This window comes from Mchenga conophoros, linkage group LG4 (assembly GCF_057382185.1).
Source record: "Mchenga conophoros isolate Kocher_MC1m ecotype Shallow Benthic linkage group LG4, M_conophoros_male_GT1.1, whole genome shotgun sequence".
NCBI lineage: Eukaryota > Metazoa > Chordata > Actinopteri > Cichliformes > Cichlidae > Mchenga > Mchenga conophoros.
Window position 1 is genome coordinate 19,779,278 of NC_140529.1, and position 106,860 is coordinate 19,886,137.

Here is a 106,860-nt window from a genome sequence, read left to right on the forward strand (position 1 = left end):
AACAAAAAAACTAAAGTATACTTCAATGAAATTAATCAAAATGTCTAATCTGGCAAAAAAAAGAAAAGAAAAAAGGTTTCACCTTTAAATAAAAATCCAAATCACAAAAATTCTGATTTTTGTTGTGTGTGGGGGTTTTTTGTGTGTGTTGTCAAGTATAAAAGTTTTGTACTCTGTCACGGTCTCGCTGTCTGCCCGGCCGGCTCCGCAAGGTTACATATGTTTATTGTGTTGCTGCTTTCTTCCACTCGTCATTCTGCCTGGGCGGAGCTCAGGCCCACGCACCTGTCTGCAATTACGCTGCAACGTGTCCTGTCTATATGGAGACTGAGAGCTGCCAGAGTAATAATGTAGATACAGGCCTCTTTCTCCTTCTGCTGGTGTTCATGGTTTTATTCCATTGATGTTGCTATCATTTGTAAATATATTTATTTGGTGTTATTTTATCAATTTTCTACTACTGTCGTTCATGTATTTAATTTTTTTTGTATTTAAATATGATTTTTTTAAGTAATGCTGCGAGTTAAATAAAGGTTTCATTGAATAAAAAAAAGATTTAAAGATGACTGGTGGCGGAAGCAGAGCACAGACTGTGAGAATCTATCGCCATCGTGTGGTGCAGAGATATATTTCCATTGAATTTAGACAACGAAAGTTTGGCTCACAGAGCAGCTGCAACACGAACAAAAAACATTAAATAGCAATATATTATATTATATTATATTATATTATATCATAGTGCAAACAGTGCAGGCTTCAGCTCTGGGGAAGAAACTGTTCCTCAGTTTGGGTGGATTCCGTCACTCACAGCGTTGTTAGCCCTCTTGTGCGCGCAGACTGCAACCCCCCTCCCCCGCCCCCCCACTGTGCGTTGCACTGATATCTGCAGTGTGAGGTTGGATCGCTCATTTTCATCCTCACACTGATGCCACTTATTTCGGTCTTTGTTTGACATAAAAGGGCATATTTGTCACTTTATTGCAACTATATTTGCACTCTTGAGCTCCTTCATTCACTGACTGATCATAAAGTTATTACTTGTGTTATGTATTCATCCTTTTGAACATAATTAATGAAGCCACATGCAATCACTAAAATTTGTATTTTGGGTACAATAAGAGAGTTTCAGATGTAATGCTGTTTTGTTTAAATTTCACCAACTTGCTGATGCCCACGGTTGTGAGTGCAGCTTCTTACTGTACATGGGTGGATGGTTGTAAATCACATCACAGATGCCAAAAACCTCTCAAACCAAGCCCTCTTGCCGGTGATGCTGTGCGCAACCTCGTGACAACCACATGACTGATACTAACTCCTGAGCTGACTGTATGCTAACATGCGCCACAAATAAGGGTCATATTTGGATTTAAAACAATCACCGAGAAGCTTCCACTGAATGCTACTTTCCCCTGCATGACACTGAAATCATTAACACATACTAACCCTCCATACCCTGTAGGAAACTCACTTCCTTGGAATAACATTTCAACAGGGAAAGAGTTGAGAGCAAATGTCCTTCTCTTGAACCTTCTGTCAGTCAGACAAGTGTAGCTTGGGCTTTTCTTTGCACAGGACAGGATTAACAATGGCGACATAAACGAGCTAAGGAAGCATAGAAACTGCAGAAAGGGCGTATGGCTCCTGTGTCAGTGAATCCAAACTACCTCTATGTTTGAACAAATCCAGTTACACAGCTCAAGAAAATATTACTCTAACGGAAGAAAAAGGCAGTATGTGTCTCAGTAGTACTAAAAAGCTATTATATCAAAACGTAAAGGGAAAACAGTTTGATGAGCTGTATAGTGAACTGAAACTGAAACAAAACGAAGCCTATCATTAGGAATAGTGACTTTTTACAACTTCAGTTCTTTTTTCACTCAGTAGGTGGCAGCAAACTACAAACAATGGTTGCATTTTACACTCATCCGTTTTCATTAGAGGCAGAACCCAGAAGCACATCCAGGTTTAGGTCTACTGCTTGGTGCTACACAGAAACAGGCTGAACAGACTGGAACTCACATGAATTTGGACGAATCGAAGTAAGAATGTCACTTCTGCTCAACTGAATTGATTATCATGACCCTCACTAATAGCCACCTTAATAAGTTAAGAGCAATGTGCCAAAGTAGTATAAATATTTTAACTTTTGGCAAATCCAGCAGGTTAATTAAGTGATTTCACATCATGTGTTCAAACGGCTTGTCAGTTTTTAATATATCCCATGTGCGCATACTTAAGCTTTAAAAAAAATACAGTCCAATGACCTGATAGATGTTTGCTGAACATTGTGGTTTACATCAGCACTTAAATTAAATCATAAAGAATCTGTTTTGTGTGGGCTGTTCGATACCATGAAGCAAGACCTCTGAACATCTCAGTTTTTCAGTTTTTTTCATCTCAGTATTCGCTGTTTAAATCTTTTCCCATGGGTGCTGGGTGCGTCAAGTAACCCCAATAAATGTAGAAAATCTTTGACTGAAAAACTGCTTCTTAACCTGTCTGCACCTTCAAGTGTGTTATCAGTTTATATTGTTACTAAACTTTTTTCCCCTTTAGACTTGGCTCATGTGATCAGGTAGAGGATCATTAGGGGGTCCATTGTCCCTCTTGGGGGGGACGATCCCACAGGGTTTAAATCTGGGACTCTCCACCATTTGACCCTAGAACTGAAGACATTTCTCGGATGAGAGGTGAAACATCTTCAAGCAACTTAAAGAAGTCCAGATGCTTTTCTTTCCAAGCTCCTTAGACTACGATGACCTGATTGAGAACCTTCACAGACATCTTAAGTATGCAAACTGCTGTTGGAAGCAGCTGGTACCAGTATCAGGTCAGCTGACAAATAATTAGCCTGCTCTGGTCACAAACCTGCAAACTAATGAGGTTATCTCAGACCACTTGCCTGCTGTCTCCTCATTTCATTTCTTGCCCTTCCAACAAGTTATAGAAATTTAGGTTCAAGCTGAGCAGGTTAAGGGCTATGATTTGGAAATGGTTATTGTTTTTCCAGACCCAAGAGCGAAAACACATCAAGGCTGAGTTTGAAAAGTCTGTATGAATAAAAACCTTGCTAACTGACTCTCCCTGACCTTCCAAGCATTTAGGTCTCAGTTGTCTGAGGCATTTTCATCCACTCTGTACAACACTTAAAAAACAAAACAAAAACAAAAAGAACACAATTTAGCAAAGCACCATCCTGACATTTGGAAAAACAAGCAATTTTAGGATAACTTCCTTAGGTACACCAGTGTAACTGCTCATTAACGCAAATATTTAATATCCAAAGACATGGCAGCAACTTAAGGGATGGAGACGTGCTCAACACAACCTGTTGAAGTTCAAACTGAGCATCAGAATGGGGGAGAAAGGTGATTTACTTACTCTGAATGTGGCATAACTGTTGGTTCCAGATGGTCTGAGTATTTCAGAAACTGCTGATCTATGTAGATTATTCCACATAACCATCTCTAGGGTTTACAGAGAACAGTCTGAAAAGGAGAAATGGCTTGTTGTGGTCATAGAATGGCCATTCTGATAGGAGGGCATCAGTAACTGAAATAACCACTTGTTACAACCAAGCTATGCAGAAGAGCATCTCTGACAACATGTTGAAACTTGAAGCAGATGCATTACAGCAGCAGAAGACCACTCTGGTCCGCTAAGAACAGAAAACTGAGGCTAAAGTTCACACAGGTCCAATAAACTGGACAACAGATTGGAGAAATGTTGATGCTATAAATCATGGATTCATCATGCCCTATATTAACAATTCAGCCTGCTGCTGGTGGTGTAATGGTGTGAGAGTTATTTTTTTGGACACACTTTGAGGTTTTCTTAGTACCAAGTGAGCATTATCTAAATGCCACAGCTTACCTGCTGTTGAGCATGTCCATCCCTTGAAGTTTTTTCATTTTCTGATGGCTGCTTCCAGCACGACTAACAGTTCATTTCACAAAGCTCAAATCAAATCATCTCAAACTGGTTTCTTAAACATGAGAATAAGTTATTTGTTCTCAAATGACCTCTTCAGTGACTCGATCTCAATCCAATAGAGCACATTTGAGATATGGTGGAGCAGGAGATTCTTTTGATGGAGTGGAACCAACAAATATTCAGCAACCGTGTTATGTTATCAGATCAATATTAGAAACAAACTAAAGAAATTTATATTCTGAAAAGCTTCCAAATTTACTTTTGTCTCCAGAAAATTTAAGAACACAGGTACATTATTATTATTAAACAGTTTAACATAAAATCTCCTTTAACAAACTGTCACTTAATATTTAACTGCATTTGCCTTATACAGTTACAATTTCTGCTTCACTTCATGTTATTATTTATTTTTATTATAGGATAAATAGACAGATGGCAAATTTAAAAAAAAATTTAAAAAAATGCACACAGCAAGCTACTTTATTAAGTGCCACTTATTAAGGTGTTGGGCCACCATGTGCCACCAGAGGAGCCTCAATCCACCTTATACTTGAGTCTCAAGCTCTCTGAAACTCTACAGGTGGGAATACCTTTAGAGTTAATGTTTGCAACATTAACTGTTTCCAAAACAAAAAGTTCCATTATATGACTTTCTGGTGTGTCAGTTCTGTGTCCGTCCAAAATGTCACACACATTGTTGAAATGGGTTGAAAGGTGGTGACTGCAAAAGGAACATACGATCATTTCCATCCTCCTGACGTTATTTGGAAACTGGAAATCTTTCATCAGTAGGACAGTAGGGTGATCACTCACAAAAACTTTGTATTGATTTACAGGGATCGGTATTTCTAAGGAACCCAAACCGTGACAACACACATAAACTTGGCTTCATTTTATCTGTTGACTCAAACAGTCTTAATTTCAGAATCAGAATCAGAATCGTGTTTATTGGCCAAGTATATGTGCAGACACATACAGGGAATTTGGTTCCGGTAGATGGTGGCTCTCAAGCACAGCAATTTTGTCTTTTAATTATTTAATGTAGACACTACTGGTCAAAAGTTTTATAATACCCCAGTTCTTCTAGTTTATTAACTGAAATTCAAGCAGTTCAAGTCCACATGAATAGCTTGAAATGGTATAAAGGTAAATGGTGACCTGCGAGAGGTTCTGCAGCAATCGAAGTTGATCAAGACTTGAAAGTTGGTTCCTACAGGTGTCCCAACTTTTTCTTGATTACTGACAACCTCCCGAGTCTACAAAAAAATAGTGTTGGAACACACTGTGGCATCATACACTTGTGAGCATTGTTCAAACAGTATTGTATTAAAGAAAGTAACTTTTTGACCAGAAAAATAGTGAGGAAAAAGGCAATTAACAATAGAAGAGACAAACCATCATAACATAAAAGTGTAGGTTTTTCCTTCAGAGAAATTGTGAAGAAAGGCAATGTATCAGGGATTACAGTCTCTTTTACTATCAAAAGGCACTGAGGGAATCTGACAGGAAGAGGTCTGCAGAACCCAAAGCCACAACAAAATCAGAAGGCAAGATAGACTCAACAGCTAGAGTGATAGGTGGCTCACGGGACCACAGCTTAATAGTAAGCAAGTCTCAGTTTCAACTGCAAAAAGCAGACTTTGAGATACAGGACTGACAGATCAAGTTGCAGCAAGGCAGCCATAGCTTTGACGTGAGAATAAGAAAAAAAAAAAAAAAGCCTTCCCTGGGCCATGAAACACCACCAATGGACCACTGAAGACTTTCAAAATTTGAAATCTTCCGTTCATCATTCAGGATTTTTGTATGCCATTGAGAAGGCGAAAAGGAGGTTCCTCACTCTGTGACATCAAATGTCAAACATGGCAGAGGAAGTGTGATGTTCTGGGGCTGTTTTGTTGGATCCAGGGTGAATGACTAGTACAGATTGAGACTAGTACAGAACCAACAGCTACAACGAGATTCTGCATCAACATGCAGAATCTTGGTATGTACCAAGTCAGGGGTTTATCCAACAGCAAGATAATGACTCAAAACATACGTCCAAGGTATGGCAGACTTACCTTAGGAAAAAAACAGAACAAGATGGTAAGCTTGAAAAAGAAAAAAAAGAAGAAAAAAAATAGGGTTGCTGGTAGGGATGGGTATCGAAAACAGGTTCTTGTTGAGAACCGGTTCCCACTGTTTCAATTCCTTGGAATTGTTTGCCATTTTTGCAAACGATTCCCTTATCGATTCCAGTCGCCCCGAATGACGTCACCACGTTGCGGGGCGTCATTTACCTGGCAGGAAACACGGCGCGTAAGCGGCTCAAACGCTCAAAAGTTTGGTTACACTTTACTGGAACGGATGACAACAGGGCAACTTGCAATACTTGCAAAGTAGATACTTCATTTAAGGGAAGAAACACAATATGCAAAAGCATTTGCTCAGAAAACACGTGATAACCTTAAATGAATGTCGTGTTTTTAATTCCGCTCCGGACTCGTGAATCTCAACCCAGCAGCAGCGGTAACGTTTGCACGTCCTCTCCCGTTAATGCGGCAGGTAAATAATCAACTAACAGTGCATATTATGTTAGCGCGATCTGCCTTATTACAAAACCTGCCATTACTGTGCATTTAGGTGACCATGATGAGAGAGACAGACAGAGTCTGGCTGGCTCAGATGCTGGCAGTTCTCGCTGCAGTCTACCGGTAGCGTCTCCTTTCAGGCCAGGATAGACAAATGTCACCGAGCAGTGACTCGGTTTGTGGTAAAAGGCTTGAACCCATTTGCCACAGCAGATGCCCCCGATTTTAGGTAAGTGAATGTGTTTAATTGTAGGCAGGGACATTACTGGATATTCTTGTATAATTGCTACTGAATAATTTGTTATACTTTGTTATTGCTACAGAAGAATATTTATTTTATTATTTTACATTTACAATTTTTTTTCCTGGGGACCCTGTGACACCCATTAAAGAGCCGTAGGCTGGATCTCTTAAGATCTCACTGTTGGGTTTGTAAGGCCATGTTACTCTTAAATTTCTATTTTGTTCAAAGAGAAGATATAAAACGAAGTTCCAAGCTAATCGAACTTAGTGTTCTCCTTTCTTATAAAGAATCGATAAGAGAATCGATAAAGAATCGAATTGTTAAACAGAATCGAAAATGGAATCGGAATCGTGAAAATCTTATCAATACCCATCCCTAGTTGCTGGTTTGTTTTAAGTTAACTGGTCAGAAGAATAAAAGGAAAGCAACACGTAAATGCCACACATTTGTGGGAACTTCTAAAACAGGGTTGGGAAGAATATTTGATTTCCATTGTAGAGGAAACTGCCACAAGCTGTTATATCTGCCAGAGGTGGATGCTTTGATGAATCAAAGGTTTAGGAAACATTTTGATTTATAAATGATTTCCGATATTTTCTTTAAAAAAAAAATAAAACTTCAGTTGTTTATTTGTTTTCATTCAAGAGTACAATGACACATTATACTGCCTGAATTTCAATAAAAACAGGAAAAGGTGTTCTAAACTTTTTGACCAGTAGTGTACATAGTTAGTGTGCATGGGTTTTTGTTTAAAAAAAAAAAAAAAAAAAGAAGAAAAAAAAAAGATATTGATCCCCATTATTAATATGATAAGACCTTACTTGCACTCGTTCAAATCAAACATGAACAAGACACAATCTCAAAGAAGTTGGATCTACTTGCTCCTTCCCAGACATCGTGTTGAATCCATTTAATGTAAAAAGCAAAATACAGAAAAGTGAGTTTGAAATATCCTAATGTTTAATGAAATGGTGATGTACTGATCAGCAAGAAAGGGGTACAGTAAAACTACGAGGAAAACAGGGAAAGAACTTGGTACACAAAACATGTCTGTCCATTGTCATTCCAATACACCTCTGTCCGGAGGAACTGCTGCCATACCCTTGTGCGCTAACTTGTTGTGTGTCAAGGATGGAGAAAGTGGGGGAGAGGGTGAGAGTGTACTACAGAGATAAGTGTGCAGTTGTTGTCACATAGAAGTAAAGGAAATGTAAAAGGGGAAAAAAAAACAATTCCTTCTAGTTTTAACTATATCCCTCTGATCAAAGTTCAAAAAAGAGGCACCCACCACACGTGGAGCTGACTGCTGAACTTGATTGTGACTTCTTTTTCCTTACATGGGGGGTGGGTAGGTTCTGTTTTTTTTTTGTTTTTTTTTTCTCGGTTTTCCTTTTTTTTCTGTTGGTTCTTAAATCCTCTTCAGAGTGCACTCATACCACATAGAGTTCGTAGATCTTCTTGGCGCAATACGCCAGGGCAGCCAGTGCTATCGTATTATGGAGTCTCTTTCTGTGGATGTCATCCCTGCGTACCAATACCACGGGCGTTGAGGAGGTCAGTGTATGCAGGGGCAGCCGCGAGAGTTTTTGGCTGTCATATTCCACCTGGTACTTGCAGCAGGGGTCAAACTGCCACGAAATCCCATAGAGGGCGGCACAGGCCACGCTGAGGGCGCCAGCGGGCAACGCCACATAGCGCAAGTACTCGACAGGCAGCGAAAGTGGCGTCAGGAGGCACGCAGCACCTGACAACACGGCTGTCTTGTGCAGGCAGTTGCCAACAGTAATCCAACGGGCCGTCTCGTCTCCGATCCGCGTGGGCTCGATAACAATGTATTTATACTGGGCCTCCAGCGCCTGCTCCAGCTCATACTCAAACTGGTCCTGTGCATTCTCCCCATTGTAGATCTCGTGCACGATGTAGCAGTCTGACGCCGCCATCACACCCCTGTGCAGAAACACAGGAACAGGCAGGCAACAGTGAGTGTAAGAACAGATGACCATAAACACACTTTAATTAAGCAAAGACTGCATTTCCCCTTTTCCTGCCTGCTGAAATGTCCACTCTATCACCATCTAACAAACATAAAAGGGAAGGATATTTCTCTAACCAATAGCCAGAGGCTCATTCACCCACTTCTAACAGGTGGGTCATATGATTGTTGGGTTTTTCTCTGTATCTATGAAGCGCCTTGAGGCGACTTTTGTTGTGATTTGGCGCTATATAAATAAAATTGAATTGAATTAACACCGTTTTAAGTCGATAACAGGAGTGTAAGCATGGTCATGTCTATACAGCCCGCAACTGTTCTGACTGCTCCATCAAGTATGGTTGATTCATTCAGTGCTTTTCCAGCTCAGTAACTGAATGCATCTTTGCAGGACTAATAATCAGAAGCCTCAATATAAGCACACAAAGGTGGCAGGCAAATTCCTGGAGGGAGATTGCTGAGAGAACATACAGAAAAAACCTTTCGGGACCAATATAATTGCCTTTGAAATCAACTGACCACAGCAAAGGAGGAAAAGAAGTCTCAGAACGTTATTTGTTTCTATCATGGCTGCCTTTGCATCGAAAACTCCAGGACACAACTGCACAGAAGGTGTTGGCAACAGCGTTGGCCACATACATAGGAAACATTGTAAGCTTTACAAAGATTCACTGCAAAACTCTAAATCGGATGTTGGAGTAAGAATGAGAGCAAGACCATGTGGCTAAAAGCAGTCTTATGTGTGGTTACGCTTTTCGAAATTCCACGCAGACAACACAAAATTCACAGACAGCCAATGACATACAACAGCTGAAAACTGGATTCAGCAGACCTGCAGCTAACTAGCACATTTGTACCCAACGCATAAGATGTTGAATGCTATTATCTTTTTCTAGTAATTAATTAGACAGCTGGACAAACTGTTGTCCGAGAAACCGCACTGTTCAGGTTGATGTTTTAGTCGGGACTTTTACACTGACGGCACTAAAGTTTCACCACGTTAAACTGACTAATCCTATAGCAGTTAGATTAGGTTAGGTGTTCGAAATGTTGTGTATAAATAACAAAATGTTTCAATCAAAAGTGTGGACATTTTGTGTGCGTGAAAGTGTTGAATTTATGATTTCAAAAGAAGTTAAAGACCAAAAATCCACCACCCAATCGTTGTAATTAGGGATCATAACATCATAATGGTGTCCAAACAGCACACAGATCTTAACATGTGTATGACCACATTTAAAAACATAGGACTTGGGGAAGCTGCTTTCCATAAAGTCCCAATTAACCAATGCTAAAAGTACCAAATGGTCACAATATAAGGCCTTCTTTTAGACGAACAAACAAACATTAAAACACTAAACACTATGCTTCTCACACCAGAGGTGTGAAGTTTTATGACATATTAAGATACTAGGGAAAATCGACTGAGCCTCACGGAGCAAGGGGAAAGTTGTACTTCAGTTAGGTGCAACAGAAAACTCGCTTGACTGGCAGAAAGTTGGAGGACCGGCCAGCTAAGTTACAGAGCGAGCAGGTCGACCAACGAGGCGGTCAACACTCCGAACCGAGCCAATACCGTGAGGCACATCGACAGTCACATACAGCACTGCTGTTTGCCCCAACGAGCGGCAAAACCAAACTTTTCCCAGTCAATCACTTGCTGTGAAATCATCAAAACATCACATGAGCTGCTCGTTAGCGACAGCTAGCCGTGTGCGTTAGCCCGCTAACATGAGCTAACCCTGGGTTAAAAAAAAATCCAGACTTCTCCCGTTGACATTTAACTCTGAATCCCAAACGAGAAGCACGTTCGGAACCTGACAAGTAGTGTCATCGACCAAACAATACTTCATATTAAAACACGTTCTTTTAATGGCCAAGATGTGGAGTAACTGACCTCTCCCTGCTTACTGGGACACCGCGCCTCCTTCCCAGCGACGCCATGTTGGAGATACAACTGTGATTGCGGTTGACGTAAGACAGCGCCCAGTTTTATGGGTATTGTAGTGTGTAAAAAAAATACAGTTTCTGTTCGACTCACCAGTTGAATTCGAATGCAGACTACTATTCCCATGATGCTGTTCGGACAGAGTACCTGCCTTTACGTATTTTATAATGGTACATAGAAGTTGGGGAGGTCAGAACACATTCTGAAAAAATTTAACAAACTGAATGAAGGTATGTTTATTTAAATTTGGCGAGCCATGAAGTTAGCACAGCCAAACTAAGCAGGAAAAATACCGGCTCCATTTAAATATTTAAACCCATAATAATCCAAACAGACTACATGCATAGTCAGGTCTGTTATAATATATGACACATTGTTCCGTCATCTCGTTTTGTAATAGGATTTATGTGGAGACCTTTGGGTACTCACCCATAATGTGTCCTCGCGTGCTCTGGCTGTGTTCGTGCGCGCTGCCTGTCCGCGTGCTGAAACCTGACGCGCGCTGGCTGTCACAAGTATAATGGCTACGTTCAGGAATGTGAGATGGTTGGGAACAAATGCTGTGCCAGCACGAATCACATCAACCAAGGCTATTGACAGCTGTGGCTTTCCAATGATATTTAAGCCTGGTAATTTTAAGAATTTAGTGAGGAATTGTCTATTCCGATAAGGACTGTAGGCTATTTAAAGGTGCATTTTTATTTATTTTTTTTTAGCTTAAAACACATGTAGACATGTTAAATAAATTAATGGATTTATCAATTTAAAAGAAGTCAAGAGAAAGAAAGTAATTCCAGCCACACATTTTGAGTTATTAGCAAGTACCATGCTTTTTCAGTGTACCAATTACCTTTTTTGAATATATTTTTTAAATTAAATGTATTAGGTCAGTGACACCAACACCACCAGGAATAAACCATCAACTTGAAGCTGTGAAACAGGACTTCTCAAACGTCTGTCTTTTACACAGTCCACGAGTTTTAACTTGTTAGCAATGGAGAGCATTTATATCTAATAACTTCAATTTGCCACTGGATGGCGCCAATACATACATATATACGTACAGATATTTGTCATCAGTAATCTAGAACACGAATCTACTCCATCACTAGCTGTGACGTGTGGGACTGATAAATATATTCAGTGGAGGGTAAAAATTCCACCTTTTCTTTCATTTTAAGTCTTACACTATTACTTTTACACTGTGCATCTACATGTTAGAAGATCAAGTATTTAAAAAAAATACAGCAGTCCTCACTCTGTATTTTGAAACTATTCTGCCACCTCGATTTTCTACATTTACTCTAATTGAATAATAAGCGAAAGCCCATACCATTAACACTCTGGTTTGCCAGTGTAAAAATAGTTTAGCTTAAGTATTGAAGGAGTTTGCATGCTGAAACTATTAACAGCACAAGACGAACTGCATTGTAGATAATTATTATCAGTGTATGACCACCGTAGTGACGACTGCACAGTGGTTATAAAAAGTATATTGTACACAATCACATGTTTTCTCCATAAATAATCACAAATGTTCCTCTGCTCCTGCCAAGGTACATAAAGCATTAGTCATCTGATGTGTGTTTGATTTATTTATGCATTTATTGACAGCAAGTACAGAAAAAAAGTCCAAATCACAAAACAGTGTAATATGGATTGGATTTTGATGCCTCTGTGAGAGCCACTCGCTCAAATGAAACATTTGCTTCCTTCCAAGGAAACACACAAATTTAGACAAAACACATACACAGAATGAAATAGTACCTCGAATACCTTGGCCTATCCTTAGGTGTGTTGCACCCAAAGGGAAGTTTAACAAAAGGGAAATTCCTGCAATTAACTCAAGGTGAGCTCAGCAGAAAGAATCTGCACTGTCCTGCCAGAGTGTGCCGAGTTACCTGAGGTATCTTTTTCTCCTCAACCCTTAAGATTGTCAACAGCAAAACCTCCTGAAGAGTACAAAAAAAACAAGGGGTGGGTGGGGGGGATATTTTACTTTTTAACAGAGATCTTTATCATTTTGATATCAGCTGAGCAGAGTAGCCTTGTGGGCAAGAGGAAATATGGATCAAATAACAAAACAGCCACAGCCACCCAGTGCAATTCCTCAATGACAGGACAATGGGCCGTCTGACACCACATAAATGTGAATGCCCTGAAAAGAACAGTGCCGTTTTTGTTTGCTGGTTCGAACAGAGACATCTATACATACACACACTGATGTGTCACACCACACCAGGACCCCGTTCATCAGCAATGTCTGTAACATTTAATGTACGATGGAAAGAGCAGGAGTTATCTTGAGGCTCAGTCAGACATCGTCACTGTTTTCTACACCTTTGATCGCTCGGTGAATTGATATACGACTGGAATAACTTCATTTTTGTTATGTGGAGGAGGAATGAAAGTAGATGGAGTGATGTTTAAAACAAGGCTCTCTGAGGAGGAATATTGGTCAAATTCAGATTCGGCTTTCCCACTTTGACACTTACAAAACAAATTTATATTTGTGTTGTTGTTTTTAAGCCTTTTTGCATACATAACCTTCTACACTAGCATATCAGTTCTAAGAAACAGAATTTCTAAAAACTTGAGAAGAAGGGGTTAAATTGAATTATTTGCAAAGAATAAGAAAAAAAATGAAAAAGAGAGGTTGCAATTTACATAACACAAAAAAAAGAGTATTTGAGCATCAGTGGAGTCATCAAAGACAAAAACACCAGGGGTGGTCACCTTGTAGTGCTGCTCATGACCAGTGAGTCCAGTTGAGGACAGAAATCTGCAACACACTGTAACATTTGACTCAAATCTGCTCTGTCAGTGTTGGGTCCTGGAAGTTTCTGTCTGAGGTAACAGGCTTCACCTTTGGTTGCTTTGTTTGTACAAGTCGTGATAGGCTGATTCCCCTCCTGCCTGTGGCGAGTGTGTATCCTCATGTTTATGCAGAGAGCTATCAGTCGATCAAACGGTCAACTCACAGGCGTCTATGGTCCGAGATTCAGCTATTTCTCTGGATTCAGTCACTGTTGTGTTTAACCATGCCTAGAAGATCCTTTGTCGCGTGTTCTCCTGTAACTCCAAAGCATGCCGCCACGCAGTATTTCTCTCCTTGGAGTCCATTTTGCCACCTTCCTTCGCTGCCATGCAGGATCATTGATAAATATGTTCAAAGTATTGAGGCTGAGGATTCTCTTTCACGTATTTCTGAATGTACCAGCAGGTCAGGTGAGCTTTCAGGTCCTCTTCCACCACAAAATCCATGGCTGCCTGCAATGACATGGTGCATAACAGCTCACATCAAAATCATCTGGCCTTTCCTAGGACAACAATTTAAGTGGAAACATTTTCGATTCTCAATGTATGGTACACTTTTTTAGCTGCTCATAAATGCAAATATCTAATCAGCTAATCACATGGCAGAACCTCAAAAAGGAATGTAAACATGATCAAGGAAACCTCCTGAAATTCAAACCATGCATGAGAATAGAGGAGAAAGGTTGATTTAAGAGACTTGGAATGTTCCTGGTGTCATATTAGCTGATCTGAGATTTTCAAAAACAAGCTGATCTACAGGGATTTTCCAACACAGCCATATTATGGGTTTACAGAGAATGGCAATAATCGAGAAACTTGCTTGTGAGGAGAATGCACAGACTGTTTTAAGCTGATTAGAAGACAATAGTTACAACTTAGATAACCAGTAATTAAAACTCAAGTATGAAGAAGACCGTCTCTGAATTAAGACCATGTCAAACCTTGAAGGAGAAGCGCTACAGCAGCAGAAGACCCCACTACGTGCCACTCCTATCAGATAAGAACAGGAAACTGACGCTACTATTTGCACAGGCTCACAAAATTGGACAACAGAAGATTAGTAAAACATTGAGTCTTAAGCTCTGATGTGACATTCAGAAGGTAGGGTCAGAATTTAGTGTAAACAATATGAAAGGATAGCTCCACCCTGCTTTACGTCAACAATTCAGCCTGATGGTGGTTTAATGGTGTGGAGGATATTTTCTAGACACAGTTTTGGCACCTTAATACCAACTGAGCATTGCCAGAGCCTACCTTCTTGTTTCGTGAACAAACGCAAAATCTGGGTTTAAAAAATTACTTTGGCAAGGTGTTTGGCGATTCCTCTCCCTCTGTAAGCATCTGGAACTTCGGTGTGCTGCAGGTCCACCGTCTTTTTCCCAACATACTCGTACAGAAGAACCGCACGATCATGGGATCCTAAGAGCAAACACAAATATTATCTCTGGCAGAGGTTGGTCTTCACCTCCACTATTGCTAGGATTTACTAATTATCGGAAAAAACATGACCCCCCCCCCCAAAACAAACAAAGAACAGAACCTGCAGAAGCCTGCCACCCTGCTTGTGCACACTACAAGTTTCATCCCACAATTACTTCAACGTTTCAGCATTTTAAAGCTGACTCTAAGTGCCCCAGTTACATTATTAAGGTGTGGTAGCAGATTTTAATTTGCATGTAGCGCTGCAACATGGCTGCAGGGAAAGACGAGGCACGAGTGGCCAGGTGCAGGCATGCCCTTGTGGAGGAAGGGTCGTGTTGCTGGGTGAAGAAAAGATAAAGATCTCCATTCAGCACAACAATGGCATCCACCATTTTCCTCTTAACAGCTGACCCACAACTGACCAGGACAAACACGACTACTGACACACTTAAAACAGTAATATTAGTGTGTCGTAAAGGATTAATATATATAAAACGAATAAGACTGTGTAAAACTTTAAAATATGTTTAAAGCACTTGAACTGAACGCTTGAAAGGAAGTAGCACAGCACATTTGGAGGCCTGGCAGATAAAATGCTGACTCTGGAAAGCTGAAATGGTGTTTGAATCTTAATATAACCGTAGGGGAAGGTATTTTGCTACAAATGAGTTTTACTTGGAAGATTAATACTGGAATTTGTGTATTTGGGATTGTGTGCTTTTCAAATTTGCGTGCTTGGTTTGAGGTCTGGAGGCCAAATACTTTGGTCTCGCCGAAAAGAAAGAAAAGTAAAGCACCGGTACTGGTGGTAAAGTCAGAAGACAGGCTCCGTCTATATGTGAGCAGCCATCTGTGTCTGAAATGGCAGCTGTAGGTATCAATAAAGCAGCGACGACGTTAGCAAGAGCGAAAGCTAACACTAGCATCAGCTGGCACGCTAATGTTTACATGTTGAACTCACCATTCAGCCTGATGACAAACTGCCGACGTTTCTTATCGTGTTCCACCCTGATTGGAGAGTTGTTTGCATCAAAGGCATTAGTCTGTGCCGCCTGTGCCATAGTAGCGCCGTTAAAAAGTCACAACAATGACTGCTACGCTACCCTACGGGATTGCTAACCAGAAATGGCTACAAAAGCAAAACACTTCATCCAACGAAATCAGCTGTGAGGTCACGTGACGCGCGGCCAATCGCAGGCGTCGTCTTTAGAGAGGCGAAAACAGAGCGGCTTTGTAAGATAACTCCCCTCGAGATCATAAACTCTAAACGCCTGCTGAGAAACGATAAAACCAACTGTCTGACTCCGAACGCAAACGTTTCACATGCTGCATTCACGTGACGTGGGATCATAAACAATTATGTCCGTTAAAGACCTGTTAAAGTGGGTCTTATAAAAGGAACTTGCTGCTTACACGGGGTTTTTTTTTGTACCTTTTCTGCTCATTTTGTATTTTTTTACAATCCCTGTGAATTATTATATCTTTGCTACTTTATTTCTTTATTATTATTTTAAAATAAAGTTTAAGAGAATTGAAATGTAAGTTTTGTTGTTTAATTCTGTAAGGAATAGGTATAGTATAAAGTCTCTAAATACAATTGCTATAAAATATATTGATTTGTTCATCCGTCAGTTTGAACTGATAAATGATCGGCCCTGTCCCTAACATCTTCATCTGTCACACCAGCCCTCTGCATGTCCTCATTCATGGATGAGGTCTCTGAGGTATTTTCTTTTCCTCCTGCCTGTCAGCCCCATTTTGCACTATCCCTCCTCTGCCCATGTCCAAAACAGCTCAGCCTTGCCTCTCTAACTTTGTGTCCAAACCACTCGGCCTGAGCTGTCTCTCTCATATACTCATTTCTAATCCTGTTCATCTTGTCCTTCCGAGTCAGTGCCAACATCTCTAAACCACACATCATAGCTACACTAATACCTTAAATCACCCCTGACACTTGTCCTCACCTACTCCACCTTGGCTTGCACTCTCTTCTTCACATTTCTTATGCACTGTCTATTGCTTTGGATGCCTGGTCACAGGTATTTAAGCTCATCCACCTTCACCACCTCTGCTCCCTCCAGCTTCACTATTACACCTGTCTACCTATCAGTCACACACACATTCTGTCTTGCTTCTACTGACTTTCATTTCTCTTCCCTCCAGTGCAGAGAAAACAGGTTTGTAAAAGTGTGTCGGAATTGCATATTCAATATCATACACACATATATGTATGATATATGTGATATATGTGATATATATATATCAGAATGTGAGACAGAATGTGAAAAAAAATCCATGAATCCACATGGTAGGATTTGTAAAGAATTTATTCGTAAATTAGGGTGGAAAATAAGTATTTGGTCACCTCAAACAAGGAAAATCTCTGGCTCTCACAGACCTGTAACGTCTTCTGTAAGATGCTTTTCTGTCCCCCACTCGTTACCTGTATGAATGGCACCTGTTTGAACTCATCATCTGTATAAAAGACACCTGTCCACAGCCTCAAACAGTCAGACTCCAAACTCTGCCATGGCCAAGACCAAAGAGCTTTCGAAGGACACCAGGAAAAGTATTGTAGACCTGCACCAGACTGGGAAGAGTGAATCTACAATAGGCAAGCAGCTTGGTGTGAAAAAAATCAACCGTGGGAGCAATCATCAGAAAATGGAAGACATACAAGACCACTGATAATCTCCCTCGATCTGGGGCTCCACGCAAGATCTCATCCCGTGGGGTCAAAATGATCATGAGAACGGTGAGCAAAGATCCCAGAACCACACGGGGGGACCTGGTGAATGACCTGCAGAGAGCTGGGACCAAAGTAACAAAGGTCACCATCAGTAACACACTACAACGGCAGGGAATCAAATCCCGCAGTGCCAGACGTGTTCCGCTGCTGAAGCCAGTGCATGTCCAGGCCCGTCTGAAGTTTGCCAGAGAGCACATGGATGATACAGCAGAGGATTGGGAGAATGTCATGTGGTCAGATGAAACCAAAGTAGAACTTTTTGGTATAAACTCAACTCGTGTTTGGAGGACGAAGAATACTGAGTTGCATCCCAAGAACACCATACCTACTGTGAAGCATGGGGGTGGAAACATCATGCTATGGGGCTGTTTTTCTGCCAAGGGGACAGGACGACTGATCCGTGTTAAGGACAGAATGAATGGGGCCATGTATCGTGAGATTTTGAGCCAAAACCTCCTTCCATCAGTGAGAACTTTGAAGATGAAACGAGGCTGGGTCTTCCAACATGACAATGATCCAAAACACACCACCCGGGCAACAAAGGAGTGGCTCCGTAAGAAGCATTTGAAAGTCCTGGAGTGGCCTAGCCAGTCTCCAGACCTCAACCCCATAGAAAATCTGTGGCGGGAGTTGAAAGTCCGTGTTGCTAGGCGACAGCCCCAAAACATCACTGCTCTCGAGAAGATCTGCATGGAGGAATGGGCCAAAATACCAGCTACTGTGTGTGCAAACCTGGTAAAGACCTATAGTAAACGTTTGACCTCTGTTATTGCCAACAAAGGTTATGTTACAAAGTATTGAGTTGTATTTTTGTTATTGACCAAATACTTATTTTCCACCCTGATTTACGAATAAATTCTTTACAAATCCTACCATGTGGATTCATGGATTATTTTTTTCTTCACATTCTGTCTCTCACAGTTGAAGTGTACCTCTGGTGCAAATTACTGACCTCTGTCATCAGAGGTCTGAGATTATCACTTTTTTGCCCCACTGCGTGTGTGTATGTATGTATGTATGCATGTGTGTGTGTGTATACATATATATATATATATATTTGTGTTGTACCTCGTCAATCTCTAGCTGTGAGAGCAGTCCCTTCTTTCGAATGTTGGAACACTGAGCTACTAGTTGTTTCGCCGTCATTGTGGATGTTGGGTATCGAAGAATCCATAGGTCCCTCATCCTATTCATGTAGCCCCTTCCGCCGGGGTTACTTGCGTAGTAGCATTCCAACAACGCCCTGTTTTCGTCCCTTGCCCACCGATGCCTTCTTGTTCCAGTAGCCCACTTTTCGTCAGGGTGCCCTGGTTCCTCAACACCTGACGCGGACCTTGTTGATCCGGGCGACGTCCGAGCCGGCATGCCTTCATATTTATCTGTCTCGCTCATGTCTGCGGTAGGCTTGCTTAGCATAGGGGGTCTAGCCTTAGGACCCTTACTGGATACAGACGCCCCAGGCAGGAATCGAACTTGCGATCCTCTGTTCCAAAGGCGTGTAGTCTAACCACTACGCTATCCAGCTGCTATATACATGAGCGGGACACAGAAAGGAATTGGCAAGAATACCAGAGGCGCAAAACACCAGCTACTGGTAGACAGAACAATCAGCCGAGACTGCAAGACCAGACTGACCAACCTGTGCACTGCCTGGATTGATTACAAGAAGGCCTATGACTCAATGCCACACAGCTGGATACTGGAATGCCTAGAATTGTACAAGATCAATGGGACCCTAAGAGCCTTCATCAGGAACTCAATGGGGATGTGGCGTACAACACTAGAGGCCAACTCCAAGCCCATAGCACAAGTCACCATCAAGTGCGGGATCTACCAAGGAGATGCTCTGTCCCCACTGCTGTTCTGCATAGGCCTGAACCCCCTCAGTGAGATCATTAACAAGACTGGCTACGGATACCGACTACGGAACGGAGCAGTTGTCAGCCACCTCCTGTACATGGATGACATCAAGCTGTATGCCAAGAGTGAACAAGACATCGATTCACTGATCCACACTACCAGGCTATACAGCAATGACATTGGAATGTCGTTCGGACTGGAGAAGTGTAGTCGGATGATAACAAAGAGAGGGAAGGTAGTCAGAACTGAGGGGATTGAACTACCAGAAGGCAACATTGCAGACATAGAGGACAGTTACAAGTACTTGGGGATCCCGCAGGCGAATGGGAACCATGAAGAGGCCGCTAGAAAAGCTGCAACCACCAAGTACCTGCAGAGGGTCAGGCAAGTCCTGAGGAGTCAGCTGAATGGTAAGAACAAGATCCGGGCCATCAACACGTACGCCCTGCCCGTGATCAGGTACCCTGCTGGGGTAATAGGCTGGCCAAAGGAGGAGATAGAAGCCACTGACATAAAGACAAGAAAGCTCCTTACCATGCATGGAGGGTTTCACCCCAAGTCCAGCACCCTGAGGCTGTACGCTAAGCGGAAGGAAGGGGGCCGGGGACTGGTGAGTGTCAGCACCACAGTCCAGGATGAGACAAGGAACATCCAAGAATACATTGGGAAGATGGCCCCAACTGACCGAGTGCTCAGTGAATACCTCAGGCAGCAGAAACCCAAGAAAGAGGAGGGAGACGAGGAACCATCATGGAAGGACAGGCCCCTGCACGGTATGTACCACCGGCAGATAGAGGAGGTGGCTGATATCCAGAAATCCTACCAGTGGCTGGACAAAGCTGGACTGAAAGACAGCACAGAGGCACTAATCATGGCAGCACAAGAACAAGCTCTGAGCACAAGATCCATAGAGGCTGGGGTCTATCACACCAGGCAAGACCCCAGGTGCAGGCTGTGTAAAGATGCCCCAGAGACAATCCAGCACATAACAGCAGGGTGCAAGATGCTAGCAGGCAAGGCATACATGGAACGCCATAACCAAGTGGCCGGCATAGTGTACAGGAACATCTGTGCGGAGTATAACCTGGAAGTCCCGAGGTCAAAATGGGAGATGCCCCCAAGGGTGGTGGAGAATGACCGAGCTAAGATCCTGTGGGACTTCCAGATACAGACGGACAAAATGGTGGTGGCTAACCAACCGGACATAGTGGTGGTAGACAAACAGAAGAAGACGGCCGTAGTGATCGATGTAGCGGTTCCGAATGACAGCAATATCAGGAAGAAGGAACACGAGAAGCTGGAGAAATACCAAGGGCTCAGAGAAGAGCTCGAGAGGATGTGGAGGGTGAAGGTAACGGTGGTCCCCGTGGTAATCGGAGCACTAGGTGCGGTGACTCCCAAGATAGGCGAGTGGCTCCAGCAGATCCCGGGAACAACATCGGAGATCTCTGTCCAGAAGAGCGCAGTCCTGGGAACAGCTAAGATACTGCGCAGGACCCTCAAGCTCCCAGGCCTCTGGTAGAGGACCCGAGCTTGAAGGATAAACCGCCCGCAGGGGCGTGCTGGGTGTTTGTTTTTTGTTGTTATATATATATATATATATATATATATATATATATATGTATATAGATATAGAGATATATATATATATATATATATATATATATATATATATATATATATATATATATATATATCTATATAGATATAGATATATATATATCCTAAATGTGTGATTTCATGCAAACTGTGAAGCGCGAGCTGTTTTTAAAAAAGTGCCGTACAAATAAAGATATTATTATTATTATAACTGTATCACAGTTACACCTTTCCCCCCGTACGACTAATTTATGGCACTTTAGCTTTCATTTCATGGTGTGATATTTTAAAATATGTTTAACAGATATAGAATTTGTCTTAAAGAGGGAAATGGCACATTTGCACACAAGAAGGGATTTTATCCAGACAGGTGTTTGTGTCTGAGAAATTGCTCTTGATAGCTCAGGTCAGGTCACAGCTCAGGGATTCGCAGTGGCAGGCGCGTCTTCAGCACATCAAGCGTACAGTCAGCGGACGATAACCCAGGACACAAACTGAGCTTGTGTGTTTTTCTCCACTATACACTTGTGCCTATGTGAGAGGAATACTTGACAGACATCAGGAGTAGGCTATAAGGACAATGTAAGTCTACATTAACTTCACTAAAATTACTGTGTAGTAATCCAGTTAAGATGTTGACCTAATCCTGCAAAACTCTAATGGAGTTTGCCAACTCGCTGTGGGATTACGTGTGCGTGTGCATGTGATGTGTCTCTCTGGGACTCTGTGGTACAGACCTGTATGTGATTTGCTCTCTCTCTCTCTCTCTCTCTCTCTCTCTCTCTCTCTCTCTCTCGATCTTGCCAGAGTAAAACAGAGCTCACATCTACCAGACAGATCACAATGTGAGCCAAAAGTTCTTGCGTTTAGTTAGTCTCTGTCAGGGTGTTAACCTTGTATGACTGAAAATGATGTCCAAGAAGCCAAGGTAGGTACCTATTTACTTATTTATTACATTAAAACAAGTCGATATGAAGACAGGTATAAACTAAATGTACCTTATACAACAGTTCTTCTAATTTTTGGCTTTTTTTCTCAGTTAAAGTAAAAACTTTAGCAGATTGTTACATCATTATGCTTGTTAACCTCATAGTCTTTCATGAATCAAACCTAGTTTGATGTTTGCTGTTTACTTGGCATGTGAGCCTCATCGTTATGTTTTCATGAATAAAAGTATCTGCGCAGGTTATCATTTTGACCAGCAGCAGTCATCACTGGCTGTGTGCTGTTGGGTTTATTTCACAAGCTCTCTTACAAGTAAAATATAATATCAATGCAGCTGTTGTGAAACTAGTAATATGAAAAAGAAAGGTAGTATCTTTATCTTTGTAACCAAATAAAACAATAACATTAAATAAGTGTTTTGGGAAAGTTCAGGTTGTCTGTTGCCAGGATTTATGTGAAGCTGCCTTAATCTTATCTATCGCAGGTGGCAGGAGACCCCAATGAACACTAAGACCAACAATCCCACACAGAAGAAAGGGGGAAAGGTAAGTGCAGGTTTAAAACTCTCAGTAAAATCATTTAGTGTTGCTTTTATAGATGTAATTACGGGGATTATTATATGTTAAAATATGTTTACAGATTATAATCCAACAAGTTATTTTCAAACATCTAAATATTGTAATTTAGGTTTGACAGGACACTGGTCTCATCCTTTTTAAACTCTTCCTAACATACCTTAGATCAGGGGTAGCAAGCCTTAGGCCTGGAGGCTAGAAGTATCCCGGAAAATACTCGAATCCAGTCCACTGGATGTTTTTGGAAAAGGAGCACATAAATGAATGAAATTGCAGAAAAGTTCCTGTTTTTCACTATCTACAATAGAATTTTTTTTTAAATGTGTTCACAGTAAAATAAATAAATCTAATAAGAAATTTTCTGTGAATTACCAAAATGTTTTGTTTTAAAATTACAGGGTTGTCTTGACAACAAGCTAGCTTTAACATTTATTTCTTACAATTTAAGCCTAAAGAGTCGTGCTAACAGATGTATTTCATTAACTACAGCAACATTTCTTTATCATGTAAAAAAAACGAGCCGTTCTGTTGCAAGTGCACCTCTTTTTTGTTCTATTTAGATAACTCGGGGATTAAATGTGCAGTTTAACTACTTTACACTGATGGAAAGGGGTGTTTCACTGGGAGGTGTGGGCTGTATGTGGGCCACAATGTAAATGAGTTTGACATTAAACCGCACTGCCAAGCTTTTAGTGAAAGAATGTGCTGTGTTATGCTCACAAACAAAACAAAACAAGTATTTCCTTTTATGATTTGTATTGATCATCTGCAGCAGATACACATTACAGTTGAAACAGCACCCCTTTCTTTAGTCTCAGACTGTGTAACCACGCACAGTTCCCTCAGACTGAGTGCATGTTTTTTGTTTTTTGTGAGATTTTCACGCATTTGATTTTGATTTACATAGCCATTAATGGCTAAAGATCAACATGGTGCAGTTAAAACCTGCACATATCGCCAAGTCAGGACTTAGTCGAGCATCCTCTAATTGATTTCTCTGTCGTGAGATCCAGCCGCAGATTCATTACCTCTGCAGTTAGTGAGGGTGCATCTACTGAGACTGGAATAGATTTGCTGGCTCTCTGAGTGCGCTCAAGCGCTCAAGTGTGATTAAGTTTACAGCTTGTGTGTGTGTGTGTGCGTGTTCATGGTTGCAGTGTCGTCAGATGGTTCTTAAGCAAATTAAGAGCTCCAATCAGGATTAAATTGTGCTCTTCATTGTGTGTGTCAAAGACGGGAAGTTAGGATGGGAGGGTGAACATGAGATATAAGTGAAAAACATGCAGAACTTCATCATTTTGTGATTGATTTCTCCTCACACAACCACTGAGGCTCCGTTTTCTCTCTCTATCACTTACGTAGGACCTCACATCACTACCAGCACCTGGAGGGAAGCAGGCCGGCAGCAGTGTGTCTAAAGCCGGTGTCAGCAGCGGACGGAGCAGCAGCCTGGGCAGAGGCAGCAACTTAACTGCAGCTGTTAGTAAAGTTGGCGGGAGTTTGAAAAGAGGCAGCCTCAGCCACCCGGGCTCTGCTGGTCACCCGGTTGCCAGACAAGCATCCCACACAGCCAGAGCAGGTCCCCGCCTCTGCAGCAGCCGAAGCTTTTCATCCCTCCACACCACCTCCCTCTCTGCTGTTCCCTTCATGAGAAGCAGCCGCTCTCTCAACAGGCTCGACCAGAAATCTGCCGGAGAAGGTAACTCCACGCATGTTTCATCTTTGTGTCTAGTTTTCTAGTTTTAAAATAAATATTCAGACTATCCATTAAGGCTAACTTCCTAAATAGTTTTCTTAATCTAAAGATGAAGAAGTTGCTGATTTAGAAAGAAAATAATGATAAATACACTGAAAAGGACTCACAGATTGTTTTTTATCTTCACTGCTGCCTTTATGTCAGAGTCAGACGGTGCATTAGGGAAGTCACAAGCTAAGAAAGGACAAGCCTCTGGGAAGAAGACCCTGAACTCTAGTCGGTTGTCTTCCTCTTTGGAGAAAATCAGGTTTGGTTAAATTCGTTTAAAACGCTGAAATGCTGCTGTTTTTCTAATGAAAAATAAATGTTACATATGGTCTGCAGTCAGTATTTCCTGTTTTGTCCATCTGCTTTTATGTTTTTAATCAGAGGTAGCAAAGAGCCATGCCATGGAAATAATGCTGACAGAATGAAAACAAGCAGCTCCCCTCAGCTAGCAGAGCCTTCCTCCTCTTTGGTTTCCACCAGTGCACAACACCATCACTGCATCAAAGCAAAGAAACTGGTACTGTTAATTTTGAGATCTTATTTATGTATATATGACAGTTTTCTGTTTAAATCTTAACACGCTCATGCTGATGAGCTACAGACCATTCTGTAAATATCTTATGATAGTGGGTTGAAAATCACTCCACATAAAGGCAAACCCAAGAATTTAAATATCCATATTTATATATTTAGACAGTAGGAATGGTCCTGGCTGGAGTTATTCAGGTTATTAAATCTGTGCCACAGGCATCTGTCATTGGCTTTGCACCATTCACTATTTTTGAGAAAGGACAACACCTTTATTACACTACAACTCCCATTACTGCCCTTAAATGTGGGCGATTGTGGCTCAAGAGTTTGCAGTTCGTCTTGTAATCGGAAGGTTGCTGGTTCGAGCCCCGGCTCCGACAGTCTCGGTCGTTGTGTCCTTGGGCCATTTACCATTTAAATGAGCAGTTACTGCATAAAACAAAACTGACAATAAAGGGCAAGCATCTGTGCATTAGTGCATGGGCTGGGTAGCAAGAATCCAGCTTGTTATTTGCTTCCTTCTTGATTTTTTTAATACATTTGTAATACTTTAATGTTTCAGATCATTAAACAAATTTTAATATTAGTCCAAGATAAGTTGAGGAAATATTAAATGCAGTTTTTAAGTGATGATCGTTTATTTCGAGGAAAACTTGTTTGATATTAAACATTAAAGTGTGACAAATATGCAAAAACCCAAATTTATCACAGCCCTGTAAGTTTTCTAGAAAAATAACAAAGTCATCCAACATTTTAAGTAAAGATACTGGTGTCACTGCAGTGGGAAACCGTTTTAAGCCAAAAAAATCCTTAAAGGTTCGGTGATAAAAACTGTGTCCACTTTCACAGACCACAGACGGGGTGTACACGCTGTGTGCAATGACTGCTGGGATGAAACGGAACTGGGTCCACGCAGTGTTCAAGAACGTGCGGCCCAGTTTTACACATGACAACACAAGGTAGACTTTTTTAAAAGATAAGTGCTGCATCATTGGAGTGCTGCATTATATTAATATATATTCTAGTGGGTATGGGATGATTTTTGGAAGGTTTATGATAGTCTAAATACTTATAATCAAGCTTAGTAGATGAATTTACTTAAATTGTACTCACAGCTCTCTTTCAGAGCCGGAGACTCAGCAGCTGCAAGAACATGGAATGAGCAACCAGAGAGAAGTTTCACATCAGCAGCAGGAAAAAGAGGACTCCAAAGTGCAGGTAGAAAGAGTGCAGAGCTCAGTCAATGGAAACGCTTCATTGTCTCTTCTCCCTGGCTCACCTGGTGCTCCAGCTCCTACCGATTCTCCATCCCAGGTGGAGGAGGAGGGCACAGCTGCTCACCAATGCTCATTTCTTAGTGGAACCACACAAACTGGTGAGCCATTAAACGAACTCAGACTTAGGTAACTTATTCAATGATCTGCTGTGAAATCTAAAATCATATCTAGTTATACTGACACATGCCATAAATATGAATCTAACAGAATGTATGTTAACATATTATATATATATACTTTTCTTTTTTTAAAAAAACAAACAAGCATGTGGTCTTCTGTGCAAAGGGTGGGAAGAATGCCAAAGTCTCAGCTCAGTGGTGCTGCCAAAGGACGTGGTGAATGACAGTTTGAACATGCAGACTGCAAGTGAATATCAGACTAAACAGAGTCTCCAGAGGGAAGACCAGCAGGTAAACAGCACCTGTGATTGCACAAAAGTTGAGGAAACTCTGGCATGTGAGCAGCAAACTGGGCAACTTGTCAAAGAGGTGAGATTGTATTTGCATTTCCACCACAATAACAAGAACACACGTGATATATTTTCTTATGCATCAAACCAAAAAGCAGAGTCCAACTTATATAGGTACAAAAGTCTGATCTTTGGTCTGCATTTTTAGGAAACATCAATACAGATATCTTTAATCTACTAAAGAAAAATGAATGAATGAATCAGTCGAATAAATGAACACATCCAGTTTATTACTCTTTTTTATCAGCTGGAACAAACTCAGAGGGAACTGTCTCGACTCCAGCAGTTAAACAGGAATCTGCAGGACGAGCTGCAAAGAGAGAAAGAGATCCATTCAAGGGATTGCTTTGGCGCACAGGTATAATGCATGAGACTCCTTAAGTCTTCTATTTAAATCTAGATTATATCAATTTTCTCCCAGAATCCACACGAGTCAGCTCACCACACCTGACTCCGTGCACAGGGACAGACTGTTGAATATAACAATAATTCCAAACTGTAACAAGAGCAAGAGTAGAGCTTCACTGTCTGCTTTCAAGGCAACAACCCAGCAAGACTAACCCACTGTTGCTTCCTTATGAAGCTGCCCAAAGAAGCTCATCAGAGCAATGTGGAAAGGCCAGCACACACACACACACACACACACACACACACACACACACACACACACACACACACACACACACACACACACACACAAAGAAAGAGGGAGAATGGAGACAGACATGGGTACATGACCTGGGACACAACTGGGTTACAGGATATTGAAAGGAGGCACAAAAGATGAAACTAAACTCACAGAAACTAGAACAAAGAACATAAACAGCAGACTGAAGCTCAAACACAAAACTTATCATAACTTAGAAAACAACATATTCAGACAGACATCGTTATATTACACTTTCAAAAACGCAAGTCCAGAAGTCAAAATCTGACTCCGGGACCGTGACATATATCTTGTCCGATGGCAGACTTTCCTTCAGAGAGCATATTGAGCACTTGAAAAAAGGGAAGGTTAGGCTGAGTTTGAAATAGGGCCTGTCTTAATGTATCTGTTAAGAAAACACATGTACAAGCTGCTTTTTTAAATGCGCTTGATTACAGTTAAATAATTTACATGCAGGCAGCTTGTTCTGTAAAATATGTCAATCCAAACGTGCTGAGCTGTGTGCTGTGCTGACTGTTCATGAATAATGCAACAGTCGAAAGTAGCTTTTTACTTGTTGACTTCCTTTCATACTGGTGTGGATTCTTTGGCAGGTCTCCTTTGAAAAATAAAAGGTAAAGATTAAATTAAAATAAATAAACAAATAATAAATAACTAAATAAATAGTGATTTCCCTCTTTGTTGGAACAAAACCAGGGAAGTTTAGCAGTTAACCATCAGCCATGGACACTGATAAATGCCATGATAGTATCAATTAGCAAGGGCATTGTTGGCTAGTAGTGATATTCAGTTTATATTCCGGTGCATCCTTAAATGTTGAGCAAATTTCCAAGTTAAAATGCTTTAAAGCAGCAGATTCCATCCATGAAACGTTAACTTTTCTTTTCTGTCAGAGTTTCTAGCCCTAATACAATACAATACAATACAATACAATATAAAGTTTTCTCTTAATCAAAACCTTTTGTCTTGTAGAATAACACCAACTCATCTTCACAGCAATCTTTGGCTCTACAGCGACTGCAGAAGATAAATCAGGACCTTCGCTTTGAGCTGGAAGCACAAAAGAGAAGTCAGGAGGAAGCCAGAGAGGCAGAACTACGGCGAAGAGTAGATCTCTTAGCCCAGCAAGCTCAGCTGCTGGTTACGGGTGACGCCACTGCACTCGCACAAGCCCATATCGAGCAAGATCGCCAGAGGTTTGAGGAGCGGCAGGTGGAGTGGGAGCGCTGTGTGGCCTCACTGAAGTCCCAGCTGAACATCAGCGAGGAGCAGAGGAGGGAGTCCGAGTCTCGCTTGACACAGCTTCAGCAGGAATTAGATAGCTACCAAAACCTTCAGCTGGAGGCTGAGAAGCTGCGGAAAAATCTTGATGAGGTGTCAGCAAAGCTTCATAACTATGAAGAGACTCAGGCTCAAAAAGATGCTCGGCTACAGAAGCACCTCATGCTTCTTCAAGCAAGTCAGGAGAGGGAGCGACGGAGCTTGATGGCAAGCCTGGCGCAGGCTGAGCAGCATTCACAAGATCTCCAGGAGAAACTGGACAGGTCTGAGCAGCAGGTGGAGAGTCTCACTAAGACCCAGACGTGGACGAGAGAAATCGAGGTGGCACAACGGCAGCTTCAGGAAGAGCTGGCACGTACAATATCTGCCATACAGCGACTCCAGGAGGAAAGGGAGCAACTCGATCGTCGCTGCCTTGAGCTGCAGGATCAGTTAGCAGAGGCAGACAGGGAGGTGGGCAAGCTGCAGGAGCGCTTGAAAACAGAAGAAACGCACTACTACAACCTGGAGCACACGTATGAGAGAGTCTGTGAGGAACTGCAGGTGGCACTGGGAAAACTGCAGCAAAGGGAGTCTGATACGCAGGACATAAGAGAAGGATATGAGAGACAACTTGATAGGAAGGAGCAAGAGCTGAGTGAAGTTTTGCTAAAGATGGAAGTCTTGGGTAACAGCTTGGAGGAGACGGAAGTGAAACTGAATGAGGTGCTGAAAGCATGCACCTGTGCCTCTTCTCAGCTGCAGGATAACTCAGCGGAGATGATGAATTCTAAAGAACCTGCAGAAAATGGCCCAAAATCACTGGATGAATCATATCAATACCTCATCACTGCAGGAGATGACCCAGAGCGCTTTATGTCTGTAATCCAGCTGCTTGAAACCAAGCTTTATGTAACGGAGGAGAAGCTAAGAGACATCACACAAAGGCTGGAGGAACACCAGAGTCACATCAGCTGCCGGGACCCCCAGCTTTGCTCCCAGCTGACCCAGAGTCGAGCGACTACCCAGCACCTCAGTCTACTTCTTCACAATCAGGCCAAGAAGAGCCAGCGCTTTGCCCAAGAGACAGAGAATCGCTGCAGGATGCTAGTCGGCAGGTTTCAGGTGGCTCAGAACATCATACAGGCCTGCAGAGAGAGACTTCATGCTAGTCCCCTCGATATTCCAGACTTGGAGAAACAGCTGGCTACGGTCGCTGCCTGTCTTCAGCAAGGAGAGAAAGATGCAGTGAAACACCAGCATGAATCATATAATGTCAGCAAAGGAGAGGGCAAGATCCTCAATGAAGAGAAATCAGCCGGGGCTAAGAGTAACATGAGTAAACCGACTAATACTTGGTCCTCTTTGGATGAGGGTGGAAGTGTTGAGAGGTGCTTAATGAGGGAAATATTCGTAGTAGAAAAAATCGTGTCTGTCCTTCAGAGCCAACATGGTCAGATAACCTCAATATCAAGAAACGATGAGGGGGATGTGGCACAAAGGTACAAAAACATAATCGCTCGAAGAATAGCGTTAAAAGCACAAGAAAGGATGCGATCTGAGAGAACAGGGTGTGACAGCGATGAACTTTTAGAAAGTTTAATCTGTACAGTTTGTGCTGAAGAGGAGCTAATTTATGCTGCCTTAAAAATTCATCAACAGTACGAGGGTGTGACTCCAGTAAACAGCAAAGACGCTGAGGACCGAATGACAGGTCTGGCAGATATCAGTCCCTCGGAGTTGGCTTCTTATGAGGAGAGACTGCAGGAAGATGCCAGGGGCTTGGAAGAACCAGAAGAAGAGGACCAATCAGATAACAAAAAAATGGAGGAAAAGAAAAAACCAGACTGGTTAGAGAGGCTAATATCCCGGCTGCAGAGAAGGGCTACATTTTTACACCAGCTCTGCCTGGTAAACTCTGGTGACAGCAGACCTGTCGGTGGTGATGACATGGAGCATAGAGGGAAGGAAGCTGCTGCCTTTGACTTAAAATGTATGCTGGACCACGCAAAGTTAATTTATTTGTCAGAGCGGATGTACATGGATTTAAAGCAGGAGTTTCAAATTGACGTGAACAAACTGGAAGAGCAGCGCAACGATGGAATAGAGGAGCAGGAGGCCTTAAATGACACAATATGCCAGCTTCAAGAAGACAACGGCGCGCTGAGAAAAGAACTGGAGCTGGCTGAAAAGAAGATAATATCAGTAGAGACCGGGAACCAGAAACTCCTAGAAGACATACAGAAGATTGAGGATTATCATGCAGAACGAGTGGAAAAACTGGAAGGCGAGTTTCAGGAGAAGATAAAGGAACTGCAGCAGATCCACGAAGAGGAGATGAAGCACTTACATGGCTACTACACCAAGTCCTGTGTTTCCAGAGAGAAACAGAGCAAATCCCGCACAGAGGCACCTCTTTACATCCCAAATACATCTTGTCTACCAGAGCAGAGTGTGATGGAGCGGGAAACAGAGGAGGACTTTGGGATCCAAATGAATTACAAGAAAGATTTGGAAAACGTTCAGGTAACCAAGACTTTGCATCACGTGAGATAATTAGTCTTAAAGTATGTATTTTTAAAATTCATTTTACAGATTTATTTTTCTCTATCAAGTTCAAATTCTACTTTCATCACTTTATTCATTACTTTACTTAGTTGAAGCCTTAAATCAATTAGGGTTACATCAGAATTAGCAAGGCTACAATGTAACTATGGAACAAACACTATTCCTAAAAGTAAAAATACAATCACTCAATCAGCCACAACTGTAAAACCACCTGCTTGATTTTGGTTTCCCTCCTCCTGGGAAATCAGCACTGACTTCTGCCTTCCCCTCAATTCATGCTTACTCCATCTGCCATTACCTATTAGAAATGCTGTTAAATCTAAATGAGGATGTGGTCCCAGCTAGTCAATGAATATACCGCAGCATCCATGATTTCTCAGCAGAACATTGAATTCTAAATAAATAAATGATACTGATTTTACCTGTTGCTGGTTTCAGTGTTATGGCTGCTGGTGTAGATTTCTCTACACTTTACATATATAATAATCAGCCACTTTGTTAGTACCCCAGGCTGGTACAGAGTTGGGCATGCTTTTGCCTTCAGACCTGCCTTATATCATGGCACAGATTCACAGTGATGTAAATTTAGTCCCTATTGATGTGACAGCATCACACATTTCCTGCAGATTTGTCGGCTTTACATCCATGACACGAATCTCCTGCTTCACCAAATCCCAAACTAATTATAGGGTATAAAAATTTGTATCTTGGTAGATTTAAAAAAATGTATTTAATGAGATTTTTCCAATGCCTGACTAAAGCTGGCAAGGAAACAAAAAAATTGTCTGCAGTTTGTGGAAAATTGTTTTTTACTATAATTTATAGTACACTATAATTTTATTTATTTATTTATTTTAACGGGTTGTACAGAAGCTCCAAACGCAATTTCATTGTTCTTTGACAATGACAATAAATAAATACTTGATACAAAGGTGCTCTGCTGGATTGAGATGTGGCGATTGTGGAGGCCATTTGAGTACAGTTAACTCTTTGTTATGTTTAAGAAAGCCGTTTTGAGTGTATATAGACTATATCAAGCACAAAAGTTATTTTTGGCTGCTCTCTTATTCACAAAGGTCGTCGCAGCAGCTACCTCCCCCTCCTGACACACCACCCGATGGATTTGGGTATCCTCCTAAAATTAAACCTATTAGGCAAATGTGAAAACCGTCACACCACAGAGCCACTCATATCGCACAACAACCACCTTTAAATATCATTATAGGCTTCCTGTGAACAGGAGTTGACTGCTGTGGAGGAAATGCACAGGGATCTGATAGAAGACTTGCAGCAGCAGCATCAGAAGGAGGTGGCTGAACTTCTGAAGGAGAAAGAGCAGCTCCTGCAGGAGGAGACAGCCGCGACAATGGCAGGCAAGCAAGAAAACATGGAACATAAATGCACTGTTGTCAAAACATTTTTATTGCTAAGTTGTGTTTAATACTAATTAATAATACATTTGATTAATTAGTTGTAAGAATGCTATATTAGAGTTATGCCTGATAGGAATAATTCCACCAAGGCAGTACTGAAAGTAAGTTCTGCTTCTCGACAGCTATTGTGGCAATGAGGAGGGCTCACAAACTGGAGCTAGAGAAAAGCAGACAGTCCCAGCGCATCATGGAAAGCGATGATGTCACGCTGCTCCACGGCGAATACGAGTGAGTGACGTGTGGTTTCAAAATGTTTGCCAACCCCCCCCCAAAAAAAACCAGCTTGTATTTTATTGCAGCATTTACTGTAGAGGTGTTGTACTGCATTTGTACTTGTTACCTGTACTTCATATCGTGAGCAGGTAACAGTGTTAATGGTATGAAATGTTTCTAGAACTGCAGGTTAATTCGTGCTATTTTTTCCCTCTGTGTGCAACATCATTTTCATTTACAGTTTTTTCTGAATGCTTAAACCCTAACTGTGATTCCTGTAGCACAATCTCTAAAACTATTCAGACTTATAGCAAAACCACTCACTGAGTTTGCAAAACTAAAAGCACAAAAACTGCTTTGCACTCAGTTTGCAATTTTGTAACACACACTTTGCAAAACGGTAGGCACAATTCACTGCACAACACTCAATTACCAAATTTCCAACACACTCCTAGCAAAAGTATACACATGTATGGCTATCATTAACACTAATTTGCCAACTGTCTGGCACACTTTCTTAGATAATTAGTTCACTTTGCAATCAGCCTAAGCACTATAATACAGGTAAGCTGTGTGTGCGGAGTACAATGGAGGGAGCAGAAAGAGTGAGAAGTAGAGGAGGCCGAGGAAGAGGACGTGGAGGTGAAGAAGTAGGATGAAGAGGACGACAAGGACAAGGAGGAGCAAGAGGAAGACGAGGAGGGGGGAGAGGAAGATGAGGAGGGGGGAGAGGAAGGGTAGGAAGAGTAAGAAATAGAATTGCTGATGACATCAGAGCTACAATAGTGGACCATGTAATCAACCGTGGAATGACCCTGAGGGTAGCTGGCCAACGGGTCCAGCCTAACTCGAGCCGCTACACTGTAGCAAGTACCATAAGGACATCTTGAAATGAGAATCGGTTAGTACAGTCACTTCGCACAAAGATTTGTAGCACTGCCATATGCCAATGAGAAACACACCAATACCATTGATGTAAAAATACTGAAATTGTTACTTTACAGAATTGCTAGATGACCAGATGCTGGGGGCAGAGGAAGCATGTTCACTGCAGACCAAGTAACCCATATAGTCATTATGGCAATTGCAAATAATCCTATACTTGGAAATAAACACTTGTGTTTGTTTTGATGTGTTTGAATAAACACCAGTACTTGAAGTTTGGATCCCTCTATGCTTATGGATCTATGACAGAAGTATGAGCTCAAACTGACATAGCCTACCTTGTGCACAGAGAAAGCAAAAGCCAGATGTGTTTTGTATTCATACCATCAGTGTGCAGTTGGCGCATTGTGTGCTTAGTAGATGATGGCTTGTGTGTACTGTTTGATACGGAAACACCATTTTTACGAAGGTGTGAAGAGTTAATCTAGCTGTGTTTGCTTTTGCAAGAGAACTACAATGTTTTGATTATTGGGTGACAGGTTTTCTTATTTGTGTGAAGAGTTTTGCAAAATTAGCCAATAGTTACAAAAAATGTGCTTAAGCAATCAGAAAAAACTGTAACAAGATTGTAAATCTGTGGGATGTAAACTGCATTTTTAGATTTAAAATATGTTTCAATAAAATATTGCTGTTGAATTTTGCTGTCTTTTTAAGTTTTGCATTGTGTTATTGTTTTGGCCATAAGTTTAACAGTTTTGAAAACAGTATGTAAGTACATGCAAAATGTCCTGTACGTACAAAGATTTTTGGCAGTTGTTGTGTCTGAGTGAGAAAATAATTCATGAAATTTGAGAGATGTAGTCATTGAATGCATTTTGTGCCAAAACAATGATAACTGATCCTCAGTTTAGCCCACATAGACTTCTGTTGTGCTCACCGTGTGAGGAGTTTTGCAAAAGTGACCTAAGTATTGAGAAATGTGTCCTAGCGTCTGTAAAAAACTGTAATGAGAGTGGTCATCATTGGAAATCTGTTAAACACAGACGGCAAATGACAAATACACATTCTTTTATAATAGCTGTTTTAAAACACAATCTTTACTTGCAATAAGATTCATGAATTAATAAACCAGCGCAGATCATGGAGGAAGAGACAACTGCTTGCTTTCCCGTTCGTCATCATCTGTGCTTTGCTTTGTCATCAAAGGAAGGAGATCCAGTTATTGCAGAAGGAGCTGGAGATGCTGTCGGTTCAGCACACCGAGAAATGCCTGGAAAACTCTCAGCTCAGAGAGGAACTGCAAGATGAGAGAAAATCAATGATGCAGTGCCAAAAAGAAAACCAGGAACTCAAAAAGAAACAGGTAGACAGACTTCTTTTCACTGAGCTTATATCAGCATCTCAGGAGAGACGCACAGAGAGGGAGTGCTCCCTGCTGTCCATACAACAGAGTCCAGAAAATACAGCTCCTGTATGTTTAATTATTCCAAACAGGCATCAGCAACAGCAATAGTCCAGTTCCTTATCTGCTCATCTCATTTATATTTAATATAGTTAGACGGAAATTATAGGCTTTGTGTGTGTGTTGATACAATTAATCTATGTTACAGGTGATTCTGAGGTCGAGGGAGGCAGAAATTCAGTTTCTCAGACAGGAATCTCATTCTCTCAGAGAAGAGTTGAAGATTGCTCAGATGGTAGTAATTTTAATTTATTATTATCTTTTTTAACTTTGTTAGCCTAGACTTTTGTTATATGTCAACTTTTATGTCGTGCTTTATATTTACTTATTTACTGGAATTAGTGGATAAATATAACAGCAAAAAAACAAAAACAAACCCCCCCCAAAAAACAAGTGATCCACATCAACCATGTTTAATTTACAATTTAACCTAATATCCTGTATGTAGTAATATATATAACCTAATCCAAAGTGTGTGTGTGTGTGTGTGTGTGTGTGTGTGTGTGTGTGTGTGTGTGTGTGTGTGTGTGTGTGTGTGTGTGTGTGTGTGTCACACAGGACAAAATATATGCTGAGAATAGGCTCAAGACCCCCTATACAAACAGCCAAGGTGAACCCCACCAACATGTCAATAGGCTTGGTGAAGATTTTAAGTTCTCCACCTGGTCTCCAAGAAGAGTCCCTGCAGGGCCGAGCCACGGTGAGACACGTTTCACAATGTGAAAGTGTGAAGTGTGTGACATTCATACAAAGTGTGCTGCCTCAGTGTGAAGCCTGATATCATTTATCAGCACATAGGTAATAAAGTTAAACTCAAGTATATACTGTTTTGTCTTTCCTCTTTCCCCCCCTCAGATGACTCTGAGGGAAAGGCAAACACTGCTACTTTTCCAAAGAAATCATCCCTCGTGCGACAAATAAGAGATGTCAGATCGAAGGTAAGAGCTGATGTGTCTTCAGTTTGACCAGAAAGCAAAAGTATCAGTTTTAAAATCTTTAAAAAGTAGATTCTACTGTTGCAATCTTGTCTGCAAACACTTTAAAAAAGCGCACTTACAGATTCCTCTTATTAATTCCATAGAAATGAAGAAGGTAAGTAGCAGTCAGAAGCTGCTAATCAAAGCTTCTGGCTGCTACTTACCTGATCATCAGCAAGAGTGAGCAACTCCATGTAATCAGAATTTGTCTCAGTTTGCTGGTCTGCAGGATTCAGGTGTGTTATAGCACAATGCCACAATCTTCCCAGGAGTGGGCGTCCAGCGTGGACTCCTGGCAGCTCAGTTTAGGTTTGCAAAGATGTATCTAAACAAACCACAAGACTTCTGGGACACCAAAATTGAGATGTTTGGCCGTAATGCAGAGCACCAGAAAACCAAACAGAGCATATAATCGTAAACACCTCATACCAACTGCCAGCACGGTGAAGGAGGGATGAGGAGTTTGGCATCTTGCACTCATTGATTCTACCATGAACTATTCTAAGGTGAAAAAAACCTCAATGAACTGAGGCAATGTTGTAGAGAAGAGTGGGCTAAAATTGCTCCACAACAACGTGAGAGACTGATAAAGTCATGCAGAGACTGATTACTTCAAGTTATTGCCGCTAAAGATGGTTCAAGTAGTTAAATGAAGAGGTGTAGTCAGGGTTTTTTTTATAGGGGTTCACTTTCTCTATCACATGACTACAACTTTTGCCCTCTATCATGACAAAAGACATTTAACAGATAAGATTTATTATTTAAATCATTTTTGTGCATCTCTTCATTCCTCAGAGTTTAAAAGAGGGCCTTTCTGTCCAAGAAAGGATGAAGCTGTTCGAGTCATTCTGATCCAGAGAAGATGACCAGCTGACATCAGAGCTTTTCAGAAATCTGTTTTATTATAACCTTTTTGTGTGTTGAATGATCAGAACAGGACACTAGAGGGCGCAACAAACACAGGTCATTTTACACATGCATTCAGTGCATTACACAGAGGTTTTGTAACTTAAAGACAAACTGTATTTTTATTGAAACACAGCTCACATAAGCGTATTGGATCACTTGTATTTGACATTATAGGCCACATAACGCAACATTTACCCTTCCAGCAGAGGAAATACATTCCTGAAAGAGAAGAGATGCTACTGTACTTTTATTACCTTCATATTTATTCGAAACAGCTGCTTTATGACTTCAAATAAATGAGCTTTCAAGTAAAACAAGGTTGGTCAAAAATAATGTGGATCTCTGTTTTCTTATTTTTTAAACAACCATTAACTAAAGTCAGTGTTTCTGTGCTTGTTTTGATTTTTCCTACAAACAAAATAACACTGACTGGATTTCACACAATGTACACAATCTTACGCTTTCAGGAAGAAAAAGGGACTTTAAAATCATAATTACCCTGCAAAAGGAAGAAAAACAGTTTAGAATGAGGTAATATCATTTAACATAAACTCTGGTAATGAAAGGAGGAAAGGGAAACATGGTTTCCTTGTATGATCTGTTAAACAGTACACCAAAGCACAGTGTTTACACCTTACTATAATTTGTTGCTTATATATTGCTTAGATCTTATGTGTCTCCTTGTCTATCTGACTTACCTTTTGTGACAGCGACACATCATCTATTTTTGTGTCTCGCTGTGTTATGACAGCTGAACTAAAACTATTAGTCACTTATAATCAGTGAATTTGTTGATTTTATCAGTGATTTATTAAATTGTTTGATCAATCAGAAAAAAGAAAATGATGGCCTTAAACAGACAAATTAAAACAAGTGGAGAGCAATAAAGATTTACTTATATTTAACTGATGTAAAGTACAGCCCAATTTTTTTTTTAAAAAGCAAGAAAATCGTGTAAAATGTGATTAAAAACAGAATGCAGAGATTCTCTGTACTGATGATGACATATTCACAGTCATTGTAATCTTACATTGAGACACATTATTCTGAAAAGGTTCCATAATTTGTAGACGTAGGGGTTTTTTTTGCAGTTTAATGAAACTCTGCCTCTCTTAAGACGGTCTTTTTTATACCCAATCACTAATTTAACCTAATGATCCTCAAACTTCCTCATACTGCTGAATTTTTTTTTTTACCACCACTTAATTTTCCAGCCGATTTTCCCAGTCCTGTCACAACATTTTAGAGACATGTTATTACCATCGAATTAAAAATTACCCACTTAAACATTTAAACTTCTAATGTTTTTATGAGATTTCATTGCATTATGTTTTTATTTACGTTCTTACACACAGTGTCCAAACCTAAACAGAAACCATTAGAGGCATCTGACCTCAGCATGTAAAATGTGACTCTAGTGATCTTATAATGTTACCTGGAAACTGCCCCTTGAGGACAAATGACGCAAAAAAATAAAGTTAACTGAACTCATTTTACATTGAGGTCCACATACAGACCACTTTACACTTAAGTGGACCGGATGAGTGAAATTCCACTTCCTGTCGGTGAAAAGACATTTAACTACATATTCAATAAATTATGATGTCCTAATATAAGATAAAGAAGTATAATTTCAACAGCATGTCTCAGTTTTTCCGCATGATAAATGTTTGAAACACAGAAAACATTCTGGTCGCTCAATGGCCAGACTCTTCCATGTTTATAAAACATAAAGTTTTAGTTGATTGATGTTTTTTTTTCTTTTTTCTAAACAAAATTTAGTATACAATGAAAAAAAGGAACTTTTGTGTCATTTAATTGTTTATCTGTTGATTAACTATTTCGATGTAGTGTGAATGACTGAGGGGAAGCTAAGTATCAGAAGAAAAAGCTGTAAAACTTGTAAAAATAAATTTAAAAGTCCAAAAATTTATGCCCTCCTTTATATTTTCCAATTTATGCCTTTGCTGGGCTACCTCTGCCCCCCGGGATTTATATTTGACGCCCCTGCTAGTCTGGATCAGGCAACATACCGGTAGCATACATTACTCCAGAACAAAAAAAATCTTTCCAAAGCATAAAAAAGTTGACTAGACTTTATGTTTATGCAGAAATGTTCATTTAACTACTCACAGGACATCCCGTGTGTAGATATAGCCGAGCTGTTAGGGTTACAGGATGAAGCCAGGGTGTCTGGTCACCAAAAACCTGCTGCTGCACAGCTCAGGATCAAACTGTGTGTCTCTTCCAAGGTAGAAACAGTCTTCTAATTACTTCTAAAACAACTGTCTTACTAAACAGACTTGGTTCATATTACTCAAACACAGCTCAGATAGCTCCTGAAGATTTATGTATGCTAAAATGTATTTATTAATTAATTAGTGTAATCAGCAGAGCATTTCTAAGGGCTTTTTAAAACATGTTTTTAAGCTTTATTTTTGGGAAACACTGACCCACATCTCCAGAGATCACATTTCTGTCTATGTCACAGCTCTCAGTGCTTTTGCAGAGCACATAACTTTGAAGGTACCCTGTTCTTTGGAGTCGCATTTCCAAAAAGGAACATCGCACCTCATTAAAACCCAACACCCATCTTTCCTTCCCTGTGACTGCCTGTGAAACTCCAGTCATGGTAGTTGACACTTTGAAATACCAAAGCTGATTCTTTGTGTTATGCATCATGGATGTAATTTGTAAGCTGGTGTGTGAAAATCCATGTTCGTTTTATTTTTGGACACAAAGTAAGATTTTGCGTCCTAAAGTGACAAATATGCTTTCTTACTGAAAAGTTAAGTATTTGCTGCAACTCTCATGTGGCATTTCAGCAAGTGCTGTTGGCAAAACTGATGGAATTGAATGCAGAAAAGTACCATCAGATAAACATTAACTGAATTTCTTTGTAATTTAAGCATTTTATTCCAGATCCTAATGCCCCGTTTCTTTTTGTATCAGCAGGGTGACAGAGTTCCTGGTATATATAATTTTTGAGTTTATATTGCTGCATTAATTAAAGCTCATAAAGTAGATGATTCATGACAGTCCTCTAAATACTTCTACATCTACTCAGTTTTCTTCTTTTGGCTGCCAAAGCAGATGATCTCCATGTTCTCCATCACTGTGGTCATCCTCTTTTCCTCCTGCTCTTTTCCTCTCCACGTGTCCAAACCACCTCGGCTTTGTCCCTCGAACTTTCTCTCCAAAGGGCTGAACCTGAGCTGTCCCTTTGATGCATTCATTCCTAATCTTCTCCATCCTCATCATTCAGAACAGTTACTAGACACTCAGTGTCAACCAAGAACTGAATTTAAATACAAAACCTGTTTAGAAATCATTCTTCATGGCAATAAAACCATTACCATGTACTTTTTAAAATGATCCTCTCTTCAAATAACTATGTAAAATGTATTCAAATTGCTACATCAGAGTAATAGTGACTGGAAAACATAAAGTTTCCTCACTGTATTTGTGTGTGTGTGTTTTCATGTGCACCTGCAGGGTTTGTTCTTAGTCCTGCCCCACAAACTCACCAGGCCCTCATGACTGATCAGCAACTGGTGAAGAAACACCAGTACACAGGTGCACCTGCTCGAGCTGTAAAAATAAGTGGCCCATTTAGCCATGCAAAGATCAATTACCGCAACTGGCTTGGAGACCTGCACAGTCCGCTTCTCCAGTGATACACTTCAGTGCTGCTGACGGGACCACGGCTTTGATTATTTGTGCGACGGGAGCCCAAGTTTGTGTTCTCAAATCGGCACAGAGCTGCGCAAACTTCATTCCCACTTTGATTTGAACCACACTGTTATAAAATCAGGTCTAGAGGCGTGTGACCTACATGCAACTTAACTCAAACTCGTCAGCGTTTCCATGACAATGGATAAATCCTTCGTTGTTCACCTGAGCATACCAGCCTTGGGACCAGGGGTGGTGATGCGGCTGATGGGTGTTTGTGCTGTAAGGAAAATATACCAAGAACAAACTAAACAAGTTTGGTTCATGAGATCTGTTTGTGATTTGACAGACCAGACCGTGGTTTATTTATTTATTTATTTATTTTATATCTAATGACTGATGGAAATAATGTGATTTAAAAAAAATCCACACTCTTTCATTATTCACTTGTATAGGGCAGAATAAGGGAAACAAAGATTTAATTAGGCTTTTGACTGAGTACAGTAAAGAGTGACCTGGATTCAACCTCCAGTGTGGAGCTATCATTGCCTCTATGTGTTACTGGAACTGAGAGTGCTTTATTATTATGTTCATTATGCAGGTCTGAAGCATATTCACTAACTGGAACAGGGAGGTTGGAGAACAGCTACTTTCATGTATCTTGTGTATGTTCAGCTTTTTGTTTCTGTCAGTTGGGTGAACAACGCCTCTCTTCCCCACTCACGAACAGTTTGTGTTGGCTGCCAACAGATATTTTGTACTGCATCTCATCCTTCATGTTTGCTCTCTCTCTTCCTTGATCACTGCTGCATGAAACAAGCTTGTCTTGGAGCTTTGCAAAGTTTACACCCTAACTACTCTGACTTCGTTTCTCCCTGCTGTTTTTAACAAGGAGCACATTACAAGCTACCACCAGTACAGCAGTATAGAGTATTGCTGGGTTATTACTGCATAATAGCAGTAATAGTTTTGTTTAACGGAGCTTGAGTAAAAACCGTGTGCCCTTATCCACACAGGGATAACCACAACATGGTGAAACACCTGAAATGAAAGTGTAGTGTGCTGATCAGCATTGAGCTGAGAATCTTAAAGGTGATCAAACACTTGTATGTTTATCAGTGCAGTCGAGCCTGGCCCACTTTATCCTGCTGCAGAGAAGGGCTCTTTAAATAACTCGCTGGGTATGAAGTATAGGCCGGGCACTGGACACACTTTGTCCTGATAGCACACTCCACATCCCCATCTGGGGCCGCCATCCCCTAACTGAACCCATAACCTATTTACAGGTCTGACATCATAGTAAGACTTCATAGTGTACATGTACAGTAATAATTATGAGCACTTAGAGAGCTAAGATCTGTAGTGCTTGTGTTTGTCTGTAGTCTGGCCAATTCTTCATGAATGTTGTTTTTTTGTGTGCATTATCTTGTATGCGAGCCAGTGAATCACATGCAAGATGCTTGCACCCAAAACAGATCCAGTGGGACTAACACTCACAAAGGTCAAATATTATTTCCTATTCTATTTAGAAAACTGATACCGAAGCCATCTCGCCTTAGCTTCCTTGCAGGCCATCATAGTGGCTCGTTGCACGTAAACCTTCCACCGATCCCTCTGCTCTGTGACGTTCTCCAGTGAACCTGGGTTAGGCTAGCACTGGAAAGATAATCCTGTTTTTGTCTTGTTTGAGAATTGCAAAGTGCTGGACAGCTACACACAGCTTGTAGATAACCCATGTTCAGTCCAACCATGCAATTTTTAACACAAACACACGTAAATTGTGTTTAAATACATTACAATCACAATATTTGTAAAAAAAAATTATACATGTACAAGCACACGTTTACCCCTGTGTTGCATCATCTTCCCTTTCAGTAGCACTCTGCAAATTTTATAGAACTTGGAGGAGCAGCTGCTGCAGTTTTGGAAGCCAAATGTTTTGCAGTTCTTGCATGTTATAAGATTTCAGCTGCCCAGCAGAGATGGGCTTCCTTTGCTCTGTTTTCTTTCATAATCTCTAAATGTTTTCACTTGCTCACATCTGTGGACTAGAGGCAGACTGCTGAGCCACACTTTGTAATATGTGAAAATTCCAGTTTAGCAAATAAGTGAGGCCTTACCTGAAAAGATACCCTCTGGAAGACAGCATATGTTGCTCTAAGATTTGCATATATTCAGTAATTAGACGTTCACATAGGTGCAGGCTATCACTGCCTTGGGCACTAATGCACCGCTCATAACATGCTGGCTTTTAACCTGTAACCTCCACAGACTCTCCTCCTACAGAGGACGCAGCGACCAGAATTACCAGAATTTCAGATTTTCATTAGTCAGACCATAAGAGGTCATCCAGTCATGAAGGTCAGTGCTGCTTTTCAGGTTTCTCTGATTCTTTTAATGGCTCAGAAAATGAAACCCCCAATTTCCAGAAGTTGATTTTGTTTTTTAAAGCCATCCAAATCATCTAAACCATTTGTCAGTCTGAACATCAGATATTCTTTTTTTGAACTATAAATATACCTTAAATGATTTGAAGCCCAGTCTATTTTTATTTAGAACTTAGACAGTCAATTGAATTTTTTCTAGATATGTTTATGCAAGCATGGTTGTGCTGTGGTTAGCAGTGCTGCTGGTTAGCAGTCCTGGCTTTGCTGGTTCAAACCCAGTCTGTGTGGCATCTACGTGATCTCCCGGTGTCTGCGTGGGTTCACTCCAGTTACTCCAGTTTTCTCCCACAATCACAACACCAGTCGTGTGAAGGCATTTTATACTGTAAGATAACAACCTTGCAAACTCACGTGACTCATCATATGACCATCATTTCAAAATGCTGCTTTGTCTAATCATGGTTACACACCTTTAAAAACATTGATATTCCTGTTGGGATTAGCGGTTTGAGTTCAGTTGCTAAGTAATGAATGAATCACCCAAACACACTGAATTCAAATGGTAACTATTGTAAGAAATTCGCAACATAGTCTCATTTCAACTTCGTAGGCATGCTGATACCATCCATAGGTATAACTGCTTTAAGCTTCAAGTGCAACCTTTAACAACTTCTCAGTGGCCTTGCAATGTACAAGACGCTGACAGACGTCCTCATTCACTCAGGCACGCACACAAAATTCAGAAACTGCCTACATGGTCTCTTCAAAGTCCAGCATATTCAACAAGAGCTGCTCTGCTTTCTCACTGAGTAAAAATGGAGACTACCCACTCGGTGATCTGCTAGATTCTAGTTAGAAAATAGGGTATACATATGAAGTATAATCTATATTTGGAAATAAGAAGTTTACTCATGCAGAAGCAGTGTGGTGTGTTCTTTAGGCGATTCTGCCAAAGTATAATCAAATACATTGTCATAAAAAAACACAACCCAAAGAAACCAGTGTGTCCCCCATCGCTCTGTGGTACACAACAGCCCTGAATAAGCCAGTCGGTTCTTTCAACGCCACTGATGATCACCTGACTGTCAACACTTTGTAGGGGAAGCGCATGTAGTCTCCAAATGCCAAGTATCTACAGTGACACTGTGGAAGGGAGGGGGAGGATTGGAGCTGAGCAGTGAGCAATAGTTCACTAGATGTGGGATACAGAGTGGGATCTGCAGCAGAACGAGATCAGATAGCAGATATACTCAGAAAGTGTGAGACACGTGGAAAAAGAGAGACTGTCGACTCTCCCAAGACTCTAAAATAAGCTGTGAAGAATTGACTTTTTTGATTGGACTGGACTCAACAGGCCACGTGACCACTACATTCATTTGATTTGGGATGACTGCCATCAAGGTGCCGTTCGGTTTTTGAAGATCACAATTACAACTTCCCTGCTTCACGAAAACCATTTTGTTATTTCTGGTCTGTTCCCAATCAACTGGATATCAATCCGGGGGTGACCCTGGAGTATTTTAGAGCACGAGTGATTGCTCTCCTCATTCAGTGGAGAAAGAGATGAAGACACTCTGTGGCTATTTACTTTTCTACCTCAGGAGGATAGAAGAAGAGAAGAACTGAAGGAAGCCAATCATGAAGCAGCTTGGCTAAAAAGCTTGGAGATTTGGAAGAAAAGGAAAGTTGGAAATCAGCGTTTTCTTGCGAATAAGGTAAGCCGCTTGCCTCTTGCTGCTGTTTTCGGTGAAAACAGTTTCTGCTGTGATAAATGCCAGCAGATAAAAAGACTCATCGCTGCTCCTGAGTTAAGATCACAGCCCAGCAGGCAGAGTGTGGCTCCTGAGAGAGCCAAGGAGCAGTCGCACAAATAATTAGATATTAATATCCCTTGGACACTCAACATCCTGCTTCCTAGCAACTAGACCTTCGAGAAACACTCACTCACAGGGGAAATATGGTCAGATTTGTTATTATAAGTGTCATCCTTGATCCTGAACTTTAAGCTCTAACAAATACATCCCTTCTTGACTTCTGTGTGGTCTGTTATATGTACTGGGTATTAATGTCTAACTACCCATGGTGTGGTCAGCTTCTATTTTTAACTTTTGTTTTTTAATGCATCTTTTATACCCTTATCCTATTTATCACCTGACAAGCCTCCTGTAATGTTCTCAGACATACCAAAGAGAGTCCAAACAACATAAAGCATGATAAAAATATCTGAAAGTAAGCAGGACACAGCTTGTGCAAACCTGTAGTTGAGGTGTTTTGCACTGAATCTCTTCTGTTTCCAGGGCAGTGATGTGACTGCCTCCTATTTAAGGGCTCTTTGAATTCAGATTATTTAAGGTACAACAGACCAGAATGCAGCCACATCATTCAATTCAGTGGAAACCAAAAAATAAATAAAATTAGTAATAATAATAATAATAATAATAATAATAATAATAATAATAATATTTCCTAGATGTTTCTAGAAGTCTCTCTACTCAACAATTTGGGCATTTACGTGGGCAGTTATTTTAAAGCAATACCTTAAAATAACTTTACCTTCAGTAGTCACCGGGACATTGGAAAAGCACAATCAAATGCACAAAAATTCATAATCATCATTTAAATTTGATGAAAACTGCTTCACAAGTTAGCTGACTCTGACAGCAAAAAGAGATTTAAAAACATATTTTACCTCCGTGGAATTTATATTCCTAACATCATCTTTTACGTCACATAAGTTTGCATTCAGGGTTTCTCTGATCATGGCTCACACAACACAGTAACACATTTTTGTATATTAACGTGAAAAACGAAACAATCACCAAGTCAGCAAGATGATGTTAGCATTTAGCTCCAAGCCCTGCCTTGCATAGCCGAGTCTTGAGTTTAATAAAATTGTGCCGGTGGTATAGTCTTAAAATTACATCATGATATGGCAAGAATATTTACAATAACAATATTTCTGACAATAGAAAAACATGGTGGTTGCAGCCTTCTTTTCCAATGAGCTACTTTCAATAGATTTAGGCAGCAGCAGTAGCATTATATAGTGTACTAGTAGTAAAACATCATAAATCAAATGCAAGCATAAAAGTAGCCTAGGTGGTGTTTCCCCATGAAATTTAAAGTAAAGGTGTAAAATAACTGTTTGACACTTTGTCGCACAAGAATGAAAAACATTTTCTACCTGGGATGTTTAATCTTGGGTCGAGGTTTTTGACCAGCTGCCTAAACTCCTGCTGTTCCATTGTGTCACCGTTTGCTCTTCCTGTCACATGGAAAGCAGCTAGCATTGCTAGGTTGAGTTGTTTGTTTACATTTGGGTCGCACTAGAATCTCGTCCTTCACAACCTGGTTGCACTCTACAGCACATTTTTTAGCATTGAGTGGTGAAACGAGTTTGTTATTTCCATCTTGACTAAAAACAATGTTCTTTTTCTGCTTACTTTACAAAGCACAGACACGTCCGGGCTTGTTGCATTGTTGTTCACACTGGGGAGTGTAAACTGATGACACAGCTATAACAATAATGTCGCAATGTAACATTTTAATATCACATAAAACCTTACACCAGTCTTATGGCAAACAATTCGATGTGACACAGACCTAATCACAGGTGCAGCTACGCTTTAGCCACATGTAAAAGAAGCGCAGAGGCTTTTACCTTTTCAGTGTGCTCTCAAAACATGCATTTTAATAGGTGTTTTTTAATGCACATATATATTTTTGTGTTTTTTAGCCTTTATAGGACAGTAGGCATAAGATAAGAAAACTAAAACAAAGAAAATGTGGTTAACAGCGTCGGAGCAAATTCAAACCCAGGCCTCAACATTAGCTTTACTGTATATGAGTTACCTGTTCAAACCAGTAACCTATTTCAGATACCTCAGAACTTGAAGTTAAAACTCAGGAGTGACGTCACTCATGAGTTAGCACGTTCCAGAAAAAGTGAGGGCAAACAGGATTTGTTTTGGTTTTTAGCTAAGCCATTCAGTTATCACTAGCAATACAGTATAATACTTATTTTGTGCACACATTCATGAATAAAGCCTGATCAGTGCTCTGTGTATGGCTTATTTAGTGAGTGAAAAATACACAACAGTAGCAGAAGAGATGCTACTGTACGTTCAGTGCCGCCATCTTGGCTTGCTAATTCGGGGTATGTTGGTCTGTTCCGACTCTCCGAGTGGGAAATCCGAGTTGAGGAGGTGTTCCATAAAAAAATTACATCTGGAAACTCAGAATTTCCGACTTCTAAATAATTAAGGAACCTACACCATGTTGGCCATTATTAAAAACAAGATGTCAGCTGCAGATTTGGCCAGAGCGTGCGCGCCCTGTTTCAAAACAACAGAGAATCTTTTTTTAAAAATCTACCAGTCTGCAAATTTTCATGCTCTCTTCAGATTTTTTTTAACTAATCAAACAAAACTTTGCACAAATGTTGTCAAACATACAGCGATGATTCATATCTATATTTTTTTTTCTATTATAATCTATTCCACTATAAATCCTTACTTTGTATATATTATGTTCATTTTATCATCCCCCTGTGAATGCTGTGTTGTGTTCTCCATTTCCGTTTGGTTCAAGTGTCCAGCTAAACGTACACCGCCCGAACATAAATTAACAGTCACCAAAATTTTTGTCCACAGCAGAATTTTGTTTAAGTCAGCACCAAATATGAAATGAAAACTCTCTACAGTTATTACATTTTGGGTAAAACATTTCAAAAAATGAGGTGTGGGTAGATCATTCCAACACATTTACTCATTTTGTTGAAAAGAAACTTTTATATGCACCTTTGCATGCATATTGCGCAACTGAAGGTGTAATACAGTTAAGAAAATAAGAGAGCAAAGATTATTTTTAACACTGAATCACAGTAAGTTGAAGGGTTTTTCGTTGGTTGGGAAGGAGGTGCAATGTCATACAAAAGCTTTGTAAAACTTTGCTTTGAAAATCTACTTTCTGCATGCTGTAAAACATTATTACTTAGTCCAACACACATGTGAAAAAAGGGTTTACTCCACATAAAGTGCACCTTTTTCAGAAAGAAAAATCCCATTAAGTGCCTGAAGTGATGCCATTGATTTCTGCCATCAAACCATTTCTATCTCCATGGCACCCGCTGTTCTGCCCCATCTTTTTCAGCCCATATTACTTTTCAGTTCAGCCTCACAAGGGAATCACACAGCCTCATCACTGTACTCCAGTGACTCTAATAGTTTTGCCAGCTGGAAGAAACAGAAGACACGTCACATAAAATGGCAGGGCATTGGATTAGCTGGCTATTTCTGTACCTTGTTGAACAGTGAAACATTCATTGTATATGCCGCAGAATTTCTGACAGAAGAGGTGGAATGAAAGCAAAGCAGAGTTGTTGTTTTTTTAATTGGATACCATTAAAAATCTTTTATCTATTAAATGTCTGTTTTATTTTACTTCAGCAACATATAAGCAACTTAAAAAAAAACCTGAAGATGATCATTTTAGCTACGTGGAGAGCTGAACCGAAATCAGCAGTGACACATTTATAAGTGTAGACGTGCTTTGGTGGAGAAAGAAATGTAATATCTGTAATGTGGATGGCAGAAGACATCAAAATGAATAGAGAAAAATTAATGCAATCATGCCAAAGGTACTTCAGGAAGGGGAAATTGAAGTAGAAAAGAGCATCATTTTCACTGGGCTTGACTAATGAATCTGATACACAATGCTGATAACCATGTGACCTTCTGAAGCTGTATGATTATCTCAATTCTTTGCTTAAATGAAGGAAAATACAATTCTCTTTGTTTCCCTATTATTTGATGTTGTGTATTAATATTCTGCCTGTGTTTCCTTTACAGCGACCTTCACAGTGCTGGGCACTTCCCCTGAGCCTGGTCAGTTTTGTATGAGCCAGGCTGATAGCGTGAAGCCCTGTGGCTGTGCACCACTGAGGCATGAGTGTGGGAAGAGCCCACCACCACCACCACAGCTTCTTGTCCTGTGAAGAAGAAGGCTTTAGACTGAGCACTATGCCTGCTGTGGGCAGTTTTGGCAATGGAAAGATCCACACACGACGCAAACAGCACAGCCGGTTTGTCGGCAAGACCGGCCAATGCAACATCCATTTCACAAACATGGATGAGAAGTCACAGCGGTACATATCTGACATTTTCACTACTTGCGTGGACATCCGCTGGCGATACATGTTCCTGCTGTTCAGCTTGGTGTTTGTGGTGTCCTGGTTAATGTTTGGCTTTGCATTCTGGGTCATTGGCCTGCTCCATGGTGACATGGACAATCAAGGAAGGGACGAGAGTTTTGTTCCTTGTGTCATGAACGTTCACACCTTTGTGGCAGCCTTCCTGTTCTCCGTTGAGACCCAAACAACCATTGGGTACGGAGCTCGCTTTGTCACAGAGGAATGCCCAGCAGCTGTCTTCATGGTGGTCTTTCAGTCTATTATGGGGTGCATCATTGATGCCTTTATGATTGGCGCCATCATGGCAAAGATGGCAAGGCCCAAAAAGCGTGCAGAGACGCTACTTTTCAGCCACAATGCAGTAATCGCTATGCGCGATGGGAAGCTGTGCCTCATGTTCAGAGTTGCAAACCTAAGGAAGAGCCACATCGTGGAAGCTCACGTGAGAGCCCAGCTGGTGAAGCCCCGCTACACAGAGGAAGGCGAGTACATCCCCCTGGATCAGATCGACATGAACGTCGGATACGACAAAGGCACGGACCGCCTGTTTCTGGTTGCCCCGCTCACCGTCATACACGAAATTGATGAAGAAAGTCCACTCTTTGGCATCAGCAAACAAGATCTCGAAGCAGCCGACTTTGAGATAGTAATTATACTTGAAGGGATGGTGGAGGCCACAGCCATGACGACGCAAGCACGCAGCTCATACCTGCCCTCGGAGATCTTGTGGGGTCACCGCTTTGAGCCCGTCATTTTCGAGGAGAAGAACCAGTACAGGATAGATTACGCCTACTTTCACAAAACATTTGAAGTACCATCCACCCCTAGGTGCAGCGCCAAAGACATGGAGGAGAGAAAATTCCCAACATCTGCCGCCAACTCTTTCTGCTATGAGAATGAGCTGGCCTTCATCAGCAGGGATGAGGAGGACGAGGGAGACATGGAGAAAGAGCAGGACAGAGAGTGTCCATCTGAGTTAGTGAATGAGTCGTCATTTACCGAACACGAAACGCCCTCTCGTAGAGAATCTGAGATTTAACCTTTGATGCTTGTTTTGAACATCGCCACATGAAGTGACCTATGACTGTCATCCTGCTGATATGAGGACACCGCTGAGGCAGGTGGAGGACCAGCAGTACAGAGTAGTGAAGCTCGTCCGTGGACGTTTCAGGCTCTCCAGAGATGATCACTGAGTTTTATGGAAAAACAGCTGTCATGTTACAATTGCAGTTCCTAGTAATAAAATGCATGACAATAGCATAGTTTTGTATAAATATTTTGAGAAATGTTTCCCAGTCATGGCGGGACTATCTGTAGGTTCCTCAAATTTGCAGCGAGGTGTGCAGTGAACTTGACTGAACTTGAAGTTATTGTTTAGGAAACTAAACCTGGAGAATACTTCTCCGAGCTCAACTGATAAAAACTAAAGTGCAAATCAAAAGTGGATGAGAGACAGATTTTCATTCTAAGCAAACGTAACACTTCTTTGAATGACAACAACATTAAATGCTCTTCATTAAACACCGTTAGCGACTGACTTGGCTGGTTGGCACAAATGCAGTTATGAGCACAAGAAAAGGTAGAGTTATACATATTTCTATCACAAAGGGGAAACAAATGATGTCACATCATTTGTAAGTTTTGTATATAGCAGGGAAAACTATTCATCTCTGTTTATTTCAGCCAGTGACAAATGTTGGATCTTAAATTTACATTTGAATTACTTGCATTTACTAGAAACTCAGTGGCATTACGAGTAGGAGTGAGACAAAATATGGATAAGGCAATATCTTGTATAGCTCTCCTGTACAGCTTGTTACATTGCTGGAAATTATGATAATCTTGGAGCTCCAAACTGTTTCCCCTGCTAGTTTGATTTACCCGGGACACCAAGTCATGACACTTCATAGTGTGTATTAAATTAAATTTATTGCAAGAAGCTTACACAGAGAAAGTGGTGCTAGACAGCAGGGGAACGAGTGGGATAATTAATTGAATTTAGAAATGTTTATAAAATCAATTATTCTTGTTATGTACTATATATTACAATATTGACACATAGAAACAAACTAACACCACATTACAGTGAATAAACACATGATTCCTTTTCCCTTTTTGGTTGTTTTCCTTTCTGCGCAGAACTGTTTTACTATGTATTAAGTATTCCAAGTATGCTGTAACCTGATATCACTTGTTTTCATTGCTAATATACCATTGAAGAACTAGTTTGCTCACTTCTGTTGGTAACTATTACTATCATTGTCAAACTTTCCACTGCTACTGCACACATTATGCAGTTTACTCTCATAATAGAAGCTCCAAACAAAGGCTCCTTAATTAGAGACAGTTCCCGATAAACAGGATCAGCTTTTCCAGGTTGGGACTATCGGTTTTGTCTGGCTAATGATTTTAACTGCTCTGCCTAGCTGCTTAATCAAGGTATTGTTAGTTTCGCGATCTGACTGAAAAGGCTGTGTCCAGCTGACTTTGTGAAGTCTTTAAAACAAGAAAAGGGTTCTTAAATATAGAAATTCTTGTGACTATCATGATACAAAGACTAAGGCTAAAAGCCTCAAGCCCAAAACGTGCACTCTCACAAGTTGCAGAACCAGTGCATAAAACCTTCTAATAAAGAAAGTGCATTGATCTTGTACATAAATAGGTATTTGTAACACTCAAATTCTATGTCTGAGCAAAAGCCATCTATGAGAAAAAAGATCACTTCAGGGAATTATTAGACAAACACTTAAATCAGAATGAAACAATCCCAGCTACAGTATTTTGTGCTTAAAAGTTGGGGGGTGGGAGGGACAGAGTCCAACTTGCAAAATGGATACAAAACACAGTCCTGAATGCTTGAAAATAAGGCAACTGGACTCCTCTAAGCTCCTGAGAACATTTTGCCTATCACCCAAGAGGCTTCTTCAGTTTTAAAACAAGTGGTGGAGAATCTCAGGTATCTAACCCCTAGTATGGCTGTGCCCTTGGGAGTGGTCCTGTGGAAAGTATTAATCACAGTTATCCTGCTAGATCAACGACCACCCCATCCTCAGCAAGCCAGAGAAAAAGAAAAAAATATGCAGCATTGTTTGCTCTGTGGAGTATAAGTAGACTAGAGTGGAAGCACAATCAAATATACCTGCTTTCAATTAACCCAACAAAAGCACAGTCGTTGCCTCGTAGCAATTGTAAAAACACACAGACCCACAAATCCACTCCAAAATCAGCGCCGATGCCCCACAACAACTGTGGAGGTAGATTATAGTGCAGAACAGCCCATGTCCCCTATCACAGATTTCACTCCTCCATATAACTATGATAAGAAAAAGTGGAAGTTCTTTTGTTGAGGAAACGTGGCATAGCTTATAAACTACGATCAAGACAGAGATTATATTTTTATTAGTGGGCCTTTTGTATCCTCCACAGATTAAAAATGCAGAGAAAAGGCTTTTACAATCAGTATTACAGTAAATGTTGCAACTATAGCTTGGCTGGTGATGAAACTAGACCATGGAAAATGAACCACAGATATGCTAACATGCTAACATTAGCTTTCAATGGATTTGATCTGAGCACGTCCTTTATTATCTTCTGCTAAACCAGGGACTGCACAAAAAAGATCATTTCTTTGGATGTTTGAACCCTGTAATAATGTAAAGTAAGCATGTTTGCTAGGTTTACCTAGATAACTTCACCTGGTGTTACTACCAAGGTCAGCAATGTTTCAGACATGCTTTGCTCACTTACAGCCCCTGAGCTACGATTGTACATTTCGCAGTTTGAGTCAGAACTTAGAAAACTCTCATTGGAAATAAATCTGTCCGTTCTTCTCAGAGGCAACAGACTATGAAAATAAAAATAAAACCGCCCACTCTTCTCCTTATAAATGTTATCCTGCAAATCAAAATGTCAACTTGAGCTGTGTGGATGTGAAAAAATATATTTAGAAATAAGCAAAGACTAATAAGATCTAACGACTCACTGGTTAAAAAAAACAAAACAAAACAAAACTTGAAAGTTAATTTTGGAGGGACCCCATTGGCAACAGAAGAGTCTAATTAAAGTCATCTGAAATGAAGCACTGTGCCATATGTGACCCATGGGACACAGAGTGGGCTAATACTGTGGCACATCTGAGCCCTTTATGAGGACAAATCCAAAAGGGGATGCCTGACACAACAACTATGTTTATATAAAGTCTGTTGATTCATAGAGTCTCAGATCAGAGGGGATTTTCAGAAGATATGTCATATTTTTTTCTGCAAAACAGGTATTTAGAGTAAAATCAGAACATTTTAATATTCACAATCAGTGCAAGCTAATCAAATCTTGTGCAAGATACCTTGAACTGTTTATTCATTGAGATTAATGAATGTGAAAAAAAGCTAAGCAAAGCAAAGTGACCCTGAGCGTCCCAGTTTTACTCTGACCTGCTCATCTGGTGGAAGACTACATGCAGGGCTAAAAAAAAGACATGATAACAGCCACTGAACAGATGCACTTTATTAAACTCCATGTGGGTTAACTTAGGCGTCTAACTGCCATTTCAGCACATTCCAACACATTTGTATATCTCTATATATTGCTGACTCGCGCTGAAACTATCAGAATAGGTTTGCTCTAGAAAACGAATGTTGGTTCAAATGCACCAAGAGTTTGATCAAAGAGTTTTTCCATGTAAAACAGCAAAAAGTTTAATATATCTGTCAGTGTATTGTAAATACATTTTTTGCTTCTGATCTGTCAGGCTGAATGCTCATAATTATAGACAGAGAGATATATACACTCACTAGCCAGCTGTCCAGCTCTCTTAATCAAATGTCTCATCAGCCAATCACATTGCAGCCACTGGGGAAGAAAAGAACATAGCACGGTTGTTGATGTTGGTATGAGTCTTTCAGAAACTGCTCATCTACTGAGATCTTCCCACACAACAGAAGAAAATATTCAATGAGCTCCCTGAAAAAACGCTCTATTGATGGTAGAGGTCAGAAGAGAATGGCCAGACCGTTTCAAGGAAAGCATCATATAATCATTTGTTACACCCAAAGTATGCAGAAGAGCATCTCCAAATGCAAAACACGTGAAATCTTATAGCAGATGGGCTAAAGCAGCACAACGCCAGACTAGGTGCCGCTCCTGTCAGCTAAGAACAGGAAACCGAGGCTACAGATTGCACAGACTCACCACAATTAGACAGTGGAAGATTGGAAAAAGGTTATCTGGTCTTGTAATGTCAGAATCTGGCATGAACAGCATGAAAGCATGGATCCATCCTGCCTTGTTTGAACCATTCAATCAGGTGTTGATGGTCTAATGTTTCGGGTGATCTTCTGGTGGCAGGTGAACACACTGTTTACCTAATAAAATGGGGGGTGAGTGTAAGTTGGCACACGGTTTTATAAAAGTAAGGGATTGGAATTTTTAGTGTCTTGAGAAATAAATAAACTGGAAATACTCTTTTTGCCTAAAGGATTGAAATGACATCTAATGAACTGAACATCTCTGACCTCATTTTGCTCTTTTCCACTAAATGCATTTGAAGCCACACTTTTTTTGTTTCCTTGCAGAGTTTCGTTTGTTGTGTGAGACAACACCTTAAAAGTGGGAGATGCACTAAAAAAAAGAAGAAAAAAGAAAGACTCCTCCTCTCATTACCACAATAAAATTGTCTGATAAAGCCAAGCTTTCCTTCTTTTTTGCCCTTTGTGGTAGTCAGACACTAACGACATGAATAATCCTACAATAAGCATCTGATGAGTGCGTATGGTGTAGCATGACTGAGGAAAGTAAGTGAGCCGTTTGATAAGCAGAAAGGAATGGACTTTGATTTATGGCTGTGATTTGGTTTGAGGGTATCTGGTTGGGGTCAGAGGTTTCTTCTTTCGCTCTTATGCAACCAATCAGTCACGTCTTTGCATACACACACGCAAGACTTGGCAGTTCTTTTGGATTTCGCTGCCCTGTAACCTTGAGCACTTGTAGAGGGATCACATGCACATATACTCACACCACAGAAATCTAATGTAGAGCCTTCGTCACTGTTCCTGCTGTTGTTTAACAGGTTATTTTCACTCTCTTTAGCTCTCTTTCACAGTCACAGAAAGTCTCCACTGATAGAAAACACTCCACATTTGGTTAAAATGTGCAAATATTTTATTGCCCCTATGTGCTGGTGGTACCTCTGTCTAATCGTAATTCTACCCAGATCTACTTTTACTCAATTACCAGCTAATGTGACCTGGCATATCAGTGAGGCTGTGAGAAATATTAAACTCGTGGCAAACTGTTCTGTGTATAATTACATTTGACTTTCATGCTATTAGTGCCAAATGAAAGCACAATCTCTTACTTTTATCCGTCTGTATCCTCTGAGATGTGTTGTGTGTGATGGAAGGAGCACTGAGAATAAACCTGGGATCCTTCCCACCCACTCTGCACTGTTGTGGAGGATGAGAAGCCGTTGAGGGTCAGTCTTCAAACATGCAGAGTGGGTTGCTGAAAGGCAAATTCAGCCTTAATTGGACCAGCTCTATTCTTTACTTCAGCTCCTAGAAGGAGGTGGAGTGTGGAAAAAAGAAAATAACATGATGCAGCACTAACAGCTGCATTTCCGTTCCTCAAGCAATAACTCCGGACATTTTAGACCTAGATTATATTCTATAAAATCACGCATAGAGTTCAATTTGTGGAACTTACTAAACGCTGCAAACTCATTGTTTCTGGAGCTTTTGGTCAAGAAACAAACAAACAAAATAAAACTTAACCCCAAAATATGACACACTCTTTCTGTGCAAGAACATATATGGCATGGGTGCTTCTTAACACTTTGCTTCCTGTTCCTGTGTGTTCTATCTGTTGTTAAAATGCAACACATTGTTTTTAAAAAAGGTTAAATGTTACGAGACAGTATTTGAAACACGTTTAAAAAAGGCAAAAAACCCAGAAGGATTGCTAATTTTGCTAATAAGCCAAAAAGTGCCAAAAAGTCAAACCACTGCCACGGCTGCTATACCCCCTTACAAAATGCCCAGTGTAGATGAGTTAGTGAAACAACTAGTCTTATTGTGTCTTGTGATACAACATACCCCCTCTATACTGCTCAAGGGTGTAACCATCGATATCCTTGCATCTGTCCATTGCCAACTATTACATCTTGCACAAATCCAGCCGACTCGTCCAGCTTTCTGCACACTCTGTTCAACGTCTGTATACTCGTCACCACACCATGTCTATGTGCTAAATAGTATTTTGAGTTTAATCTCAAAACGGACAAATTCTTAAAAAAAAATTCTTCTATGTGGCCCTTTTAGAGAAGACAAAAATAGCACTGTTGTTGCCTCCTCATTTCAGTTTAGTGGAGTTGAAAATGTTTAGGACAGGTTCAATAACAAAAACAGCCTGGAGCTTAACGTAGCTCCCATGTCGTTAATCATCACTTCAGAAAAACCTTAAAAGTTGATTTGAGGTCTCTGCATTTAGATCCTAGTTCAGCTTGATATAAATCCTAGTTAGCCAACGTTCATGTCCTAATAATCAGGCTCTGGGTAATGAGTCTTCACGTTGATAACGAAACCATTAAAGCTCTCGCTGGCCTTCCAGTGTCACTTCTAACCAAGACTGAACATGTCACGGAAACCAGCGTCTTCTTGCTATTATTATATTATATTGCAGCTTTTCCTTCCATTAACAGCAACACCGAGCAGCTAAGGCGGCGTCATGCTATTCTTTTGAGGGGTGTGAGCAGCTTAAAGGTTAGAGTAGTGCACTCGTGAACGTAACATAGCTGGTAAGAAAAACACCACCCTGTCTGGGAAAGACTGTGGGAGGAAATCAGGGCGTTTTTGACTGCAGTGTAAACTATGATCAAATTCTAATAGAGGCTGTGCTAAAGAAGCCTGCTTGGATATCATTATGTAATAAAGAAAAGGGGGAAAAATCTAAAATGTGAGAAATGTGACTGTACACAACAGGTGCAACCACACTGACCTGTCAGGAAACTCAAGCTACAGTTTGCACAGGCTCACCAAAATTGGGATACAAAAGTTTGGAAAAAATGTCACCTGGTCTGATGAGTTTTGTAAGAATTTAAGTAGCGTGAAAGCAGGGACCCATTCTGCCTTGTAGTTGAATCCATCTTCTAATGGCTGCTTCCAGTAAGATTTACCACAAATCAACTCAAACTGGTTTTGGTGAGTTCACAGTCACCAGATCTCAATCCAGCAGAGCATCTTTAGCATGTGATGGAACAAGAGAGTCACATCATGGACGTGCAGACAACAAATCTGCAGCAGCTGTGTGATGCTGTCATGTCAACGTGACATAGACCAAATTTTTGAGGCAAGTTTCCAGCACCTTATTGAATCTATGCCATGAAGAATGGAGGCAGTTCTGCTGACCAAACGAGATCCAACTAAGTTTAACAAGGTGTAACTAATAAAATGGCCAGTGAGTATATGTATACTTTCCTTCCTTCCACTGATTTTATTGCTAATTGTTGTTTTTAATAGTTGGGGAAACAAAAGCATTTAAACGGGCAGCACGGTGGTTAACACTGTTGTCGCAGGTATGCACACATGGGTATTCACAGACGCGGACTAAAGCTTTCTTGGCTGCTACCTCAAAGCACACTGTGCGCTGTCTATCTTGCGTGCTGCACAATATCGTTTATTATTTAGTAAATATTTATATCTATGACTAGCTAGTTTATTGTGATGGTGCTTTGTTTTCTCTATTATTATGTTGCTCTTTGTTGTTTGCTGTCTCCTCTGTTTGTTTGTTTGTTTGTTTTTTTTCTCCATACAGGTGACCCAGGAGTTCTTTTTTTTCTCTCTCTCTCTCTTCCCCCCCCTTCTCACCGTCTCTTCTCCCCTTTGGTTTTCTTTCTTTCTCTCCCCCTCTTTCTCTCATTAATTCCCCCTGTCCTATTTATTTAAAAAAAAAAAAAAAAAAAAAAAAAATGACAAAGGATGAACTGAAGCTCTGCCATCACGTAATGTCGCATACTGCTGTTTCTGATGTCATTTAAGAAGAAAAAAAAAAAAAAACAAAAAAAAAAAAACACTGTTGTCGCACAGCAAGAAGGTGCTGAGTTCAATGCCACCATCAGGTCTTTCTGTGTGGGGTTTGCATGTTCTCCCAGTGTTTGCGTGGGTTCTCCGGCTTCCTCCCACCGTCCAAAGACATGCAGTTTGTGGGGATAGATTAATTGATGAATCCAAATTGCCCATAGGTGTGAAAGTGAGCGCGAATGATGATCTGTCTCTGTGTGTTGGCCCTGCGACAGACTGGGATAGGCTCCAGCACCCCCTGTGACCCTGAAAAGGATAAGCAGAAGCGAATGGAAATGTTTAAACCAGTCTTTATCAAAACATGATTATAATCAATAAAATTTTATACTGTCTTTTTTTAAATTCAGGCAACCAAACAAGTTATGCTGAGAACTGACAGAGGTCCAACCTAACCCTGTAACCAAGTCTCGACCCTAAAACATCTCTTGTTGCTAAAATGAAGACGAAAACTGTTGTTGCATGATTCAGCAAACATCCCCAGCAGGTTTAAACACAACTGAACCACATTCAGCATTAAGTGTTAACACACAGCCAAGGTTTGTATCAGTGAAACATACTACGGTTTTCAGTCTGGTCATCTGTGTCTGTCTCGCAGAGGTAACTTTGCTCATGGAGATGTTTACCCTCCAGCTGAGCACATCACTCAGTAGTACTTGCTGCTCCAGCCTCGATTCCTGCAGACATACAGTATTTGATTACAGCACGGAGCTGATTGGATTACAGGAGGCACTGACTCAAATACCGACAGCAAACATGGAGCAACTGGAGCGCTTCCTTCTGGGAATGAACGAGCAGAGGGACACCGACTGCTCAGTGCACACTGAGGTCAGGCTGGCTGAGACCTGCTGCTAAAGTCGAACACTGTCACCATCCAACAGCTATGAAACAATCATCCCATTAATCTCATTTGATGCACATGGTTGTTTGGTTATGTTAAAAAAAAAAACAACAGTTTTTCTTAACCTGAAAAATTTGACCTGCAGTATCGACTCTTTTTTGAATGAGTATTTGGGTGAGTTTTATACACTGTATGCACCCACCGTTTAATGTAAACGTTACTTATCCTCATGTTAGTTAGTAGTTCATTTGGTTGGCCTCTGCTTTTAAAGAAACTTCACCCTCAGCCTCCACCTTTGCTCAAATCAGGGAGGATGGGTGCAGCACACATGTAACTGAAGAAAACAAAGAAAAACAATCATGAATGCTCCTTAAAGGACCTTAAAAGTCTAAAGAGCTATTGCTCAAAGATTGGCTCCTATTGTGGGATGTCGACTTTTTCACATTGCTGAGCATCAAACTGTTAATGAGGTGGCTCGGTAAAATCCTGCGTTTTCAGTGTGTTATATCTCATAAACGATACAACAGACTTTGACTCTTTGATGAGGAACTTCTTTGCTGCCCTCCTGTGGCTTCTTAATCTTTCTACACACAGGGATACTGTTTGTGCTGTGCAGTCATGTTGTGTAAAATATAATTGTAAGTGACCGACTCGAGACTTTCCTAAAAATACAATAAAACATAGCTTTAAATGAATGAATTTTCTGCATTAGTAGTTTTATTTATTTTTTACCAAACTATAAATGTTCCCATTTAGGGAAATGTCCATAATGTAGTAGGAGAAAATTACCAGGAAATTTTCTTCTTTTTAACTTTATTGATTTTTAATTTTTTTTGCAGTGAATCCAAAGCAGTTATTTACTTTTGTCAGCGATCATGTTGGTTAAAAAATAAAATAAATCTTCTCTGCAGCATCTGTGTTGTTTTAACAAGCACATGAATACACGAGCAAGTAGCACAAAACAAAGGAGGCGGTTTTATTATTAAATACATTTTATTACATAAATGACAATGTTGACACGACAGTGGAACATCACAGGTGTTTTAGTCAGGCGCACCTGCACAACAGAGCCATGCGTTTTTGCGGGTCCTCTCCTGAATCCTGTTCATCTGTGTGTGTTTATGTATTGTTCATTTGTATTTCTAGAATTATTTGATCTGACCAGACACAGACAGCCACACATTCACCCTCCTGCCTGACACACCCCCTCAACCCACTCCATCCGTGAGCCCAGCCCTCTGCAGAGGCCCTCCTCAGCCCCAGTTGCACTGGTCTTCATCTGTAGTTGTCATAATCTCTGTGACCAGCCCGGTGCCGATGGTCCTGTTTCCGTCTCTAAGAGTGAACCTCTGGCCTTTCTCCAGAACCATCGGCTGGCGGAGAGTGAGCGTCAATGAGGTGTCCTCACCTGGCATCACCATTTCCTAAAGGAAAGTAAAAAAGAGCAAGAAAACCATCAGTTTCCTCTGAAATCCGTGTTTATAAATGCAGAAAGCAGTAAATGAGAGGCAACACCAGCTTTAATCACCACTCAATGCTTCAAACAACACTTGAAAGGTTTAAGATGTCTTACAACACTTACAACTACACACACAGACACACACCTTGTCAGCAGGTAAAGTGACCCTGCAGGCCATATCCCAGGTGAGAGAAAACATGACGGGCATGAAGTTGGTGACAAACGGCTTGTGTCTGCCTCCCTCCTCCTTACTCAGTACATAGACCTGTAACACAGAGCGCACACAGACACACACAGCAGAGTTCCAGTTATATATAAACACGTACTACTGCTTATAAAACTGTGATAACTGTAGAAAACTCATGAAATTTTTTTTTTTAATCTCAATAAAAGGTGGTGCTATTCCTGATCTGTCCACTGAGTGTCACACTGCCCCAATTTAAATCATTAAAACCCTCTGTAGTCAAACTCTGTGGCTCTCACACCTGAGCTCTGACTTTCTGGTGAGGCATGATGCACCCTGGCTTGCACATCACCATCCCTCTCCTTATGTCCTCCCTCTTCAGGCCTCGGACCAGAGCGCCCAGGTTATCTCCTGCCTCTGCCCGGTCCAGAGACTTGTGGAACATCTCAATACCTGCACCCAAGAAAAATAAAAACAAACAAATCCAAATAAAGGGGATGCACACTTCAAGATACATTTCATTTGCAAGCTGTCATGTTTTATCCATGATTTCATATCTTAACATCATAGGAGGTTCCTCACCTGTCACTACAGACTTGAAGCTGCGGTTGTGACCCACAAACTCACAGTCGTCTCCTTTCTTGATGACGCCCCTCTCCAGAGTGCCCGTCACAACCGTACCCCTGCCTGCAACACAAGCAGGAACCTTCAGACTCAAAGTACACGACGCTTTCGCTCTCAGATCAGAAACAGAGTCAGAGATCTGCAATCTTCTTACTGCTAATTGGTAAAATCACTAATGAGTTGTGCTACTGACGCTCCAAAGCTGTGACTGCATCATGACAAAATTAACTTTGAAGACGTCCTTGGTGGGATATGAAAAACAAAAACACCGTACAAATGTTTCTTTGGAGCTTTGCTGGAAGCTGCACTGTTCAGTACAGCAAAGCTCTGCAACATGTGACAAAACTGCACAATACATCACTGGAGCATCGCTCTCTATGGCAAAGTTGACACCCAGATTTTCAAGCTCAGGTCCTTTTGACTGATTTTACTGTTTGCATATTAATTTCTTTTATAAATTTCTTTAAATCTTTATTTGTACTTTGCCTAAAATATTTAGAATTGTTGTGCATGAAGACCGTCTGACAAAGTAACGGAGCCAAGGATGGTTAAAAATTCCGCCTTATTTCTTAAAAGAGTGAATCTTGATTTGGATGTTTAGATTTTTGGGGTCTGCATCCTGGTTTAAAAACAGTTTATCGTTTTCTTTTGTTTTTCCATTTGCCTACAACTTTACATGATGCAACCAATGGAAATCAAGAGAAATCACCATTATTTCTACCCAACTAGCTTCAGACTGACAATATCAGATAGTGTTTTCTCCTACCTGGGATTGAATAAACCCCTTCAATGGGCAGAAGGAAAGGTTTTTCCAGCTCTCTTTTGGGCAGAGGAACGTAAGAGTCCACAATCTCCAGCAGTTTCATCACTGCATTCACCCCCAGCTCAGGAGCTTTGTTCTGAAATAGAGCGGGAAAAATCTGATTAAAACACATCACATTCTAGTTTGAAACTTGTTCTCCACCACTGAGGAAAATAAAATAAATGAAAATACAAACTTGCCTGAGGTCACCTCAAAATTTTGACTTGACAGCTTTAAAATTCAATTTATTTTCTCAGAAGCTGAATATTTGAGATCACCTAAAATTTTGACTTCTGGATGTCAAAATTAAATTGCTCTGAAATTTCTTTGACTGACAGACTGACAAAGTGTTTCTCCTCACCTCCAGAGCACAGAGTGCAGAGCCAATCAAAACGGGTGTGTTCTCGCCGTCGTAGCCAAACTCCGTGAGCAGCTCGCGGATCTCGATCTCCACCAGCTCCAGCATCTCCTTGTCCTCCACGGCGTCTGCCTTGTTTATGAAAACAACCACGTGCTCTACACCGATCTGCCGGGCCAACAGCAGGTGCTCACGTGTCTGAGGCATCTGGCCGTCAGTGGCTGCCACCACCAGAATGCAGCCGTCCATCTGAGCTGTGCCTGTGATCATGTTCTGAAAAAGAAAAGCAGACACATTTCTAATATGATCAAACAAACAGGCAGGATTACAACCTGGTAACATCAGGCTGCATCCAGGTAAAAAAAAAAAAAGGTAAAAAAAAAAAAAAAAAAAAAAGAATACCTTGACATAGTCAGCGTGTCCAGGGCAGTCTGTGTGAGCATAATGTCTGTTGGCTGTGGTGTATTCTACATGCGAGGCGTTGATGGTAATTCCTCTGGCTTTCTCCTCAGGGGCATTGTCAATGTCCTCATACTTCTTGTAGCGGGCACCACCAGCATCAGCGAGCACTGGGGAGGATCGAATTGAGTGATAGAAATTCACCTTACAAAATTCACTAAACAAAGTTATTACACACATTAACACCAGACTGTGTCCAGACCGGTGTGACAGCAGCAGCTTGAGTGGGTCTACCTTTTGTGATGGCTGCCGTCAGGGTGGTTTTGCCATGATCGACGTGGCCGATCGTCCCGATGTTTACATGGGGCTTGTCTCTGCTGTATGTCTTCTTCGCCTCCGCAGCGAAGGTTCGCCGGCTCAGAGGCACAGCACACTGCGTGACAAAGAAGAACCCAATAATTTAACCACTGCAAAAAATCTGTGCTTCGCAGCGTGCAGCATGCCGTTTCATGCAACTACTTACCAATTTGAAGGAGCTGTGCAGGAGGCTTGGTGAAGAAAGCTGAAGGGCTGAGAAGAGGGAATCAAAAAAAACTTACATAAAGAGTGACTATTTGGTGCCACAACACAATAATTAAAACATTGCCAAACATATTTAAACTATGTATCTTTCTAAAATGCGGAAATATGTATTAATTCTGTGTCAGTGAACATTTAGGTGTCCATGCCCTTATTTCCCTTTCAATCAGTGCAGTCGTGCCCTCACATAGATGAGATTAGCACTGACTGCCACACACATTTTTCCTCAAAATCTCAGCCAGCATGTCTGCACAGCTCCGGATGTATTGCACTCACACCGGCCGTGATGCTTCTGTGCCATATAGAGCGCTAATAAAAAGAGTTTTGCATAAACCAGGCAGGTTATATCATGCTAACAGCTGCAGCTAACATTAATCAATTTTGATGACTTTAGATCCAAAAAGGACGGCGTCACCTCTCTTTAAAGACTACCTATATCAACAGTATGTTTTCCTTCGTTTCTGGTTACCAGGTGCTGATTTTAGTAATCATTCTTCATCCTCGGTTAGTCTTATTGTTAGCTAACCGTCACTGGTAACGTGACCTTGCTCTGCTGTCGGAAGACACAGCATCACATTTTATTTTCATATTCTTGTACTTCTAAATGTCCGAACAGTGTTTGATATTATGTATAAATCAATAAAGGTGGTGTAAATCAATTAACTGTCAGAAATGCAAGCAGAGTCACATAGTTTAAATGAATTAAACAATATTTACCGGACAAACACGCACGCAGCCCCACAAGCGCCGCCATCTTTCCTGGCTTGACAAACCTAAGACGATCGGAATTCAAGAAAATAATCTCCCAGCCCCAACGATGTCGTTCCTTTACGTACATGCACATGCGCATGTTTAAGTTGGTGCGTAAAATGTTCACATTGCAAAACAGTAACAGTATTAATGTAACTACTACTAATACTACTATTGTATGTTATTATATTAGACTAAGCAAAAGACTGAAACCCATTTAAAGAAAGTATGAGTTATGTAGCTAATATTAAAAAAAAAATTAAGAGAGCAATCCCAAGTAACCTGAACTTAATGTTTGTTAATAATATGTTTGCTGATATCTAAAAGGCAAATATTATTTTTTACATTCATTATTAAGGTGTGTGTATTTTATAACAGATATATAAATAATACCAAATATATCGCAATCGATATGCCTTAGTTTCTTCTGACACGTTTCTTCTGGGATTTGCATATATTTATTTTGACGTAATTAATTCTCTTTGTAAATTGTGCGTACCAGCGTTACTGGATTACCGTAACTATACTAGTATAGGAAAAAATTGCGTCTATGAATTTTTAAATATTGAGGTAATACTGTCAGTCAGATGTTCAGCATTATAATTTTGAAAAGCTGACTTTAAAGCAAAAAATGGAAAGTCTAAAATGACGTTGATTTGAGAGCAAAGAGTATCCAAAAATTACTTTGCTTGCCCGTTTGGTTTACTTTTTACGGTAAAACATGGCGCCCCCCTTGCCACTCGTGAGCTCTTGCTCGTGAGATGAAGAGCTAGCTAGAACGTTCCAGCGCTTCACGTTTCTGTGTTTATAGAGGGAGAGAGCTGTATTTGAGCTCAGAGAGAAACTTTGTCTGTTACCTTTACGTTGATTTTGAGTCAGTTTAAAGGTAAGTGGGCAATAATACCCTTTGTTATAAGAGGCTAGCAGCAGGTTTTGCATTATTAGCAGAGCTGTATGTTTGTAGTAAAGTATGATCCTGGTATATAAACTGTGGGGCTTTACCTGGTACCACTGCTAGTACACTTAAATTAATCTGAGGTTATTTTGAAATATTCCTTTAGTTGTCTTGTTGATTTTTTTTTTCTTTTCTCCACTTTACCCTTTAGCTGTTAACACCATGTCAGAAGACAGGCAGACCAGGAGACATCCCCAGAACCTCCAAGGGGTCCTTCAGCTCGCAGTGGAGGCTGGATCCGCTGCAGAGGGTCCTGCCCCTCCTGAACCCATGTCAGAAGAGGTACGTACTTGTACCCTAAGCAGGATCAGGCCAGATGACCACACAAACTGTTGGGTGTCGACTTTGTAGCTCACACCAGGACACACATGCTTGTAGCATAGCTTCACAATGTGGCTTTGACAGAACTACGGCTTAAATAAGTAGAATGAGCAACTAGTCAACTAAAAGCCTTATTTGCATGAGGATATAATAATAATATAGTAGAGTAGATCCAAAAATGATAACAACAACAATAATAAATATTTTTGTTTTTACAGTAGCAACATGTGTTGCTCCGCTTTGCAAAACATCCCACCATAAACTATTGATATATCACATTTTCATAGTTTTCAGAGTGCTTTGAGAGACAAAAGTATAATACTGCATTCAAACAGAAAGCCGGACATTGTGGCCAGAAATGAACAGGACAAAACTGGATCACAGAAAACTTTTAATTTAAGTAGTGAACAAGGTATAGAAATTATATCAATCAGAACTGCTGGCAGCCCCCCACCCCACTTAGTCCTCAGTATTTTGGTAGGAAGGGGATATCTTTGACAACACTTTTAAATTTGATAAGTAAATAAATGCCATTGCCATCAATGATGTTCTCTCTTAGCTTGATTTATCACAAATGTTTTTATTCAATTGTCAGCCAATAACTGATACTACTTAGGGGCTTGATATCTTAAACCTACAGTGCTATGTATACTGTTAATTTGCTGTAGATAGTTTTTCAGGCGTGCTACTTCCTCTTGTGTCCTCCCTTTGTGCAGTTTCCGCAAATTCAGGAAACCTTGCACACCATGCAGCTCTCTGGGAATGACCGTGTTGGCTCTAAAACACTGTTTCAAACTATTAAAAACTTTGACATTTTTTTTAAATTTCAATTAAAGAAATTGTAACAATGTTTAAAGATAAAATGTTAAACTGTTTTTTGCTAAGTTTTCTGTCTTGTGTAGACACAGCAATGGCCTTGTCTCTTAAGTTTGATGCCTTTTTTGTGCTTGAATGTCAAGTGGTTCAACAGACAAACAAAGAAGCATTCTTCTAAAAATGGTCAGGTAGAAGGACTGGACTGAAAGTCAGTTTTTAAAAAAAGAAGCCAATGTTGAAAGAAAAACTTTGAAAGACCTTTGGAAATCCTGGAGAGTTATTGCTCAACTATTGCTTAAAAATTCAAAGAAAGTCTTTCTTGGAAGTCAAATATAAAGAAATGAGGAGTGACTCAAGACTTTCGTACAGTAATATATAATTGCACATCACTTGAAATCTCATGTGTCTGAGTAAGACACTGATGTCCACATACGTTATTTTTATTTTTTTTCTTAATGCGTGCTTGGAGGTATCACATCAGAGAATTTGAATTCAGCATGACAAACTACTTCAGGCTCTTTTTTGTGCCTTTCTTCCAGAGGAAAACATGGCTGAGAGAAGCTCTTACAGAACTGTGCAAAGGGCAGATGGATGAAGTGGAGCAGATGAAGCAGTGCTTGGCTGTTCTGTGCAAAGAAGGAAGTGAAAGGGAGAGGGGTGGAGAGGAAGATAGGGAAGATGATGATGAGGACGGTGAGCGGGAAACGGCCTTTGAGATGCTGTCCGAGCTGTGTGAGAATCTGGACAATGCCAGAGGTAATAAATGGTATTAGAGCAGAGGGCACGCTAAAGACAGCGTGTGTTCACTGTACGCTCACTGCATCCTGTCCTCTGCAGACCTGATGACCCTTGGTGGGCTGGAGTTGTGCGTCTCCCAGTATCTTAATCATGCTCAAAGTGGGTTGAGGTGGCGTGCTGCCCAGCTCATTGCCTCCTGTGCCCAGAACATGCCACAGCTGCAGTTCCACTTGCTTAGCATCGGGGCGCTGCCGAAGCTTCTGCAGCTGACAGATTCTGACCCAAACCCCACCGTCAGGGTGAAAGCTCTTTACGCTGTCTCATGTGAGTAGAGCCATAATGCACGCATGCTTCAAAACTGAGCTTCATGACAACAAGCCTGCAACCAATTGCTGCACATCAGTCATTTCACATACATGATCCAGAACCTCGGATTGTCCATGTGACAGTCTGCGAATTTTAGTGCGGTCAACAGTTGGTTCCCATAGTTGATGTTTTAGATGGACAGGCTATTCAACAGCTATTTTTAGTGGCCAGCCTCCCAACTGTATCGCCTGTGTTTATGATATTGTTATATCTCATGTTTCCTGTCAATTCAACTTTAAGCCTAAATTATCTGTTGCTTTCTTCTTTAGTGCCAAATGACACATGGCACCGTCTTTTTGTCCCAGCTCTGTGCTTCACAACCCTCAACAAAACTGTGTCCTGTCGTAATCATAGGTCTGGTTCGAGAGCAGGAGGCAGGTCTCCAGGCCTTCCTGTCCCACGATGGATTCTCAGTGCTGATGCGAGGCATGCAGTCAGAGAACGAGAAGCTCAGAACCAAGTCGGCTTTCCTGTTGCTCAATCTGCTGATGTCGCATCCCGAACAGAAAGGTATGGATGGGAAGGACATTCAGACAGGATAGCGCTGTAAACCTGCACCAGTACCAATACAACACTTTGTAGCCTTTTATTAAGACACAACATGGTTTAATAATGTCTCTAAAAGCTTATAGAGACACCTTTTCTGTGGAAAATGAAGATATTTTATTTGCAGCTTTGCTCTTCATCCATGATTAGTCGCCAATATGGCAAGTTCTGCAGTTAAAGGGTAAAATAACATAAAAAGTTTTTAAACGATTTTTTTTTAGCAATTAAATCTCGTGTTAAAACTTTTATACTTTCTCCCTTTTAGTTTTATCCTTGCAGTATGTGTGTTTCTCACTGATCTTGCTACCTTTGTCTGGGGAAAACATGGAAAAACTATTTTAATCTTAACTACACATACATAGTAGACCATAACAAGAAGAACTACAGCAGATTTTTTACTTTGGATATTTAATTGGTTTACTCTTTAAACATCTATCTAAAGTTTTTGCAAGCTTTCCTTAAAAAATGGCTTGACTCAATATAAACTCAGGCATATTCCTGATTATTTCCCCCCGCAGACACGCTTGTTGCCATGGGTATGGTACAGCAGCTGGTATCAGTTCTCCGTACACCGCATTCACCCGTCCATGAACATGTGCTTGGTGCCCTTTGCTGGTAAGAAACATTCATTATGATACTGAAAATCTGACATTATTTCATGGATGGTTTTAGTAACTGTACCCGTCCTTGTTACTGATGGTGGTGTAGTCTGGTCGAAGACTTTCCACAAGGGCTCAATGACTGCAGGAATCCTGCTCTGGGCCTGGAGGAATTACTCAGACAGAGATCCAAAGAGCTCCAAGGCAAAGAAGAAAGTCAGGTAATTCATGTGCCTGAGAATCAGATCGTAAAACTCGATAGAAATGTTGTGATTATGCTACAAAATTTCATTTCAGTCATGAAATGTGTTTTTTCCATGTAAAACTAGAGGTGATTGTGGTTAAAGGCTAACTAGTTGTAAACAATAAAGAGATATATGACTGCTTTTTTTTTTAAGTTTAAAAGATTGAAAATTAAAAAAATAAGCTGAATCTTATTTTTCTTCCTCTTAAAGTCACATGTTTGTTTCCAACAGGAAGAACTTGATTTCTGTGAGCGACTCAGGGTTATGTGTTTCTCCAGGCAGCAGTCAGATGACACTGGGATGGATCGTTGATTTTTTAATTCTTTCTTTGTTTGCTTGTTGTTGTTTTTTTTTACCCTGACATGTTTTGGCATCAGTATGAAAAGATAACAGAACATTCATGAGCTGGAACATGTTTTTTGTTGTTGTTGTTGTTGTTGTTGTTGTTGTTTGGTCTGTTAAGACAGTTGCACATGATCCAGTACCTGGATTTCACTGTGTAAATAATTGTACTGTATATTGTAATGTATAAAACAACTATTTCAGTCCAATGTTTGCCATTCTTAATATCTTAACTGTCATCCCAAGCATCTCCATTAAAGGTAGTATGTATAGTACTCTATTTTAATTGGCAGAACACAAATGCTGAATTTAGTTAAATCTATTTTATTTTATTATAGTATGCTTTACTTTTACATTTCCTGTCTCTTTTCAGTTTTTCTTGAAACAAAACTCCCAGTTGTTGACATAATATTTATTACTGTTAATAAAACATGGGATTGCGTGTATAAACATACAGTATAATGAGCAGTTCACATCATGCCACCATATGCACAATCTACATGTAAACATGCATGTCAAAGAAAATATTTTGATCATTAAATCACAGAATATAAATATTATAAACTGAAGTTTACTGAATGTTTTTCCATTTCATTTGGAAATAAATTCTTTCATTTTTAGAACATTGCAAATTGAATGTATTTCCTTTTCTTTGTTTCTTTCTTCTTTTTTTTTAACCACTTACAACAAATATTTATGGAAATGGAGAGCTAATGTAGTACAAGCTTTTGGAGTACAACAGGGATACTGGTTAGGACCTCTTCCATTTTGAAAACTCATCCGTGTCCTCTACTGCTTGCATGTCACCCACAGCGATTAGAAGCTGTGCCAGATAATAGGTCACCATTACAACAGTATTACCGTGCTGCATTGGTGCCACCACCTTAAAAACTTGCAGAGACAGCGTTGCGTCGGATACCATGAAGCTCAGACTTCCCAAAAGTGTTGCTACGTTGCTAGTTCTAGCTGCTAATAGACCCATTAGAGTAATTAAGACAAAGTAGACTCCAACAGCTGGAGTTAGCACTTCAGAGTTTGGGTCCTTTTGCAGAAATGGAAATAAAAATGTGTAATAACCTCCTCCAACCATAAACAGGATCAGATAGAGAAAACGGCTCCAGCAGGAAGAGGAGTTTTTTGTGTAACGACTGGACAGGAAGGAAACTGAGTACAACAGATGAGCCACAGCAAATGCACCCATTCCTGAAACAGATATTGAGGACATAATGGGCATGTGATTTGCAATTTATGAATCCTGGAGTGTTAAATTTACTCTCTGAAAGTAACTATTACAAATACTTCTTACAATAATGAGGCATGTGCGAGCAATAGACATTTCATAAAAGAAAAAAATGCTCAATTTTTTGAACTCATCCACCACCAGCGCTTACCATGCAGGAAAAGCTCAGGCCACACCAGGCAGCAGTCACCAACAGCAGAGAAGACCAGTCCTCCCACCACACCTAGGACACTCTGACCTCCATTCCAGCTCAGCACCACTGCAGCCAATAGGAGTACTGGTGCAGATTTGACACCTGCAGACATGATGGACGGGGGCGAAGCAGGAGTCCAAAGGTAGAAGTACAGAGCTGCAGACAAAAAGAAAGGCAAGAGAGACAGAAAGAGAGCACAGGACTGATAGAAATGGACGAAAAGAAAGAAAAGGGAGAGATGCATCAAGTTTTTGTACAGAAGTAGATTCAAGTTATGATTTCAAACATCTCCTTTCCATCTGGTTTCACTAAGCAAAGTGCTGCTAGAAATAAAGAAATACTGGCTGTAAATAGAGGTGAACTGTACCTTATTTCTCCTCTGCCGCCTGTGATAGGCGTGAGTCTCAAGGATGTCCATCTTCTCTCAAACAGCACTGCTGTGGGCAGACGTCTCAGAAGGATAAAAGTGTCTTTACTGTCTTGTTTGCCAGCGATCCTCAGCTCCAACGATCCTCAGCTCCTGTACCCCTCGCCTTGAACCTCTGTCGTGTCTTTCAATCTGCCTGCATTTCATGTCGATGAACTTTAGACCGATCCTCACTGTCTGATTGCGCTCTGATAATCAATTCGCTCCCTGTTTTGAGTTCTGCTGGTCAAATTGCTCACCCTTGACCTCACCAGCAGGATTACGTTGGTGACATCAGCACAGAAGGAGCAAAGTTGAACTGTGCAGGTGTTATCACTGTGAAATGTAAACTTTAATATCAGGAAACTGACAAAACCTGATGATTGTTGTTGTAGAGACTTTTTTATGTCTCAATGTTTCATAAAACAAATGTGTAAAAAAAAAGTTCATTTTACAGGAAAGGATTGGATTCTTTGATAAACAGCTGTAAATTTGTTATAACAATACTGGGGGTTTTTTTTGTGGCAACTGTTCAAAAAAATGTGGATGGTTATGAAAAACACGCTATGCCAAAGCCCCATCCAGTTTCCAGTGCTTCACATTTAAAGTAAAGGAAAAGGCTCGTTTGCTCATAGATACTGATGAATATGACACATTTCTTTTGTTTGTGATCAAAGAAAGTATGACACACATTCTGACATAGAAGAAGAATAAAATGCTTTGTATGTTGAATGATGTTCAGTGCTCGTCTTGACTGGATTTTGTTTTGAAAATTTCAAACAATTACATTTTTCTGAAGCTGAGATTTAAGTTCAAGCAGATGGAGGAGGAGCCCTGCGTGTAATAATTTCACAGAACTGCAACAATGATTAACTACAGGCTACTCTGAGTCAAACTTTGTGCTTTGCCTGAACACAGTTCTTGCAGCTCTGGGCTGGTTATTGAAATTCAAGGTGTGGGACAACGCTGGAGGGGGTGTAAGTTTACTGGGTGTATAGAGTAATAAATGCAGTAACTGTGCAAGAAGGGGTTGATATCAGGTAGGGCTTAAGGTCAATATAGACATGTATATGTGTGCATGTGTATTGGTTTGCTTTGCGACTGCACTCTGGGCTTTTATCTGCTTTGTTTGCTTCCTTTGTACAGCTATGGCGACCGATTCTTCCTCTTTAAGGATTGGAGTCGTAGGATTTGGACATCTAGGTCGGAATTCCCCTTTTAAATCCCAGGCAAACACTCTTTAAATTGCTGTATATTATTTCCTGAAAGCATGTGCATGTGTGTGTATGTGTGTGCAATTTAGGTCAGTACCTAGTGGAGAGGATCAATAAAGATGGACCTGCCCTCGGTTTGACTCTGGGTTTTGTCTGGAACAGGAATTCTGGCAAGCTCAGTGGTTTAGTCCCCTCTGAACTCATACTCGGGGATCTATCGTCCTTTGCAGAAAGGTGCAAACATGTGCATAAGCATTAAAAACCCACGTGCACACAGCATGATTGTTCTGTGCACACGTGTTTTTATGTATTAAATCAGGAACGCTATAAACGTACTGTATTTATCTTCGGGAATTTCCCTTCTGAACTTTGAAGAATAATCATTGTGTGTTTTGCAGGCGATGCGATGTGATTGTTGAGGTGTGCCATCCTCAAATAGTTAAAGAATTTGGGCTCCAGTTTCTGTCTCAGTCTCATTTCATGGTGAGCTACTTCTGATTTTGCTATTTCAGTGAAACAGCTAGTACATTTCTTTGTTTGTTTTTTTGATAGATTCTTCCGATGTTATATTTTATTTATAGTACTTGACAGATTTTATTTTAATTGACTGATACAGTTTGATTTAAATCTGTCATTTTTATGATTTCATACCATTAAATCATTATCAGGCTGAACCACTGATACGAGGCAGAATGGGTCCATCCTTTCATGTTGTTTACAACAAAATTGGACCCTACCATCTGAATGTCACAGCAGAAATCAAACCTCATCTGACCAGGCAGCATCTTCTTTTGACTAATTTTGGTGAATATGTTCAAACTGTGGCCTCAGTTTCCTGTTCTTAGTTGACAGGATGTGGTCTTCCGCAGCTGTAGCCTGTCTGCTTCAAAGCTGTGCATTGAGAGATGCTCTTCTGCATATCTTGGTTTTAACGAGTGGTCAGTTGAGGTACTGTTTCCTTAAGGTACTGTGAGCGTACATAAAATGGACAGAATATCATGTCATTCGACTGTAAACAATCGCCATCTCGGTCCAGCTGAAGGTTATTAAATGTTCTCCTCCTTGGAGAAAAGTCCTCCACTGTCCTCTTCACGGACCCCTCAAAAGTATTTGACTGTTAAGCACAATTCTTTCTCACAAACTACTCATTCCTCACATAGAGAAACAAACTGTTAATGTTAATCATAACTTTTACTCAACCATCAGAAATAGGATGGCAGAGAGAGCATCTGGCTATTTAAATTGGCTATTTGCTTTGCAAATAAGGAAAATGCTCATTTCTATACTTCAATGTTCACTTTTTTGCAGACAATAGTCTTTCATATGCTTCAGGATTAACCCCAGCAAAGTCTTAATTCACCCTCATCTGTTTTTGATACTTTCCAATTAACACTTCTCAGTCACAGACTGGATTTAAATGCATAAAAGACCAAGCACATGGTATCTCCACTGCAGCTGTGACTATGAAGCATTCTGCAAATCACATTTTAAATATATCTCCACATTAATGTTTGAAGAGTTTCGCATGTACACGGGCGTTTGGTTTGATAGCGTTTGCTTTGTAGATTTAAATTCAATAACAGGTTCAAAATTCAGAGTCGACAGACGGTCATCCTAACCCACAAACACTTGAGAAGTCAACGACACTTCATCATTTGTTTTGCACCTTTGTTTTTCGTTTTTTTCCTCCTCTAGGTGGGCTCTCCATCTGCCCTCGCTGATCCTGATCTGAACCAGAAGTTGAGTCAGGCTGCTCAGAAGTATGGCAGGACTCTCTACGTCCCCAGTGGTGCATTATGGGGAGGCCAGGACATCCAGAGGCTGAATGACAGTGGGAAAATAAAGGTAAAACAAGGATAGTCCAGTGTTTAAAACCATGGAAATGAACATAAGCGATTTAATGTTGCTTTTTCCTTTCATGGTTTATTTTTAGGCTTTGTTCATCAGAATGTCCAAGCATCCCTCCTGCTTTCGGCTGACAGGAGACGTCCTCACTGACTGGACGGAGGGAGAAGGCAGGCGTGTTTTGTTCAGAGGCTCCGTTGCAGAGTTGTGCCCACTCGCTCCTAACAATGTGAACACCATGGCAGCAGCAGCAGTGGCAGCAGGGACACTGGGCTTCACTGGTGTCCAGGGAGAGATTGTGTCAGATACAGCGTGAGTGCTTCTAAAAGTCGGATTGTTTGTTTGAAACCATCCTGCCTGCATCTTCCAGCTTCATGTACCTTCATGCCGCAGGTTAAGAGACTACCATGTGGTGGAAGTGGAGGTGACTGGGCCTGATGGTTTCTCAGTACACACAGTGAGGAGGAATCCAGCCAAACTCGGGGCTGTTACTGGCAGCGCAACTTACAGCTCTTTCTGGAATAGTTTACTCAGTAAGTCCTAAATGACTGCCAAACACTTTCTCAGTGAATCTGATGTAAAGCACTCTGTGTCACCCTTTTAAGGTATCTATCATGTCAACATAAACACCTCCAAATTGTACTTAAGCACAGCAAACTCCTTAAAGTAGTTATAAACAGGGATGAAATGCTCAGAGCTATTTTTAGACCTGGTGCAGTGGGCCTTGTGTTCCTCGTGGTGCAAGACAATGCCTGACCTCATGTGTGCAGAGCGTGCAGGCAGTTCCTGGATGATGAAAGCGGTGGTGATTTCATTTTTTGTTGTAATTTTAAATTCAGGCTCCAAATGATTAATGGCTGGTTTCCGGTGACCGTTGTTGAATCATTTCGCTCTCACTCAATTACTCATATTAATATCTTATGTGTGGTTTAAGTGTTTCATTAATTTATTCCATAATACACACACACACACACACACACACACACACACACACACACACACACACACAACACTATTACAATGGTGAGTGCTCATATTAAAGTATAAAACTGTAAAAGTATTCAGTTTTACAGTTTTTTCGATGGCTTTTTATGACGCTAGTAAATGCACATATATTTATTATAGTCATCTCCAGCACATGCACCATGAGAATAAAGGATTTCAAACCCATGATGACACCTGCTGCTCAAAGCTTTCCTTTCCAAGAGGAAAAGAAAGAAAGAAAACTGGCTCACAGATGCCCTTAAAGGCCCTAAAGGAAGTTTCTCTTAGTTTATGAACTTGGGAGCTGCACCGAGGCCAAACATAAGATATATGGGGATTATATTAAGTGTGATAGCATCATAGGTCCTCTTTGAGTGTGGAGTACGGTGTGTTTCAGTATGTTTTTCATGTGAAGACTCAGATTTTTACATTCTTGTTTTTCTCAGTTTGTAAAGGTCACGGGGGCAGAGTTTACCTGTGCTGAAACAGCCAAGCACTTTGGAGGATTACCTACAACGGAAGAAGAGGATTCACTGCAACATTTCAGCTGATCTGAATGATTTATGAAGGAGATGCTGTGTAGATAAGATCAGTATGTTACAAAGAAGCAAATCTTTGGATATATTTGTTCCAATAAACTGCACAAACACAATGAAAGAAGAGCCCGTTACTGTTTATAAAACACCAAACAGGTGTATATAGATATTTAAATTTTATTATATGTTCATCTGGTGCAAGATTGTGAGAAATGGAGTGATAGTGACAGTATACGGCTGGCAAAACCATTTCCTTTTTTCCAAAACAAATACTCAAGACATACAGTAGCTTGTTTTTCAGCCCTTTCTCTCTGTCAGGTCTTCTACCTGTAAACACAGTTTCCATCTTAGGACACAGTACCCTTTCCCCTCTGTCTTACCTCTTTTCATTTCACAAATAAATACTTGCTGAAACAGGCGAACCAAGGAATAATCTCCACACACAAGCGCGCACAAACACAGTAGGAGTACAGTGGACACACTGTGATACTGTAAGGCACACAAACAAAATGAGAACACACTCACACACAAGGCGATACCATTCTCCGAACGAGAGCGTTTTCAGCATTATCAGTGTGTGCTCTTCATTTTGTTTCTATTTTGAGAGGTTATGCAAAAAACAAGGCGCGTGAAAGAAAGAAAAGAAAAAAAAATGCTACAAAAAGGTAGAAAGTCAAGTGTGAAGCACTGTATGGTTGTCACATCATGTGGGGCACGAGTGAAAACGACAAAAAGAACAGATGCTCTTTCTGGCTCTTAATGCATAATATTGCTATGTGGGCTTTTTCACAGGAAGCTTCCCGTTTTGAACTTGTAGAGATGGTAAGCTGGTAAAAAAAAAGGAGAGATAAGCTGTTCTCCCAGCCCTGACCTACGTTTGAATGAAGTATAAAATCCGACTCCACAGTTTGCTGTTAATATTAATGATCCTCTGTTAGATCCACATTACTCACTGTTAGTATTCTACAAAAATCCAGCAATCCTGATTTGTTTTCCTATGTGTTGATCTGTCAGTTAACCTTTTTCCTTTTAAGTTGCTGCATTTACTTCACAAAGCAAACTACCGGTCACACTGCTGGTGTAACTGAAACAATACCAAAATATATCAAACTGACAGATACTGTTTTTAAAAATTCTGAGGTACGCACAGGTTGGGAAGACACTGACAGTAATGCATTTTGTCACAACATGCCAATATTAAATTCGTCACACGCGTTCACGCAGCCACAGTCGTCTACACGGACAACTTGAACCACAGATAAGAGTTTCACTAGTGAGGTTTAGCAGTAGTGCGTCGGTCTCAGTTTTTCTCGCTCGTCACCTCGTCGCCATTCCCGTTGGCCCCGATGATGGCGATGGACTTGTTTTTCATAGGCAGCGTGTAGGGCTGGCGGATGTTCACCTTGTCCTTTTCGGCCTCCAGGTCCTCGTCGTAGCACTCGTCATCTTCGTTGTCTTCAGCCTCGCTGTGGTGCGGGGAGGAGTGGCGGGACAGGGCTGGAGATGGTGGCACTGAGGCTGGTCGGGGGTAACGGAAACCGGCGGTCTGAGGACAGGAGTGAAAGTATTAAAAACATAAACAGGAAGAGGACGCTTCAAGAAAAAAAACAAAAAAACAAAAAAAAAACCTCACATTTGTTTTAAATACTGTGTCTATTAAAAAAAAATACAAGTTAACTTACTTGGGCTGTATCCTGAGGTTCATATATGAAGGTGTCAGGGAAGGCTTTAGCCAGGGCCATGTGGCGGGCAGCTATATAATACTAATGAAGAAAAGAAGGAGAAATTAAAAATAAATAAATAACTGTTGTAAAGATTTTATCTGTGAGACTCGTTGTTGCAAATAGTAGAGAAATACACAAGAAACTCCAAAGAAGGAGTTTCTTTCAATAACTAAAGAACTTTAAGTAAAATCTAGAGCAAGGATCTCAAACTGATGTTAGATGGTGGGCAACACACAGCCCACTGAGCTCAAGAAGGCCGACGAGTGAAACTCTCCTGTCTGTCAGTCTAAAGAATTTTAATTACACATTTAACTCCTGAGACATAAGAAAGAGAAGTGCAATTTCAACAATACATCTCGTGATAAACAAAAGCCTGTCAGTGCGTCTCTTTGGATTAAACCATAAGATATAAATGTGCAAAATCACAGAAAAAGTTCTGTTCATTCATTGTGTAGACTGTTCAGTTTTGTTTTGTTTTTTAAATGTGAACCAAACGTAGAAGCATACATTTCTATAGTAGATAGTTCCTTGTTTTTTCTCCTTTTGTCAGTTAATTGTTTATATATTACTCAATTACTTTTGTAGTATGAATGGCCACGGGGAGGACTTTAACAGCAGGAAAAGCTCAAAAATGTATGCCCCCCTTCACATTTTCCAAACCTGCCAAAAAGGCTGAACTGGAGCCTTTGGCCTTATGTTTGACACCCCTGATCAAGAAGGAAAACAACAAAGACAATGAAGGCCGAGGGGTCCAGAGATGTGCAACAGGATTTGTAATGTTACCCTGCCGAGGTATTTCCAGTCCAAGAGATCGCTCAGACGCTCAGTGCGGTTCCTCTGGATGATCCGTTGGCGGCGGCTCTGCTTGCAAAACTGGAACAGGAAGGAAGTGAGCTGGTTACATGACTCGTCCACACCCCGACACCTGCGGTCCAGGATGTAGATACCTGCAAAGCGAAAAAGCAGCAGTTTTTCCTGATTATCTTAAAAAGAGGACTTCTTTTGAAAAACAGTAGAATTTAGAAGAGAAGGCATGAAGATGCACCATATGCCGTTGGGTCTGCTATGTGTTCCTCCATGAAACAGCCAAAACCTGACAGGTTAGTGGAGATTGATGGAATTCCCATGACAGTGCACTCAGCTGATAAACAGGGAAACAATAATTAGTACTTTTATATTAATACACACATAGATGCATCTTGTCAGCATGAATGAATCATACCAGGTGTGTAGCCCCAGGGCTCATAGTAAGAGGGAAAGACGCCAAGGTGGCAACCTCTTACAAACTCCTCGTAGTCCATTGGAAGAAGAGGAGAGGTGGATGAAAGGAACTCGGGATGGAAGATAATCTAACAGATGAAGAAGAAATTCAGTGTTACAGACAGATAGGGCACACTGCCAGAACCAGCAGCATGAGGGGTAATTCAGATTGAGGAAAAAATAAAATTACAGAATCATGCTCACAACACTTTTTTCTTTCAGGTGCGACTATGATACCTCACAAACTAAAAAAAATAAATCAAAATAAATTAACAACTTAAATCCCAGAAAGGCGACAGGGAATCTTCCAGCGGTCACCTCCTGTCACGTGACCTACCTTGACCCGGTCAGCAGAGCTGTTGAAAAGGCCGATGCGGCGAACACAGTTGAGGATGGGGTCGCTGCTGTCCTCCAGCATGTTGTGAGTGCAGATCGGAGGCTGGCACTGTCTCTGAGTGGCAAAGATGGCGCGCTTCATGATAGTGAAATCCTCTTTGTCCAGCATCTTCGACACATCTGGCAGCTGCCCACTGAAGAAAAAGCTCGAGTTAATGTTAAAACGAAACTCACAGCACAAAAAAAACAAAAAATCAAATAATTAGCAGGTTTGAATTTAATAAAACCAATAAGATTTCAACATTTTTACAAATTCAGGTATATCCAAGTTTAATGCATACCTTTATTGGGGACTATTTATTAGGAGATATTTGTTGTAATAAGCTGGGTGTCTAATACTTTTTACATCTTACAGTTTTTAAGAGGCAGGATTAAAAAGGGGTCGACTTACACCAGAAGTGACTCATAAAGTTTCTTTCCAAAGCGCTCCTTCACAGTCTGAGCAGTATCCCTGCCAGGGACAAAAAAATTTAAAAAATAAAATAAAAATTCAAATCCATTACTCCTTTAAGTTCAAAATGAATAACTACATCTGTAAAGAACCTCACCAGAGCTGCTTCCTGACTGCTTGGCCCTTCAAGGTCTCCACATTGAAGTTGTTTGTCCGAGCTGGCATGATGAAGAATGCGATCACTGTCACGTCACTGTGGTTGACCTTTGATGGACCATACAGACACTGGAGTTAGATTTTGTTTTATCTTTTTAAAAAAAACAAAAAAAAAACACCTAGGATTGACCTTTCTCCTTCCACATCTGTGAACACATGTGCACATCTGTGAACACAGCCACACATACGTACTCTCAGTAGATAATTGAGTCTGGCTAAAGCCTCCAAGAAGATGTCGGCTCCTTTGTTGGAGAATTCGTACCTCCCAGCGATGAAGAGGAACAAACACTTGTCCAGGTTGAAGTCGAGGTGTCTGATGGTCAGATGGTCACCAACATACAATTAAAAAAAAAAAAAAAAATACACAACTTGATTTGTCACTTCCCCTTTCTGGCTAAATTCATTAACTTTTAAGCACTTTACACACGCTGTGACGTGCGGACTAACCCATAGAAGTGTCCCCTGACAAACTCCTGAATCCGACTCTTGCTCTGAGCGTGGAGGTTTTGAAACTCGTGCATAGCTGAGAACTTCTTCACGTTGAGCCCGTTGGGAGTCACGATATCTGTGGAAGCAGGCAAAGCATAAGCATGCAGTAGAGAAAAGGTGATGATTTGATAGTCAGGTAGATTAAAAATCTCCAAAGCATAATTAATACTCGATATGTATAGTTCAGGCTGAAGTAGTTTTAAAAGAGTGAGTAATTTAAAGTGGAAAAAAATATTACTATGTAACATTTTTAAAGTGGTTTTTGGGAAGCTGTTACTTTTTTGTTCTTAAGACAAAATGAGTCATGATTTTTAAGGATTTTCTAAGGGTTAATTTAAAATAATACTACACTGAAAGCATTATATTATATATATTATATTTTACATATTCAGACTTCTATATTCAGAGTATTGCAGGGGGAGCTGGAGGCATGCTGCCGTCTTACACACACCAGTCCACTGCTACACACCTGGTTTCCTCTTGAGCAGGTGTTCAGCCTCAATGGCAGTAATTTGAGACACTGTGGTGAAGACGTGGGCACAGTGTGCCGCTGCACGCTCTATACAGTAGCGATGGTAGATTTGTCGATCGCCCGCTTCCTTGTCTACATTGAACTGAACACAGACAGACCACAGAGAGTCTATAATGTAGTCAGCTATTTTTTGAAATAGTTCATATTTATATTCATATAAATCACACATTCAAAGCCAACAACTGCTTGATGGCATCTTTATTTATTTATTGAACTGATACTTAATAAAAAAGCAGCTACATACCTCTGCTAGGTTGTTATAGAAGTCCACGTTTCCAGCACACAGGTAGCGCCCCAGGAGTGTAGCATGTGTGGTGAAGATGGTTGCCACTGGAAGCTGTCTCTGTCTACACAACACCAGCCCCAGCCCTGCCAGCCACTCATGGAAATGGGCCACAATGTGCGCAGGCTGCTCACACTGGGCTGCAAACTGTGATTTGGAAGGAAAGAAAGGGTTCAGATTAGTTTAATATGCTGCTTTAAAGAGCCCTTTAAACTGCTGGAGGACCTACAGATAATCCATCTTTATGTTTTATGCCCGTTCTCATCAGCTGTGTAGTATTAAGTCTGAGCTGCTGACCTCTCCCAGAAGCCAAGCGGTCAGGAAACCAAACAGCACCGCATCGTTGGCCTCACGGTCAAACCATGGCACGCCAATGGAACAAAGCTCCCACAGCTCGCTCTTCCAGGAGTCTAAAGACCAGGCGGTGAACGCGATATCAATGAGCACAACGTAGGGACTACCTTCAATAAGCCAGCGGCCAAAGTAGACCTGTAAGAAAACAGACAAGGGCGAAAGGGAGAAAAAAAAACTGGTTAGTCCTTCTCTCTCTAACATAACGTAAGTGAATGACTTCTATGTCTTTACAAAAATGTATTCCAGTCTAAGAAAGCCTGGATTGAGTATTTCTCGTTGTTAGAATTGCAATTCATGCTGCTTAGAACGCAACTAAAGTGGAATAGTTTAATACACTAATGCCAAAACTAATGATCTAAAATTTGTACCAGCAATGAATAAACCTTTAAAAACACATCATCTGGTAATCAAATCACCATCTTCAATTCTTAAAATGACATTGAGGTTCTTACGTTCCTTCAGCCTTATTTAGGCTGCACAGAACCATGAACAGGCAAATTATTTCCCCTCCTCCCACTTTCCACTGCTGGCACCCTGCCCCCACACCACTTGTGCATCTGTAAGCAACCCTGGGCCCCATTCATTCAGTGTCCACAACTACTACCACTACTACAGTCTTTAGCAGGTCTGAAAAATTTGTTATTTAACAAAGGTTGCATGAAAGTGCATGAAAAACAAAGACATTGCATGGGAATTGATAGGATAACTTTAAATTAGTCAATCAAATGATAATTAACTGTGAGCAGCTCTATAAAAGCAGACGTTTTGCCAGTTTTGCTTGTCTGGAACATTCAGGTATGTGTTAACAATCCCTCAATCATCCCATGAGTGGAAAAGCAAATTCCCCTCAAGGTCAAACTGTTCAATGAGCCATATTTGTTGAAAACCAAACACAGCACGTCAGCACAAATACCTCATACTGACTGTCAAGCACGGCAGTGGAGGACTGATGATGTGGGCTTATTTGCAACCCCAGGACTGGGGCACCTTGCAGTCATGAAGTCCACTATGAACCCGTGTGTATATCAAAGTATTAAGGGGTCAAATGTGAGCCCAAATATCCGATAACTAAAGCTTGGTAGAAAATGGGTCCTGCAACAGGACAATGATTACAAGGACGGCAGGAAATTTGTGGCTGAAAAAGAAAAGAATCAATGCATTTTCTTAGCCCAGTCAGAGTCCAGACCTGAACATGATGGAAATACTCTGGTGGGACATTAACAAAGAGCTGCATGAACTGAGGCAACCGTTTAAAGAAGAGTGGATCGAAATTCCACCACAAACATGATCAGAGACTGATAATGTCAAACAAAAAACAAAACAATCCCTAAAAGTTACTGCTGCTGTTTCTACAAACTACTGAGTCACGGGGTGCACTCTTTCCCCCCCCACACTGCTTCTGCAAAATAACAATGGCACAGTGAATATGTCATGCACTGTTGTTCATCAGGTTGTATATAAATTATTTCAGTATTTAGTAAGAATCAATAGATTTTTATTATGTTCTGATACCGGTACATAAAACCTTAGACGTTTTGTTTGAAAATGGGAGGGTCCTGGGATGATACCTGTAATCCACTGGGCAAAACTAAACAAAACTATCATTACAAACCAAACTTTCAGACACACCGAGTGTTGCTGGGACACCCTTATTAGCAATGTAACATAAGTAATGTTATCTTCAGATGCCTCTGCTGTTGAACCACATGTGCACACAGAAACAAAGAGCAGAGGAGAGGGAAGGAACTAGTAACATAATATGAAACATGCAAATTCAGTGTTGCTGCAGCCTGCTTTTGCTCTCTTCTTGTCCCATCAATTGTGGCTGAAAGTAAACCATACAGGCTTTACTGACCTGGCTGCACTAACCCCTTTAAAAGCGTACCGCTACCAGTCCTAACCTTTTCCCACAACTCCACATTACACTCAGAATGACACAGCACAAAGCTTTAGAAGTATCACACTCCGTCATCTATTTCTGGAGCGCATTTGTGAGAAAGAGAGAGATAGAGAGACATCGATACAACTTCTAACCTTTGCGGGGGAAATGTCACTGGGTTTTGAGTTGTGGTCAAGGACAGAAGGCTGGGCAGAGTGGGAGTGTGTCAGATGTAAAAGATGAGTGAAAGATGAACTCTAATTGGGCGTTAGAGCGCACATTCACTGCATGCATACACAAATAAACTATTAGTACCTCAGCCACGAGTTGTTAGGATGACTGCCCGTCAGTGGATCGTATAAATTTAACTCAGTGTCTGTGTGTGTGTGTGTAGGGGTGTTTGTGTTTTAGTTTACATATGGTAGTACCTTACACCCACTGGAGTTCATCTTGTCAATGGTCTGCCTGAGTGCGGGGTTTGTGGGCTCGATCAGCTCCACCTGAGTGCGCACATTGCTCTCCACATAGGGACCCACCAGGAAATAGTTCTCCCCCCATTCCTCTGAGGTCAGACGGGCTTTGGTCTGGATGACGGTGTAGATGCCTCCAACTTCACACATAGAAAGATATAATGTGATTCAACACAAACGACATTGTCTTTTGGCATAATTTTTTTTAATTATCTTCAAAAACCACCAAACACTTGCCTTTGTTAGCAACCTCCCAGGCTATTTCAAAAAGGACGGCATCCTCTAAATCAAACTCCTCGTCCCATTCCTCCAGTCCTGACAGGGACGTGACAGACAGGCTTCGAGCCAGCGGCATGCTGGGTAAATATAGAAGACACTCCGCTGAGACGGGGACACCTTACAACCACACACACACAGACACAAAACGTAAATGTCATGTGCTGCAGTTATTTCCAAGCAGTTCACATGTACTTGGATACACGTTGCCAGCTTGTTTATTTCTGTCACACACTGATTTTAAACTCCTCATCTTTGATAAAAGCATGTCAAGTTTTTTAATACGTTGTCTAAATCATAAACAAAAGCCACTCTTAATCTTTAAACTTCACCAGGTTAACCTCAAGCGGCTTCAATGAGCAATTTCCTCTTAACCAACATCTCCTCACATAGCTATATGAAACCTTTACGCTTTCATTAAACAACACACCCGGTTGCATCATTCTTACGACATTACACAACTGGAATCCAAACTCAACATATCTCACTTCTTTTCACAAGTCTCATTTCCACACATTTCACCTCTTTCCCTGATATAAGATAAACCTGCAGCTGCTCTCACAGGAACCAAGCGCCTGGTCAAACAAACGCACTAAAGTGTTGAGTAACAGTAGTCTATCTTCAGGTTTCCTTGGGTCACCATCTAATAGAACCACAGGGCTTCTTCTTCACACATGCACAGAAATGCACATCACTTTGACAGAACATTTTATTTCCAAGCACTCCTGCACCTGCATCATTAGTACTGGACATTTAAAGGTCAGTCCTCTACTTTGAGTTCAAAACCGGGTGTTCTGTTCCTGCTTGTAGATCTGATGAAATTTCTGGCACAAATAATAATAATAATAATAATAATAATAATGGATTGGATTTATATAGCGCTTTTCAAGGCACCCAAAGCGCTGTACAGTTCCACTATTCATTCACTCTCACATTCACACACTGGTAGAGGCAAGCTACTGTAGTAGCCACAGCTGCCCTGGGGCAGACTGACAGAAGCGAGGCTGCCATATCGGCCCCTCTGGCCAACACCAGTAGGCGGTAGGTGTCTTGCCCAAGGACACAACGACCAGGACAGAGAGCCCCACAAAGTGGGGAGAGCCATGAGAACGGATAAACAGATAAGGACACTGATCAGGTATAAACTTGATCCTGTAGCAAATGTTGCTGATGATGAGCTACTGTAAAAAGCAATCAGCTGATGTTCATGCATGCAAACCAATAGCCTCTTCCACATGTTACAAAAATCCTGTCTGCGCTTTGATTTTTTTTTAAGGTAATTTTTTTTTTTTACTGTAAGGAAGAAGATGATACTCAAATTCCAGCGTGTTTGCGCTGAGCTGCTACTGATAGCACTGAACACAAGGCTGACCCCGGGCACTCACAGACGGAGAAGCCTTCAAGTTGATGACAAACCAAACACTTAAGCTTTGCATAAATTTGCCTTCTTATTTTTTGGATGTAGCCCCTCGAAGATTCTGTTCTGATTGTGTTTTTATAGCGAGATATGAAAGGTCCTCAGTCCATCATCACCATGCTTTACACCGATCCTGAGCGTAAACACCTTACTGCTGAATTAAACTTTCTCTGGAAATCCACATGGGATTCCCCCCGGCTCTGTGAAGGGGTTCCTATCTGCCTCATTAGGATTTCATTGTAAACCATCATCATCATCATCATCATCATTACCATCGTGACCTTGCTGACGTCCCTTTTAGTGAATAGAGTGGTTACTGCTCAGCAGGTCCACATTGCTGGGAAAAGGGCACAATGTCCCAAGACAGGCACGTCTTGAGACCCCAGGGAGCAACAACACGCCTGTGTGCGTGTCTATCGTGAGTTTCGGGGCGAACGTGACATGAAGCACCTACTGCATCACTGCTGCGGAAAAACACAGACGCCGCGTCCCGAACCGATGCGCGCACGCCTAGGATGTATTCTATTATCACCGGGCAGGCTGAAATAAAGATGTTCACTTACCCTTCAGTTTTGTCCCAACTTCACGAAGATGAAGCACGCATTGGCAGCTGTCGCAGTCCGTCCATAAAAATAATAACAGCGCAGAGTGAGAAGAAGAAGGGGGCGGCGGCGTTGGTTAAATGTCAGCGATTCACATTGGCCCGGTGCGCTCGGGTCGTGCGGAGGGACGGGACGCTCATGGCCTGCGATGCAGGAAGGAGGCTGGGTTGGTGAGCTTGGAGTCTCCGCCCACACATTATTCATGAGCTGCACTCCTATTGGCCCCTGGCTTCTCCGTGTCTCCGCCTTTTACATAAAACACCACAGGAACTGGGTGTTTTCCTCGGCGGGGACGTGCGATTGGCTGGGAAGTGGTTAAAGAGCTGCTGTTATTGGTGAACGAATGTTTTAGCCGTACACAAGAGGGGAGTCACGTACAGCAGGGAGCTTTTTCTAGTTTCCTGTGAGAAGGGGGAGAGCCAGAGCTATTTATAAGCTTCCCAGAGGGCTATAGTTTTAAAAAAATACAGTATGACTAGAGACATTCGTGGACTATACTACCTATGGAGCTACTTAGAGGTATCAGATTAAAGTAAAACCTTGACCTCTCCATCCCTACAGTGAAGAGATCCAGTGGCTCTGTTATGCTGCGGGCGGATATTTGCTGGCATGTTGTTGAGAGAGGGGTCAGGGCAAACGGACACAGAGTAGTTCTGAGTGATCACATTGAACTTACTAAAAAGCATTTATAGTCTGATAGGAGTGGTCTTTTCCTGGACAGCAGTGCTCCTCCACAGGGAGTCACTGAATGGTGTGATGAGAATGTGAATCATATGTTATGGCCTCCACTAGATCCCAGCCACCACCGAACCCCTGTGGGAGACACTGGACCAGTGTGACGGTGTTCTCCACCACGCCGAAAATGATCTCTGCTGCCACTCTATAAATGTTGCTGCACACAATGAAGGATCTCAGCTTTCTTTAGGAATGCTGTTTTCCTATGTGTACAGTAAGAAACCGTACTATATGTATAGAGTATATTACTCTAACTGCAAAAGATTATTGGAAAATATTAAATCACTGCTATAATTCTTCTTTTGTAACTTCATTTAAAATAGTACACAGTAGTAGTGTATTGTAAATGCGAATACAGTAATAATACTGTAAAAGATGCATTTAAATGCCAGTACTTTACTGTAAGATACAACAAATTCAAATTTTATTTGTCACGTACACAGTCATACACAGTACGATATGTAGTGAAATGCTTGGACAACTGCTCGTGACCTAAAGAAAACAAAAAAGGAAAAGGCTATGAATAAGATAGGAAATAAATATGAAAAATTAAAAAGGGTAAATTTAACTAGGAAGGAATAAAATATAAATTAAGGTTAAAAATGAAATAACTGTACAACACAAATTAGAATGAAGGGTAAATTTAACTGGGAAAGAATAAGATAAAATATATAAATTGAAAATAAGTTGAAAATAAAATAACTGTACAACAAAATACACAATATAGAACTATATAAGAATGTATGAAGAAATATAAATATATATATACACAATAACAGCAGCTGTACAAGTATTAACTGGACATGAAGAATGTAGTGACCAGTGTTGTGCAATCCATAACCTTTTCCCAGCACAAAATCATCAAACCACCAAAATGGAGAAAATATTTTGACTATAATGTTCATATTTTTTAGCAGAGCTCCGAGGACGCTGGAAGAACCAGTACTAAAAGTGTTCTGCTGGCACGTGGTAACCTTACCCTTTACGAAAGCCACTTTACGTTTTTCTTTCATCTGTAGATTAGTACACTTCCTCTTGTCAACTCCAAATTGTGCAAAACAGCTTATCTCCAAACTATATTCTATTGCTCAATAATACATCTGCAGCAGTCATAGTTTAGAAAGTATAGTCTTGATTTAGTCCAGTCCATCACGTATTCGCTGGATGAGACTGTTGAGTTCAGATACAAGTGCAGACACTTTATCAGCCATTTCCTCCTGCCATGAGGATTTAACAGTTTTTATTAAAAGTGAAGTCATTTAAAGTGACAACACATATTATATATTCAGTCTGTTCTTATGAGTATATAAGAAAAATAAAGTAATTTATATCCATATATAGGCATGCATTAACTATTTAATACGTGTATAAGCATGCATGAATAAACAATTAACTAATTTGCCAATTCTAACTCAATTATACTACTTAAATGAATGAAGCATGCCAAATATCTATTTATCTGTCTATCTAAAAAAAAAAAAAAAACAGGAAAGACGGTTAAAAAAAAGCAAATTTCCCTCCATTACTACTACGTACTATCCGACGTCATTTTGCCGGGAAAACACCGTCTTTTTCTTGCACTGGGTTTAGTCGAGTCGCGCTCAACTTCCTCTTTTATGCCGTTAGGTTTCCGCCCATTCTGTGACGTGGTTGGCCATTGCTTTATTTCTTAGCCTGGTATCTAGACGCAAAATTTCCGCGCGTTCGTCGGTGAAAGTTTGCAAATCAAAGAAGGGTGGCGGGAGCAGTTCTCAGTCCGGTTCTGTTGTGAGGAAGTGCCATTGTTAGGCGTTTAGAAGTTAGAAACGCAGCAGCCACTGATAAGTTTTCGTGGCAGATTTCACGGAAGGATTGCTTCTACAACTGGGTAAGATTAGCCCGAGGGCGCGAGACCTGTATGTGTTTATACCCGCGCGCTAGCTTACTGCCTTAGCTCTTACAAAGAAAAGAAACGTCCGTGTACCTTGTCATGAGGCTTTACTGCTCCATTATTGAGTGTCATATAATTTCATACCTTCCAGTCAAATGTTACATTTGAAAGTACGCCACTGACACGTGGATGAATTATCACAAATGTAGAGGTGAAGGGGACAGAGACCTGCACTGTTTGGATGTTAGGCTAACTGTGTAGTGTGCTGTGTGGAGCTACAAGGTGTGCGACAGCACTCACAGTAACATGGCAACAGGCTGTGCGGTGGGAAGGTTGTGGATGATTACTACTAGTCCCATGACTAATAAGCACCAGTTTGTTTTACTGTGTTTTTGACGGTCGGTGTCGAGACTGCATGTGTTCCCTTTTAAACTGTGTTCTGATATCGCTCCTTCTTATTGTAACTCTATACATTCTACCTTTCACTTGTAAATACCCTCCAGTGCAGCTATAATGAGTTATTACTGAAAGCATTGCACTAATTTTATCTGTCACTGGCCTACATTACATATTTACTCATTATATGAGTATACTGATACAGATCAGGAGTAATATAGACTGAGCAAAGAGTCATACTTACAGGATTTTCCTTGCATAAACAATTTTGGTTCATTTCTGTTTAGAAAATGGTTAGAAGAATATGTTAAGTTAACTAAAACTCATTTTCCTAACTACACTTTGACCGCATGAGCTTGCACATTTAAGTGCTTAAACATATTACAGACTTTTAACCTCCAAGTTTGTTCCATAGATTTTTACCAAGTTTTCTTTAAATCAGCTTGCAGGCATGGATCATAAACGACACAACGGCAGCCGTCTCATGGGTGGTCCATCCCAGGCCAAACGGGGTAAAACAATGGGTGAATGGGAGGACAGTCCTTCGCAGTTTGAAGAGGAGTTGTCCATGTTTGAAGATGCAGATATGGATGCAGAGGAAATGGAGGGGCAGGCGGGACACGATGTTATTCCAGTAGGTGAGTATTAAACTGCAAAGCGCACATTCACAGGTGATGTAAATGTTCTCATCACACAGGAGGAATTTAATGAGTTATTTAGTGACCTGTAGTAAAGTTACAGATCCCTCAAGCATGATAATTTAATTTCTTCTTCCATCCTGTCAGGTGACCTTTTCTCAGCAGACCTAAACCCTCGCTGGCGACGTCCTCCTGCCCCCTCACTGGACCCATCATCTGATACTCTGGTGTTCCAGCAGATTGATCTGGACTACTATTTGGGTAATTATCAAATATAATGTTTGTCAAAGCTGCTTTTGCTCTAAATTTGAGTCCCAGAAATATCGACCTGGCGAGCTTGTAGCATGATATGAAAACATCCGAGCTGACTTACAGTTATATCAACCTTTCAGAGCATATTCGTTGTTGCTTATGAATATTGTGGTGTGTAATTTGGCTTTCAATGGTTTTGTGTCATGCAGGGGAAACGGTAGCGGGCATGCCCGGTCAGTCGCAAGGAAAAGTGCCAATCATTCGGATGTTTGGTGTAACAGACAATGGCAACAGCGTGTGCTGCCATGTTCACGGCTTTGCCCCTTACTTCTACGTCCCTGCTCCAAATGGTGAGTGCTTGTCATCATGTTGACTTTGCATTTATGTGGTATACTATGTTTCCTCACTATAAATAGCTTTAAAGTAGCTGTTACAGTTGTAACCTCTTCTCTTTGTTCTGAGCTGTCTAATTTCTGCTTTTAGGGAGAAAATAATAAAAATGTAATTCATGCTCTAAATCTAATGTTGCCCTCTGGTTGCTTTAATTGAAAAGGGTTCATGTCTGCTCACCTGGTGGAATTTAAAAAGGAGCTGAACTCTGCTGTCCTGAAGGACATGCGCTCCAATAAGGACAATATCTCAGTCACAGTGTTGGCTGTGGACATCACCCGCAAAGAGAGTGAGTACAAGTTTATTATTAAGTGGAAAAAAAACAGAGTCTGTGAAGACAAGCACAAATGCAGATGTGTATTGTGATCAAGGTCTTGAACCTTGTTGGATAGCAACATTCAGTAATACATTAACTTTTATACTTTATTACTGTGTGTTACAATCTTATACGATTATAAAACAAAATGGTGTTCATTTGAGATGAAAACGTCACTTATCCCTCTTTTTGTTTTTGTTTTTTGTTTCTTTCTCACAGGCATGTATGGTTACCATGGGAAATGCATTATCGATTTCTTGCGGATAACCATGGCGATGCCTCGTCTCATCGCCCCCGCAAAGAGACTGCTGGAACAGGGCTTTAAGTTTGCCCATTTCCCTACCAGCAATTACCAATCCTACGAGGCCAACATAGACTTTGAAATCAGGTGTGTGTGCTTAAGAAAAAGGTACAAAATAATTTGGAAAACATGGTGGAGAGATGAAAATGACCGTTATCGTTTAAATACACAAAAGGAAGCTGTATCCTTTTTTGAAAATACCAAAAGAAACCGAAGGTTAAACTTATACTCACTGTAGCGTTTTGTTGATGCAAAAACACTGTTGAAATCCCAGCATTGTTAAAGTGTTCAAAGGAAGCCATTTATTGTAATTAACGAAGTTATGTGGATAAATGTTGTATGTAGAAAACTGCCAGTAAATTTAAAAAAACAACAACATTGTGTCTCTTTAGACTGTGTGTGTATATGTTCATGCATGTGTATGTGTTGTCAGGTTTATGGTGGACAGCAACGTGGTGGGTTGCTGTTGGATTGAGCTCCCAAAAGGGAAGTACAGAGTGCGCGAAGAGAAGAGCACGGGTAACACGAGTTCTCAGTCCCCAGGAAAGGTGGGTGTACAATCTCTCACGATGTTACCTTGGTCACTAGTTTAATTTCATGTTCGATCGTGCGGTTTTAATGTTTTTGTATAGGTAAATGGTGTTTGTGAACTTTGCCACTCTTGTTCTTTTCCTCCAGGCCTCCTTGTGTCAGTATGAGGTGGATGTGGGATGGAAGGATCTGATAAGTCACCCCGCAGAGGGAGAGTGGCAGAGGATTGCACCACTCAGAGTCCTCAGCTTTGACATAGAGTGCGCAGGAAGAAAAGGTGCTTTGTTTACACAAGAATTCTCTGGAGTTCTTACTCCGTGTTAGAATAACTGTTAAAACGTTATTTAAGCGCATGACCAAGGCTGGTCTAACTTGATGAAAATCAAATGACTCTGGTGTTGCCTCTTTACTTCCAGGAATCTTCCCTGAACCGGACAAAGATCCTGTGATTCAAATTGCATCTATGGTGCAGCGTCAGGGTGAAACGGAGCCCTTCATTCGCACAGTCTTCACCCTGCAGTCCTGCGCCAGCATCGTTGGCTCTCAGATACTGTGCTTTACACAAGAGACGAAGTTACTGCAGGTATACACGTGTACACTTAAAGCAGTGAAATGCATACATAGTTTGATATGGTTTCTTTGTTTCCTTTCAAGTCATATTTTTTTTGTTTTGTGTCTGTATGAGCAGAGCTGGGCTGAGTTTTTGAGGACTGTTGATCCGGACATTATTACTGGCTACAACATCCAAAACTTTGACTTTCCGTACTTGCTCAACAGGGCAGCTGCTTTAAAGGTTAGATGGAGCTTCATTTATTTTAGTCCACTGACAAAGCCTGAACTATTCTTGAAAGATGAAGCTTCAACATGTATATTGACGATTTAATGGAAAAACCTAATTGCTCACTCATTCCCGTGTTTATCCACTAGGTGATAAATGTTCTCTCATTTTCAGGTGAATTATTTTCCGTACTTGGGCCGAGTGCGAGGCATCAAATCAGTTTTGAAAGACTTGAATTTTCAGAGCAAGCAGATGGGCCGCAGAGAAAACAAGACCATTAACATGGAGGGCCGTGTTCAGTTCGACCTGCTGCAGGTCAGTACTTTCTCTTTCTGTGCAGGTCAACAAAGACATGCGGTACATTTTGTATTTGGGAATGTTGTTAGGGGAAGACTGAGCTTTGAGTTGGTGCCTTTTCTTTCAGGTTCTTCTCAGGGATTATAAGTTGCGCTCATACACATTGAACGCTGTGAGTTTCCACTTTTTGCAAGAGCAGAAGGAGGATGTGCAGCACTCAATCATCACTGATTTGCAGGTAAGATCAAGACAGCCTTGTTGGGAATTTAAAAAAACTATCTAATATTAATTAGTTTTTCCCTTTCTTCCTCTGTCACAGAATGGAAATGAACAGACGCGCCGTCGTTTGGCAGTCTACTGTCTGAAAGACGCCTATCTGCCCCTGCGCCTGCTGCTGAAGCTAATGTGTGTGATTAACTACATGGAGATGGCCAGAGTGACCGGTGTGCCTCTCACGTACCTGCTCTCACGAGGCCAGCAGATCAAAGTAGTCTCTCAGCTGCTGCGACAGGTAACAATGCCGAAGCGAACATGGCTCCTGCATTTGCATACCTGGGATTTGGAAACTGAGTGCGTGTTTATGTTTAGGCCACAAAACAGGATCTGGTAATGCCCGTTGTAAAGACAGAAGGAGGCGAGGACTACACTGGAGCTACTGTCATTGAGCCAGAGAAAGGGTAAATGCATCTATGTTTGTGTCAGTCCACTGTTGTCTTCACGTGTTACATCTGCAGCCTTGTCATGTAATTTTCTACCCTGCTCTCTTCCGTGTAGATATTACAGCCTTCCCATTACCACATTGGATTTCTCCTCCTTGTATCCGTCCATCATGATGGCTCACAATCTGTGCTACACCACTCTGCTGCAGAAAGGCTCAGTGGAGAAACTGGGGTAAGCAATTTTCTTTTTAGGTGATCCTGTGGTGTAATGGTTTATGCATTCTCCTAACAAGCAAAACTCAGGATTCAGAGATTCTGAGATTTGCATCCCTTTGGGGTTGTCTCAGGACAGAGAACCAGCGTTAAAAGTCAGCCAAATAAAGCATGCAGACAAACAAGCTTAATGTGTTTTGTCTACTTCCATTGAAAACTACAAAAATTATATTGAACAGTATTCAAAGGGTCATGTGAAACTAACAAAGCAATTGAATTTATAGGTAGGCTTCTTTAGCTAGTTTAAGGCCATTAACCAAGTTAAGATCAGAACAGTTGTGCACGATGTGAATTCACTTTATTCATGCACTGTTTATATTATATTTGAGTGAAAGCTGAGTCATTAACCGATTGTATGTGTTCAGCCTGGCTCCCGAGGACTTCATCAAGACTCCAACAGGCGATCTCTTTGTGAAGAGTTCTCTAAGAAAGGGACTTCTCCCAGAGATCCTGGAAAACCTGCTGTCTGCCCGAAAGAGGTTTGAATTGTTTAAAATCAATCACAGAAACTGTTTGGACTGGAATGACGATCTTCCAAAAGCTGTAGAAGAAGAGTTGAGTTGGAAATAGTTGATCTATGAGTTCACAACCTGTGTGATCCCACCGTCTGTCTGCAGGGCCAAAGCAGAGCTAAAAAAGGAAACAGACCCCTTCAAGAAGCAGGTGCTGGACGGCCGACAGCTGGCCCTCAAAATCAGCGCGAACTCTGTGTATGGCTTCACGGGGGCCCAAGTGGGCAAACTGCCCTGCCTAGAGATCTCACAGGTCAGCGCTTTAGATCGGATGACTTGTTTTGGACATCAAATGTTCACAATTCAGGATCTGCAACACTGCATTTGTCAGTCTAAACCAGGTTGCCTTCATTAAACTACTTTGCACAGTACTTTGTATTGTGCACAGATGTAAACAGAAAACATCAGAGATGTAGGGCAAAGATTAGTGTTGAAAAAGAAACCACAGAACAGGTGGAGAAAAATGTTACCCTACCCCCCTGAAAAAATACAAAAACAAAGACTTTCTGTAGGTGATAGCTGAACTACAGTGATCTCAGTTTCAGGCTGTTTTGTGAGAAGATCTTTTCCCTAAACATCAAAACTTCTGACCTGCAATGTGGCTGAAATGCTAAATGTTTTTCCAGCATCATTGGTAATTTAGTGATTTAAATGCATTGAAATATTGCATTTTGTCTCATCCAGAGTGTCACTGGTTTTGGAAGACAGATGATTGAGCAAACCAAGCAGCTGGTGGAGTCTAAGTACACACTTTCCAATGGCTACCAGGCTGACGCCAGGGTGAGCCCAGTTATGAACCAATCTCTTATTCCTTGATGATCTGATGTATCAAAAACACTTGACACGTTATATGTTTTGTTGTCCTGTTCAGGTAATTTATGGAGACACGGACTCTGTCATGGTAAAGCTCGGAGTTGCAACAGTAAAAGAGGCCATGGATATCGGGAGAGAGGCGGCCGAGTGGGTATCATCCCATTTCACACCACCCATCAAACTGGAGTTTGAGAAGGTACCGGTTCAGTCCAGAAATGTCTTCTCCGACTTCTCTACATGTGCACTGCTTAAAACACTTGGTCTCGATATTTTTGTCCTGTTAGGACAGATGAGCCATTGTGAAACAGTTTCAGCTGTTTTGGTGCAAATGAAAGTGACAACTAGTGCATGCCAAAGGCAACAACAAGATGGCCCCCAAAAAGAGAAGTGGTTTTTCCAGGTGGTGGTCACGGTCTCTCCTCTTTCCTCCTGACTGGTTTTACAGTCTGTTACACAAAGCACACATAGAAGATTCTGAGCCCAACAGCAGCACTGTCATCTGCTCCTGGAGGAACAGGCTTCATGACCATGGTATAAGGGTCTGACAGCTTTTACTGTGACCTTTGCATATAGCCCAGTGGCGTGCAGCTTGAGTGGTATTTGCCGGGGAATGACAGAACTGGCAGATCCAAAAACGGCTGAAGAAGCTAAAGTTGCTTCAGCAACACTTGTAGTATGAAGAACAACTTCATTCTTTGACCAGTGTGTTTTGGCCTGTAGACTCCATCAGGATCATCAAAAATACATGTAGGAAAACTGATCATATACAGTACATCCGGTACGCATGTCCACCAGTTCACTCAAATGCATGACTGTGGAAAACTTTCTTTTGATTGAGGGGGAAAAATGTAAATACCTATTTGCTACCAGTGGAGCAACAGCAAGGATGTGCTGGGTGCAAGGCCAACTGGGGAGCGACCAGTGTAAAAATGTGATGGAATCATGTTTGTCTGTCTTGAAGTTCTTAGTTTTGGTGTGAATGTAGTTTAATAAATAACAGCTGCAGATCTATTTATTTATCTTTTATATCTTGTAAATATTTGTCTCTGCATTTTACGCCCACTTTATTCGCTGCAAATACAATCTAGTCATGCCACGACATGCGCTTCATACCGTTCATGCTGCAAATGTTGCTGGCGCCTCAACATCGGTGCAGGTTAAATGAACAGACTTGCATCCCTTAAGCTGAAATAATTTTGCATTATGCTGTGATGATTAAGTGTTCCCCTTAATTTATTTAAGCAGCCTGTTATGAATCTGGTTAAACACTGTTATGAACGGCAGTGTGACTGTATGACAGAAACATGCAGCTGCAAGGCAGGGTTCTAGTTTTCAAACCTCAAATGTGATTCAAATGGATTAAGATGAGGTGATCTGAAGATCTTAATGTTCAAAAAGCACTGACCTATTACCTGAAAAACTGACTCTGCAAGATAATAAAGTCCCGAACAGTTTTGTAGCCTGTTGTTGTCACTGAAGCAGGAACTGCCCCCCCAACTCCAACAGGGGGCGCTCATATTATGGCTTTATTTCATGATGCAGGTCTGTGTTGTGAATATAATTGGCCACATAAAAATAAAAACAAACACTACAAAGTTCACTTTCACTTTGTGATTGAAAATTAGTTTTCCTTGAGAGTTTGGTTGATTTGGAATGACCTTCATTATTTTACCTTTGCTGTGGTGCATATCAGATAATTAGAAAGATAATTAGATGGATTTTTTCTTTTTCAATTGTAACCAAGCAGTACAAGCCAGCAAGTAATTTCCAGTATTTACCAGATTCGCGCTGTTCAGCACAGTCCAGGACTGTGTGTCATGTTTCAGTTCTGCTGCCCGATGTTTGGCCTTTTGCTTTCTGTATGTGTCACGGTCTTCCTCTATCCTGAGTCCTAGTGAAGGTCTAAAGGTGACCGGGGTTTGCAGTCAGGTCCTCTTAGCTTAGACCTGATGCTTTCAAAGAGCTGTTGTATTAATTATGTCTTTATTAATATTTCACCAGGTGTACTACCCATATCTGCTGATCAATAAGAAGCGCTACGCAGGCCTGTATTTCTCCTCCAGTGCAAGCACGCATGACAAAATGGACTGCAAAGGTATTGAGACCGTCCGCAGAGACAACTGCCCTCTGGTGGCTAACCTCATCAACACCTGTCTGCAGAAAATCCTCATAGACAGGTAAACGCATACTCTGGCTGCACTCAGTTTATTTTGTGGAGTCCAGAAATAAGTCATGATTTCTAAACTTTGGACTTAATTTGCTCAGCTCTGTCTTTGACAGTCTGGTTGATTATGAACCAGAGATGCTGACATGGCTTAAAAACAACAACCAGAGCTGTTGTGATGTTTCTTCAGGGATCCCCAGGGGGCCGTGGAACACGCCAAAGAGGTGATCTCAGACCTGCTCTGCAATCGCATCGACATCAGCCAGCTGGTCATCACCAAGGAGCTAACACGCACTGCCCAGGAGTATGCTGGCAAGCAGGCGCACGTGGAGCTAGCAGAGAGGTCCGATTGGTTGATAACTAGATACCAAGATGTCTTCCTTCAAATAAGATGTTAGAGAAAAAAACGTTTAAGCCTTTAAATCTGATTTACAGGATGAGGAAAAGAGATGCAGGTAGCGCCCCCAACCTGGGAGACAGAGTCCCATATGTCATCATCAAGGCTGCGAAGGGAGCAGCGGCATACATGAAGTCAGAGGTGTGTAGGGCGTGTTGATGTTTCATCTGTTTCTTTCTTAGTGGAAACATTCAGCTTTGATAATGATCCCCATACCACATTTCCATTCAGGACCCCATCTACGTGCTGGAGAACAACATTCCCATTGACACACAATACTACCTGGAGCAGCAGCTGTCCAAACCTCTGTTGAGAATATTTGAGCCCATCCTGGGAGAGAGCAAAGCAGAAAGCATCCTGCTCAGTAAGTCAGCACACCTGACCAAGTATTTTAACATGTATGGAAAATACAAGTTTAAAAAAGTTAACTGAAATAAAAATAAGAACTAGACTTTCCAAAAACCGTTATTGTGAACATAATCGTAAGAGGTGTGATGTGTTACTGTGAATCTTATCGTTGCTCTTTGGTGATGTGTTTCAGAGGGCGACCACACACGCTGTAAAACTGTGTTAACCTCAAAGGTTGGAGGCCTCATGGCGTTTGCTCAGAAGAGAAGCACCTGTATTGGCTGCAAAGCTGTGCTCAAGACAGATGGTGTGTGTGTGCAATTTCCACCTTCTTTACTTCAGCTGGTGTTTTGGAAAATGACAAAGCTGGAAGTTTTGCACATAACATGTAATGTGCATCTTTGCAGCGGCCGTGTGTGATTTCTGCAAGAAGAAAGAATCTGAGCTCTACCAAAAAGAGGTAAAGTGGCAGAGCAGAATAGCTCTGCTCTATCAGAGTGTCGGGAGATAAAAACAAAACCAATAAAATTTAGGTCTGTCTTAGTGCATTGCTAATTAGTCCACATTATCACCACAGATCTTTCACCTGAATGCGCTGGAGGAGCGTTTCTCTCGCTTGTGGACTCAGTGTCAGCGCTGTCAAGGCTCACTCCATGAAGATGTGCTGTGCACCAGGTGTGTATATGAATGACATGATCATTTTCATGATAACGGACAACGGTTGATTGGTTTGCAGCAGAATTACAATAACGCTGTACCCGCTGTCTCCTCTGCAGCCGGGATTGTCCGATCTTCTACATGAGGAAAAAGGTTCAGAAAGACCTGGACGACCAGAGCAAGCTGGTGTCTCGTTTCGGATGGTGAGGGAGACGCTAGCTCGCTGCGATCGCTCATGTGCCTAATTTCAGACGACCTTTCACTGTATTTTCTTTTGTTAAAAAAAAAAAGAAATGCATATATATGACTATTTTTTTTTTTTTTATGTTTTCTAATATGAATAAATGACAATAAGTAGAGTTTTGTAAAATAAAATCAAAAAAGAAATTGTGGTTTTTACTCACTGAACATTTAAAAGGGAATCTCATTAGAAGTGATGAATCAACACGTCAACAGCGTCACATCTCCAGTTTCTGAATGACCCTGTTCAGCTGTGTACGTACTTACACACCCGAGTCTTTGACATCAAAGTGCATAATTTCACAGAAATGAAAAGGGGAACTTGATTACCTTCAGCACTTTGTCTCAGTCAAACCTCAAACCACAGCCCTTCCTCCCCACTGATTTTGCACTTCAGAAGAAAAACCCGTAAATATAGTTGCAAGCGGCAACGGGAGAGCAAAGCAGGTCTGGGGAAACCGCTAGTACAACTTCATGTTCAAAAGCGCTGATAGGTAAAACAATTTTTTCCTTTTTTCTTTTCCTTTTTTGAGAGCTGACACAATGTTTGGTGAAAAATCAGTCTGATAACTTCTGTGAGGCTTGGTCTGAAGATCACCTGTGCAAGTGCAGGTGACGCTTTCTCAAGGCAGGGCTGCCAAAAAACCTCTTAAACGTTGGAAATTTACATCATAAGCTGCATCCTAATTCAGGTACATGCACCTGTTGCCTATCAGTTATTCCCTCTCAAAAGCCCGCAAGTAACAATTATATGAACAAAACGGACACCATGTAAAAGCTGAAGACTTTTACTCGTTTCTTACAGCAGAGCGCATTACAGATGTACAACGTCTTACTCAGTTAACCTCCTTGATCATATAATAATCATATATGCATTAGGCAGTCAGAGCCCTCTGGTTAAGACAATTAAAAAAGTAAAAATCCTACATGGATGGATTGACTTGTTAGCAAGATGCAACTCCCCTGAAGTTAGTTCACTGAACAGTGACGTCGTTTTTAGTAAATACACAGATGCTGGTTTTTAAATTGTCGGATGTTTGTAGTTCAACAGAAAAATGACCACACCTCACGAGTGTTCCTGTGCTCGACATGTTTTGTGTAGTACCACAGCGTTGTTTTCACAAACTACATGCTGTGGTGGAGTTTGGTGTCACATAAACAGTGTTTGGACACAGTAATGAACCCCTGACAACACTAGCACCGGCAAAATAACTGTTAAAAATGGACTTTGGAGTCAAGTGTGAATGTTCACACCAATAACGGCCTTAAAAAAATGACGAGCAGAGGAATCAGATCGTCCGATTTTTCTCTGTTATAAATCAGCGTCTGATTCGACGCTGTATTCCTGAGTAGCTTTTAAAGTAGCACTAATTCTAAAATCTGCATTCACCACACAACAGGAAGTGACTAAAGTGCACCTGGGAGTTTGAAACACAGTTTTGAGGTTTGTTAACGGGGAAATCCTACAAGATTTTTTTTTTCTTTTAGAAAAAAATTAATTCAAAAGTAAATAATGCTGATGTGTTTCAAGCCCCAGAGACTGCACCAACCTATTTGTATTTTAAAAAATGCACACAAGGGGAACGATTTTAGAAAAGGTTTTGACTAACTACGTTTCCATGGTAAAGTGGTCTCACAGGAAAAAAATAAAACAACCTCCAAACTCTCCAGCTCACTTAAACAGTTTCCTCATGAAGTCAAACACTGACCATTCAGCAAATTTTATAAAAAAAAAAAGTGGAAATGTGCTGAGCACTACAATAACAAATGGAAATGTGACAGTGTAAAGTGCAGTGATGCATTACCGTGAACTCCTGACATCTAAATGGTCAACAGAAGCTAAAAATGACCCACTAAACTCCAATAAAACCACATTTAAAAAGTACACTTTCCCAAACGCTGCTAAATTGACACTGCACATGAATGTATGAATAACAAACCTTGTGAATACACACTATAACTGGAAACTTTAACACCAATAAAAATAGATGTTTTTTCTTTCCCCGCATGTCTACGTCCTTGTGTGGAGGTGTGTGCGATGTCTCCAAGGTGCAGGGGCAGTTGTGGGGATGAGGGGAGGAAGAAACAAGTGCTGTAAGTGATGCTGGCTCTGTGTGTGGTTTGCTATAGTATCATGCAACGTCTCTGAGTGTTCTTCTTGCTCTTCTTGTTGCTGCGGTTGGTCTCCTTGTATCTTCTGATCTCCCGTACTAGAGAATAAAAAGCTTCCTCCACACCCTGCAAAATAGAGAAGAAGCCGATTCGACGTTTCAGGAGGTTTTATTCAGGAACACAAGAATGGATTGATGAGTGCTGTCGACAGGTTACCGTTACCTGTCTGGTTTTGGCGGAGGTCTCTACAAACGGCACGCCGTAGCTCCTCGCCAGCTCCTGCGCCTGCTGCGTCTTCACTGTGCGGGTGCTGAGGTCGCTCTTGTTCCCCACGAGCACCATGGGAACGCTGTCACTGTCCTTCACCCTACTGATCTGCTCTCTGAGGAGAACACACGCGACAGAGCACGTTGCAAACGCTGGTCGATCAGTTCAGACTGACGATATTATTCAGCAGGTCAGACTGAAGACCTGTGGTCTTTTTAGTTTTATCATTTGCAGACAGAATAATTTAGTTGGTGTTGCAACACTCGCTGGGTTCTGTGTGTGTTACACTTTTTATCTGTGGCTTCCCTGTTTGCAACGTTTTATATTTACAAGTCAAAACATTTTTGGAACAGTTACAAAATCTACAAATGACCCCACACAAATTGCAGAAACGCTAAGTTTATCTGCAGATATTTGGTAGACAAGTAAGTGCAGTTCTCGCTAAACAGGAAATAGCCTTTGAGTGCCTAAATGTGCACAGTTGAGACAGCTATGCACAGCTGTCTTAAATCTCTGTGTGACTGAAATAAGGAATTAGTCCTACTTGGAGACTACTGTTTGAATTCTTTGTCCAGCTGTCTGTGCTGGCGTGAACCCGCGAAACTTCCTTTACCTGTAAAGGTGAACGTCCTCAAAGGACTTGCTGTTGTTGATGGCAAACACACAGAGGAAGCCTTCTCCCGTCCTCATATACTGGTCCCTCATGGCGCTGTACTCCTCCTGACCTGCAGTGTCCAGGATGTCCAGCAGACATGTCTCTCCATCAATCACCACCTGCTTTCTGTACGAGTCCTGCAAGACAGCACGAGTTAGGCTGCAATGCATCATCCTGAGTCTCACGCTGCTGCATCATGTAGCAACAAGATCTTGGTGATTTTGAAATCAATGTGCTCAAGTGTGAATATTTTATAAGCAATTATGGAATCGCACCATTTACTGGCACGAAGGCTGACGTTTATTTACACGGGATAAATTAGAACGTGACAGTTATTTGCAGGTAAGATGATTATATTTTTATCAAATATTGCCATCTTTAAACTAGAAGGTTATCCCGAGGACATGAGCTCTGCTGAGGCAAAAGGTCTGTTTAACAATTTTAAATTAAAGAGGATTTGCACAGAAATTTAACGGATATTTGCTCATCCCTTGCCCCAATGCATCACCTCTTCATCTTGGTGTTTCATGCACAGTCTTGCTGACAAAGCTGCACCTCCAGTTCTTGCCTTGGCAGAGGACTACAGTGTTAGAAGGTTTTGGGCAGGTTTTAACAAGGTTTCTGGCCTGACTGTGACAGCAGCAGTCCACGTGGTGACGTACACCATTTGCAGACACAAAATATATAAAGACTGTGAATCTCTTAACAGAAAAACATGAAATTAAATTGTGTTAAAATCAGCTCAGTGTTAAACAAAAACACTTTAAAAGATTTGTTACGCGGTCGTGCAGCAGGAATAGCAATCCTGTGATGTAACTGCACTATTGTAAAACTAAAATCTACATTAATCTGATTCTTTTTAATATGCAATGGCGATACTTAAAAGAAACGCTCCTTCTGAGGGCATAAACTGGGACTTTGCTTGTGTTGGATACTCAGTTTTATGGACAAACATTTGCCAGAAATGAAAAGAATTTATTAAATAAACACGGGATCCTTATAACTGCTCCAAGCGGCAATTCTTCCAACAACACCGGGACATATCAACCATTAAAACCGGACTAATTCTGATAGATAAAATAAAAACCTGATTAATAACACATCTGTAGCACTAATGAGCAGTACGGATGCTAGTTAAGCGCCAGATTAGACTATGTATTACAGCACTTTGCGTCTGCTGGTCACTTACCTCGATAGTTGGATCGTATTCATCCACAAAGTGGTTCTGGATGAGCTGGATGGTGAGAGCGCTCTTGCCCACACCTCCTGCCCCGACCACCACAAGTTTGTACTCGGTCATACCTGCAGAGAATGAAGCCAACAGGTGACCATTAAGACATCTAATAATTTGCCCCCTTCCTCACTGAGCTGACATGGCGAAGAAGACACTGACTGACCCAGATTTATCGGCAGACATTTAAAGTCTTTCTTTTTTTCTTTTTTTTTTGCAAAAATGTAGAGTCGACTGAAATGATTACCAAATGGAGACATAAACTGCTTGGCTTACCTTTGTGAAGAAGTTATAACGGCGTAAAATGAAAACGGAGTTTTGGACTAGATAAATGAGATTAGCTCGCTACATAACGTTAGCCTGATTTCCTTGTTTTAGACACTTGTAGAAACACTTAAGGATGTGTCCAGAACTTTCTTATCTGACCCGCGCGTCCAAAAAATATTGAAGTAAAACTGTTGAGCCACTAGTAAAAATCAGAATTTATGTTATTAAATAATTAAAATCCCAGATTCGTTGGAGTTCCTACTTATTCTTCATTGTCGTTCATTGGAAGTAGAGCGTTTTTTCTTTACGTTAATCCCCGGGTGAAGCAGCCTATGAGACCACAGCACGAAGACGGACATCTTAACTGTCCAATCACAGCAGGGAACTGGTTCGTGACCTCGCCCAGAGTTGCTGCGGTCCAATTATAAAAAGGTACGGCTTAAAACGGGCGTGGTATTTAAAAGGCAATCTTCCTCGAAATGCTCACAAAGAGAACTAAATTTAATTTGAATACCGAACAATACGACGTTATACGTCCAAAAAACAAGTTTGAAGCAAACAGCAGCTTTGTAAATGCTCAAAGTGCTTATGGGAAGTGTTACGATATTTAACTCGGCACTATACAGTACATGTGTGGTCATTGCCCCCTTGTGGCCATATTGAGGAACTGCAACAGCAAATTAGTTAATGCACAATAACTATGTAATTATTCATACAGCAATTATTATATTAATAAAATCCTTTAAAAACCATAGTTAAAAACAGCAACATAAATAAAATAAAATAATAGTAATATGGGAATATTATTTTTATGTCTCCCAAATGACATTTGGATTTCGCAGACCTGTTGCAGTTCAACCTGGATAAAAACTTTTAATTTTAGGTTTATAGGGAGAGTTACAGACAGACAAGAACTGCACAGCCCACTCAACAAATCATCAAGTGGGATAGAGACACATATTCTTTTACTTGCCTTTAAAGCGCTTTACTTCATGCAATACCTTTCTTTAGGAACACTTAGATTTTTTTTTTCGATTTTTTTATTAGTGGTGTGTCATGGTGTTGATTTGTTTTACGTTTTATTATCTCGTCTTATTATCTATATTACACACCTACACAAAAATATTTTATTTATTTCTCGGGTAAAGCTGGGGGAGTCACTGCTGATTGTCAAATCACTGGTAGTAGCTATAATCATTGCTAGTCTTTATAATTTCAAAATTAAATTATCAAAGACAACCAGCAGTACCATGTGGCAATAACTTTTAACTGCTGGTAATCTCCAAAGTTGAAAAATATGGGTCTTCACAGCAGGTTGCTTTCCTGTCTGACATCCCCAAGGGGAATTTCTGTCTCTTGCAGGAATTGAGCTAGCAACCGTTTGCTTGGTAAGCAAACGTGTGTTAACCACTACTCTATCCCTAAAGCTGGAGTCACTGAACTGGATTTCTAGCCATGTTTGTAGTGGCATTTAATGGATCATCTGACAATTATTTATGATTTGCTGCGTGGTACAGCTAGTCCAAGAACTTCGCACTAGTGGTTTCATATTTCCATGTTTTATATTCTTTGTTTTACACCCTTACCATCTGTAGTACAACCCCAATTGCACATTTTTTTTAAATGTGACACTGTGTAAACTATGGATGAAAAATGGAAGGCAATAATTTGCAGATCATCACCCCCAAATTCTGAGAAACAAGAGAAATCTCTGTGTGCAAAGAACAAGACCAAAAGTCAAAGTTGATCAAGACCACAGGTTGCACTGCATTAAAAACAGGCATGATTCTGTCATTGATATCACTGCATGGACCCAGAAACACGTACAGAAACCATTGTCTTTGAACACAGTTGGCATCCAAAAATGCAATTTAAAGCAAAGAAGAAGCCACTGAAAGTGAAATTCTTTGTGGAAAACATTTGCATCTCAGACTAAAGAGGAGAAGGACCTCCAATAGTATGGAGTAACATTGTAAATCCTGTGGAATTACACATCTAGAATGGCATCATCAGTGCTAAAAGGCAGGCTTCACAGCAACATCCAGATGATATTCTTTTAAGGGATGTATGTTTCAGCAAAACAATGCTAAACCGCGCACTGCATCTATTTCAGCAGCATGGGTTCCTAGCAGTGTTGGTCAAGTTACTTGAAAAAAGTAATCAGTAACTAATTACTGATTACTTCCCCAAAAAAGTAATCCCGTTACTTTACTGATTAGTTATTTTCAAAAGTAATTAATTACTTAGTTACTTTTTAAAAACACGATTTACAACCTGAATAGGTGATAAAGTGATAGATCTTTCAGCCCAATTCTACTTTTTCTGCATAATCCATCATACAAAATGTAATCAAATGGAAAAGTCTCCTTTTTAACTTGTTTTATCAGTTTTAATCTTTTAACTTTATGCATCAAGTGAAAATTTAATTATATGCAACATTCTGACTTGAATAAATTAGTTTAACATTGAAACCTATTTTCTACACATTCCAGCACATAAAATAAAATGTTTTTTGTGTTTACACTCACTCTTTCAAATAGATGCAAGTAAAACACAGCAGAAAATAAATAATGTCAAAGACTCAGCGGTCCTTTTGCTCTATTTTCACCTGTAAAGCAGGAGTAGGGTAGGCGGAGGTTTACCCTGGTGCAGGCGTGCCGCGGTCAGTTGAAGAATCCGCGAGTTTCTCTGTGAGTTTCCCATTACGCTGTTGCGCACTCGGTGCTTGCTTGGAAGTTTAGGGTTTTTTTTCGGTGTAAAAAGAAGTTTTCTTCCCACGCAGTGAGCAGCGGACGCTAATGTTTTTGTCACTTTTTATGGAATCAAACTCAAAGTAAGGTCAGTACTTCCACGCTTTAAACGCCGCACGCTCATACTCTCTCCCACAATCGATATGATCTGCACACAGCTGTTGTCACTAACGACGCACTCGCTTACGTCACTGTCGTGAGACATTCTCGCAAAAAATCACGGTTTTAGTAACGCAGTAACGCAGCGTTCCTACGGGAAAGTAACCTAATTACCGTTTTTGCAATAGTAATCCCTTACTTTACTCGTTACTTGAAAAAAGTAATCAGATTACACCATCTTTGGTTCCTAGTAGAAGAGTATGGGTGTTGAACTGGTCTGTGTGCTGTCCAGATCAGCTGAAAACATCAGGAGCATTAAACAAGAAATACAACAAAGAAGATCCAAGTCTGTTGCATAGCTAGAATCTTATTTTAAACAAGAATGGGACATCATTCCTCATCTGGAAGTCTAGCAGCGGATCTTTCAGTTTCCAGATGTTTATTGATTGTTGTTAAAAAAAGAGGTGGTAAACATGGCCCTGCCCCAACCTTTTTTCAAATTCTACATTCAAAATTGCCCTATTGTGTTTGTTAAAATGGTACATGAGATTTTTTTAAAATAAGATTTGCAAATCATTGCATTCACTTTTCATTTACATTTTACACAGAGTCCAACCTTTGTTTTGGAGTCAGGGTTGTAGAATTTTGGACCTGATTATTAAAAATCACGAATCTTTACTGCCCTCTAGTGTTCAAAGTAACTTTTAAACCCTTGAGTTATGTCAATGTAGGCAATACTTCCGGTAAATTCTTTTCAAAATAAAGAACCAACTGAACCGTTAATAAAGGCGCTGACTGAGTGGATTTTAAATTATTAAAAGATGACGATGAAAATCGCTTGGGGAGATTATTTCAGCTCCGTTGGAAACAGAATGATTTTATAATTGTAACAATAAAAAATGCAGAACTCAATT

At 40.8% G+C, this 106,860-nt stretch overlaps 11 protein-coding genes across 16 annotated transcripts; 5 read left to right on the forward strand and 6 right to left on the reverse strand.

Annotated features, from left to right (window-relative positions):
* Window positions 1-7,688: 7,688 nt before the first annotated feature.
* Window positions 7,689-11,253, reverse strand: tmem11 (transmembrane protein 11). Of its 2 annotated transcripts, none has more exons than XM_085270864.1 (2): window positions 11,118-11,253; window positions 7,689-8,697 (listed from the first exon to the last, which is right to left on the reverse strand). In XM_085270864.1, the coding sequence occupies exon 2, from the start codon at window positions 8,688-8,690 to the stop codon at window positions 8,181-8,183; it is 510 nt and encodes a 169-aa protein (XP_085126990.1). In that variant the 5' UTR covers window positions 8,691-8,697; window positions 11,118-11,253; the 3' UTR covers window positions 7,689-8,180. The 2 variants fall into 2 exon arrangements, with proteins under 2 accessions (XP_085126990.1, XP_085126989.1); XM_085270863.1 differs by lacking the exon at window positions 11,118-11,253 and adding an exon at window positions 10,638-10,783.
* A 1,015-nt stretch (window positions 11,254-12,268) lies between these two features.
* On the reverse strand, window positions 12,269-16,224 carry natd1 (protein NATD1). Its single transcript, XM_085270859.1, has 3 exons — window positions 15,889-16,224; window positions 14,806-14,924; window positions 12,269-13,958 (listed from the first exon to the last, which is right to left on the reverse strand). Exons 1-3 carry the CDS (start codon window positions 15,986-15,988, stop codon window positions 13,842-13,844), a joined length of 336 nt encoding a protein of 111 aa, XP_085126985.1. The 5' UTR covers window positions 15,989-16,224; the 3' UTR covers window positions 12,269-13,841.
* Window positions 16,225-21,942: 5,718 nt separating this feature from the next.
* LOC146575928 (uncharacterized) lies at window positions 21,943-38,322 on the forward strand. 3 transcript variants are annotated; one of them, XM_085270860.1, is made up of 17 exons: window positions 21,943-22,063; window positions 22,565-22,625; window positions 24,018-24,354; window positions 24,556-24,658; window positions 24,781-24,916; window positions 25,780-25,889; window positions 26,046-26,305; window positions 26,472-26,695; window positions 26,924-27,034; window positions 28,316-31,129; window positions 32,397-32,544; window positions 32,727-32,832; window positions 34,909-35,065; window positions 35,313-35,399; window positions 35,723-35,864; window positions 36,020-36,102; window positions 36,937-38,322. In XM_085270860.1, exons 1-17 carry the CDS (start codon window positions 22,044-22,046, stop codon window positions 36,991-36,993), a joined length of 4,956 nt encoding a protein of 1,651 aa, XP_085126986.1. In that variant the 5' UTR covers window positions 21,943-22,043; the 3' UTR covers window positions 36,994-38,322. The 3 variants fall into 3 exon arrangements, with proteins under 3 accessions (XP_085126986.1, XP_085126988.1, XP_085126987.1); XM_085270862.1 differs by having other exon boundaries at window positions 28,340-31,129; XM_085270861.1 differs by having other exon boundaries at window positions 26,493-26,695.
* A 6,011-nt stretch (window positions 38,323-44,333) lies between these two features.
* On the forward strand, window positions 44,334-51,524 carry kcnj12b (potassium inwardly rectifying channel subfamily J member 12b). The gene is made up of 2 exons (XM_085270865.1): window positions 44,334-44,824; window positions 48,959-51,524. The coding sequence occupies exon 2, from the start codon at window positions 49,055-49,057 to the stop codon at window positions 50,336-50,338; it is 1,284 nt and encodes a 427-aa protein (XP_085126991.1). The 5' UTR covers window positions 44,334-44,824; window positions 48,959-49,054; the 3' UTR covers window positions 50,339-51,524.
* An 8,658-nt stretch (window positions 51,525-60,182) lies between these two features.
* Window positions 60,183-64,463, reverse strand: tufm (Tu translation elongation factor, mitochondrial). Its single transcript, XM_085270867.1, has 10 exons — window positions 64,331-64,463; window positions 63,558-63,604; window positions 63,329-63,467; window positions 63,038-63,204; window positions 62,639-62,908; window positions 62,242-62,374; window positions 61,434-61,538; window positions 61,153-61,304; window positions 60,813-60,932; window positions 60,183-60,632 (listed from the first exon to the last, which is right to left on the reverse strand). The coding sequence occupies exons 1-10, from the start codon at window positions 64,461-64,463 to the stop codon at window positions 60,462-60,464; spliced, it is 1,437 nt and encodes a 478-aa protein (XP_085126993.1). The 3' UTR covers window positions 60,183-60,461.
* Window positions 64,464-65,090: 627 nt separating this feature from the next.
* hspbp1 (HSPA (heat shock 70kDa) binding protein, cytoplasmic cochaperone 1) lies at window positions 65,091-69,500 on the forward strand. The gene is made up of 8 exons (XM_085270868.1): window positions 65,091-65,249; window positions 65,470-65,600; window positions 66,995-67,211; window positions 67,293-67,517; window positions 67,914-68,069; window positions 68,624-68,720; window positions 68,814-68,925; window positions 69,181-69,500. The coding sequence occupies exons 2-8, from the start codon at window positions 65,481-65,483 to the stop codon at window positions 69,259-69,261; spliced, it is 1,008 nt and encodes a 335-aa protein (XP_085126994.1). The 5' UTR covers window positions 65,091-65,249; window positions 65,470-65,480; the 3' UTR covers window positions 69,262-69,500.
* Window positions 69,501-69,914: 414 nt separating this feature from the next.
* tmem86b (transmembrane protein 86B) lies at window positions 69,915-71,369 on the reverse strand. Its single transcript, XM_085270869.1, has 3 exons — window positions 71,092-71,369; window positions 70,683-70,926; window positions 69,915-70,494 (listed from the first exon to the last, which is right to left on the reverse strand). The coding sequence occupies exons 1-3, from the start codon at window positions 71,140-71,142 to the stop codon at window positions 70,043-70,045; spliced, it is 747 nt and encodes a 248-aa protein (XP_085126995.1). The 5' UTR covers window positions 71,143-71,369; the 3' UTR covers window positions 69,915-70,042.
* A 658-nt stretch (window positions 71,370-72,027) lies between these two features.
* On the forward strand, window positions 72,028-75,856 carry aspdh (aspartate dehydrogenase domain containing). Of its 2 annotated transcripts, none has more exons than XM_085270872.1 (8): window positions 72,028-72,170; window positions 72,277-72,333; window positions 72,434-72,578; window positions 72,743-72,827; window positions 74,040-74,189; window positions 74,278-74,501; window positions 74,583-74,722; window positions 75,620-75,856. In XM_085270872.1, exons 2-8 carry the CDS (start codon window positions 72,279-72,281, stop codon window positions 75,655-75,657), a joined length of 837 nt encoding a protein of 278 aa, XP_085126998.1. In that variant the 5' UTR covers window positions 72,028-72,170; window positions 72,277-72,278; the 3' UTR covers window positions 75,658-75,856. The 2 variants fall into 2 exon arrangements, with proteins under 2 accessions (XP_085126998.1, XP_085126999.1); XM_085270873.1 differs by having other exon boundaries at window positions 72,033-72,107.
* Window positions 75,845-86,124, reverse strand: gys1 (glycogen synthase 1 (muscle)). Of its 2 annotated transcripts, none has more exons than XM_085270871.1 (16): window positions 85,960-86,124; window positions 83,941-84,059; window positions 83,662-83,843; window positions 81,298-81,489; window positions 80,962-81,147; window positions 80,655-80,799; window positions 80,144-80,261; window positions 79,889-80,009; window positions 79,638-79,744; window positions 79,481-79,540; window positions 79,031-79,223; window positions 78,656-78,782; window positions 78,479-78,574; window positions 78,217-78,380; window positions 77,392-77,472; window positions 75,845-77,255 (listed from the first exon to the last, which is right to left on the reverse strand). In XM_085270871.1, exons 2-16 carry the CDS (start codon window positions 84,056-84,058, stop codon window positions 77,010-77,012), a joined length of 2,136 nt encoding a protein of 711 aa, XP_085126997.1. In that variant the 5' UTR covers window position 84,059; window positions 85,960-86,124; the 3' UTR covers window positions 75,845-77,009. The 2 variants fall into 2 exon arrangements, with proteins under 2 accessions (XP_085126997.1, XP_085126996.1); XM_085270870.1 differs by having other exon boundaries at window positions 83,941-84,099.
* A 2,261-nt stretch (window positions 86,125-88,385) lies between these two features.
* Window positions 88,386-98,684, forward strand: pold1 (polymerase (DNA directed), delta 1, catalytic subunit). Its single transcript, XM_085270874.1, has 27 exons — window positions 88,386-88,600; window positions 89,442-89,637; window positions 89,785-89,898; window positions 90,099-90,239; window positions 90,443-90,568; window positions 90,815-90,983; window positions 91,330-91,444; window positions 91,575-91,704; window positions 91,844-92,010; window positions 92,116-92,220; window positions 92,380-92,520; window positions 92,630-92,740; window positions 92,822-93,013; window positions 93,091-93,179; window positions 93,277-93,393; window positions 93,800-93,913; window positions 94,052-94,199; window positions 94,631-94,726; window positions 94,818-94,955; window positions 96,761-96,936; window positions 97,114-97,266; window positions 97,359-97,461; window positions 97,552-97,684; window positions 97,862-97,975; window positions 98,076-98,128; window positions 98,246-98,343; window positions 98,445-98,684. Exons 2-27 carry the CDS (start codon window positions 89,451-89,453, stop codon window positions 98,530-98,532), a joined length of 3,318 nt encoding a protein of 1,105 aa, XP_085127000.1. The 5' UTR covers window positions 88,386-88,600; window positions 89,442-89,450; the 3' UTR covers window positions 98,533-98,684.
* A 653-nt stretch (window positions 98,685-99,337) lies between these two features.
* On the reverse strand, window positions 99,338-103,446 carry LOC146575936 (GTPase KRas). Its single transcript, XM_085270876.1, has 5 exons — window positions 103,107-103,446; window positions 102,789-102,901; window positions 101,558-101,736; window positions 100,900-101,059; window positions 99,338-100,803 (listed from the first exon to the last, which is right to left on the reverse strand). Exons 2-5 carry the CDS (start codon window positions 102,897-102,899, stop codon window positions 100,690-100,692), a joined length of 564 nt encoding a protein of 187 aa, XP_085127002.1. The 5' UTR covers window positions 102,900-102,901; window positions 103,107-103,446; the 3' UTR covers window positions 99,338-100,689.
* Between the last annotated feature and the right edge of the window lie 3,414 nt (window positions 103,447-106,860).

What these genes read in the sequence shown, in the direction of transcription:
- kcnj12b (XM_085270865.1), top strand. Translation starts at nt 49,055, where the DNA reads ATGAGTGTGGGAAGAGCCCACCACCACCACCACAGCTTCTTGTCCTGT.
- natd1 (XM_085270859.1), bottom strand. Translation starts at nt 15,988, where the DNA reads ATGGCACAGGCGGCACAGACTAATGCCTTTGATGCAAACAACTCTCCA. An exon ending in GTTTGTCATCAGGCTGAATG is followed by an intron (nt 14,925 to 15,888) that starts GTGAGTTCAACA and finishes GTTTGCTCTTAG; the next exon opens with GATCCCATGATCGTGCGGTT. An exon ending in TCGCCAAACACCTTGCCAAA is followed by an intron (nt 13,959 to 14,805) that starts GTAATTTTTTAA and finishes ATGTCATTGCAG; the next exon opens with GCAGCCATGGATTTTGTGGT.
- LOC146575936 (XM_085270876.1), bottom strand. Translation starts at nt 102,899, where the DNA reads ATGACCGAGTACAAACTTGTGGTGGTCGGGGCAGGAGGTGTGGGCAAG. An exon ending in AATACGATCCAACTATCGAG is followed by an intron (nt 101,737 to 102,788) that starts GTAAGTGACCAG and finishes GCTGTCTTGCAG; the next exon opens with GACTCGTACAGAAAGCAGGT. An exon ending in CCTCCGCCAAAACCAGACAG is followed by an intron (nt 100,804 to 100,899) that starts GTAACGGTAACC and finishes TCTATTTTGCAG; the next exon opens with GGTGTGGAGGAAGCTTTTTA.
- tmem86b (XM_085270869.1), bottom strand. Translation starts at nt 71,142, where the DNA reads ATGGACATCCTTGAGACTCACGCCTATCACAGGCGGCAGAGGAGAAAT. An exon ending in GGCGGCAGAGGAGAAATAAG is followed by an intron (nt 70,927 to 71,091) that starts GTACAGTTCACC and finishes CATTTCTATCAG; the next exon opens with TCCTGTGCTCTCTTTCTGTC. An exon ending in GCCTGAGCTTTTCCTGCATG is followed by an intron (nt 70,495 to 70,682) that starts GTAAGCGCTGGT and finishes TATCTGTTTCAG; the next exon opens with GAATGGGTGCATTTGCTGTG.
- tufm (XM_085270867.1), bottom strand. Translation starts at nt 64,463, where the DNA reads ATGCGCATGTGCATGTACGTAAAGGAACGACATCGTTGGGGCTGGGAG. An exon ending in TGCACAGCTCCTTCAAATTG is followed by an intron (nt 63,468 to 63,557) that starts GTAAGTAGTTGC and finishes TTTGTCACGCAG; the next exon opens with TGTGCTGTGCCTCTGAGCCG. An exon ending in CTGCACTCTGTGCTCTGGAG is followed by an intron (nt 62,375 to 62,638) that starts GTGAGGAGAAAC and finishes GCTCTATTTCAG; the next exon opens with AACAAAGCTCCTGAGCTGGG.
- tmem11 (XM_085270863.1), bottom strand. Translation starts at nt 10,684, where the DNA reads ATGGCGTCGCTGGGAAGGAGGCGCGGTGTCCCAGTAAGCAGGGAGAG. An exon ending in GTCCCAGTAAGCAGGGAGAG is followed by an intron (nt 8,698 to 10,637) that starts GTCAGTTACTCC and finishes GTTTCTGCACAG; the next exon opens with GGGTGTGATGGCGGCGTCAG.
- aspdh (XM_085270872.1), top strand. Translation starts at nt 72,279, where the DNA reads ATGGCGACCGATTCTTCCTCTTTAAGGATTGGAGTCGTAGGATTTGGA. An exon ending in ATGACAGTGGGAAAATAAAG is followed by an intron (nt 74,190 to 74,277) that starts GTAAAACAAGGA and finishes GTTTATTTTTAG; the next exon opens with GCTTTGTTCATCAGAATGTC. An exon ending in GAGATTGTGTCAGATACAGC is followed by an intron (nt 74,502 to 74,582) that starts GTGAGTGCTTCT and finishes TTCATGCCGCAG; the next exon opens with GTTAAGAGACTACCATGTGG.
- gys1 (XM_085270871.1), bottom strand. Translation starts at nt 84,058, where the DNA reads ATGCCGCTGGCTCGAAGCCTGTCTGTCACGTCCCTGTCAGGACTGGAG. An exon ending in TGAACTCCAGTGGGTGTAAG is followed by an intron (nt 81,490 to 83,661) that starts GTACTACCATAT and finishes GTTTTCTTACAG; the next exon opens with GTCTACTTTGGCCGCTGGCT. An exon ending in AGCAGACCCAACGGCATATG is followed by an intron (nt 78,381 to 78,478) that starts GTGCATCTTCAT and finishes TTCGCTTTGCAG; the next exon opens with GTATCTACATCCTGGACCGC.
- LOC146575928 (XM_085270860.1), top strand. Translation starts at nt 22,044, where the DNA reads ATGATGTCCAAGAAGCCAAG. An exon ending in ATGATGTCCAAGAAGCCAAG is followed by an intron (nt 22,064 to 22,564) that starts GTAGGTACCTAT and finishes TATCTATCGCAG; the next exon opens with GTGGCAGGAGACCCCAATGA. An exon ending in CACAGAAGAAAGGGGGAAAG is followed by an intron (nt 22,626 to 24,017) that starts GTAAGTGCAGGT and finishes TCACTTACGTAG; the next exon opens with GACCTCACATCACTACCAGC.
- pold1 (XM_085270874.1), top strand. Translation starts at nt 89,451, where the DNA reads ATGGATCATAAACGACACAACGGCAGCCGTCTCATGGGTGGTCCATCC. An exon ending in AAGAGACGAAGTTACTGCAG is followed by an intron (nt 92,011 to 92,115) that starts GTATACACGTGT and finishes CTGTATGAGCAG; the next exon opens with AGCTGGGCTGAGTTTTTGAG. An exon ending in TCTCTCAGCTGCTGCGACAG is followed by an intron (nt 93,014 to 93,090) that starts GTAACAATGCCG and finishes GTTTATGTTTAG; the next exon opens with GCCACAAAACAGGATCTGGT.
- hspbp1 (XM_085270868.1), top strand. Translation starts at nt 65,481, where the DNA reads ATGTCAGAAGACAGGCAGACCAGGAGACATCCCCAGAACCTCCAAGGG. An exon ending in GAATCTGGACAATGCCAGAG is followed by an intron (nt 67,212 to 67,292) that starts GTAATAAATGGT and finishes TGTCCTCTGCAG; the next exon opens with ACCTGATGACCCTTGGTGGG. An exon ending in AGCTCTTTACGCTGTCTCAT is followed by an intron (nt 67,518 to 67,913) that starts GTGAGTAGAGCC and finishes TCGTAATCATAG; the next exon opens with GTCTGGTTCGAGAGCAGGAG.